We start from the raw sequence: 121,896 nt of genomic DNA, 5'->3' as shown, positions 1-121,896 counted from the left end.
ATTTAGTAGCAGTTCTGCTAATCTTTCATTCGCTATTCTGCTAAGCTAAGATACACTCCCAGAGGGCGGCGGCCTAGCGTGTGCAATGCTGCTAAAAGCAGCTAGCGAGTGATCAACTCGGAATGAGGGCCATGGCCAATAGTACAAAGGATCTTGTAAGTTAAACTTAGTTACTGTAGACAAACTGTATACACATGAGTTAAAAGCAAAAACAAAAACGAGATAAACTAACTTTATATTTTATTGTTTGTAACAGTAACAGAATGCTATCCCTTATTTAAAAGTACAGAACACCCCACATTTTTTTTTAAAATAGTGTCTAATTAAGAAAGTGTGCTGGAACTTTAAAGTATAGAAGTGGGGTAGGCACTGCATTTTCCCTTCTATATGTATATAAGGGAGATGCACTTTCCACTTTATACTACCAATAGAAATGTAAACTAGTTAATTTCTTCATTTACTGCCATGTGTCAAAACAATGTTCATGAGGTTTATTTAAAATTTGAATAACAAACTGTATAGTGTATTCATCATAATGATTAGCTACCCTTTTATTAAAATGGTTACACAATCACTTCATTAGAGAATAGAAGCATAGAATAGAATATGATGAACATACTGAACTCAGCAGGGAAAGTAATCTAGTTTTGGAAAGTGGCTGCAATAGGTTTACTAATAACCAGATCATTAACTGTAGACATCTGATGTGATTTCTCCTCTTGAAGAAACGGAGCCATATCAGGAATCTGGGAAAAATAGTTCTTGGCAAGAGTATGCCTGTGCTTGATCTTCCGAATAAAAACAATGCCATAAGCCTGAATAGGAAAAGATAAAAATAAACAAGTGTTTTGAAGCATGTATACAGTAAATTTTCCAAGCTACAGGAGACAATGTAAGTAGGCACCCCCTCATTTGAAAATATTATTTTGCTTAAAATGCAACTAATCACAAATGAGTGTATTAAAACTCAATGCAATATTGAGAATGATAAATGGGCATTATATATTGTCTTGAATCATGGCACCTCACAGTCAGCTTTGTACTGACTGTGAGGTGCCATGATTATCTGTAGAATGGATATAGGTGGTCATTCCGAGTTGTTCGCTCATTGCCATTTTTCGCAACACAGCGATTAGGTGGAAAATGCGCATGCGCATGGTACGCAGCGCGCATGCGTGTAGTAATTTAACACAAAACTTTGGAGATTTGCACAAGCTCGAGCAACGTTTTTTCAACGCTCGAGTGATCGTAGTGTGATTGACAGGAAGTGGGTGTTTCTGGGCGGCAACTTGGCGTTTTCAGGGAGTGTGCTAAAAAACGCAGGCGTGCCAGGTAAAAACGCAGGAGTGGTTGTCCAAACACAGGGCGTGTTTGTGACGTCAAACCAGGAACTAAACGGACTGAGGTGATCGCAATCTAGGAGTAGGTCTGGAGCTACTCAGAAACTGCAAGGAATAATTCAGTAGCAATTCTGCTAATCTTTCGTTCGCAATTCTGCTAAGCTAAGATACACTCCCAGACGGCGGCGGCCTAGCGTTTGCAATGCTGCTAAAAGCAGCTAGCGAGCGAACAACTCGGAATGACCACCATAGGGCCTAATTCAAGGTTGATCGCAAAAGCAAAATCTTCCTCTAATGGGCAAAACCATGTGCACTGTAGGTGGGGCAGATATAACATGTGCAAAGAGTGTTAGATTTGGGCAGGGTGTGTTCAAACTGAAAACTAAATTGTGGTGTAAAAATAAAGCAGCCAGTATTTACCCTGCACAGAAACAATATAATCCACCCAACTCTAACTCTCTGCACATGTTATATCTGCCCCCCCCCCCCCCCCTCTGCAGTGCACACGGTTTTGCCTAATTGCTAACTTTTTTGGTTTACTAACAACTCTGAATAACCCCGCATTATCCATGCAGATGTTGCAAATCACCTTTTAACAGATTTCTTCCAGGTATACAGCATAAATATACATTTTTTATTTTTTATTTTTTGGAATTGTTGAAAAGTGGAGATTTTCTAATACATCTACATAGTGTCTGTCACTTCATACTACCAAAGCACACTTATTCTGTGAGGACGCAAATGCCTTGCAGCTTTTATTGTTGTTGTTCATTGGCTAGATCATTACAACACATTAGCTGATTTTGCAATGCCATCTGTTGGCAGTAATATATATAGTCTGCATGTGAATGCAAAACACATATCACCCATGTGGTTTATAAAAGATTAACTAAAAATTAGATGATTATTTTTGATGAAATTTAAATTAGTATAGCTAATAAGGTGACAGAAGAACAATTGAATTATGTTTTTGATCCCTCACAATGAAACATTACTGTAGCAAAAGTGATATTTTAAAACTTTATATGAGCATACAATCAGGGCCATCTTAACTTATAGGCACACTGGGCAGCTGCCCAGGGCTCCACGATTCCAGGGCCTTCGGGCAGCGGCAGGCTGGGCCGTGGGGAATGTTCTCCCGAGATGGTGCATCCGAAGCTTTTTGAGAGGCAGGTAGAGAATGCTGTCCAGCCACTCTGATTGTATGTAATGCACAGTCAGAGTGACCGCAAAGCATCATTCTCCACCTGCCTCTCAGCAGGCAGTCAAACAGTGAATGACTGTCAGCATGTTGATTGGTGGATGGCTGGAGCTAACAGCCACTCACTGCATGGAAGCATATGGAGAGAGACGGTGCAGGACCGCAGGAGGGATAAGTTATGATTTTTTTTTTCTATTTATTCCTTTGAATGGGTGGGTGGGGGCCCCAGTGCATTGCCCTGCCCAGAGCCTACAATGCAGTGAAGACAGCCCTGCGTACAATAATAGCTTAATAATAAGACAAAGTTCTGACAACAATTAAATAAAAACAATGTTTAGAAAATACAACAGAAACAATGAAAACCAAAGATGGCCAAAAATCGGGATGCGGTCAAGATCCCGCACTCTCGATACCGGGATCCCGACCGGCACAATCCCGATATTTTCTCCCTCTGTGGGTGTCCACGACACCCATAGAGGGAGAATAAATGAGTGCGTTGCGCTCGCCCCCCTGTCGGGATTGTGCCGGTCGGGATCCCGGTGTTGGTATTCCGACCGCCGGGATCTCGTACTGATCCCCAATAATCATTACCTGTTCAGCATTAGCAAGTTTTAAATGGGCAGCTGCCTCATCTTTTGTCAAGAGAATACAATTCCATGGAGACCACTCATAGTATTTGTTCCACCTCACCATGACCAGGTCATAGAGGTCATCAGAGGCACTGAGTGCAGACTGAGCAGCCCAGACATTGTCCACAAGGTACTGAAGATCTTCTTGCTATAATAAAAGATTTAAATTCAGTTGTATGAGTAAAAAAGTGTAGCCCATATAACCCATGTGAATGTTATTGATCCTAGAGCACAGAAGGTCCTGGAACTAGAGATAGAGAACATTTCCATGGGCCCCATCTACCTACTTACACAAATTAGACAATTGGATTGGATGGGACACAATGATTAATGCAGGTTTAATATATTTAAGTTGCCTATGATAAATGTGATTAGTGTGTTGGGTACTAAAGCAGATTTTGTTGTAATTTGGGTATAACTGTAGTATAGAGACCCAAGTGAAACTTTATTTTGTGGCCCAGAAACTTCTTGGTACTTCACTGTGTATGCTAAAAGAATGCATTTTAGTAGTCAAACTCTAGGAAACTGGCATGATGTAGAATAGGATGTGATGTATATTTGTTTTCAACTCTTCGGGATTAATGAAAATCAGCACAATGGCCATAAAGCACCTCTGGAATAGGTGGGTGAAGACACTTCATGGCCAGTAACATTCATAATTTCCCCTTTCACCTCACAGAGGATTGCTGGAGAATTAGACATGAAGGCGGTATTCAATTAGCTCCGATAATTTCGGAGCTACTGAATTCACCCCCCAGCATATTCAATTGTGGGACGTTTTCACCGAAGCTTTTTTTTTTTAAGCGAAAAGGCACTGGTGAAAAATGCCTCAAGATCAGCGAAAAAGGCCCATGTTTTCGCTGGCACAGGTGCAGTGGCGGAACTAGCAAGCGGTGGGCCCAGGTGTGACAAAATGCTTTGGGCCCCCTCCCCATCCCATCCAAGTCCACCCCCTCACCCCTTAAGAGGATCTGGTGAGGGGGACCTGCTCAAGGCCAGAGAAATGGATACCTAGCAACAGTGCCGTAACTAGACATTTTAGCACTGTGTGCAAGAAACGGCATCGGAGCCCCACCCCTGCATGCAAAACAGGGGCAGCGCGCGCCATAGGCGCGCGCAAAAATACATAGTGGCGTGGCTTCGCGGGGAAGGGGTGTGGCCACAAAATAATACCAATTCCTAAAACGGTGCACAGTAGTCTCCATTCTTCAAATTACGCCGCACAGTAGCACCACTACACCAGGTAGAGACCCTTTTACACCTTACAGCGAACAGATTCCTCTTTTTACACATTACGGCAGACAGCGTCCCCTTTTTACACATTACGGCAGACAGCATCCCCCTTTTTATACATTACGGCAGACAGCGTCCCCTTTTTACACATAACGGCAGACAGCGTGCCCTTGTTACACATAGCGGCAGACAGCGTGCACTTTTTACACATTACGGCAGACAGCGTACACTTTTTACACATAACGGCAGACAGCGTGCCCTTGTTAAACATAGCGGCAGACAGCGTACACTTTTTACACATAACGGCAGACAGCGTCCCCCTTTTTACACATTACGGCAGACAGCGTCCCCTTTTTACACATTACGGCAGACAGCGTACACTTTTTACACATAACGGCAGACAACGTACACTTTTTACACATAGCGGCAGACAGCGTGCCCTTGTTACACATTACGGCAGACAGCGTGCCCTTGTTACACATTACGTTGTTACACATTACGGCAGACAGCGTGCCCTTGTTACACATTACGGCAGACAGCGTGCCCTTGTTACACATTACGGCAGGCAGATTCCCCCTTTTTACACATTGCGGCAGGCAGTCCCCCGTTTTTACACATTGCGGCAGGCAGATTCCCCATTTTTACACATTACAGCAGGCAGATTCTCCCTTTTTACACATAGCGGCAGGCAGATTCCCCATTTTTACACATTGCGGCAGGCAGATTCCCCATTTTTACACATTGCGGCAGGCAGTCCCCCCTTTTTACACATTGCGGCAGGCAGTCCCCCATTTTTACACATAGCGGCAGGCAGTCCACCCTTTTTACACATTGCGGTAGGCAGTCCCCCATTTTTACACATAGCGGCAGGCAGTCCCAACAAATAAAGAAAGAAAGAGACAGAAAGAAAGAAAGAAAGAAAGAAAGAAAGAAAGAAAGAAAGAAAGAAAGAAAGAAAGAAAGAAAGAAAGAAAGAAAGAGAAAGAAAGTAGAATCATACTTACCCTCTCCGCTGGCTCAGGCTCCTCGTGCAGCTTGACGATTCCCGGGCAGTAGACGAGGTGGAGGAGGGAGCCGCAGCAGCGCTGTGTTATTGGTGGAGGCGCTGCTGCTGCTGCTCCCCTGCTTCACTATAGGCTGTTCTTGGAAGACAGCCTATAGTGAAGCAGAGGGGCAGCAGCAGCAGCGCCTCCACCAGTAACAAAGCGCTGCTGCGGCTCCCTCCTTCACCTCCGTCCTCCTCCTTCCCCCGTCCGTGCCGCTGCTCTTCTCCTCTGTGGGTGGCTGTGCGCTGCGGGCAGCTGTTGCCCGCAGCGCACAGCGGCATGTAATGAGTCAGTTTGACTCATTACATGCTTGGGCCCCTGGACAGAGGCGGGACCCAGTGCAACGCACTGCTTGCCCTTGCCGGTAGTTCCGCCTCTGCACAGGTGCGAAAACACATGGATTCACCAATCCACATGTTTTTTGCTCCTGCCAAATTTTTTGCCTAGGCGAAAAAACAACCCCGCTATTGAATAGGGCAAATTCCCATTCGCCCTTTTAAATAGCGAAAAGTGAAGTTTGTTCGCCTAGGTGAAAAAACGTCCCTAATTGAATACCCACCCTCAGTGGTAATATGCACAGTCAAACATTACAGTGATGCATCAAATTGAATAGAAATCCCTCCTTTGCATTTCCAAATGTTTCCATATAACATTACTAATACTGTTTGCCTTTCTCCTGGTCATATTACTTACAATATTACCCAGTTTGAGCATGTGCTGCATTCACAAATTATGTGTTACATCAGCAGGATTGCATATCCATGAACACTGCAATATAACTGAATGTTCTAAGTTTTGGAACTTTTAAACATCTATGTACTGTAAATGGTCACAAGACTTTCTGCGTTTTTCTTGACGTCAATATATTGGTCCTTAGGAAGTGAAATAACAATGTTGTAATAGTGCATTGTTGTATAATTGATTTCCAAGTGTAAAAACTATAAAGTGCCATGTGTAAAGTTAATACTTAATGACAATTGTAATGTTTAACTATGACTTAGCGAAACAGAATGTGAAAGTTTAACAATAACTAAAGAAAAATGTATAATTAAAAGAGTCAGCGAATGAGAAAATGATGGATAAAATTAATTGTAAATATATATTTAAATATATTAAAATGTACCTTTAAAATTTGTTTTTTTTTACAATACTACTGTTAACACTATTGTTATTTATAGTTTAATATAAAATTGTGAAATTAAATATGGAAATGCAACCAAACCTGCAAGACCAAAATCTACTGTACCCTTTGTTCATTATTGTGGAAGAAAGAATTACCATTACCTGGAGAAAGAACGCAATTTTGGCATCATCATCATAATCAAATTCAGACTTTTTCAGCTGTTTCACTAATATTCTATATTTGGAAAATTCTTCTCTTAATCGGGCTTCATTGTCTAACTTAGAACATTTCCGGCACCTGCCAACAGTACGTGCATTGGCAGACAGAGAAAATTCTGTTGATGGTAGATAGCTTTCACAACAGGGACAGAAATATATATTTTTGCGAAAGACTGCAGAGTCCTGAGGAACCTGATAAAAGACAATTGCAATAATTTGCCTATGCTACAGATACAAAACAAATGTCATACTTTTAGTAGGTTGTTGAAATGTATGCACTCATTGGGGGATATTCAATTGTTTGAAAAGTCTGTTTTTTCCTATCTAATAGACAGTAAAAATAAAAACCAGACACCAAACCGACTTTTCAAACATTTGAATTCCCCCCACTGTGTGAATGATGATATGATGTATAACATTAGGGAAAATGGACACAGAATATAGTTTTATGTAAACGAGATTACAACTATACAGCATTCCAGAATATGCACCACAGATTTGGTTGTATTTATCTTTTAACACAGCAACATTCTACACAGGGACGGTTCTAGGGCTTTTTGCGCCCGGGAGGGCAATAGGGGCGAGGCTTCATACAGGGGGCGTGGTCAGTTACGCCCCCTGTACAGTAGTAGCGCTGCTGAAATGATGTGCGGTGCGCGATGACGTCATCGCGCACCACACAGCAAAGGGCAGCGGGGGGCACAGCAGCAGCGGATCTTGCCATGGTGCGGCGCCCTCCGGGAAGGCGGCGCCCCGAGCAAAAGTCCTGCTTGCCCGTGGCAAGATCCGCTACTGATTCTACATCATTCTATAGTACAGCAACATTCTACATCAGCTTGGCATTTGGCTAACTAAAATATACTGTTTCCGGATTAATGGTGCTGGAATACGATATTACATATTTCCAGCCTTTTATGCTGACTATACAGCAGATTTAAAAGAATCCTCATCTGCTACAGACTGCAGTCGGATTGGTACTTTGTGACATGTATACTTTTGCTGTATGGACATTCCGGATTTCAGATTGTCTAATAGATGGCTATAGTTTTATGACATTGTATCAATTTGTATAAATTTTTACTTTATCTACCTATACTCTAGATCAGGCCTGGCCAACCTGTGGCTCTCCAGCTGTTGTAAAACTAAAAGTCCCATCATGCTTTGCCACAGTTTTGCTGTCAGTGAATGAAAAAACTGTGGCAGGGTATGCTGGTTTGTGTAGTTTCATAACATCTGGAGAGCCACAGGTTGGCCAGGCCTGCTCTAGATTTATATGTCCTTCTGCCATATTTTAATGATAACCGTGTTTTTTTAAAAGAATAATAAGAATTTACTCACCGGTAATTCTATTTCTCGTAGTCCGTAGTGGATGCTGGGAACTCCGTAAGGACCATGGGGAATAGCGGGCTCCGAAGGAGGCTGGGCACTCTAGAAAGATCTTAGACTACCTGGTGTGCACTGGCTCCTCCCACTATGACCCTCCTCCAAGCCTCAGTTAGGTACTGTGCCCGGACGAGCGTACACAATAAGGAAGGATTTTGAATCCCGGGTAAGACTCATACCAGCCACACCAATCACACCGTACAACTCGTGATATGAAACACAGTTAACAGTATGAAACAATAGAGCCTCTCAACAGATGGCTCAACAATAACCCGATTTAGTTAACAATAACTATGTACAAGTAATGCAGATAAACCGCACTTGGGATGGGCGCCCAGCATCCACTACGGACTACGAGAAATAGAATTACCGGTGAGTAAATTCTTATTTTCTCTAACGTCCTAGTGGATGCTGGGAACTCCGTAAGGACCATGGGGATTATACCAAAGCTCCCAAACGGGCGGGAGAGTGCGGATGACTCTGCAGCACCGAATGAGAGAACTCCAGGTCCTCCTCAGCCAGGGTATCAAATTTGTAGAATTTTGCAAACGTGTTTGCCCCTGACCAAGTAGCTGCTCGGCAAAGTTGTAAAGCCGAGACCCCTCGGGCAGCCGCCCAAGATGAGCCCACTTTCCTTGTGGAATGGGCATTGACAGATTTTGGCTGTGGCAGGCCTGCCACAGTATGTGCAAGCTGAATTGTACTACAAATCCAACGAGCAATAGTCTGCTTAGAAGCAGGAGCACCCAGCTTGTTAGGTGCATATAGGATAAACAGCGAGTCAGATTTTCTGACTCTAGCCGTTCTGGAAACATATATTTTCAGTGCCCTGACAACGTTTAGCAACTTGGAGTCCTCCAAGTCCCTAGTAGCCGCAGGCACCACAATAGGCTGGTTCAGGTGAAACGCTGACACCACCTTTGGGAGAAACTGGGGACGAGTCCTCAATTCTGCCCTATCCATATGGAAAATCAAATAAGGGCTTTTACAAGACAAAGCCGCCAATTCTGATACTCGCCTGGCAGAAGCCAAGGCCGATAACATAACCACCTTCCACGTGAGATATTTCAGATCCACGGTTTTTAGTGGTTTAAACCAATGTGATTTTAAGAAACTCAACACCACGTTGAGATCCCAAGGTGCCACAGGAGGCACAAACGGGGGCTGACTATGCAGCACTCCTTTTATAAATGTCTGAACTTCAGGTACTGAAGCTAGTTCTTTTTGAAAGAAAATCGACAGAGCCGAGATCTGTACCTTAATGGAACCCAATTTAAGGCCCATAGTCACTCCTGCTTGCAGGAAATGCAGAAATCGACCTAGTTGAAATTCCTCTGTTGGGGCCCTTTCGGCCTCACACCATGCAACATATTTTCGCCATATGCGGTGATAATGAGTTGCTGTAACCTCTTTCCTGGCTTTAGTAAGCGTAGGAATGACTTCCTCCGGAATGCCCTTTTCCTTCAGGATCCGGCGTTCAACCGCCATGCCGTCAAACGCAGCCGCGGTAAGTCTTGGAATAGACAGGGCCCCTGCTGCCGCAGGTCCTGTCTGAGTGGCAGAGGCCATGGGTCCTCTGATATAAATTCTTGAAGTTCTGGGTACCAAGCTCTTCTTGGCCATCCACAAGTATCGTTCTTACTCCTCGCCTTCTTATTATTCTCAGTACCTTTGGTATGAGAGGCAGAGGGGAGAACACATAAACCGACTGGTACACCCACGGTGTTACCAGATCGTCCATAGCTATCGCCTGAGGGTCCCTTGACCTGGTGCAATATCTTTTATAGCTTTTTGTTGAGGCGGGACGCCATCATGTCCACCTGTGGCCTTTCCCAATGGTGTACAATCCTATTGGAAGACTTCTGGAGGAAGTCCCCATTCTCCCGGGTGGAGGTCGTGTCTGTTGAGAAGATCTGCTTCCCAGTTGTCCACTCCGGGAATGAACACTGCTGACAGTGCTAACACATGATTTTCCGCCTATCGGAGAATCCTTGTGGCTTCTGCCATCGCCATCCTGCTTCTTGTGCCGCCCTGTTGGTTTACATGGGCGACTGCCGTGATGTTGTCTGATTGGATCAGTACCGGCTGGTTTTGAAGCAGAGGCCTTGCTGGCCTCAGGGCATTGTAAATGGCCCTCAGATCCAGAATATTTATGTGTAGGGAAATAACCTGACTTGACCAAAGTCCCTGGAAGTTTCTTCCCTGTGTGACTGCCCCCCAGCCTCAAAGGCTGGAATCCATGGTTACTAGGACCTAGTCCTGTATGCCGAACCTGCGGCCCTCTTGAAGATGGGCACTCTGCAGCCACCACAGTAGAGATACCCTGGTCCTTGGAGACAGGGTTATCAGCCTATGCATCGGAAGATGCGATCCGGACCACTTGTCCAACAGGTCCCTCTGAAAAGTTCTTGTATGGAACCTGCCTAATGGGATTGCTTCGTAGGAAGCTACCATTTTTCCCAGGACTCGCGTGCAATGATGCACCGCTACCTATTTTGGTTTCAGGAGGTCTCTGACTAGAGATGACAACTCCTTGGCTTTCTCCTCCGGGAGAAACACTATTTCTGGTTTATGTCCAGAACCATCCCCAGGAACAGTAGACGTGTCATAGGAACCAGCTGTGACTTTGGACTGTTTAGAATCCAACTATGCTGTTGTAGCACTTTCCAAAATAGTGCTACCCCGACTACCAACTGCTCCTTGGACCTCGCCCTTATAACGAGATTGTCCAAGTACGGGATAATTACAACTCCCTTTTTTCGAAGGAGTATCATCATTTCGGCCATTACCTTGATAAAACACCCTCGGTGCCATGTACAGTCTAAACGGCAGTGTCTGGACTTGGTAATGGTAATCCTGTACCACAAATCTGAGGTACTCCTGGCGAGGATGGTAAATGGGGACATGCAGGTAAGCATCCTTGATGTCCCGGGATACCATGTAATCCCCCTCGTCCAGGCTTGCAATAACCGCCCTGAGCGATTCCATCTTGAACTTGAATTTTTTTATGTTCAAGGATTTTAAATATAAAATGGGTCACACCGAACCATGCGGTTTCGGTACCCCAACCCGTGTGGAATAGTAACCCCGTCCTTGTTGAAGTAGGGGCACCTTGAGTATTACCTGCTGGGAATACCGCTTATTAATTGCCTCTAGCACAGCCTCCCTGCCTGAGGGAGTTGTCAGCAAGGCATATTTTAGGAAACGGCTGGGGGGAGACATCTCAAATTCCAGCTTGTACCCCTGAAATACTACTTGAAAGAAACAGGGATCCACCTGTGAGCGAGCCCACTAATTGCTGAAATTTTTGAGACGGCCCCCCACCGTACCTGGCTACACCTGTGGAGCACCCGCGTCATGGTGTGTACTCACAGGAGGCGGGGGAAGAATCTTGATTCTGGGAACAGGCTGACTGGTGCAGCTTTTTCCCTCTACCCTTGTCTCTGTACAGAAAGGAAGCGCCATTTGACCCGCTTGCTTTTCTGAAGCCGAAAGGACTGTACCTTTGTCTGTGAGAAAACCTGAGGTAAAATTATTTCTTCCCAGCAGTTGCTGTGGATACGAGGTCCCAGAGACCATCCCCTTATAATTCCTCACCCTTATAAGGCTCTCTATGCGCTTTTTAAGTCAGCATCACCTGTCCAGTGACAGGTCTGACAGAATGGACATTACATTTATTTTTGATGCCAGCCGGCAAAATATCCCTCTGTGCATCCCCCATATATAAGACGACGTCTTTAATATGTTTTTATGTTTGCCAACTAGTATCCCTGTTTGACAGGGTCACCGACCACGCTGCAGCAGCACTATCTGCAGGTCTCAGTCTAGTACCTGAGTGTGTAAATACAGACTTCAGGATAGCCTCCTGTTTTTTATCAACAGGTACCTATTAAAGTGGCCGTATCCTAAGACGGCAGTGCCACCTTTTTTGACAAACGTGTGAGCGCCTTATCCACCCTAGGGGATATCTCCCAGCGTAACTTATCCTCCTGGCGGGAAAGGGTACGCCATCAGTAACTTTTTATAAATTACCAGTTTCTTAACGGGGGAACCCACGCTTTTCACACACTTCATTTATTCATCTGATGGGGGAACAAAACACTGCCTGTTTTTTCTCCCCAAACCTAAAACCCATTTATAGAGGTGCTTGGGTTAAAGTCAGAAATGTATAACACATTTTTTATTGCCGGGATCAAGTCACGGATGTTCCTAGTGGATTGTGTATATGTCTCCACCTTGTCGACACTGGAGTCAGACTCCGTGTCGACATCTGTGTCTGCCATCTGAGAGAGCGGGCGTTTTTGAGCCCCTGATGGCCTTTGAGACGCCTGGGCAGGCGCGGGCTGCGAAGCCGGCTGTCCCACAGCTGTTACGTCATCCACCCTTTTATGTAAGGAGTTGACACTGTCGGTTAATACCTTTTACCTATCTATCCACTCTGGTGTCGGCCCCACAGGGGGCGACATCACATATATCGGCCTCTGTTTCGTCACCATATAAGCCTCCTCATTCAACATGTCGACACAGCCATACCGACACACCGCAGACACACAGGGAATGCTCTAAACGAGGACAGGACCCACAAAAGCCCTTTGGGGGGACAGAGTGAGAGTATGCCAGCACACACCAGAGCGCTATATAATGCAGGGACTAACTGAGTTATGTCCTCTATAGCTGCTGTTTTTATATATAATGTATACTGCGCCTAAATTTAGTGCCCCCCCTCTCTTTATTAACCCTTTGTAGACTGCAGGGGATAGCTAGGGAGCTTCCTTCCAGCGGAGCTGTGAGGGAAAATGGCGCCAGTGTGCTGAGGAGATAGGCTCCGCCCCTTTTTCGCGGCCTATTCTCCCGTTTTTTATGGAATTCTGGCAGGGGTATTTACCTCATATATAGCCCCTGGGGCCATATATTGAGGTATTTTAGCCAGCCAAGGTGTTTTTATTGCTGCCTCAGGGCGCCCCCCCCAGCGCCCTGCACCCTCAGTGACCGAAGTGTGAAGTGTGTGAGAGGAGCAATGGCGCACAACTGCAGTGCTGTGCGCTACCTTGGTGAAGACAGAGTCTTCATGCCGCCGATTTTCCGGACCATCTTCTTGCTTCTGGCTCTGTAAGGGGGACGGCGGCGCGGCTCCGGGACCGAACATCAAGGCTGGGCCTGCGGTCGATCCCTCTGGAGCTAATGGTGTCCAGTAGCCTAAGAAGCCCAATCCGGCTGCAAGCAGGCGAGTTCGCTTCTTCTCCCCTTAGTCCCTCGCTGCAGTGAGCCTGTTGCCAGCAGGTCTCACTGAAAACAAAAAAAAAATCTAAGACTATTACTTTCTAAGAGCTCAGGAGAGCCCCTAGTGTGCATCCAACCTCGGCCGGGCACGAAATCTAACTGAGGCTTGGAGGAGGGTCATAGTGGGAGGAGCCAGTGCACACCAGGTAGTCTAAGATCTTTCTAGAGTGCCCAGCCTCCTTCGGAGCCCGCTATTCCCCATGGTCCTTACGGAGTTCCCAGCATCCACTAGGACGTTAGAGAAATTATTATTCAGTGTATTATTAAATGATTACATAATACCGGACTCATCACAAGATCAATCTCAGTTGCGTACACATTAGCGGACTAAATACAAATATGGAGAACATCGAAGCTAAGGGTTGGTCTATGGCTGGACAGACTGGCCACAGCAGTAGCCACTGAGATACCATGTATTTGCATGTACGATCACACAGCCGTCAGAAGATCCACACCCCAAAAACGTCATGACACGCCTGCGTTTCTCAACCACTCCCCACAAACTTCCCGTTACCATCCCAAACGGCCGCTTCCTGTCAGTCACTCTGCGACAAAGTTCTCAGTGCAAGCGGGATCATAGCGGGACCATCGCGCATGTCATCTCTATCACGGCACATGCAGTTTGCCGATAACTGCTCCATTGCATACTAACATGAATTAGGCACTCTGTACAGATGTGTCCTGCTACAGCTTCGCTGCCATGTGCATAAACATTGCTGCAGGCTCCCATAAAAATCAATGGGAAGCGGGCACCCATTGAAGTCTATGCATGTTGGGAGCATACGATATGCAGCGACCTGTGCGCAGCAAAATGGCCACAGTGTAAGGGGACACATTGGGTTGGATATGCATGCCGGCGGGGGGGTTTGGGGTGAGCGCAACAAGCCCCTTGTGCCTCATTTTCCATTCCCACTCTATGTGTGTTGTGGGAGTAGTGCCTGCTACTCGGCATGCCAACTGTTGGGATTCTCCGGGTTGCGGGACGTAGGGGGAGGTTTTGTGAGACCGCCGGTCACAAAACTACATCCCGACACATCTGTATATACAATTTGAAATGACTGATACAGTTTAGTATTTCTGTAATCAAACTTAATACATGTATGTCTGTTAACACATACTGTATGCTACTCACTTTTTGATGTGTTTACATTCAGACCTAAGTAGGCTACAGTAAAGTGTCAACTTATATTTTCTGCGTTACATTATGTATTTAACTATACATGAAAATACAATTAAAAGTTCCATTTAATAACTGATAAAGTATGGTACAGTTATTACCTTGAGCAATCTGGAAACTTCAGGGTTAAAAGTGGGGATCTTTATGTATTGTAGGAAAAGAGTTGATATTCTTTTTCGTAGACCGTCTAGGTTGCAGTTTTTTACCCCGCGCATTAAAAGGTCAGCTTCTCTGTCAATCAGTTCTACAATCTCCTCGGTTAATTTGCAATCATGTTCCTGAAAATGAGTTTTTAAATGACAACATGCCACAAAGTCATATAAATGTAAAGAATAAAGGAATAAACAATTCTGATAGCCCGATCTCCATTGCTGATTTATATACAGAAGATTTCTTCTCTTTCTGTTGGCAGGGGTGTTTTGCCTGTTAGAGACAAGCGAGCCACATCCTTGCTAACAGAGAGAGTACAAGTCTTCTGGGAATATTGGGGGTCATTCCGAGTTTATCGCTAGCTGCAATTGTTCCCAGCGCAGCGATCAGGCAAAAAAATGGCAGTTCTGCGCATGCGTATGCGGCGCAATGCGTACACGTGACGTACGGGCACAACGAATGATGTAGTTTTACACAGGGTCTAGCGATGCATTTCAGTCGCACTGCTTGCCGCAGAGTGATTGACATGAAGTGGGCATTTCTGGGTGGCAACTGACCATTTTCAGGGAGTGTGTGGAAAAACGCAGGCGTGGCTGGGCGGGTTTGTGACATCAAATCCGGAACTGAATAGTCTGAAGTGATCGCAAGCGCTGAGTAGGTTTTGAGCTACTCTGAAACGACACAAAAAATTTTTGTAGCCGCTCCGCGATACAACCGTTCGCACTTCTGCTAAGCTAAAATACACGGCATAGCTAAAAACTGCTAGCGAGCGATCAACTCGGAATGACCCCCATTATTGTATGTATTTGTCCTAGGACTAGTGCCAGCCAATACTGCAAACGTCATACAAAAAGGGCCTGATTCTGAGTAGCACTCAGTGTCTTTTGCTGGTCGCGCATCTTTGAAGTTATTTAACCATGTTAAAACTATATTAGGTTTTTCTCTCTGCAAACTAACATGTCCTTTTATTGATAATATCTAATCTGGTTACACCAGTTCTCCCAGTAGTTTGTCTCATGGGTATAACATTTCATTTACATACTTTCCCCCAGGACAGAAAACATAACCATAGTATGTCTGTGTATTTGTAAAGTACAGCACAGCACATGTAATACAAAAGGAATTGATTCATTCTGTAGACAGCATGACAAACTTGAGAGTATTGCCAAGGGCGTATCTAGAGATGAGGAGGCCCGTGTGCAGGTTCTGTCTGGGCCCCCTTGTCTCTAGCTGGCAGCGCTGTAGCTCTGGGCACTAGGGTCCCTAGGGCACCCTAGCGCTGTCCCAGAACCTAAAGTGCACAGCAGCCATTTTCCCAATGATTTTCCTACTGTGCATGCACAAAACAATGGGAAGATGGCACTGCAACATTTTTCCAGTGATTTCTGCAGCGTTGCTGCTGTGCCGCAGGATTCCGGAGGGTATTAACAATAATGGGTGCAGGGTGCGCTGTGTTGGCCCCCCTTGACCCCAGGGGCCCTTGTGCACCGCACACACTGCACCCATTATAAATATGCCAGTGAGTGCTGGTAAATATCAGAAACTAGGTGTAAGAGCACTGAAAGCACTACTCCATTATGGCTTATTTGGGGAAATATGTACTGACTGAAAGGCCAAGAATGAAATAATGATAGTGATCAATAAACTGATGAAAGAGCAGTGGGACGGGCACTGGAATGGACTGGCATTGTATCTCTTCCCACCAAAAATGTGCTATTTGGCCCAGCAATGTGAGTTTGGACCCTGGTATCATCTCTTTCAATTAAATACATATTTTATTGTTGTTTTGTCAAAACAAAGACAATAAAAAAAGAGAGAAACTAAATGGACTTGTAGACATATTTTTACCATCTCACCTTCTGTTTCTTTTTATTAATATGACAACGTTATGTTTAGTCTCATATATGGTTCACATTATAGCCCAGATTTATCAAGCCGTGAAGAGTGATAAATTGCATGGTAATAAAGTACCAACCAACCAGCACTTAACTGCCATGTTAAAGGCTGGGTTTGAAAAATGACAGTTATGAGCTGACTGGTTGGTACTTTATCACTGTGATATTTATCACTCTCCAAGGATTGATAAATCTGGGCCTAATTGTGAGAGTTCACGGATGATTGCCTTTGTCACAAGTCACACCAGTATGTGTGCTTAGTTTATTATTAAATTGATGTTCCCCAAACTGCAATGTGATGCCACAAAACCGGTCGCATTAAAAGTGCAGAGTGAGAGTCTGCCTTTGCAGGTTTAAGCTGGTAGAAAATGAAATTGTTGCTGTAGAGTGGAAATAGCTACGCAATTCGTATACAGTCTCACCGTGCCAAAGGTGCTTTTTTTTTTTTTTACATTTTATACTAAATATATATATATATACATACAAATGATCATTTCTATATACATTTTTCATTGCTCATCCATCAATCTACCCACACGCTGCTCCCACTTCGGCCCAGTGTCTAAGTCTAATTTCGTAAATTTTAATAAAACCTGGAAAGAGTGTAGATTAATAATAAAAAGAAATGGTATATTGTCAATGTTATAAAGCAAATTTACATGTAACTAGCATGATAAATATATATTACCTTGACAGTATGTTTAAGTGTCAAAAGTGCATCAAGCCTCTCATCATTAGTAAAGGACTTGGTATTAATACTGGTGTAGATGTCACGCAGCTCCCTGGCGCGAATAGTAAATTGAGTATCCATTTCAGTCGTTTTTCCATCAAACGCTTTCCATTTTTTGGGTTCACAGCACTTTATGTAAGAAACAAAATCACAGGTGAAAAATAAAAGAAACAAAATCAAAATGAATATAAAACTAATGTAACTATAATTCACTATACAGAATAACATTAAGCAGAACTGATTTGTTGTGTTGTGCTAGAAGCAGATAACAATGACTGCAATCAACTCATCTGTCTGCTTGACCCTAATTTGCTAAGAAACAGCACACCCATCCTGGTCACATTATGTACTAACACAAGCATGTACAGCTGGAGGCCCAAACACTGTATCTCTCTGTTACTGTGGAAGATATAATCTAGCAGAGTCTACAATGAAACATCAGGACATGCCAGGTAAGGTCAGACTAAAGCTACCTAGATTGTCACTCGAGCCCAGCAGCTGAATTAAAAATGACAATAGTTTCTGGCACAAAACTTATTTCAGCTACTGAAAAAAACACATCTCACATTGGGGGTCATTCCGAGTTGTTCGCTCGCTAGCTGCTTTTAGCAGCATTGCTCACGCTAGGCCGCCGCCCTCTGGGAGTGTATCTTAGCATAGCAGAATAGCGAACGAAAGAATAGCAGAATTGCTACTAAATAATTATTTGCAGTTTCTGAGTAGCTCCGGACCTACCCACAGATTGCAATCAGCTCAGTCCGTTTAGTTCCTGGTTTGAAGTCACAAACACGCCCTGCGTTCGGCCAGCCACTCCCCCCCGTTTCCCCAGCCACTCCCGCGTTTTTTCCTAACACGCCTGCCTTTTTTTGCAAACGCCGGGAAAACGCTGAGTTGCCACCCAGAAACGCCCCTTTCCTGTCAATCACACACCGATCAGCAGTGCGACTGAAAAGCGCCGCTGAAGCCACAGCAAAACTGCTAAGTTTTGTGTTAAATAACTAAGCGCATGCGCCCTGCGTGCCTTGCACATGCGCACTTAGCAACAAATCGCAGCATAGCGAAAATCGGCAACGAGCGAACAACTCGGAATGACCCCCATTGTCTTTCCAGTTGCTTTGATAATGTAGCTTAATATAAATCATTATTTAAGTGTGTTTTAAAAAGGAAAACCGGTGTATAGTATAATCCGCCATACTATACATAACTGAGGGGCAGATGTATTAACCCGGTGAAGGCATAAGGAAGTGATAAACCAGTGATATGTGCAAGGTGATAAAGGCACCAGCCAATCAGATCCTAACTGTTAATTTACATATTGGAACTGATTGGCTGGTGCGTTTATCACCTTGCACATATCACTGTTTATCACTTCATTATGCCTTCTACAGGTTAATACATCTTGCGCTGAATTACAACATGTCACCTAAGGACATCTATGTATTAAATTGTTCCAAATATACACACAGTTATATAAAACCGATATACTTAACTGTATTAACCAATTTCTACAGCTTATGATCTACAAAGATGATTTACACTTTTGCTTTGCATCATAACTAAAAGGAACTAAAGTGCGAAGTTCAATAGAGCTGATCTGGATAAATCTGGTTTCCTGCTACGTTTGATGCCAAACTGTTCTCTGCCTTTTGCTTTGCACAGCAGATAATAACACAATATACTGTACACTACAAGTACATTGTAAACAATGTTCGTGGTATAAAGTCACCTCTGAGATATATATATATATATATATATATATATATATATAGTATATATACACACAACTGTTATTATAAACAACATCTCAATGCATTTCGGCTGTTTTCAATGTTGTATGTGTGTATGCTCACACACACACATATATATATATATATATATATATATATATATTATTGTCATCAGTAAATGTAGACACAGTAAGTGCTATGCCAAATGCTGATTCCTGTGCTGCACAAATAATAACCTGCAGCCCCATTTATAACTAACCTTTAATCCCGTTTTCTACCAATGTACATATTCCCTAAACCTAGTACTCTTATACACATTATTATGACCACCAGCTAACAGCAACCGCTGTGTGCAGCACAAACAGTAGCTGCCACTTTAGTCACACATCTGGTAGCTCCTAGGTTCATTTTGACGAAGAGCTGCTCCACTTTAGCATGTCAGTCGACTCTCATGCACCTTTGCAGCCGACGTTCATCTCTCAGATCTATGACACATGGTGCTTCGCAGACAGCAGTTTCCATGTCAGTTATTCACAATGGAGCCATTAGTCCAGTCACGGTACACCTTCACCACAGCAGCAGGCGAACAGTTCACAAACTTCACTGTTTCAGAAATACTGCCACCCTCGAAACAAAAGCCAATAATCATCCCTTTTTGCAAATCTGATAAATCGTCCCTTTTACCCATGACAGCAACAAGTGAGATGTGTGCAGATGGCCTATCACATACCTTACGTACCCACCAAGCCAGAGCATGACACATGACGTACTTCATGGGCTACGCAGTAGGAGGTGGTCATATCAATATATCTTCCATCTAACATGCTGGACACTGTGTGGAACAAATAACTCCACTGTTGGTCTCTCATAGGGCCTAATTCAGAATCTATGGGGGTAATTCAGAGCTGATCGCAGCAGCAAATTTGTTAGACGTTGGGCAAACGCATGTGTACTGTAGGGGGGGCAGATATAACATGTGCAGAGAGAGTTAGATTTGGGTGGGGTGTGATCAAACTGAAATCTAAATTGCAGTGTAAAAATAAAGCAGCCAGTATTTAGCCTGCACAGAAACAAAATAACCCACCCAAACCTAATTCTCTCTGCACATGTTATATCTGCCCCCCCTGCAGTGCACATGGTTTTGCCTAACTGCTAACAAATTTGCTGCTGCGATCAATTCTGAATTACCCCCACAGATTATGTTCCACAGGACACCGCTGAGAGGTGAATGTTGGCTACGAAGAGGCGTGAGGACCGAACGACATGCTACAGTGGAGCAGCTCATCATCAAAATTAACCTGGGGGCTACCAGATGTGTGTCTAAAATGACAGTTGAGCCTGTCTAGCTGCTGTCTGTGCTACACATATTTTCATGAAAAAAAAAATCCACAGGAAAAATAAACAGAAAACAGGATTTTAATACCTACCGGTAAATCCTTTTCTCTTAGTCCGTAGAGGATGCTGAGGACTCCAAAAGGACCATGGGGTATAGACGGGATCCGCAGGAGACATGGGCACTTTAAGACTTTAAATGGGTGTGAACTGGCTCCTCCCTCTATGTCCCTCCTCCAGACCTCAGTTATAGGAACTGTGCCCAGGGAGACAGACATTTCGAGGAAAGGATTTTTGTTAACTAAGGGTGAGACACATACCAGCTCACACCACAACACACCGTACAACATGGCATTTAACTAACCAGTTAACAGCATGAACCAAAAAATCAGCAACAAGCTGATTGAATATAAGAACAATATGTGTGAGTGGTAACCTGTTAAAAGAAAAAAATGAGTAGTGCAATACCTGAAAGGAAAAAAAGGGGTTAGATTAATGTTTACAGCCCTTTTAGAATGTGCTGCGGATTCCAATTATATTCCTGAGGTTCCAAATGTGCCGTTTAAATGAAGCTGAATATAGGTGAAGTCGGTACCTAACTTTCCCTATACTACCAACCTTGATGAGGTGGTGCAGTCCGTCTGCTTCTGTGCTCCTACGGCTGGTTCCCCCGCTCCGTCTTGCTGCTCTCTCCGGCCGCCCGACTCGTGCGCTGTGCAGCGCTTAATGACTGATTGCTGTCCCGGTCTGTGTGGCGGCTTGTGAAGAGAAAGTCCAGCAGCGTGCTGGTGAAGAGACAAAGCAGTTTTTTGTTTTGAAGTGGAGTCCGTGAATGTTAGCGCTTCCTCCGACGCGTTTCAGGCTGCAAGCCCTTAATCATGGATGGCGCAGGTTTAGCCGTCTTGATTTTTTATAGGAAAACATTCCCTTTTTTTTGTGAAAAAACTTTATTAGTAAAAGACATTCCCAGGTCTAATTGCCAGGAAATACCAAGTAAAAAGGCGGCATGCACATGGCAAAAAAAAAATTGTTTAAAACCTATAGGTATTGCACTCTATATGTGTATGTGAAAGCAAGTAAACATATCAAAATGTTCTGTGATTTAATTATTAAAATTATATGTGTGTGTTTGTTTTTATTATTTATTTCAAGAAAACATTTAGTTCGATGTCCACATTTAGACCAAAAGGTTGGAGGGTTTGTAAGGCAAAGATCCATTCTGTTTCTTTTTTCTTCAGTAAATCTGAGAAATTTCCTCCTCTCCAATGCTGTTGTATTTTTTGAATTCCTATGAATTTTAGACCATTCGGATTCTTGCCATGATGGTCCAAGAAATGTTTCGACACACTGTGTGTTGTTAGTCCTTTTTTTATATTATATATGTGCTCCATTACTCGTATTTTTAATTTTCTTTTTGTCTGACCAATATATTGTTTGTGACAGGGACACTCCAGTAAGTAGATTACCCCCTCTGTGTTACAGGTGACAGTGTCTTTGATATTATAGACCCTCTTTGAAATTTGTGACATGAAATCATTAATTGGTGTGTTTGAAAGGATACCTGCATTTTTACAAGCATTACAATTCAGACAAACATGATGTCCCTTGTTCTTACTTCGTATTCCTTTTGGTTCCTCCTGTGGTAGAAAGCTTCTTGTGAGCTCCTGTTTTAAATTTTTTGCTCGCTTGTATATGATCTTGGGTTTCTCAGGGATCAATTCTTTTAACTGTGTCTAAACGAAGAATGTGCCAATGTTTCTGAAGAATGGACTCAAAATGGCTATGCTGACTGTTATATTGAGTGATAAATGCCATTTGGAAATTTGATGTTTCTTGTTTTTGTTTATATTGAATTAATTCACTCCTATCCGTGTTTGAAAGTTTTTCTATTTCCTGGTTTAAAGCTGTTTCTTTGTAACCTTTTTCGAGAAATTGTATTTTGAGCTGGTTTGTTTGTGTTATGAAATTATGTTGCTGAGAACAATTTCTTTTAATCCTTCTGAATTGACTTCCGGGTATGTTTTTTGTCCAGTTCACGTGATGGTTACTGCTAGTTGGTAGCATACTGTTACTACTAACAGTTTTAGTGTGCGTCCTTGTGTGCAGCATATTTTCTGAAATATATATCTCCAAATCAAGGTAGATGACCATTTCTCTACTGCTCATAGTAGTGAAATCTAGATTTTGTGTGTTATTTTTCATATATTCCAAGAATTTATTTAATTCAGTTTCCGGTCCGTTGTCTCTTCACCAGCACGCTGCTGGACTTTCTCTTCACAAGCCGCCACACAGACCGGGACAGCGATCAGTCATTAAGCGCTGCACAGCGCACGAATCGGGCGGCCGGAGAGAGCAGGAAGACGGAGCGGGGGAACCAGCCGTAGGAGCACAGAAGCAGACGGACTGCACCACCTCATCAAGGTTGGTAGTATAGGGAAAGTTAGGTACCGACTTCACCTATATTCAGCTTCATTTAAACGGCACATTTGGAACCTCAGGAATATAATTGGAATCCGCAGCACATTCTAAAAGGGCTGTAAACATTAATCTAACCCCTTTTTTTCCTTTCAGGTATTGCACTACTCATTTTTTCTTTTAACAGGTTACCACTCACACATATTGTTCTTATATTCAAGCGCTTTGTTTTACAATAATTTACTAATAATTTTTTATACAAAGCTGCTAAAGCACTCAAATCCCAGTCACAGCGCGGTTATTTTATTTATTTAACAAGCTGATTGAACCAAACACAACCCTTGTGTAACAAAAGCAATAACTAATAACAAGTACTGCAGATAGAGTCCGTACTGGGACGGGCGCCCAGCATCCTCTACGGACTAAGAGAAAAGGATTTACCGGTAGGTATTAAAATCCTATTTTCTCATACGTCCTAGAGGATGCTGGGGACTCCAAAAGGAGCTCCAGACCGGACGGGAGAGTGCGGATGACTCCGCGGCACCGATTGAGCAAACATGAGGTCCTCATCAGCCAGGGTATCAAACTTGTAGAATTTTGCAAAAGTGTTTGAACCCGACCAAGTAGCTGCTCGGCAAAGTTGTAATGCCGAGACACCCCGGGCAGCCACCCAATACGAGCCCCCCTTCCTAGTGGAATGGGCTTTCACCGATTTCGGTAACGGCAAACCAGTCGTAGAATGAGCATGCTGAATCGTATTACAAATCCAGCGTGCAATAGTCTGCTTAGAAGCAGGAGCCCCAATCTTGTTGGAAGCATACAGGACAAACAGCGCCTCAGTTTTCCTGATACAAGCCGTTCTGGCTACATAAATTTTCAAAGCTCTGACCACATCGAGAGACTTTGAATCACCCAAGGCTTCAGAAGCCACAGGAACTACAATAGGTTGGTTCATGTGAAACAAAGAAAACACCTTTGGTAGGAATTGTTGACAAGTCCTCAATTCCGCTCTATCTACATGGAAAACCAAATAGGGGCTTTTGTGAGACAAAACCGCCAATTCCGACACCCGCCTCGCGGACGCCAAGGCCAATAGCATGACCACTTTCCAAGTGAGAAATTTCAAATAAACCTTTTGCAAAGGTTCAAACCAATGTGATGTAAGGAACTGTAATACCACGTTAAGGTCCCACGGTGCCACTGGGGGCACAAATGGAGGTTGGATGTGCAGCACGCCCTTCACGAAAGTCTGTACTTCTTGAAGCGAGGCCAATTCCCTTTGAAAGAAAATTGATAAGCCGAAATCTGCACTTTAATAGATCCCAACTTTAGGCCCGCCTCCACACCAGCTTGCAAAAAATGGAGAAACCGACCCAGCTGAAATTCTTCCGTAGGAGCCTTCTTGGATTCGCACCAAGACACATATTTGACACATATTTTCTAGCAGCAAGGAAGGAGGACCCTCGTCCTTTTTTGAATTTATTAGACCGAAAGGACTGCATCTGATAGTGAGGCGTTTTCTTTTGCTGTGGAGGGACAAACGGCAGAAAAGAAGACTTACCCGCGGTAGCTGTAGAAACCAGGTCCGCGAGGCCCTCACCAAACAAAACTCCACCTTTATAGGGCAGAGCTTCTTAGATATGACCCAGCGTCAAAAGCACGCTATCCCTATCCAGGGTGTCTATGTCAGATGACAAGTTATCCAGGGGACGGTAGCGCCACCTTCTTGGACAATCGCACTAGAGCTTTGTCCACTGTGGGAATTGACTCCCACCCTAACCTATCCTCAGAGGGAAATGGGTATGCCATAGAAAGTCTCCTGGGAATCAGCCACTTTTTATCAGGAGCTTCCCAAGCCTTTTCAAAAAGAGCGTTAAGTTCATGAGAGGGAGGAAATGTTACCTCAGGTTTCTTTCCTTTAAACATACAGACCATTGTCTCAGGGACAGCGGAGTCCTCAGTGATATGTAACACGTCCTTTATCGCCACAATCATGTACTGAATGCTCTTAGCCAGTTTGGGATTCAACTTGGCATCATTATAGTCGAGACTGGAGTCCGAATCCGTGTCGGTATCTGTATCTGCTATCTGGGTAAACGGTCGTTTCTGTGACCCTGAAGTCTGAGTTTGTGACAAAACATCTCCCATGGATTGTCTCCACGGTTGGTTCTGAGACTCAGATTTGTCTAATCTCTTATGCAACAAAGCCGCACTTGCATTTAAAACATTCCACATATCTACCCATCAGCAGTCAGCTGTGCCGACGGAGTCACTCCCACATTATGTTCTGCCCCCGCACCAGCCTCCTCCTGGGAAGAGCATCCAGCCTCAGACATGTCGACACACGCGTACCGACACCCACTATCACACTATGCTATAAGGGACAGACCCACAGTAAGGCCCTACAGAGAGAAAGAAAGGGAGTTTGCCAGCTCACACCCAGCGCCTCACCCGGTCTGAAGGAATATACAAAAACCCCAGACCTAGCAGCGCTTTTATATGCAAATAAATACAATGCCAAATATGCTGTGCCCCCCCCCCCTGCTTTTGCACCGTTACTTGAGACAGAAGTGAAGGGCCAGGACCAGCGTCTCTGCAGCTTGCTGTGAAGAGAAAATGGCGCTGATTAGAGCTGGAGGACGAAACCCCGCCCCCTACATGACGCGCTTGTGTCCCGCTTTTATTTATACTGGCGGGGGTCTGTATACAGTGCCTATGCACTGTATACTGTTGTGCCAGACCCCAAACGAGGTTTAATTGCTGCCAGGGCGCCCCCTCTGCACCCTGCACCCATATAGTGCTGTTAGTGTGTGGGAGCAATGGTGCGCAGCACGACCGCTGCGCGGTACCTCCGAAGATCAGAAGTCTTCTGCCGCCTCTGAAGTCTTCTTGCATCTGATACTCACCCGGCTTCTCTTTTCAGGCTCTGTGAGGGGGACGACGGCGCGGCTCCAGGAACGAGCAGCTAGGTGCACCAAGTGATCGGACCCTCTGGAGCTAATGGTGTCCAGTAGCCTAAGAAGCAGAGCCTTTGAACTCACAGGAGTAGGTCTGCTTCTCTCCCCTCAGTCCCATGAAGCAGGGAGCCTGTTGCCAGCAGTGCTGCCTGAAAATAAAAAACCTAACAAAAGTCTTTTCTAGAGAAACTCTGTAGAGCTCCCCTAGTGTGTGTCCAGTCTCTCTGGGCACAGAATCTAACTGAGGTCTGGAGGAGGGGCATAGAGGGAGGAGCCAGTTCACACCCATTAAAGTCTTAAAGTGCCCATGTCTTCTGCGGATCCCGTCTATACCCCATGGTCCTTTTGGAGTCCCCAGCATCCTCTAGGACGAAGGAAAAACACATTATCCCCCACAGGAAAAAAATGCACACATTGTCCCAAGCCAGAAAAAAAAACACAAACATTGTCCCTCACAGGAAAAACACACACATTTGCTCCCACAGGAAAAAAATAAAACACACATTCATTGCACCCAAAGAAAAAAACACACACATACATTTATTGCCATTTATTTATTTCAATATGCACTGTTCTTTAGGAACCTAAATTCTAGTGGAAGTGAAACATTGGGGTATATTTACTAAGGTCCCGATTTTGACCGAGATGCCGTTTTTTCTTCAAAGTGTCATCTCGGTAATTTACTAAGCAAAAATCACGGCAGTGATGAGGGCATTCGTAATATTTTGGAAGTCCTAGGAAAAAATCACGAATCAATACACCATCGGTCAAATACGCCTGCAATTTGGTAGAAATCGGTCATTTACTAAAAAGTGCAAAACACAAACACTGCCGACAATTGCCAAACACTGCCGTGATAAAATACAAATCGTGAAAAAGTGCTAAAAAAAACCAGACCTGCTTTTTTATCCCGTGTTTGTATAGGCATGCACGGATCCATGAGATCCGTGCATGTTTTTCAGTGGGAAGGGGGGGGGGAAATGTTCTAAATTTTCTGGAAAAAAATTGCGTGGGGTCCCCCCTCCTAAGGCAAACCAGCCTCGGGCTCTTTGAGCCGATCCTGGTTGCAGAAATATGGGGAAAAAAATGGACAGGGGTTCCCCCATATTTAAGCAACCAGCATCGGGCTCTGCGCCTGGTCCTGGTTCCAAAAATACGGGGAACAAAAAGAGTAGGGGTCCCCCGTATTTTTGAAACTAGCACCGGGCTCTACTAGCTGGACAGATAATGCCACAGCCGGGGGTCACTTTTATACAGTGCCTTGCGGCCGTGGCATCAAATATCCAACTAGTCACTTCAATTAAGGGGTCCCCCCCCAGCCACCCAAGGGCCAGGGGTGAAGCCCGAGGCTGTCCCCCCCATCCAATGGGCTGCGGGGGCTGATAGCCTTTGTGAAAAGGGATTGATATTGTTTTTAGTAGCAGTACTACAAGGCCCAGCAAGCCTCCACCGCAAGCTGGTACTTGGAGAACCACAAGTACCAGCATGCGGCGGAAAAACGGGCCCGCTGGTACCTGTAGTACTACTACTAAAAAAATACCCCAATAAAGACATCACACACACACCTTGAAAGTATAACTTTAATACATCCATCCACACCTCCATATACACATACTTACCTTATGTTCCCACGCAGGTCGGTCCTCTTCTCCAGTAGAATCCATGGTGTACCTGTAGAAAAAATTATACTCACATAATCCAGTGTTTTCGGCTCCTCGGTAAATCCTTTTGTAATCCACGTACTTGAAAAAATAAAAAAACGGATACCCGACCACGAACTGAAAGGGGACCCATGTTTTCACATGGGCCCCCTTTCCCCGAATGCCAGAAACCCACTCTGACTGATGTCTAAGTGGGTTTCTTCAGCCAATCAGGGAGCGCCACGTTGTGGCACCCTCCTGATCGGCTGTGTGCTCCTGTACTGTATGACAGGCGGCACACGGCAGTGTTACAATGTAGCGCCTATGCGCTCCATTGTAACCAATGGTGGGAACTTTCAGGTCAGCGGTGAAGTCACTTTCGGTCAACCCGGTTTTCCTCCGCATGCTGGTACTTGTGGTTCTCCAAGTACAAGCTTGCGGTGGAGGCTTGCTGGGCCTTGTAGTACTGCTACTAAAAACAATATCAATCACTTTTCACAAAGGCTATCAGCCCCCCATCCGCAGCCCATTGGATGGGGGGGACAGCCTCGGGCTTCACCCCTGGCCCTTGGGTGGCTGGGGGGGGGGACCCCTTGATTGAAGGGGTCCCCACTCCCCCAGGGTACCCCGGCCAGGGGTGACTAGTTGGATATTTGATGCCACGGCCGCAAGGCACTGTATAAAAGTGACCCCCGGCTGTGGCATTATCTGTCCAGCTAGTGGAGCCCGGTGCTGGTTTCAAAAATACGGGGGACCCCTACTCTTTTTGTTCCCCGTATTTTTGGAACCAGGACCAGGCGCAGAGCCCGATGCTGGTTGCTTAAATATGGGGGAACCCCTGTCCATTTTTTCCCCATATTTCTGCAACCAGGATCGGCTCAAAGAGCCCGAGGCTGGTTTGTCTTAGGAGGGGGGACCCCACGCAATTTTTTTTTAACATTTAAACATTTTTTTTTTTTATTACAAGCTGCACAATGAAGCCCAGCACGGATCTCTCAGATCCGGCCGAGATTCATTGTATTAAAGTCGGCAGTGTTTTACAAGTCACTCACGTAAAACACTGCCAAAAAAAACGAATGACATCGACATCGGAAAACCCGAAAATGCAGAATACGGCAGCTTAGTAAATTAGTCGTAATCAATTCAAAAAGTTGCATATTTACACTTTCGATGTCATTCGTGATTGAACTTTGACCTCAAACGGGAAAATACGAATCTTAGTAAATTTACCACATTGGGGTAAATTTACTAAGATTAGTAATTTCCGAAAAAAGGTCAAAGTTCAATCACGAATGACATCGACAGTGTAAAACTGCAACTTTTTGAATTGATTACGATGGATTTACTAAGCTGTCGTATTCGGGTTTTTCTTTTCTTCCGATGTCGATGTCATTCGTTTTTTTTTACCTATTTTTACGGCAGTGATTAGCAAAACACTGCCGTTTTTTTTTTACAATCAATCTCGGCCGGATCTGTGTGATCCGTGCTGGGGTTCTTATTTTTTTTTTTTTTAATTAAACAATGTAAAATCCCAAAAAAAAAATGCGTGGGGTCCCCCCTCCTAAGCATAACCAGCCTCGGGCTCTTTGAGCCGATCCTGGTTGCAGAAATATGGGGACAAAATTGACAGGGGTTCCCCCATATTTAAGCAACCAGCATCGGGCTCTGCGCCTGGTCCTGGTTCCAAAAATACGGGGGACAAAAAGAGTAGGGGTCCCCCGTATTTTTAAAACCAGCACCGGGCTCCACTAGCTGGACAGATAATGCCACAGCCGGGGGTCACTTTTATACAGTGCCCTGCGGCCGTGGCATCAAAAATCCAACTAGTCACCCCTGGCCGGGGTACCCTGGGGGAGTGGGGACCCCTTCAATCAAGGGGTCCCCCCCCCCCAGCCACCCAAGGGCCAGGGGTGAAACCCGAGGCTGTCCCCCCCCATCCAATGGGCTGCGGATGGGGAGGCTGATAGCCATTTGTGATAATGAAAAGATATTGTTTTTAGTAGCAGTACTACAAGTCCCAGCAAGCCTCCCCCGCATGCTGGTACTTGGAGAACCACAAGTACCAGCATGCGGCGGAAAAACGGGCCCGCTGGTACCTGTAGTACTACCACTAAAAAAATACCCAAAAAAACACAAGACACACACACCGTGAAAGTATAATTTTATTACATACATACACACATACATACATACTTACCTTATGTTCTCACGCAGGTCGGTCCTCTTCTCCAGTAGAATCCAAGGGCTACCTGTTGAAGAAATTCTACTCACCAGATCCAGTGGTCCAGGCTCCTCGGCAAATCCAGGGTTAATCCACGTACTTGAATAAAACAAAAAAACGGTTGCCCGACCTCGAACTGAAAGGTGACCCATGTTTGCACATGGGTCACCTTTCCACGAATGCCAGAAACCCACTTTGCCTTCTGACTAAGTGGGTTTCTTCAGCCAATCAGGGAGTGCCACGTTGTAGCACTCTCCTGATCAGCTGTGTGCTCCTGTCCTCACTGACAGGCAGCACACGGCAGTGTTACAATGTAGCGCCTATGCGCTACATTGTAACCAATGATGGGAACTTTCTGCCCTGCGGTTGACCTAAAGTGACGTCACCGCTGAGCAGAAAGTTCCCAGCATTGGTTACAATGGAGCGCATAGGCGCTACATTGTAACACTGCCGTGTGCCGCCTGTCAGTGAGGACAGCAGCACACAGCTGATCAGGAGAGTGCTACAACGTGGCACTCCCTGATTGGCTGAAGAAACCCACTTAGACAGAAGTCAAAGTGGGTTTCTGGCATTCGTGGGAAGGTGACCCATGTGCAAACATGGGTCCCCTTTCAGTTCGTGGTCGGGACACCGTTTTTTTTTTATTTATTCAAGTACGTGGATTAACCCTGGATTTGCCGAGGAGCCTGGACCCATGGATCTGGTGAGTAGAATTTCTTCAACAGGTAGCCCTTGGATTCTACTGGAGAAGAGGACCGACCTGCGTGAGAACATAAGGTAAGTATGTATGTATGTATGTGTGTATGTATGTAATAAAATTATACTTTCACGGTGTGTGTGTCTTGTGTTTTTTTGGGTATTTTTTTAGTGGTAGTACTACAGGTACCAGCGGGCCCGTTTTTCCGCCGCATGCTGGTACTTGTGGTTCTCCAAGTACCAGCATGCGGGGGAGGCTTGCTGGGACTTGTAGTACTGCTACTAAAAACAATATCTTTTCATTATCACAAATGGCTATCAGCCTCCCCATCCGCAGCCCATTGGATGGGGGGGGACAGCCTCGGGCTTCACCCCTGGCCCTTGGGTGGCTGGGGGGGGGGGACCCCTTGATTGAAGGGGTCCCCACTCCCCCAGGGTACCCCCGCCAGGGGTGACTAGTTGGATTTTTGATGCCACGGCCGCAGGGCGCTGTATAAAAGTGACCCCCGGCTGTGGCATTATCTGTCCAGCTAGTGGAGCCCGGTGCTGGTTTTAAAAATACGGGGGACCCCTACTCTTTTTGTCCCCCGTATTTTTGGGACCAGGACCAGGCGCAGAGCCCGATGCTGGTTGCTTAAATATGGGGGAACCCCTGTCATTTTTTTTCCCATATTTCTGCAACCAGGATCGGCTCAAAGAGCCCGAGGCTGGTTATGCTTAGGAGGGGGGACCCCACGCAATTTTTTTGGCAAAAATAAGCACTTTCCCACCCCTTCCCACTGATATACATGCACGGATCTCATGGATCCCTGCATGCATCTCAAATCACGGAAAAAAAAAGCAGGTCTGTTTTTTTTAGGACTTTTTTACGAGTTGTAATTTTTCACGGCAGTGTTTTGTGTTTTTTTGCTTTGCACTTCTTAGTAAATGACCGAGATTCATATCTAAACAGGCGTAATTTGACCGATGGTGTATTCATTCGTAATTTTTTACCTGAACTAGCAAAAAATTACGAATGCCCTCATCACTGCCGTGATTAGTGTTTAGTAAATGACCGAGATTAACCGAGATGACACTTTGAAGAAAAAACGGCATCTCGGTCAAAATCGGGAGCTTAGTAAATATACCCCATTGTGTCTGTATATCATACTTGTTCTGGGTAATGCATGATTAAATACATTGGGGGTAATTCCAAGTTGATCGCAGCAGGAAATTTTTTAGCAGTTGGGCAAAACCATGTGCACTGCAGGGGGGGGCAGATATAACATTTGCAGAGAGAGTTAGATTTGGGTGGGTTATTTTGTTTCTGTGCAGGGTAAATACTGGCTGCTTTATTTTTACACTGCAATTTAGACTGCAGATTGAACTCACCACACCCAAATCTATCTCTCTCTGCACATGTTATATCTGCCCCCCTGCAGTGCACATGGTTTTACCCAAGTGCTAACAAAGGCCCTCATTCCGAGTTGATCGGTCGCAAGGCGAATTTAGCAGAGTTACACACGCTAAGCCTACGCCTACTGGGAGTGTATCTTAGCATCCTAAAATTGCGACCGATGTATTCGCATTATTGCGATCACAAACTACTTAGCAGTTTTAGAGTAGCTCCACACTTACTCTGCCTGTGCGATCAGTTCAGTGCTTGTCGTTCCTGGATTGACGTCAGAAACACACCCAGCGTTCGCTCAGACACTCCCCCGTTTCTCTGGCCACTCCTGCGTTTTTTCCGGAAACGGTAGCGTTTTCATCCACACGCCCCTAAAACGCCGTGTTTCCGCCCAGTAACACCCATTTCCTGTCAATCACACTACGATCGCCGGAGCGAAGAAAAAGCCGTGAGTAAAAATCCAATCTTCATAGCAAAGTTACTTGGCGCAGTCGCAGTGCGACTATTGCGCATGCGCACTAAGCGAAATTTCACTGCGATGCGATGAAAAATAACGAACGATCAACTCGGAATGAGGGCCAAAGTTCCTGCTGCGATCAACTCAGAATTACCCCCATTGTTGTTTGTTGAAGAATTCGAGAGTGCTGCAGGAGGATCACATTGTTCTAAAAAATAATCCTGGTACAGTAGCTTAGTTCAGAATAAACTAGAGGCAATAATGGTAACGTGTGTGTGTGTGTGTGTGTGTGTGTGTGTGTGTGTGTGTGTGTGTGTGTGTGTGTGTGTGTGTGTGTGTGTGTGTGTGTGATCTCAGTAATCTTATTAGAGGTCTGTGAAGCACATAAATAATTTTGTACCACAAAATATCCAAGATATTTCTGGCATTAGTGTATTTATTAAAGCAATGAAAACTAGACAGAGGCAGATTGAGACCTCATGGGGCCCTGAGCAAGGCACTGATTCCCCCCCCCCCCCTTCCCTCAAACAAAACAACTGATGGGGGTCATCAGTCAATGTATGCCAGATCCCCCCCTCTCTTGACAGCTTGCACAGACACTTCCACCCCGGACCATGGGACAAATCGAACAGACAAACCACCCCACCACCACTACCCCCTCTGCTGATAGCTTGCACAGTCATCCCTTCACCCCTGAACCTGGTGACAGCCCTCCCAGCACCTAGATTCTCAGTGCCCCTGATTTATATTAAACCACATGCAGTGGTAGTGTCCCTTATTCACGTTACGACACACAGTAGTACCCCTTATTCAGGTTACACTACACAGTAATACCCCTTATACACAATGCCCACAGTAGTAGTGCCCCTTACGCACATAATGCCCAAAGTGGTAGAACCCCTTATACACATAATGCCCATAGTAGTAGTGCCTCTTATACACATAATCCCCACAGTAGTTGTGCCACTTACACATCTAATGCCCACAGTGTAGTGCAACTTATATACATAATGCCGACAGTAGTAGTGCCTCTTATACGCACAGGGTCATAGAGAGCCATGTCGGGCCCTGGTAAGGGGGTGTAGCTTAAAAGAGGGGGCGTGATGATTCCGGTTACTATAAAAAAAATTAAATAAGAAAATAATTGTGCACAGGGAGGTGCAATTTTAATACGGGGAGGCGCAATTTTAATATAGGGTGGGGTGTGGGGGATGGCACCCACTTCCTACCTTACTTGAACAGGAAGCAGGTCCCTCCTCATAGGCCAGTGCCATCTTCCCAGTCATATTTGGGAAGATGATGCTGGCCGCTAGAGAGCAAAGACTCTGGCACAGTGTCAGAGTCTTTGCTTTCTATGTGCAGCGCCATCTTCCATAATAGATCACCAGAAAGATGGCGCTGCTGCCACTAGCCACAGCACAGGTATATTGGGAAGGACAGTGGACCTGGGCCCCTCCAGCAGCCCAGGTAATTTGTACCCACTCCCACCCCTCTCTGCGCCACTGTATATGCATTATGCCCACAGTAGTTTTGCTGCTTACACACATAATGCTCACAGTAGTCATGCTCCTTACACGTATAATGCCCACAATAGTTGTGCCCCTGATACACAATGCCCACAGTAGTTGTGCCACTTACCAGCCTTAGCAAGAGGCTATACATACCAGGCTTGTGGGTGAAGCTGACAAGTTGCTGGAGTCAGTAGTGGATGCTGGCCACACAGGAGAGGAGCACAGAGCAGAGAAAAACTGCAGCAGCAGTCTGTTTCATTGCTCAGCACCGCCGACCGCCAGTGGGGCATGATACACAGGGTCTGGGAGGTGGGACAGGAGGTGGCAGGAGGCTGATGGGGAAGCTGACATTGCCAGACAGTTTGGCACCACACCGCACTACAGACAGTGTTCAAACTTAAGCTACAACTCCCAACAGCCCCTTGCTGCTGGGCCCAAGGCTGCTAGGAACTGTAGTTTATTTCTAGTTTGAACAGTTTACCGTCACTGGTAACTGTGTCCCCTTCACAAACTCAGCCCTGTTGGTGGGCCACTGGAACCCGCCAGGCACTAAGCAACTACTTTGGATGCATAGCAGTAAAGCCGCTACTGAAACTAGAAGTTTTACTTGGCTGAAAGTATAATTGCATTATTGATAAAATAATCAGATTAACATAGTAACATAGTATCTGAGGTTGAAAAAAGACAATTGTCCATCGAGTTCAACCTATTTGTGGTGTCCTATGCATGATGATTTGACTAAAATTTCTGACTGATGCTGCTGTCAGCCATTGCATTTTATCCCTATTTATAGTAACTATAATGCATGACTATGCACCATACCCCTGGATATCCTTTTCCAATAGGAATTTATCTAACCCATTCTTAAAGGTGTTGACAGATTCCGCCATTACAACTCCCTCGGGCAGGGAATTCCAAACACGTATTGTCCTTACCGTGAAAAAGCCTTTACGCTGTATTGTGCGGAATCTCCTCTCCTCTAACCTGAGCGAGTGTCCACGAGTCCTCTGTGTTGATCTAACCAAAAACAGGTCCCGCGCAAGCTCTGTGTATTGTCCCCTTATATATTTGTAGATGTTGATCATATCCCCTCTTAGTCTCCGCTTTTCCAATGTAAACAAGCCTAGTCTTTCAAGCCTTTCCTTGTATTCCATCGTCTCCATGCCCTTAATTAGTTTGGTCGCCCTCCTCTGTACCTTTTCAAGCTCCAGGATATCCTTTTTGTAGTACGGTGCCCAGAACTGTACACAGTATTCAAGGTGTGGCCTCACTAGTGATTTATATAACGGGAGTATAATACTCTCGTCCCTAGCATCAATACCCCGTTTTATGCATGCTAATATCTTATTAGCCTTCTTTGCTGCAGTCCTACTTTGGATACTACTTCTTAGCTTGCTATCTATGAGGACACCTAAGTCCTTTTCCAGTACAGAATCCCCTAATTTTACCCCATTTAGTAGGTAGGTGTAATTTTTGTTCTTGTTACCACAGTGCATTACCTTACACTTGTCTGTGTTGAAGCGCATTCTCCATTTGGCTGCCCATGCTTCTAATTTAACTAAGTCGTTCTGAAGAGACTCGGCATCCTCCTCTGTATTTATAGCCTTACACAATTTGGTATCATCTGCAAAAATTGACACCATGCTCTCTAGACCTTCTGTTAGGTCGTTAATGAAAATATTGAACAATAGCGGTCCTAATACTGAGCCTTGCGGCACACCACTTAGCACTTCAGTCCAAGTTGAAAAAGATCCATTAACCACAACGCGCTGCTTCCTATTATCTAACCAGTTTTTGACCCAAGTGCATATTGTGCTTCCTAGCCCTGATTCTTGTAGCTTGTATATAAGTCTCATGTGTGGTACAGTATCGAACGCTTTGGCAAAGTCTAAAAAGATAGTAACATAGTAACATAGATTACTGGTATTATTAATTCACTTGTGCTTTTACAAGAAAAATCCTGAAAATTGCCAACCCTTTTGGAATGTCTGGGAGACTCCCAGGATATGGGTAGACTTCCTGAACTTTAAATAAGGTAGGCTAAGCTCATGGACAGAACATCCAAGAAACAGGCAGTGGCTGAAAAACAGGCAGCAGTTAAAAAACAGACAACAGCTGAGAAACTGGCCTGGGCTAGAGACAGACGGTGGCTAAAAGACATGCCACATCTAAGAGACAGGCATCTGCTAAGAGACAGACAGTGTACTCTGTCTGACAGCTCAAGTTGTGCAGTTGCAGAAATGAGCAATGACTGGAGGAAGTGAGAACAGACTTCTGTAGGGGCAAGAAGTGGTGACCGGAAGATGATGGCCACAGAGATCTGTTATGCAGGCAGCAGTGACAAAAGGAAGTTGGGATCAGAGTTCTATAGTTTCATGGGGCAGTGACTGGAAGAAGTCATCCACAGTGTTCTGTATGGGGCAAGGAGCAGTGACTGGAGAAAGTCGCGCACAGAGTCCAGTAAGTACAGGGAGCTCTGACCAGAGAAAATGGGGAACTGAGTTCTGTAGAAGCGAGGAACAGTGACTGGAAGAAGTCAGGCACAAAACTCTGCAGTGGTGAGGAGCAGTGATTGGGAGAAGTTGGCCACAGAGTTCTGCAATGGAAGGCAGCGGTGACAAATGGAAATTAGGCACAGAGTTCTACTGTATAGTGTCATGGAGCAATGACTGGAGGAAGTTGACACAGAGTTCTGTAAGGACAGGGAGCTGTGACTGGAGGAAGTGGGGAACCGAGTTCTGTAGGGGCAAGGAACAGTGACTGAAGGAAGTTGGGTCACAGAGTTCTGTAAGGACAGGCAGAGGTGTTTCTATTGGCGCCGCTGCAACACCTGCTGGCTGTTACCCCGCTCCCACTTCTCCCTCCCATAGTATTCTGCTCGAGGGCCAAAGTTTTGAAAAATGATGCGTTTGCGCCGCAACGTCATGATAGCAGGATAGCAATGCTGGTAGACTGGTGCCAACAACTATACACCCCTGGCAATGAGCATTACACACCACTGGCTACGAGCATGAGCAACGAGCATGATACCCAGAGCATGAAACCCCTGGCAACGAGCATGGAACCCCTGGCAATGAGCAGTAAACACCCCTGGCAACGAGCATGACACCCACAGCATGAAACCTCTGGCAATGAGCATGGAACCCGGAGCATGAAACCCCTGGCAATGAGGATGGGAACCCACAGCATGAAACCCCTGGCATTTAAAAGTAATTAAAAGTCTTACTGTAAGGCATAATGTATAATGGGCATTGCAGTGTGTGGCATTAATATGGTGCAAGGGGCATAATATTGTGCAAGGGGCTTAATATGGTGGAATATTTTTCTTTCCTGTAATGGCCGAAGTCTGTTGGTGCAGGGTTAAAACTGGGGTGTAAGGTAGTCTTTTCCTGCGAAGCCACAGCTATTTTAGTCAGGCCACGAAAGTTTTGTTGGAGTGCAAAAATAGGATTTTAATACCTACCGGTAAATCCTTTTCTCGTAGTCCATAAGGGATACTGGGGAAATCTAGTACAATGGGGTAAAGATGGGGTCCAAAGGAGCCAGTGCACTTTAAATTTCTTCAACTGGGTGTGCTGGCTCCTCTCCTCTATGCCCCCTCCCACAGGCAGTTATGGGTAAAAACGTGCCCGAAGGAGAAAGGACATATATGAGAGAAGGAAATATGATAACAAATAGCGGTGAGATTTACAAACTAGCACACCACTAACATACAACAACCAGCAACGGCTGGTAACAACAACAGCAACAGCTGAACAGGTAACTACATAACAAGAACCTGCAGAAAAGTCAACGCACTGAGGCGGGCGCCCAATATCCCTTATGGACTACGAGAAAAGGATTTACCAGTAGGTATTAAAATCCTATTTTCTTTAGCATCCATAAGGGATATTGGGGAAATCTAGTATGATGGGGACATCCCAGAGCTTCCAGAATGGGCGGGAACATGCGGAGACTGCTGCAGCACAGCCTGCTCAAACTGGGTATCCTCTTGGGCCAGGATATCAAACTTGTAGAACTTTGCAAAGGTGTTCTTCCCCGACTAGGTAGCAGCTCTGCAAAGTTGTAAGGCCGAGACTCCCTAGGCAGCGGCCCAGGAAGAACCCACTGATCCCGTAGAGTGGGCCTTCAGAGCCTTAGGAACCAGTAAGGCTGCCGACACATAGGCCTGTTGAATAGTAAGCCTAATCCAACGAGCAATGGACTGCTCTGAAGCAGGACAACCCTTTTTCTGCGCATCATAGAGCATGAACAAAGAATCCGTCTTTCTGATCCGAGCCGTTCTCTTGACATAGATTTTCAAGGCTCGTATAGCATCCAATACCTCCGGAGGAGCAGAAGCACCAGAACTGGATGGAATCACAATAGGCTGATTGTTATGAGCCACGGCTGTGGCTCATTCCTGTTTTGCATGTCAGTTAGGTATTTTATGTTATTCTTCTGTTCATGTTCCCCGTGGGTGTCATGGGGTGCTCGGAACTCACCCTTAAGGAGGGGATACTGTTATGAACCACAGGTAGTGGTTCATTCCTATTTTATGTTTATAAGTTGTTTCGCAGGCCAGGATTTCCCGTTGCTCTGTTTAAGAGTACTCTTGGTTGCTGCCGCTGGTGAGTCTGTGTAATTGCAGCTTGTTCCCATGTGTTCAGCCTCACCTGGCTGCTAATTGCATCTTGTCAGTTTGGAGTCATGCAACAGGGCAGCTGCATGAGATTATTAATTAGGCCTCTCTGTTATATGCTGGCTCAGTGCTATTCACAGACGCTGGTGATATTTCTAGGTTTCCAATCTGCTTGAGTTCGGAGCTTGGTTCCTGCTAGTTCCTGGATTCCTGTGTCAGTCCCTGTGTCGATTCCTGTGTCTGATCCCGTGTCCTGCCGTTAGGCATTCCTGTCCTGAGGTCCAGTGGCTTTGCCTGTGCCTGGTCAAGTTTCTGGCTTCTTGGTGTCCACCGGTCTGTCGTTTGGGATTCTGCCTGTCATCCAGTTCTGAGAGTCTGTGTCAGCAGCATTGGGAGTTCCTGTCCGTTTGCCAGTATTCGTACCGGTTCCGTGAGTAGCGGCTCTGCCGCATCCGTCGGCCTAGGCCGCTGTATTCCATTATTATTTCTGTCACTGGTGTTTTGCAGAGGGTTCTGCTTATGCTGTCACCGCCGGTACACAAAAGTATTGTGTCGGCGTGTGGTCAGCATTTCCTTTGTTGTTCTTTTCCTTTGGCGGCATGCCGCACATACATTTAGTTTTAGGTTAGTTAGTAGCCCCTGGCTTTGGTTGTTTCAGTAAGAGGGCCCCTTGTTATCACCCTGTCTTGGTACACTCTTTGTCTCTCATTAAGACCTGAGGGGGCATCGAAGTTGGGCAGACGTAATCCGCCCTTCAAACGCGGCTGCCATGGGCTCAAGCAACCATAGTCTCGCAAGAGTATACTGACAGCACGGGCGAGACAACGGAGATAGGGCGCCAGGGGCTATTCCCTTTCCATTCCCCTTTCCCAGCATTACGTCCTGGTGCTCTGGACTCACTTCATAACATCTCCCTTGTTCTGAGCACCAGGAACCTAACACTGATTCAAGTGAAATGCAGAGACAACCTTCGGCAGGAACTGCTGTCTAGTCCGGAGCTCTGCTCTGTCCTCGTAAAAGACCAAGTATGGACTTTTACACGACATGGCCCCCAATTCTGAGACACAGCTAGCAGAAGCCTTCCACGTAAGTACTTGTCTTCTACCAACATCAGAGGTTCAAACCAGGAGGACTGCAGGAAAGCCAATACCACATTCAGATCCCAGGGTGCCGTAGGTGGCACAAAAAGAGATTGGATGTGGCGCATCCCTTGCAAGAAGGTCTGAACTTCAGGCAACAGCAGCAATTTCTTCTGGAAGAAATTGGAAAGGGCTGAAATCTAGACCTTAATGGAACCCAGACATAAGCCCTTATCCACTCCAGCCTGCAGGAAACGTAAGAAACGTCCCAAGTGAAACTCAGCAGGCGGATACGTGCATTCCTCGCACCCAGAAAGATATCTTCTCCAGATATGATGATAGTGTTTTGACATCACAGGTTTCCTGGCCTGAACCATTGTAGCAATAACCTTCTTGGAAAGGCCCTTGTGAGCTAGGATGTTCCGCTCAACCTCCATGCTGTCAAATGAAGACACCGTAAGTCCGGGTAGACAAACGGCCCTTGTTAAAGAAGATCTCTTCTTAGTGGTAGAGGCCAAGGGTCTTCGACAGACATGTCCAGAAGATCCACGTACCACGCCCTCCAAGGCCAATCCAGGGCAATCAGAATTGCCTAGACTCTTTGATTCCCGATTCGCTTGAGCACCCTGGGGAGCAATGGAATCGGAGGAAACAGGTAGACCAGCTGGTACGGCCAAGGCGATGCCAGTGCATCCACTGCCCTTGCCCGAGGGTCCCTGGTCCGTGAGCAATACCAGGGAAGTTTCTTGTTGAGAAGAGAAACCATCATGTCTATTTTTGGACAACCCCACCGGTCGATGATCTGCTGAAACACCAGATGGTGGAGTCTCCACTCCCCCGGGTGGAGATCGTGACGACTCAGGAAGTCCGCTTCCCAGTTGTCCACAACCGGAATGAATATTGCTGACTTTACTTTTGCATTTCTTTCCACCCAGAGGAGTATTTTTGACACCTCTCGCATGCAGGCTCTGCTTTTTGTTCCTCCTTGACGATTGATATATGCCACAGCCGTGGCGTTGTCCAACTGTACCTGGATCAAAAGATCTTTGAGCAGAGGAGAGGCCTGAAGCAGAGCATTGTAGATCGCCTGAAGTTCCAGAATGTTAATTGGAAGGAGGGTTTCGTGGGCTGACCACCTGCCCTGGAACTGCGCCCCTTGGGTGACAGCTCCCCATCCCTGTAGACTCGCATCCGTCGTGAGTAGGGTCCAATCCTGAATCCCGAAACTCCGGCCTTCCAGTAGATTGGAGGACTGTAGCCACTACAGGAGGGAAATCCTGGCCTGAGGTGAAGGCCGAATCATCCGGTGCATCTGTAGACGTGATCCGGACCACTTGCTCAGGAGATCCAACTGAAATGTTCTGGCATGAAACATCCCATCGTATGAGGCAACCATCTTCCCCAAGAGTCTTCTGTGCCACAGTATCCAGCAACATCCCCAGGAACAGAAGCCTCTGAGTTGGCTCCAGGTGGGACTTCTGTTAGTTGAGGATCCACCCATGGTCTGACAGAAGATTGATGGCGCGGTCGATATGGAGCAATAAAAGCTCCCTGGATCATGTCTTTATCAAAAGATCGTCCAGATAAGGGACCACACCGACCCCCTGGACCTGGAGTTGGAACATCATCTCCGCCATCACCTTTGTGAATACCCTCGGGGCTGTGGACAGACCGAAGGGTAGTGTCTGGAATTGGAAGTGATTGTTCAGTAGAGCAAACCGCAGGTACGCATGATGAGGCAGCCAAGTCGAAACATGGAGATAGGCATCCTTGATATCCAAGGAGACCATAAATTCCTGTTCTTCCAGGCCCGCAATCACTGCTAGCAGGGATTCCATCTTGAACTTGAACACCTTCAAGTAAGGGTTCAAGGATTTTAAATTCAAAATGGGTCTGACCGAACCGTCTGGTTTTGGCACCACAAACAGGTTTGAATAAAACCCCTTGCCGTGTTGCGGTAGTGGTACTGGAACAATGACGCGGGACTGGACCAACTTTCAGATTGCCTGTTGCTATGTAACTTGCATATCCTCCAAAGCTGGTAAGCTTGATTTGAAAAATCATTGGGGGGGTGGGGGGGGGGGGGAGTACTGGTGAACTCCAGCTTGTAGCCCTGATAGATGAGATCTCTGACCCAGGTATCCTGGCAGGAAGTCTCCCAGATATGGCTGAAGTGACGCAGTCGAGCGCCCACCTCGAGATCCCCTCGGGGTGGGTGAGCACCGTCATGCTGAGGCCTTAGTGCAAGCAGAACTGATGGATTGTTCCTGAGAACTGGTGCTTGCAGGTTTTCTGGATTTACCTTTGGTGCCTCTAGTCGCAATGGAGGCACCTCTGGCCTTAGATTGAGACCGAAAGGACTGGACAGACAGCCCCGGATAGGAGCGTCACGCCGGCAGGGCCCCAGAGGGGATTTTCCAGCCGTAACTTTGGAAATCCAGGTATCCAATTTGACCCCAAAAAGAAATTCCCCCGAAAAAGGGAGGGATGCCACAATATGTTTGGATTCTGCGTCCGTAATCCACTGATGCAACCACAAGGCCCTGCGAGCCGTCACTGCCATGGCAGAAGTCCGAGCATTAATGTTCCCCATCTCCTTGAGTGAATCACAGAGGACACGTGTAGTGTCCCGAATGTGTTTTAGGAGAGTCCCCATAGTAACTAAGGCCATATCTCCCAAGAGGCTCCCCTAAATCTGAATGGCCCAGGAATGAATGGCATGGGACATCCAGCAACCCGCAATGAGTGGTCTTTGTCATATACCGGCTGCCGTGTATATAGACTTTAGGGTAGTCTCTATCTTCCTATCCCCAGGATCCTTCATGGTAAAGGAGCCTGAGGCAGGCAGCACCGCCTTCTTAGAGGCGAGAGACAGATACATTCACCCCAGGGGGTACCTCCCAAAATTTTCTAATTGGAAAGTGCGCAAAAACTTTTTGCACACTTGGAATTTTTTGTCTGGATTTTTCCAGGCTTGTTTGAATAGGTCATCTAACTCTGTAAAGTCAGGGAAAGGGACATTAGGCTTGTTTTCTATAAAGAAAAATGACTGCTGTGAGGCAGTGTCCTCTAGAGGGAACTTTAACACGTCCCGTATAGCCAGAATTAGGGGTTCAATACTCTGAGCAGAATCAGGATCCCACTAATGGGATCCAGGTCATCCCCATCCTCCTGTATATCATCATCTGTATCAGAGAGTAGAGCAGGTAAACCATGCTTCTGTGGACTTGCATGAGAGAGGGGGGGGGGGGCGCTGTACATCTGCCCTAGCAGCTAATTCTGCAACAGCTTGTTGTAGTAGCTGAGTTGTCTGCACATTAGCAGTGAGCTATCTGACATCATAATTTTAAGAGACCCTACCCAGTGGGGCTCTGGACCCTCTCCCCCAGCCCCTTCACTGATTTGTGAAGATTGACTGCATTGTTCACATGAAACAGACTCAGTAGATAATGGAGAGAATCTGGTGTGACATACACTGCACAGTTTGTGTTTACCCATGTTTCACAGTAAGCACAACATACACATACACATAGACAGTGATATTGCAAGCCTGCCCTACTGTATGTGAAAGGAGACACAAAGAGAAAGAGGACACCAGCACACCCTGAGCTGCACAGCCCCAGTGAGGCTGTCAGCTCACTCTAACTGTAAACACTAACAATTTCTATCCTAAATAGGATTTATATAGTGTACACAAGCGGCTCTCCCCCTTTGTTAACCCTGTACCAGATATCCAGCGTGTCTGAGGATCAAGAAGCGCTGTGTGTGCTGTCTGTGCTGAAATAAGCAGAGGAAGGCGCCAAAACGCCTCAGGTCCCGCTCTGAGGTAGCTCCGCCCCCTCCATTGGCGCCGGAGATACCTAATAGTATTATACTGGCAAAGTCTCCGTTTTTGCTCAAAACCTCACAAGTGTTTAGTCAAGCGTTTGTGCCAGTTTCCACATGGGGGATCTTAGCGGGACCCCCCAAGGAGGGTCCCATAGGCCACACATGTGGTCAGCCACACTTTGAACCGGGGGACCCCACTAGCGGGGCCCTCAGTTTGTACTCACCACCGATGTCACCTTCAGGCAGCATTAGGGGTGTGCGGCGTGCTGCGGCTGTGACAGCTAAGGCGCAGTGCCCCGCTGAACAACAACCACGGGGGTCATTCAGCAGGGAAACAGCTCTGCACCTCGTAAAGGCCAGTGACTGCCCGCCCCCCACCCCCAACTCCCACGGGTCAGTTATGCTGTTGCCCAGACAGCAACCGAAAATAACAAACAGAAAACAAAGAAATTGAAGAAAACTCTCCGGAGCTGCAGAGATGTGCATCCTCTCCTGAGGGCACTTTTTTCTAAACTGCTGCCCATAGAAGGGGCATAGAGGGGAGGAGTCAGCACACCCAATTAAAGAAATTTAAAGTGCACTGGCTCCTTTGGACCCTGTCTATATCCCATTTACTAGATTACCCCAATATCCCTTATGGATGCTAGAGAAATAGTTTTTTTTTATGTCTATGGGGAAGGGGAGGTCGCATTTTAGAATACCTATGGGGGGGGGCACTTTTTTTTATTGGTAACACTGGGAGCCAAACTGTCTGTAGACAGTGAGGATGTGGGGAATGGAGTTCTGTAGAGGCAAGGAGCAGTGACTATAGGAAGTGGGGCACAGAGTTCTGTACAGGTGAGGAGCAGTGGGATGGGTACGCGCATACCGACAGCGGGGGAAGGGGGCAGTGCAACAAGTACCTTGCGGGCTCGGTGGCAAGCTGCGCTCACCACGGGTTCTATTCTCATTTTATGGGTGTCGTGGATGAGTGGGAATAGGGAATAGTCCCTGCCAGTTGGCAAGCCGACTGTCGGGATTTAAAAGGGGGCGGGATTTAGCCATCGCTAATGTGACCGCCGGTCACGTCACTACATTCCGGAGCAGTGACTGGGAAAAGTTGGGCATAGAGTTCTGTAAGGACAGGAAGCAGTGACTGAAGGAAGTGAGGCACAGAGTTCTGTAGTGGTGAGGAGCAGTGACTGGTGAAAGTTCGGCACAGATTTCTGTAACAGTGTGGGGCTATGACTAGAGGAAGTTCGGCAGTTTTGAAAGAGTGTGGGGTAGTGACTGAACAAACAGATCACAAGCTCTCATTAGCAGATTGCTAAAACTCCTGTATAGATTTTGCACCAAAGCCAAATAGAGGTGTAAAGCATTCTAGCAACCACAATCTAGGTAAACTTAATGTATGACAAGCAAACTCAATGGGGTCAAGTGAACAAATCTAAAAATAGCAAATGTATTTGTTAAAGTTTGATAAAGATATTTTTGATAGTTAAAAAAAAATTAGAACCAATTTTTCAAACATACATACAGTATACCTACAAATAGTTATGATAATCCTATAAGAATAAATTTACCATATAATCCTATAACACTGTATGTCCCTGATACATGCAGTGAGAGCTTGGCTGTTGCATGTGTAACGTTTGCGCACCCTGCTGAGAGCCCCCACTGCCACTAATAATGAAAAAAAAACATCCTGGGCCAGCTTTGACAGCACATTTACCAACTTTCCCCACTTACCCAAATATTCTGCCACCACTATTGTTTGTCCCATTGACCATGGCTGCTCTAGCATGTGTATGCACATACAGAAGAATAGAACAAAGAGTCTCTAAATGAAAGAGGGGGAGATAGAGAAAAGTGTGGAGGAGGTGTGGAGAGGGCAAAAGAAAATAGGATTTTAATTACCTATCGGTAAATCCTTTTCTCGTACTCCGTAGAGGATGCTGGGGTCAACATTAGTACCATGGGGTATAGACTGGTCCACTAGGAGCCACTGGCACTTTAAGAGTTTGAGAGTGTGGGCTGGCTCCTCCCTCTATGCCCCTCCTACCAGACTCAGTCTAGAAACTGTGCCTGAGGAGACAAACATCTTCGAGAGAAGGATTTTACACTGATAGTGGCGAGATTCACACCAGCTCACACACAAGGCAAACCAAGCCAACTAGCTTGAAACATCAGTAACGGCTGAACAAAATTACTTACCAAGTAACAAAACAGTACTTAACGAAGTACTAAGCAGTACTGAACCAAGTAACAACTGCAGGATCACGAAGCGCTGGGCGGGCGCCCAGCATCCTCTATGGACTACGAGAAAAGGATTTACCGGTAGGTAATTAAAATCCTATTTTCTCTTACGTCCTAGAGGATGCTGGGGTCCACATTAGTACCATGGGGATGTACCAAAGCTCCCAGAACGGGAGGGAGAACGCGGAGGCTCCTGCAGAACTGATTGACCAAACGTCAGGTCCTCAGAGGCCAAAGTATTGAACTTGTAGAACTTTGCAAACGTGTTTGACCCTGACCAAGTAGCCACTCGGCAAAGCTGTAAAGCCGAGACACCCCGGGCAGCCGCCCAGGAAGAACCCACCTTACGAGTAGAATGGGCCTTAACTGATCTTAGACACGGCAATCCTGCCGTAGAATACGCATGCTGGATAGTGAACCTGATCCAGCAAGAGATTGTCTGCTTAGAAGCAGGACACCCAAGTTTCTTGGGATCATACAGGACAAACAGAGAGTCCGATTTTCTGTGACGAGCAGTCCTCTTCACATAGCTCTTCAGAGCCCTTACAACATCCAAGGACTTTGATGAAATTGAGTAGTCAGTAGCAACTGGCACCACAGTAGGTTGGTTGATAGGAAATGCCGAAACAACCTTCGGAAGGAACTGTGGACGTGTTCGGAGCTCAGTTCTATCTTCATGGAAGATCAAGTAGGGGCTCTTACAAGACAAAGCCCCCAGAACCGACACACGTCTAGCAGAAGCTAAGGCCAACAAAGTGAAAGCCTTCCACGTGAGAAATTTGACCTCAACTTCCGGTAGAGGATCGAACCAATCCGATTGGAGGAATTGTAACACCACGTTAACATCCCAGGGCACCGTAGGCGGCACAAAGGGAGGCTGGATGTGCAGAACCCCTTTCAGAAAAGTCTGAACCTCAGGGAGGGAAGCCAGTTGCTCCTGGAAGAAAATGGATAGGGCCGAAATCTGGACATTTACGGATCCCAACCTGAGGCCCATATCCACACCTGCTTGCAGGAAGAGGAGAAATCATCCCAGTTGAAACTCCACAGTTGGAAATTTCTTAGACTCACACCAAAATACATATTTTTTCCAAATACAATGGTAATGTTTAGACTTTACTCCTTTCCTAGCCCATATCAGGGTAGGAATAACCTTAGTCGGAATGCCCTTCTGAGCTAATATCTGGCGTACAACCTCCATGCCGTCAAACGTAGCTGCTGTAAGTCTTGATAAGAGAACGGCCCCTGCTGCAGCAGGTCCTCCCGAAGAGGAAGAGGCCTTGGCTCTTCTAGCAGTAGATCCAGAAGATCCGCGTACCAAGCCCTTCTTGGCCAGTCTGGAGCAATGAGGATTGTCTGAATTTTTGTTCTCCTTATGAGTTTTAGAACTCTTGGAATGAGTGGAAGTGGAGGAAACACGTACACCGACTGGAACACCCACGGAGTCACTAGGGCGTCCAATGCCACGGATTGTGGGTCCCTCGACCTGGAACAATACCCCTGAAGTTTCTTGTTGAGATGAGAGGCCATCATGTCTATTTGAGGTACACCCCAAAGATCTGTTACCTCCTTGAACACCTCTGGATGAAGTCCCCACTCTCCTGGATGGAGATAGTGTCTGCTGAGGAAGTTCGCTTCCCAGTTGTCTACTCCCGGAATGAAGATTGCTGACATCGCCAACTCGTGTTTTTGCCCAGAGGATGATTCTTGTTACCTCTGACATTGCAGCTCTGCTCTTCCTTCTGCCCTGTCAGTTTATGTACGCAACCATCATTACACTGTCCGACTGCACCTGAATGGCTTGATCTCGCAGAAGATGGGCCGCTTGGAGAAGACCGTTGTAGATGGATCTTAGTTCCAGAATGTTTATGGATAGCTGGATTCCAGGCTTGACCACCTACCTTGGAAGGTTACCCCCTGAGTGACTGTGCCCCAGCCCCGGAGACTCGCCTCTGTAGTTAGAAGGATCCAGTCCTGAATCCCGAACGTGCGGCCCTACAGAAGGTGAGGTACTGTAGTTGTAGCCACCAGAGGAGTGAAATCCTGGCTTTCGGCGACAGACGTATTCTCTGGCGCATGTGTAGATGAGATCCCAACCACTTGTCCAGGAGATCCAGTTGGAAGGGCCGAACATGAAACCTTCCGTACTGTAGAGCCTCTAAAGAGGCCACCATCTTCCCCAGAAGGCGAATGCACTGATGAACCAAAACCCGGGCTGGCTTCAGGACATCCCGGACCAATGTTTGTATCACCAATGCTTTCTCCTCCGGGAGAAACACCCTCTGCACTTCCGTGTCGAGGATCATTCCCAGAAAAGACAACCTCCTGGTCGGCTCCAAATGCGATTTTGGAAGGTTCAGGATCCAACCGCGTTCCCTGAAATGAGTCGTGAGAACAATGGACTGCAACAACTTCTCCCTGGATGATGCCTTTATCAGCAGATCGTCCAGATATGGGATTATGTTCACCCCTTGTCTGCGGAGGAGAACCATCATCTCCGGCATCACCTTGGTGAACACCCTCAGTGCTGTGGAGAGGCCAAATGGCAGTGCCTGATATTAATAATGACTGTCCAACAGTGCAAATCTGAGATAAGCCTGGTGCGTCAGCCAAATCGGAATGTGGAGGTATGCATCCTTGATATCCATGGATACCAGAAATTCTCCCTCCTCCAGACCTGAAATCACTGCTCTGAGAGACTCCATTTTGAATTTGAACACCCTCAGGTAAGGGTTCAAAGATTTAAAATTTAAAATTGGTCTGACCGAACCATCCGGTTTCGGTATCACTAAAAGGTTTGAATAATAACCCTTGTTTCGTATATGAGGTGGAACTGGGACAATGACCTGTGACTTTTCCAATTTTAGGATGGCTTCCTGTAGGATAGCCCTGTCTGTCAGCAAAGCTGGCAAGCCTGATTTGAAGAATCGGTGAGGCGGGAGTTCTTGAAACTCCTGTCTGTACCCCTGGGACACAATATCCCGTACCCAGGGATCCAGGCCGAACGACGCCCAGATGTGTCTGAAAAGTTTGAGTCTCGCACCCACCAGCCCGTCCTCCAGGCCTTAAAGTCCACCGTCATGCTGAGGAGTTTGAGGAACCAGAAGCAGGACTCTGGTCCTGGGAGCCTGCGGGTGCAGGCTTTTTGGATTTTGCTCGACCACCTCTAAAGAAAGTGGTAGGAGGCTTGGACATTTTTACCTTAGCGGTCCGAAAGGACTGCGGCACATCTGAAGAAAACGGATTCTTCATAGAAGGTGCAGCATAGGGAAGGAAAGGTGACTTACCCGCGGTTGCCGTGGAAATTCACACATCCAACGTTTCCCCAAATAGAGCCTGACCTGTGTAGGGTAGGTTCTCCACACTTCTCCTGGATTCCACGTCTGCAGACCATTGGCGTAGCCAGAGTCCCCTTCAGGCTGAGACCGACATGGAAGATATCCATGCAGTTAGCGTCCCCAGGTCCTTCATGGATTCCACCATGAACCCCACCAAATCCTGTATGTTACATAAAAACAATTCAATGTCACTTCTATCCATTGTATCCAGATCCTCTAGTAATGTGCCTGACCACTTTACTATGGCTTGTGAAATCCATGCACCTGCACTCCTGAAGCAGTGTAAATGGATTTGAGCGTAGTGTCAATTTTACGATCAGCCGGTTCTTTTAACGCGGTAGATCCAGGGACAGATAAAACCACCTTTTTAGACAGTCTGGAAACAGATGCGTCAACTATGGGTGGATTTTCCCATTTCTTTCTATCCTCCTCAGGGAAGGGAATATCAACCAGAACCTTTCTTGGGATCTGGAATTATTTCTCTGGGTTCTCGCAGGATTTTTCAAAATTAGCGGTTAATTCCTTAGACGCAGGGAAGGTTAGCAAGGCTTTCTTATTATCAGTGAAGTAAGCCTCCTCAACCTGTTCAGGTGTGGTGTCATTAATATTTAACACATCTCTAATGGCCTCAATCATGAGCTGCTCCCCCTTTGCAAGGGATGCCGGCCCCCTCAGCACCTCCCCATCACCATCTGCAGTATCAGAATCGGTATCCGTGTTATCTTGCATGATTTGGGCAAGAGCACGTTTCTATGGGAACATGCTAGGAGATTTTGCAGGAATAGGGACAGAGCCTAACCAAACTGCCATAGACTTCTTCAACACCTGAGTTTCAGTCTCAGTATTAGCTTCAACAATGGGAATCTGAGACAAAGCATTTCAATCCTGTGTACATGGAATGGATCCCTCCTGAGAGGAAACATCTTCTGCAGCATATGGCACAGAGTCACTAGACATGGCTATGTGAGAAAGTAAAACACCTACACACACACAGAGAAATGTCAGACACAGTTCCCCCCCCCCTCCCCCTTAAGTATGCCACAGAGAGACACAGAGATTGGAGCCAACCCACACACAGCGCTTTTTAAGGTAGAACTAATAACACTACCAGCACTGTCTGTGTACCTTAATAGACTACACAGACTTTACACAGCCTCCCCCCCCCCCTTTTACAACCCCCTGGTACCGTACAAGGCAGCTGGAGTTGATCTGGAGGTACAGCTCTCCCTGTCAGTGCTTCTGCAGGCAGGAAAATGGCGCTGAACGCTGCTGGGTCCACTCTGAGGAGAATCCCTGCCCCCTTCAATGTCGCTGTCTTTCCACTCTTCTGAAGATTATACTGGCCTGAGGAATTGTGCTGGCAGCGATCCTGGGACCTTGACAGGCTTGGAGGTCAGTGTAGGTTGTAGGCGCATGCTCAGGGCACCCCTCACAGCGCCGAACCATGTACCGCTGAGCCCCGGAGTGCAGTTACTACTGCGCTCCATACCCTGTTGCCGCCATCTTCACACCGGCTCCACGCTTGCCAGGGGTGGCGGTGACTAACTCGCCACAAATCTTCTGGCTCTGTAAGGGGGTGGCGGCATGCTGCTGGGGTGAGCGATCCCCTGTGGCGGGGAATGTTCGATCCCCTCCGGAGCTCAGTGTCCTGTCAGCGGAGATAGTGGCTCAGACCCCGCAGGGCGGACACTACTCCCCCCTTAGTCCCTCAAAGCAGGGAGGCTGTTGCCAGCAGCCTCCCTGTGCCTTAACGCTATTAAAAATAATAAAACTAAAAGAACTCCTATGGAGCTCCCCTAGCTGTGACCGGCTCATCTGGGCACATTTTCTAAACTGAGTCTGGTAGGAGGGGCATAGAGGGAGGAGCCAGCCCACACTCTCAAACGCTTAAAGTGGACCTGTCTATACCCCATGGTACTAATGTGGACCCCCAGCATCCTCTAGGACATAAGAGAAAACGGCAGGGGAGAAAATTGAAGGGGAGAGAAAATAAACGAGGTAGAAAGAGCAAAAGGGAGATGTGGGAGACAAATAGGGGAAAGAAGGGAGAAAGTGAGACAGAGGGGGGGGGGGGGGATGAGGGAGAGAGATGGAAAAGGGGAAGTGTTATGCACACCAGTGCCAGCAGGAATGTACTGGTGTTTGAATGGAGAGGGATGCAAAACAAATGATCTCACAGACAGGCTGGGGAATATGACATTACATACATAGAAGGTGATAGGGTAACAAAATAAACACAAAGTGAACAGAGAAACCAAAAGGCTAAGAAACTGGGTGTCTCCCTAGTATTAGGAATGCTCAGATGGAAAGAAGCGAGATGTTGTGATTTAATACGTAGAGAACCCGAAATGCTGTTGCTAAGGGCAACAGCAAAACCCTAAAGGGTTACCAACGGGTGTGGCAGTAAACTCCTTGGTCAGAGATGGAGTAATAGACACAAGGAGAGTCTCCACAATCCTAGTCCTCACTTGCAGTGCACTGGTTCAGCTTACTGCCACTAAACTGACACCTGAACACCTTGCACAGTGAGAAAGGATTTTGGCAGGCAAGTCTGAGAATACAGCCGCAAACCTGCTAGGTTCACAGAGTATCAAAAGAACCCCAGCAGGTTAAACGACTGACTCCAGTCTTACTGCTAGGTCTGGATTGGCAGAGTGTAATACCAAATCCCAAGGCCTATTTGCAGTAAGCAACAAACAAATACAAAGTTTACACAGTACTAGCTAGCTTTCAGGAACTGACTAACCAACAAAGATTCAGCAGCATCTGCCTAACCTGAGAAGAGGGTTTATATAGCAGGTGCTGTCCACGCCCCACTCAGACCTCACAGACTGTGAGCACAAAAACCAGCACCGGATCCCCTGCCGTGCACAGAGCCTGTAACCACTGCACAGCAAAAGACCCGAACCGGAGTATCAGCTACGCTCAGGTTACTCTGCTAGCACTTGTCTCCCGGTTGCCATGACGACGTGGCAGCACAGAGCAGGAGACCCTAACAGTACCCCCCCTCTGACGAGGGGTCAAAGAACCCCTACCACCGGGTTTATCGGGGAACTGCGAGAAGAAAGAGCGTAACAGTCTGGGGGCATGAAGATCACAACTGTGCACCCACGACCGCTCCTCCGGACATACCCCTTCCAGTGCACCAAAAATGACAGCCGACCCCGAACCATCTTGGAGTCAAGAATCCTTTCAACAACAAACTCCCTCTGGCCACGTATCAGAAGAGGGGAAGGTCTTCCACTGGAAGAAGGATTACAAATCGCCCGTTTTAAAAGGGAACAATGAAATGTTTTATTGATACCCAAAGAACGGGGTAGATCTAACTGAAATGCCACCGGATTGATAACCCTAGTGAGCTTATAAGGACCGATGAACCGGGGGCCTAACTTATGAGATGGCTGTCTCAACTTCAAATTCTTGGTAGACAACCAGACGAAGTCTCCTAATTTGAAGCTGTCACTAATGACACAGACACAAGGGCTTTCTTCACTTTCCTCCAAATACCTCTAAGGACCGAAACCACAGAGGAACCACCAGGCGTGGAGTCCTGGGGGTCAAAAGAATTGGCCTTAGGATGATGCCCATACACACAAAGGAAGGGAGAGATCCCTGTAGCAGAGTGAGCCGCGTTGTTATAGGCAAACTCCGCCATGGACAGATGAGCAACCCAGTCAGTCTGACACTTGGAGACATAACACCTGAGGAACTGCTCCAAGGACTGGTTCACCCTTTCAGTCTGCCCATTAGACTGCGGATGGTAGCCTGACGACAAGCTGACAGAAATCTGGAGATCGGAACAAAATGCCCTCCAGAATTTGGCCACAAACTGGGATCCGCGGTCAGAGACCACATCAAGTGGCAACCCGTGGAGGCGCACAACATGCAGCATAAATAATTCAGACAGGCGTCTGGCCGATGGCAGCCCAACCAATGGAACGAAGTGCACCATCTTCGAAAACCTGTCAACGACAACCCAGATGGCTGTCATCCCCGAGGATTTGGGCAAGTCCACCACAAAATCCATTGAAATGTGGGTCCATGGCTTAGATGGAATAGAGAGTGGATGTAATGGGCCAACAGGAACCCCTCTAGGAGTCTTATTTCGGGCACAGATGACACATGCCCGAACCCACTGATCCACATCCCTAGCCACCGAGGGCCACCACACCGCCCTAGATAGCAACTCTCGAGTTCTGGCAATACCCGGGTGACCTGCCGACTGTTAGGGTCTCCTGCCCTGTGCTGCCACGTCGTCATGGCAACCAGGAGACAAGTGCTAGTGGAGTAACCTGAGCGCAGCTGATACTCCGGTTCGGGTCTTTTGCTGTGCAGTGGTTATAGGCTCTGTGCACGGCAGGGGATCCGGTGCTGGTTTTTGTGCTCACAGTCTGTGAGGTCTGAGTGGGGCGTGGACAGCACCTGCTTTATAAGGCCTCTTTTCAGGGTAAGCAGATGCTGCTGAATCTTTGTTGGTTAGTCAGTTCATGAACGTTAGCCAGTACTGTGTAGCTTTGTATTTGTTTGTTGCTTACTGCAAATAGGCCTGGGAATTTGGTATTACACTCTGCCAATCCAGACCTAGCAGTAAGACTGGAGTCAGTCGTTTAGCTTGCTGGGGTTCTGTTACTACTCTGTGAACTTAGCAAGTTTGCGGCTGTATTCTAAGACTTGCCTGTCTAATCCTGTCTCACTGTGCTAGGTGTCAGGGGTCAGTTTAGTGGCAGTAAGCTAAAACCTGTGCACTGCAAGTGAGAATTTGGATTGTGGAGATTCTCCTTGTGTCTATCATTCCATCTCTGACCAAGGAGTTTACTGCCACACCCGTTGGTAACCCTTTAGGGTTTTGCTGTTGCCCTTAGCAACAGCATTTCGGGTACTCTACGTATTAAAACACAACATCTTGCTTTTTCCATCTTAGCAGTTCTAATACAAGGGAGATACCCAGTTCCTTAGCCTCTGGGCTTCTCTGTTCACTTTGTGTGTATTTCGTTACCCTATCACCTTCTGTGTACGTTATGTCATATCCCCCAGTTTGTCTGTGAGTCCATCTGTTTTGCATAACATATTCAGCAGCCTAATACTCCTGTTGAAATTTTGTGGGAATATGGAGCATACCCCTCAAAATACGTTGCAACAGGTGGTCGATCAGGTGCAGGTCCTGACTCGACAATTTAATGATTTGTCCATTAAAATGCACACCTCCCAGGCTGCTGGCGGAGCTCCCGCAGCAGCAGCACCTGCAGGGGTTAAGGAGCCGAAAGTAAATCTCCCGGATCGTTTTTCTGGAGATCGCTCGCAGTTCTTTTGTTTCAAGGAGAGCTGCAAGCTATACTTCCGGCTTAGGCCTCAGTCTTCTGGGTCGGAGATTCAGCGGGTGGGCATAGTGATTTCCTTGCTACAAGGAGACCCACAGGTCTGGGCATATGGGTTGCAGCCTGACTGTCCGTCGCTTAAAAGTGTTGATGCTTTTTTTACGGCACTGGGCATGTTGTATGATGACCCTGACAAGACGGCCTCAGCCGAGGCTCAGATTTCGATCCTTAAGCAAGGGCGCAGGCCAGTTGAGGTTTACTGTACGGAGTTTCGGAGGTTGGCCCATGATACCCAGTGGAATGACCCAGCCCTGAGACACCAGTACCGAAGAGGTCTTTCTAACCAGATAAAGGACCAACTGGTACAATATCCCTTGCCTGATAGCTTGGATCAGCTCATGCAGTTATCCATCCGGGTGGATAGACGGCTGAGAGAGCGTAGGCTTGAAAGGGAGACTGAGATTTCCTTCCTTCCCAAGGGAACCTCAGACTCTGAGGAATTTTCTGAGGAGCCTATGCAGATTGGGGCTACCCGCCTCTCCTCGCGTGAGAAGACGCGGAGGAGACAGCAGGGGTTGTGTTTGTACTGTGGGAATAAAGGTCATGTGGTAGTATCATGCCCAGAAAAGCCGGAAAACTTCAGGGCCTGAGGGTGATGGGAAATATCCTGTCAGGCCAGAAGTCAGAATTTCCCAAGAAGACTTTTATCATTCCGGTGACCTTGAAGATCCTCGGTCAAACTGTCAAGACTGAGGCCTTTGTGGACAGTGGGGCCGACGGGGATTTTATGGACCGCCAATTCGCCCTGAAACACTCTGTTCCCTTAGTACCCTTGGCATCGGAAATTGAGATTTGTGGGTTAAACGGGGAACCATTATCCCAAGGTAAAATTACCTCTTGCACTAGCCAGATTTCTTTGTTTATTGGAGCCACACACTCTGAAAAATTGTCCTTTTATGTGACTGTCTGTACTTTTGCCCCATTGGTGTTGGGGTTACCCTGGTTAAGGGCCCACAATCCTCAATTTGACTGGGTCTCTGGGGAGATTCTTAGTTGGGGTACTGATTGTTTCAGGAGTTGCTTGAGCCTTCCAGTCAGGCTCTCGCAGCTAAGTTTGCCAGGATTGCCAGGGTGTTATGCAGATTTTGCGGACGTGTTCTCCAAAAAAGTTGCAGAGGTACTACCTCCCCATCGCCCCTATGACTGTGCCATTGATTTGTTGCCAAATGCTAAGCTTCCCAAGAGCAGGTTGTGCTCCCTGTCACGTCCTGAGACTCAGGCTATGGCAGAGTACATTCAGGAGAACTTGGCTAAGGGATTTATCAGACCTTCACAGTCTCCAGTTGGGTCGGGGTTCTTCTTCGTGGGTAAAAAGGACGGTTCGTTGCGACCCTGCATCGACTTCAGGGAATTGAACCGTATCACGATTAAAAACTCATACCCACTGCCTCTCATTTCGGTCTTGTTTGACCAGCTTCGTACTGCCACCATTTTTTCTAAGATTGACCTACGCGGTGCGTACAATCTAATCCGAATAAGAGAGGGGGATGAATGGAAGACTGCCTTTAATACCCACTCAGGGCATTATGAATATTTGGTGATGCCTTTTGGGCTCTGTAATGCCCCGGCAGTCTTCCAGGATTTCATGAATGATGTGCTCAGGGAATATTTGGATAGATTCTTAGTTGTATACTTAGATGACATCCTAATCTTCTCCCATTCCCTGGAGGAACATCGGAAGCATGTACGCTTAGTCCTCCAGAAGCTCAGAGACCACCGGCTTGGGGCAAAGCTGGAGAAGTGCGAATTTGAAGTTCAGCAAATCGCATTTCTAGGATATATTATCTCCCCAGAAGGTTTCCAAATGGAGGGTTCCAAGGTACAGGCAGTCCTGGATTGGGTGCAGCCCACTTTTTTGAAGGCGCTTCAGCGTTTCCTGGGCTTTGCGAATTTTTATAGACGATTTATCGCTGGATTTTCGTCTATAGTGGCGCCCTTGGTGGCACTCACTAAGAAAGGGGCGGATGTTGCTCACTGGTCTTGTGAGGCTAAAGCGGCTTTTGCCCGTCTCAAAAGGGCATTTGTTTCGGCCAAGGTGCTGCGACACCCAGATCCAGAGCGTCCTTTTGTGGTGGAGGTGGATGCCTCTGAGATGGGTATTGGGGCAGTGCTTTCTCAGATGGGAGTGTCTGATAATCGCCTTCATCCCTGTGCTTACTTTTCCCGTAAATTTTCGCCTGCCGAGATGAATTATGACGTGGGTAACCGGGAATTGTTGGCTATTAAGGATGCACTCGAGGAGTGGAGACACTGGCTTGAGGGGGCTAAGTTTGTGGTCTCAATTCTCACTGACCATAAGAATCTGGCATATTTAGAGTCAGCGAAGCGTCTCAATGCCAGGCAGGCACGATGGGCTTTGTTTTTTGCTCGCTTTAATTTTTTGATAACATATCGCCCTGGGTCAAAAAACATCAAGGCTGATGCGCTCTCGCGGAGTTTTGCTCCAATCCAGGAGATCACCGAGGAGCCGTTGCCCATTGTTTCCCCATCATGTATTAAAGTGGGCATTACCCAGGACCTCTTATCATTAGTCCTTAGAGCACAGGAGCAGGCTCCTCCAGACCTTCCGGTAGGTCTTTTGTTTGTGCCTCCTAGGTTAAGACAGCGAGTGTTCCTGGAATTCCATGCCAAGAAGTCGGCAGGTCACCCGGGTATTGCCAGAACTCGGGAGTTGCTATCTAGGGCGGTGTGGTGGCCCTCGGTGGCTAAGGATGTGGATCAGTGGGTTCGGGCATGTGACATCTGTGCCCGAAATAAGACTCCTAGAGGGGTTCCTGTTGGCCCATTACATCCACTCTCTATCCCATCTAAGCCATGGACCCACATTTCAATGGATTTTGTGGTGGACTTGCCCAAATCCTCGGGGATGACAGCCATCTGGGTTGTCGTTGACAGGTTTTCGAAGATGGCGCACTTCGTTCCACTGGTTGGGCTGCCATCAGCCAGACGCCTGTCTGAATTATTTATGCTGCATGTTGTGCGTCTCCACGGGTTGCCACTTGATGTGGTCTCTGACCGCGGATCCCAGTTTGTGGCCAAATTCTGGAGGGCATTTTGTTCCGATCTCCAGATTTCTGTCAGCTTGTCGTCAGGCTACCATCCGCAGTCTAATGGGCAGACTGAAAGGGTGAACCAGTCCTTGGAGCAGTTCCTCAGGTGTTATGTCTCCAAGTGTCAGACTGACTGGGTTGCTCATCTGTCCATGGCGGAGTTTGCCTATAACAACGCGGCTCACTCTGCTACAGGGATCTCTCCCTTCCTTTGTGTGTATGGGCATCATCCTAAGGCCAATTCTTTTGACCCCGTGGACTCCACGCCTGGTGGTTCCTCTGTGGTTTCGGTCCTTAGAGGTATTTGGCGGAAAGTGAAGAAAGCCCTTGTGTCTGTGTCATTAGTGACCAAAAGGGTTTTTGATAAGCGGAAAAGACCCTGCAGCTTCAAATTAGGAGACTTCGTCTGGTTGTCTACCAAGAATTTGAAGTTGAGACAGCCATCTCATAAGTTAGGGCCCCGGTTCATCGGCCCTTATAAGATCACCAGGGTTATCAATCCGGTGGCATTTCAGTTAGATCTGCCCCGTTCTTTGGGTATCAATAAAACATTTCATTGTTCCCTTTTAAAACGGGCGATTAGTAATCCTTCTACCAGTGGAAGACCTTCCCCTCTTCTGATACGTGGCCAGAGGGAGTTTGTTGTTGAAAGGATTCTTGACTCCAAGGTGGTTCGGGGTCGGCTGTCATTTTTGGTGCACTGGAAGGGGTATGGCCCGGAGGAGCGGTCGTGGGTGCGCAGTTGTGATCTTCATGCCCCCAGACTGATACGCTCTTTCTTCTCGCAGTTCCCCGATAAACCCGGTGGTAGGGGTTCTTTGACCCCTCGTCAGAGGGGGGGTACTGTTAGGGTCTCCTGCCCTGTGCTGCCACGTCGTCATGGCAACCAGGAGACAAGTGCTAGTGGAGTAACCTGAGCGCAGCTGATACTCCGGTTCGGGTCTTTTGCTGTGCAGTGGTTATAGGCTCTGTGCACGGCAGGGGATCCGGTGCTGGTTTTTGTGCTCACAGTCTGTGAGGTCTGAGTGGGGCGTGGACAGCACCTGCTTTATAAGGCCTCTTTTCAGGGTAAGCAGATGCTGCTGAATCTTTGTTGGTTAGTCAGTTCATGAACGTTAGCCAGTACTGTGTAGCTTTGTATTTGTTTGTTGCTTACTGCAAATAGGCCTGGGAATTTGGTATTACACTCTGCCAATCCAGACCTAGCAGTAAGACTGGAGTCAGTCGTTTAGCTTGCTGGGGTTCTGTTACTACTCTGTGAACTTAGCAAGTTTGCGGCTGTATTCTAAGACTTGCCTGTCTAATCCTGTCTCACTGTGCTAGGTGTCAGGGGTCAGTTTAGTGGCAGTAAGCTAAAACCTGTGCACTGCAAGTGAGAATTTGGATTGTGGAGATTCTCCTTGTGTCTATCATTCCATCTCTGACCAAGGAGTTTACTGCCACACCCGTTGGTAACCCTTTAGGGTTTTGCTGTTGCCCTTAGCAACAGCATTTCGGGTACTCTACGTATTAAAACACAACATCTTGCTTTTTCCATCTTAGCAGTTCTAATACAAGGGAGATACCCAGTTCCTTAGCCTCTGGGCTTCTCTGTTCACTTTGTGTGTATTTCGTTACCCTATCACCTTCTGTGTACGTTATGTCATATCCCCCAGTTTGTCTGTGAGTCCATCTGTTTTGCATAACACCGACTTCTTGGCATGGAATTCCAGGAACACTCGCTGTCTTAACCTAGGAGGCACAAACAAAAGACCTACCGGAAGGTCTGGAGGAGCCTGCTCCTGTGCTCTAAGGACTAATGACAAGAGGTCCTGGGTAATGCCCACTTTAATACATGATGGGGACACAATGGACAATGGCTCCTCGGTGGTCTCCTGGATTGGAGCAAAACTCTGCGAGAGCGCATCAGCCTTGATGTTTTTTGACCCAGGGCGATATGTTATCAAAAAATTAAAGCGAGCAAAAAACAAAAGTCCATCGTGCCTGCCTGGCATTGAGGTGCTTCGCTGACTCTAAATATGCCAAATTCTTATGGTCGGTGAGAATTGAGACCACAAACTTAGCCCCCTCAAGCCAGTGTCTCCACTCCTCGAGTGCATCCTTAATAGCCAACAATTCCCGGTTACCCACGTCATAATTCATCTCGGCAGGCGAAAATTTACGGGAAAAGTAAGCACAGGGATGAAGGCGATTATCAGACACCCCCATCTGAGAGAGCACTGCCCCAATACCCATCTCAGAGGCATCCACCTCCACCACAAAAGGACGCTCTGGATCTGGGTGTCGCAGCACCTTGGCCGAGACAAATGCCCTTTTGAGACGGGCAAAAGCAGCTTTGGCCTCACAAGACCAGTGAGCAACATCCGCCCCTTTCTTAGTGAGTGCCACCAAGGGCGCCACTATAGACGAAAATCCAGCGATAAATCGTCTATAAAAATTTGCAATGCCCAGAAAACGCTGAAGCGCCTTCAAACTAGTGGGCTGCACCCAATCCAGGACTGCCTGTACCTTGGAATCCTCCATTTGGAAACCTTCTGGGGAGATAATATATCCTAGAAATGCGATTTGCTGAACTTCAAATTCGCACTTCTCCAGCTTCGCCCCAAGCCGGTGATCTGAGTTTCTGGAGGACTAAGCGTACATGCTTCCGATGTTCCTCCAGGGAATGGGAGGAGATTAGGATGTCATCTAAGTATACAACTAAGAATCTATCCAAATATTCCCTGAGCACATCGTTCATGAAGTCCTGGAAGGCTGCCGGGGCATTACAGAGCCCAAAAGGCATCACCAAATATTCATAATGCCCTGAGTGGGTATTAAAGGCAGTCTTCCATTCATCCCCCTCTCTTATTCGGATTAGATTGTACGCACCGCGTAGGTCAATCTTAGAAAAAATGGTGGCAGTACGAAGCTGGTCAAACAAGACCGAAATGAGAGGCAGTGGGTATGAGTTTTTAATCGTGATACGGTTCAATTCCCTGAAGTCGATGCAGGGTCGCAACGAACCGTCCTTTTTACCCACGAAGAAGAACCCCGACCCAACTGGAGACTGTGAAGATCTGATAAATCCCTTAGCCAAGTTCTGCTGAATGTACTCTGCCATAGCCTGAGTCTCAGGACGTGACAAGGAGTACAACCTGCTCTTGGGAAGCTTAGCATTCGGCAACAAATCAATGGCACAGTCATAGGGGCGATGGGGAGGTGGTACCTCTGCAACTCTTTTGGAGAACACGTCCGCAAAATCTGCATAACATCCTGGCAATCCTGGCAAACTTAGCTGCGAAAGCCTGACTGAAAGGCTCAAGCAACTCCTGAAACAATCAGTACCCCAACTAAGAATCTCCCCAGAGACCCAGTCAAATTGAGGATTGTGGGCCCTTAACCAGGGTAACCCCAACACCAATGGGGCAAAAGTACAGACAGTCACATAAAAGGACAATTTTTCAGAGTGTGTGGCTCCAATAAACAAAGAAATCTGGCTAGTGCAAGAGGTAATTTTACCCTGGGATAATGGTTCCCCGTTTAACCCACAAATCTCAATTTCCGATGCCAAGGGTACTAAGGGAACAGAGTGTTTCAGGGCGAATTGGCGGTCCATAAAAACCCCGTCGGCCCCACTGTCCACAAAGGCTTCAGTCTTGACAGTTTGACCGAGGATCTTCAAGGTCACCGGAATGATAAAAGTCTTCTTGGGAAATTCTGACTTCTGGCCTGACAGGATATTTCCCATCACCCTCAGGCCCTGAAGTTTTCCGGCTTTTCTGGGCATGATACTACCACATGACCTTTATTCCCACAGTACAAACATAACCCCTGCTGTCTCCTCCGCGTCTTCTCACGCGAGGAGAGGCGGGTAGCCCCAATCTGCATAGGCTCCTCGGAAAATTCCTCAGAGTCTGAGGTTCCCTTGGGAAAGAAGGAAACCTCGGTCTCCCTTTCAAGCCTGCGCTCTCTCAGCCGTCTATCCACCCGAATGGATAACTGCATGAGCTGATCCAAGCTATCAGGCAAGGGATATTGTACCAGTTGGTCTTTTAACTGGTTAGAAAGACCTCTTCGGTACTGGTGTCTCAGGGCTGGGTCATTCCACTGGGTATCATGGGCCAACCTCCGAAACTCCGTACAATAAACCTCAACTGGCCTTCGCCCTTGCTTAAGGATCGAAATCTGAGCCTCGGCTGATGCCGTCTTGTCAGGGTCATCATACAACATGCCCAGTGCCGTAAAAAAAGCATCAACACTTTTAAGCGACGGACAGTCAGGCTGCAACCCATATGCCCAGACCTGTGGGTCTCCTTGTAGCAAGGAAATCACTATGCCCACCCGCTGAATCTCCGACCCAGAAGACTGAGGCCTAAGCTGGAAATATAGCTTGCAGCTCTCCTTGAAACAAAAGAACTGCGAGCGATCTCCAGAAAAACGATCCGGGAGATTTACTTTCGGCTCCTTAACCCCTGAAGGCACTGCTGCTGCGGGAGCTCCGCCAGCGGCCTGCGAGGTGTGCATTTTAATGGACAAATCATTAAATTGTCGAGTCAGGACCTGCACCTGATCGACCACCTGTTGCAAAGTATTTTGAGGGGTATGCTCCATATTCCCACAAAATTTCAACAGGAGTATTAGGCTGCTGAATATGTTATGCACACCAGTGCCAGCAGGAATGTACTGGTGTCTGAACGGAGAGGGATGCAAAACAAATAAACTCACAGACAGACTGGGGAATATGACATTACATACATAGAAGGTGATAGGGTAACAAAATAAACACAAAGTGAACAGAGAAACCCAAAGGCTAAGAAACTGGGTGTCTCCCTAGTATTAGGAATGCTCAGATGGAAAGAAGCGAGATGTTGTGATTTAATACGTAGAGAACCCGAAATGCTGTTGCTAAGGGCAACAGCAAAACCCTAAAGGGTTACCAACGGGTGTGGCAGTAAACTCCTTGGTCAGAGATGGAGTAATAGACACAAGGAGAGTCTCCACAATCCTAGTCCTCACTTGCAGTGCACTGGTTCAGCTTACTGCCACTAAACTGACACCTGAACACCTTGCACAGTGAGAAAGGATTTTGGCAGGCAAGTCTGAGAATACAGCCGCAAACCTGCTAGGTTCACAGAGTATCAAAAGAACCCCAGCAGGTTAAACGACTGACTCCAGTCTTACTGCTAGGTCTGGATTGGCAGAGTGTAATACCAAATCCCAAGGCCTATTTGCAGTAAGCAACAAACAAATACAAAGTTTACACAGTACTAGCTAGCTTTCAGGAACTGACTAACCAACAAAGATTCAGCAGCATCTGCCTAACCTGAGAAGAGGGTTTATATAGCAGGTGCTGTCCACGCCCCACTCAGACCTCAAAGACTGTGAGCACAAAAACCAGCACCGGATCCCCTGCCGTGCACAGAGCCTGTAACCACTGCACAGCAAAAGACCCGAACCGGAGTATCAGCTACGCTCAGGTTACTCCGCTAGCACTTGTCTCCCGTTTGCCATGACGACGTGGCAGCACAGAGCAGGAGACCCTAACAGGAAGAGATATAGGAAGGGGGAGAAAGAGATAGAGGTGGGGATAAAAAGAGGAGAGTGAGGAAAATAAACTCCCAGCAATGATGTATACAACAGCTGGCACTAATATTAATGTGATTGATGTCCAGCTAGAAGATTGCACATATACTCTGTTTTATGTTTGGATATTATCACCTATCAGCATTAATACAAGATAAAGCATCACATGACTTGTACTGTCCATGAAAATGCGGAACCATAGCCATGGATTGATTAATATAATCAATATAATAATAATGCTATGAGAACTAAAGACATCACATACCTTGTTCAGGAGAGACTGTATAACTTTCACATGGTTCTCTTCACCCGCATTGATTTTGTGTCTGCCAATGGAGGAGATCATCTGTGTCTCCTGGTCCAGCAAACCACAGAGAGCTGCTTTCCTTTCAGCACCAGTATATGTTTGGTTAATGCGCTCTACCTCTTCTTTCCTCCATACTTAAAAGAATGCACACAATTAAACTGAGAAGCATTAATAAAAAATAAAAAAAAAACACAGGTGATGCTAGGCAAGATCTATATTTTCCTCACTTTTACACATTTAAAATATATTGGTGGTTAACACACTTCTACAAGCTGCATCTGCTAGTTCTATGGTGTATGTTGTTTGTAAGGGCATGTTTTTCATTATTTATTGTGAAAATGATAAGGTAGGAAAAAAAGAACATGGCCTTTTCAAAGTAGAAAGTTTGGAAGCAGGAAATGTCAATATTACATTAATATTACAAAAGCTAATCTAACAGCTGTACTGTGACATATTTTTTTAATAAGTTCTCCACTGAAAGTTAACATCTTTTTGCACTTCAAATAACAACCTCACAACTCTTAATCACAGATTGAAATGAATCATACTGCTTTTCAAACTCATACCATGGATTGTAAAAGAACACTGAAGTAAAGAGAATTCAAAAATGGTTGTTCTACAGAAAGGGCTACTTAAGTGGGTGGATGAATAACTGCCTTGGGCCACTCTTGCTTTTGCTGAAAAAGGCTGACATCAAGTCACAGGAACAGCAGCTTTCAGACCTAAACAAGTGCACTATACAGATTATGGTTACTGTACAGAGGTTTTTTTCCACATATACTGTACCAGCAATACAACAGAACCCCCCCTTAAGGCTCTAGAAGAGGCGATGCATACAGTCAGATTTTTTTTCTGCATGTACAGTACACATGGTCAATGGTTCATTAGAAATAATTAGAACTATGGTGCAGATGTATTAACCTGAATTCCAGAAATGATAAATACAAACTTAGATGGCTGCTTCTATTTTATAGCCACTAACTTGTGAGCTATCCAAAGCCAAATGTTGCCAGCCCACCACTGTTATGTAGTTTTAGTTGTCTGACTTTATGACTTAAAAGGAATTTATAAGGTTTAATGGCTGTTTAGGAAGAAAATAATACAAAAGGTACTTCACAGTTCCTTATGGTGTGTACACACGGTGAGATTTTTCCTTACGATTTTGACTATATAGTCAAAGTCATAAGAATAGTTAGTGCAGATCGCGGTCCCGAGCGGTTGGCATCGCAAGAATAGATAGACTGTGCAGGCAAGTCAATTTTGACTATCTCTATAGAAGAGATAGTCAAAATTGACACTTAGCCAAAATCGCACATAGTAGGTATTTCAAGCACTATGTGCCGACCTAGCCCCTGTCGCATAGCGAGAATCGGGCATAGCCCGAATCTCACCGTGTATGTATGGGCCATAAGAATGATTGCAGTGTGTAGTCCCTGCATCAAAAGATTTAAACAACATATTAACCATACTTTCCTAATTTTCATATACCACATTTGGGATATAGTAATATATAACAAAGGGAAATGTGGCATCCACAGAACAGCTGTGGTTGTTGAATGGTTAGATGAGAGCAACACTGATGCTATCTGTAGGTCATTGTCTCCTCAGTCACCAGGTCTGACTGCGCATGCCCATTCATAGGACTATTAGGAACAATGCCAGATGTAGTGTTTTCCAGCACAATCAACTGGAATCAGGTCAGTGACTTTCTGATGCAAGAACTGTGCCCCATCCAGACACCGATAGCCTCAATGTCAAGGTGTACATGCTGCACATATGAGGGTCCGATACCGATTATGTGTTTCCATATATTGAGCAACAACCTATTACATACATTATTTATGTTAGCATAGGATTTTATAACACACAAGTCTAAATGGTCTTTGCTGTGGTTTCTTTATCTACATACTGCACTAAATGATTGGCAAAATAGGGTTCTGAACAGTGGCGTCTCTAGGCAAGTGCAGCCCATCCCCGGGTGTCACCATCCGAGAGGTGACGCCAAAATTTTTAATCCTCCTCAGTAACAAGAGCCGGGTTCTGCATTGTGACATGCAACACTCGGCTCCTATCACAGTGTAAGAACAAGCAGTGCTACCAGATGAGTGTCCAAGGGCAGCCCAGCATCTCTGAAAATGCAGAGAAACAGCCACGCCCCCTTCCCATGAGGCCACGCCACCTTTTTGGACATGGTTTTGTTTTTTTTGTGCACTGGGTGATGCCAACACCAGTGAGTCCCCTGTTTCTGAATACACCCTAAGGGCTCACGTACAGCTGAACTTTTTCCTCACAAATAGCACATGTCTACACACACCTGCCCTGTCACAACTGGAATGCATATTTCGCTTATGACTCCTGCTGCTTACAGAGGTAGAATGGAGGATGGGAGGGACATGTAAATGAGGGATAAGTACAGAAAGGGTATGTTCAAATAAAATGCATCCTATGCAGACCATGATAAAGATGCATATGCACTTGTCTGGAGCTGGACACTTGTGGGTGCTCAACCCCTAGTGCAAAAAAACAAACTGATGATGTGGATGATCTGCAGCCACTTCTAAGAGGCTGAGTGCACCTAAATTCCATCAACAGATGTGTATTAGTATTGGTGAGGCTGCTGCACTCTATGTATACACATTATTCCATTTATATCTGTAATCAGACCGCAACGGGAAAGCACATTCCAATTTGATCTTTAAAGGGGAAGGCAACGGATGTTTGAACTTAATTTGTATTTTCATTTGTATTTGCATCTAGTTATAATTTCTTTTACATTGTCAATGCACTTTTATTATTTATTAATAACATTGTGTAGCCATAGATAGACATTACTGTATATAATGTGTGTACTGTAACGTTAGCGCTTACAACTACTACTGTGAAGCCTCATCTTCTGGTATAGACCAGGTGCATATACTACTGTTCTCTACTAAAGAAGTGCATATGTTAGTGTGCTGAGCAGCCCTGAGCTTGCACAATGGTGGCATGATACCCCCTCCAGCTGCAAGGAGGTTGCAGTATTAACAACGGACATAACCATGCCTGCCACACACTTGGCCATACCCCATTGGTACTGGGGGGTTAAAATTATGGCAGCCCCGTGGATGTGCTACTCTGCAAGATCTTATGTTACACAGCTCTTCAAGATAAGCAATAGACACCTTTATAGGGGCGCATTTTACACAGCATTTCGAATTCCATCCAACTAAGAATGAGCGCCTAGGGCTTTTTTTTTTCTTTTTTTCATTTCTTTACAGTTTATGCTATAAGTGTGTTGAAGCTAGAGATACATAATACAGAGCGATCACCTACATTCAAGAGCATGATAGAGCAGCTCAAAATCTTCCTTGGTTTTGGGGTTCATTCTACGCTCATACTCTTTCCTCAGCCTTTCTTCTTTCTCTTCCTTTTTCCTTAATTCCTCCTTTTCCTCCCATTCTGTCCTCAGCCTTTTCTCTTCCCTCAGTTGCTCCACAACTCTTTTGGCATGGAAGCGGCGAAAGTAAGTCTGTATTACTATCACCTAATAAGATTATACATTACCACAAATTAAACTTGAATATTTGTTCCATATATCATGTCTGTAAACCATAAAATATGTATCTAATTATTCAGTGCCTCAAAGGGTAGCTATTTATTATGGTAAAGACAAAAGGACATCATTACTAATGGAGAATACAAAAAGTGCAAAAAGATCACATGAGGTGAGAACATCAAGCAGCAAACATTTGCATATACCGAAAATACTGTACACTTAATATTTGTGGTAAACAGATTAAAATGTGAAATTAGTATCTATAATGTAATAGAATGCATCTATAATGAGGCATCATTTATTATGGTAATCACATATAGTATAGCCATAATACACAGTATTGATGAACAAGTTAAAGTATCATGGGCTACTACTGGCAAAATACATACAATTGTTAATCAAACCAACATAAATCTAATCTCAGACTATAATAAACATAATTAGGAGACAAATACAGATAAATAACTATATTATAGACACATGTAGAGTAGTAACAATATATGTTAGGCATACAGAAACTTAAGGTATGTACACACTAGGCAATGTGCTCAGTGAGCCACATCGCCTAGTGTGTCCCCCTCCCGGGCCGCCCGATGTGGGCATACACAATGTGCGATATCGCTAGCGATATCACACAGTGATGTCATGCCGCGGCCGGCTGGAGTATGCAGCTTTGGATGATGAGTTCAAATTGAGCTGCATGCATGGCCGAGACCGAGGGTTGTTAACAACCCGCGGAGTCACTCGTCGTTTACAGCGTACACATTATACAGAAGCAGCCACTAAGGCTAAATTATGCTGATGCTGCAGCAGGCAACTATAAATAGATGTCTCCTGCATGCATCTGTGATGCACTGCTGCGTCCGAAGATGCAGCCATCAGATCACCATCAGCCATCTGAGTAACCATTACCAGTACACTTTAGGCGATATATCGTATGTTATATCGCTCCAAGGCAGACCGGAACAATATATCGTATACATCACACGTCCGAATGCTCTCTCCCATGGGTTGTTCTTGGGTTGTCCCGTCAGGCATGCTGCATGCTCAATGAGATGACCCAGGGAATGACGGCATGAACCTATTTACATTGGGAAACAACATATTATGTGTGACAAAAATACACTGATTAATGTGATATGCGACATGTGTGCAAATGTGTCTGAATCTGTATACTAAAAGCTACGATATGGTGACCATGGACTTATGCGCACGCAGGGGGGGTTTCCGAGTACCTGGAAACCCACCCTGCCCGCAGATCAATCGAGCAGGCTGTGCATAACGCACAATAAATGGCTTAGGGCACCCAGCTGTACGGAAGTACAGGCAGGCAAGTGTGCTCTTCTAGCTCATAGCATCCTGCATCAACTGCGGGGCTTGCAGCGCATCGACGTGACTCTGCCTATACCTCTGCTCCTCCCACCCTCCCGCATCTCCTCCTATCCTCCTGCGTCTCTGCCTGTCCCCCGTCTTCTGCATCTCTGCCTATTCTCCTCCTCCCGCATATCTAATATCCACCCACAGCTGCCTAAATGTCGCCGGGCTGCGAGGAATGGCCCTCCAGAGCACTGCACATCCCGGGGCACCAAGCTTGTGGGACCACGGGGCTTCCTCCCAACCTGAAGGTATTGTAACTGCTCTCTCTGTCACCGCTCCTCATTGTGCTGCTGTTCAAATCTCTCTCTCCTCATGCCTTACTCCCTCGCTCTCGTTCCCCCATGCCCCTTACCCCCCTCTCTCTCTACATCCCCATGCCTCTCTCTCCCATGCCCCCTCCCCCCTCAACGCCATCCTCTTTCTCTGTGCCTCTCTCTTTCCATGCCCTTCTATCTCTCCATGCCTCTGTCTCCCAATGCCCCCTCTCCCTGTGCCTCTTTCTCTGCCCCCTCTTCTCTCCCCATGCTCCCCTCCACTCCCATGTCCCCTTTCTCTCTCCATGTCCTCCCTCTCTCTCTCTCTCTCTCTCTCTCTCTCTCTCTCTCCCCCCATGCACCCCTTCTGTTTATCCCCATGCCCCCCCCCCCCCCCTTCATCTCCATTCCTCTTTCTCTGTCCCTCTCATGTATCCCTTGGCTCTGTATGTATGCACACATATGGGGTTATATATATATATATATATATATATATATATGTATGTATATATATATATATATATATATATAGAGAGAGAGAGAGACAGACAGACAGAGATAGTTAGATATACGTGTGGGTTGGGTATGTTATGCCGTCGGATCACAGAGATGCGACGGTCAGCCTACCGATGCCGCTGTGCTCGCCATGCTGTGAGCTTGGTGGCTTGCTGCGCACGCCACAGGTTCTATTCCCGCTGTATGGGTGTCGTGGACACCCATGAGTGAGAATAGCCCCTGTTAGCTGTCTGTCTGCATTGTCAGTGGTCAGGATTTTGGTGTCGGTATGCTGAGACCGCTGTGGTCCTGACTGCAGGCAATGTAACTGCATCCCATATGTGTGTGTATATACAGTGTATATTTTATATATATATATATATATAAAACCACCATACCGGCGACGGAATCCCGACTGCCGGCATACCGACAACTTTTCTCTCTCTTGGGGGTCCACGACCCCCCTGGAGGGAGAATAGATAGCGTGGCACGCGTGCCACCGTGCCCGCTGCGTGGCAAGCGCAGCGAGCCCGCAAGGGGCTCATTTGCGTTCGCCCAGCTGTCGGTATGCCGGCGGTTGGGATTCCGGCGCCGGTATGCTGGTCACCAGGAGCCCGACCGCCGGCAACACATACTACACCCCTGGAAACCACCACCCCTAAAAATCCTACGTTTGTCCCTGATGGATTTTTTTATGTCAAGTTCTGTTGTGTTTCATCGGTGAGTCGTGCGACTTTGTATATATGGTATTTAAACTAATCTCAGTGCAGTTAAAGAAACAGCCTGGGTCTCTGTTACAGATGGAGTGGTGTTTTGCTGCATCTGCCGTCTGTTAAGATGCAAATTTAAGGAAAAAGTCACTATGCCTCAGCACTTGGCTCAGTTTAATTGCGCCGCATGACGTATTAATGCTAGGTGTATGAGAGCACCTCTGTACATATCTGTGACCTTTATGGAACCATCACATTCCCAACTAAACCCACAATGAACCTCCATGCTACTCATGGCTACATCTTAAATGTAAGCATTTAATTACTTACAGCTTTCAATCTTCTTGCGTGAAATTCATCGGCTGTCACATACTTCTTGGGCTGTAATAGTTTATCTGTTAAATTTGCTACATAGCAACCAATTTTTGTCATTTGTGTTGCCATTGTATTGCTTGACTGTTGGATCTTGTTCTTCTCATATACAGTCTAAAAGGAAAATAAGCTTGTTATCAGGGAAAGTGAGAGAGACCATATAGACCACGCAGGACTAAGAGGAAGTGTTAGGCAAGACTGTGCAGGGTTTTACAGCAATTCACTTTTACATACCAAGTACTGAGCCCTGAAGTATGATTAGGGTGATTCAAGGGACTCTTGATGGCAGAAGACCAGTTAATTAGATGACTGCCATTTGATATGGCTATTCCTAGCCTGCTTTTACAATGGACATGTCTCTCTTATTGTAGCATTGTTTTCATCTATTGCACATAAATGCAAATAAACTTCTGAATGTAGGCCCTCATTCCGAGTTGATCGCTCGATAGCTACTTTTTGCAGCCGTGCAAACATATAGTCACCGCCCACGCAAGTGTGCGAACGCTTGTGCAGCTGAGCGGGACGAAAAAGTTTTTGCAGTTTCTGAGTAGGTCTAAACTTACTCAGCCCTTGCAATCACTTCATTCTGTCCGGTCCCGGAATTGACGTCAGACACCCACCCTGCAAACATCTGGACACGCCTCCGTTTTCCCTACCACTCCCAGAAAACAGTCAGTGACACCGATAAACGCCTTCTTCCTGTCAATCTCCTTGCGATCGGTTGTGCGAATGGATTCATCGCTAGAAGCATTGCACAGCAACGATGCTGTTTGTACCCACTGCGGTGCATACGCATGCGCAATAGTAACCTGATCGCTGCTCTGCGAAAAACGGCAGCGAGCGATCAACTCGGAATAAGGGCCGTATTTTTCTGAATGTACCAAAGTGATCTTTTACATATAGACTTGAAATTTGTACTACAAACCATTTAATGAACTGCCCCAACAAACAATCATTTATGTATCTATAACATTCTTTCAACATATATGGCGGGATGTAATGGAGACCGAGATCGCCGGTGGTGCAGGATGCCGAACAATCTCAGACGTTTTTAAAGATGCACATGATTGCCGATGAAACAGGGCATTGCCCCAAATGCCGTGCTTCTCATGCCACGCTGAGTCATCATTTTTGGGAATGTGGGAAAATACGGATATTCTGGTGTAAAATGTAGCAATATATCAATACTCTGTTCTCCTTATAGATTCCACCTGACCCGTTAGCACTACTCTGCTCCAATTTTGATAATTGTAATCTGGGACCATTCAAGCAGGCCATTCTACAGCTGTTGACCACGATTGTTACAGTGGCCAAAAAAGCCATTTCTATTCAATGGACCTCTAGAATCTAGAATCCCAACCAAATTAAACATGGTAAAAGATTACCTTTTACAGCTCCTTTATTTTGATAGAAAGTTAACAATTACAGACACTGAAACAGGAGTGGTGAAATTTAACAAAAAATGGGAACTTTTTATTGCATGGTTAAGTGTTTCAGCTCAAACTAAGATACTCAAACCTTTTGAAAACATGGAGTGGTTGCTTTACAGGCAGGTAGATTTGATGTCCTGAGCTTATACTCATGATGACCATTCTATTGCAGATTTGCATGGAAAAAAAATTAAATATATATATATATATATATATATATATATATGTGTGTATATATATATATATATATATATATAATGTGTGTGTGTATATATACATTTTTTTGTATGAATGGGCGGAATAGCATCATGAATCATATTACTAATGAGATATTGTGAAATGCACATTCTAGAATCTGCTTTTAAGTAACTACTGCTCTTCCCTGGTCCTCACTCTGATTATGGTGGTCATTCAGAGTTGTTTGCTCGCTAGCAGTTTTTAGCAGCCGTGCAAACGCTATGCCGCCTCCCACTGGGAGTGTATTTTAGCTTAGCAGAAGTGCGAACGAAAGGATCGCAGAGCGGCTACAAAATAATTTTGTGCAGTTTCAGCGTAGCTTCATACCTACTCAGTGCTTGCGATCACTTCAGACTGTTCAGTTCATGTTTTGACGTCACGAACACGCCCTGCGTTCGCCCAGCCACGCCTGCGTTTTTCCTGGCACGCCTGCGTTTTTTCGAACACTCCCTGAAAACGGTCAGTTGACACCCAGAAATGCCCACTTCCTGTCAATCACTCTGCGGCCAGCAGTGCGACTGAAAAGCTTCGCTAGACCTTGTGTGAAACTACATCGTTCGTTGTAATAGTACGACGCGCGTGCGCATTGCGCCGCATACGCATGTGCAGAAGTGCCATTTTTTTGCCTGATCGCTGTGCGAAGGAAAGCAACTAGCGAACAACTCGGAATGACCCCCCTATGTACTGTACAGTATGTTGTTTTATTGTATTGTAAGTAACCCCCTCTTTTCTTTTTATTTTTTTATTTACTTTCTATTGTTGCTACTGTTTAATTTTGACTATTTTCTGTTTCCTAACTGATTCATTTACTATTGTCGACTGTAGCGATCTCTCCATGCCACTTGTAGATATGTCATCATTGATGAGTTATCCACGTGTACCTGCTCATTTCTATTTTTGTATTAGATGGATATTCTGTTCTGTTGTGCTATCTGTCTACAGCCATATTGTACATTCTGTATCTTATGAACTTTTTGTCTGTCTCTGTTTTGCTATTAATAAACAGATGTTTAAAAAAAAAGAAAAAGAGGGCAAACACTTACAAGGCATGGTTTTGTCTTTGATTGCCCCTTTATAATAACGTCCGAGATCGGTCAGAAACCCGCATCTCCGGCCATCTCGGACTCCATTACATCCCACTGGTTGTATTTATTTATAGTCCTGCAGAATTTTTTTTTTACAAATTACAATTTATAATATATATTAAATCAACAAATAATAGATACCTGAGTATCTCTACAGAACACAACAACTCCTTTATCTGGCCTCTTTTTGGGTACAGTCTGTGTTCCGGCATGATAGAACACTACACCGGTAGCTTTATGTCGATATCCACCCAGATATGGTTTACGATAATTCAGCCTTTCAATTTCCACTGCTATATCCTGATAGGTTTCTTCTATTAAGCAAACACATAACAGTGTCAGTAAGACATGAATATAATGTTTTGCCCAGGCAATATCATGGAAGTAAGGGTGCTGTTATCTTGTACTGACATTTCTTATTAGAAAAGTAGAGTTATGGTAGACTTACCATTGTTAACTCTCTTTCTGCGAGGTACATAGGGTTCCACATGGAAACATCGGGGTGTAGAGTGGAACTTGATCCAGAGGCACCAACAGGCTAAAGCTTTAGGCTGTCCCAGGATGCATTGGGGCCTCCTCTATAACCCCGCCTCCAGGCACTGTGAGCTCAGTTTCGTTAACCAGTCCAATGTAGGAGCAGGTAAGAGAGAAGGTAGATGTTAGTTACACAGAACCACATTCTCACAACAGGAGAAGAAACCCATAGAAGCTAGGTGCATCAGGGTGGGTGCCCTGTGGAACCCAATGTACCTCGAAGAAATTGAGTTAACAATGGTAAGTCTACCATAACTCTCCTTTTCTGCAGCAGGTTACATTGGTTTCCACAGGGAAACATCGGTGATATCCTAAAGCAGTTCGTCAAGGGAGGATATGCGCCTCAGTGGTTATGAGAACCCAGCGTCCAAAGGAAGCATCCTCGGAGACGGAAGTATTATCACTGACCTGGTTTGGGAGTGTTGTGGACTCGGGGTTTCTTCCGGTGACCGGGAAGAGGAACCGCAACTGGGCCGCAGCAGAGATGGCCGAATGTAAGTTTTCCTCATGCAGGATCAGGTCGGCAAACAGGAGGCACACGTGGACGCTGAAGGTCTCCTGAAAGACAGAACTTGAAAGGTGCTGGTGAATCAGAGAAGAATACCAGGTGCTGGAGGCACAACTGCGCTTACGTGCGCTGGGGCTTGGAGACACTGAAGTGTTTGTAGGTGCTGAAGTGCTTGGAGGCACTGAGGTGCAGGGAGGCGCTGAAGTGCTTGGAGGCGCTTGGAGACACTGAGGTGCTTGGAGGCGCTGAGGCGCTTGGAGGCACTGAGGTGCTTGGAGGCGCGTGGAGACACTGAGGTGCTTGGAGGCGCTAAGGTGCTTGGAGGCACTGAGGTGCTTGGAGGTGCTAAGGCGCTTGGAGGCACTGAGGTGCTTGGAGGCACGGAGGTGCTTGAGGCACGGAGGTGCTTGAGGCACGGAGGTGCTTGGAGGCACGGAGATGCTCGGAAGCACGGAGGTGCTTGGAGGCACGGAGATGCTCGGAGGCATGGAGGTGCTTGGAGGCACGGAGATGCTCGGAGGCACGGAGGTGCTTGGAGGCACGGGGATGCTCGGAGGCACAGAGGTGCTGGGAGGCACAGAGATGCTCGGAGGCACGGAGGTGCTTGGAGGCACGGAGGTGCTTGGAGGCATGGAGATGCTCGGAGGCACGGGGATGCTCGGAGGCACGGAGGTGCTTGGAGGCACGGAGGTGCTTGGAGGCACGGAAGTCTGGCAATCACCACTCCTGGGGAACTGATAATACTCAGGCACTGATGCAGTTCCTAGTGCCTGAATTTATACTTCCCACCACCAGCTGGTTGGTGGAAAGTGCCTGATGACGTCACCCGCCCAGACGCCGGGCCGAGCGACGGGAGCCGGGAGCCGCCAGCGAGGACGGCCGCAGAGAGGACCAGCGCGCCCAGAGAGGTAAGTAAGGGGCCCGGGGCGGCGGCGTGACAAGTATCAAAGGCATAGAATCAAATAAACATGTTCACAGAGAACCACGTAGCTGCCATACACAATTGTTCTGCGGACGCGCCACGGCGGACCGCCCAAGAAGGTCCAACAGACTGAATAGAATGGGCATTAATAGCAGCAGGAGCTGGGAGGCCAGCCTGTGCATAAGCTTGTGCAATCACCATTCTAATCCATCTGGCCAAGGTTTGCTTATTCGCAGACCAGCCACCTTTGTGAAAACCAAACAAACGAGTTCTAAGAACTGCCCGGTCACGATGAAATATTAGAAAGGGTGGACGACAGGACAATGCGCCTAAGTCCGACACCCATCTTGCAGAGGCAAAGCCAGTAAAAACAAGACCTTGGCCGTGAGCCATTTAAGGTCCACCGTCTCAAGAGGTTCAAATGGAGACTCTTGCAGAGCATTCAGGAGAACAGACAGATCCCATGGAGCCACAGAAGGAACATAGGAAGGCTGAATCCGTAAGACACCCTGAGTGAATGTCCCTGAGTGAATGTATAAACGTCAGGTACAGTATAGACGCAATTTTTCACTGAAACCATACCGACAAGGCAGATATGTGAACCTTGAGGGAGGCCAGACGAAGGCCCAAGTCAAGGCCACTTTGCAGAAAAGCCAGAATTCTGGAAGTTCTGAATCTGTATGCATCATAATTCTTATCAGTACACCAGGTGAAGTAAGAATTCCAGACCCTGTAATAGATCTGAGCAGATGCCGGTTTGCAGGCTTTTAACATAGTTTGGATGTCACAGAGAATACTTTGGCTCTCAGGAGTGATGCCTTAAGAGCCACGCCATCAAAGCCAGCCTGGCCAGGTCCGGATATGGACAAGGGCCCTGTACGAGGATGTCTGGGCGCTGAGGAAGTAGAAGAGGACGCTCTGTCGATAGACCGTGCATATCTGAGAACCAATGCCATCTGGGCCACGCTGGAGAGACTAGAAGTAGAAATCCTCCTTCTTGTTTGAACTTCCGCAGGACCCTGGGCAAGAGTGACACTGCAGGGAACATGTAGGGCAGCTGAAAGTTCCATGGAATTGCCAGTGCGTTTACGAACGCTGCTTGAGGATCACTGGTCCTTGATCCGAAGACCGGAACCTTGCGATTGTGTCAAGACGCCATCAGGTCTACGTCTGGTAGGCCCCACTTGTCCACTAGGAGTTGAAAAGACTTCTGGATGAAGAGTCTACTCTCCAGTGTGCACGTCCTGGTGACTGAGGAAGTCCACTTCCCAGTTTAGGATGCCTGGAATGAACACTGCCGATATTGCTGGCAGATGGCGTTCCGCCAATGAAGGATTTTTGACATTTCCATCATAGCCATGCGGCTTCGAGTGCCGCCTTGATGGTTTATGTATGACCGTACTTGAACCGGCCTGTCAATGCATTGAACACAGCCTGCAACTCCAGAATGTTTATTGGGAGCCAGGACAAACGTAGTTGACGCCTAGGCTGCCAACACACCCGCCTCAGAGCACGCCTCCTGAATATAATAGGCGGCGGTGGTAATGTGAGACAGGTATTGTCTGGCATTGTCAGATATATCCTCGGGCAGCTCTTCCTCTAATGCCTGAACCCATGCTTCAATTCTTTTTGCAGCCCAAGAGGCCGCAATAGTGGGTCTATATACAACACCTGTAAGGGAGTAAATAGATTTCAGGCATCCCTCCACACGCTTATCTGTCGGTTCCTTCAGTGAAGTGACAATGGTGACAGGCAGAGTGGACGACACCACTCGGCGGTGAATTTTTCCACTTGTTACATAACTCTGCAGGGAAAGGATAGCGAGCCAAGGCCAGTTTAGACAGAGGGAATTTCTTCCCTGGATTAGAACAAGGGTCCTGCCTGATGTCCACCAAATGGTCAGAATGGGGTAATAGATTTTTAACCACCTTCTACCGTTTAAACATATCAGTTTTCTTAGCCACAGTAGGGTAATCCTCATCATCAGTGATTTGTAGGATTTGCTTAATAGCAACCACAAGGGCAGGGGCATCAATTTGCAATGGAGAATCCTCGTCAGAAACACCTGATTCAGTGTCTGACAGGACAGTATGCTCCACCTCCTCTTCAGATGAAACATCTGAGAGATTTGTGGTTTGTGAGGAGGAAGCAGCAAGAGTGACCTGGAGTAGATTTCTGCCTGACAAAGGAATGATTTAATTGATGCAACTGATTAGAAAATTTTTGTGCCCAAGGCGGATTGACCATAGAGACAATTTGTGGCTGTAATGGCAAACAGGTGGTCCCATAGGGGGCATAAGGCGTTCCACCAGAATACCCAGTAAATCTTTGGCACACACTTCCAAAGACTTACTGCCCTTCTTGTTAGACATTGTACACAAATGCAACAACAGAGCGAATTAGTACGATAAAGCCAGACAGAGTACAATACCTGAAAATAAATCCGTTAGTATGTGACTGTAGACACAGTACACAACACCAGCGAATAAATCCAGTATTATGTGACCGAGTACACAGTAGAATACACGTAATAGGTAAATAGTGTGATGCACTATATATATGACCTTGACGCACCTAGTCCCCTAGGGTACAGAATATAGTGATAGATCTATCTGGGAAACACTGAAAGCGAAATCACACAGCAGACACAGGCACACACAGTCACGGGCAATGCTGATAATTATTATGTCAATAAAAGTGCACTGTACTAGTATATGTACAGATATATGTATATATAACACAGCATGGTCCTAGACGGGAGGTTTATATCAGAATACTTATGCAATATATCCTGTAATAGGTACACTTTTTCTTAATTAACACTGTCTGTATAAAAACATGTAGGATACTCAAGTGTTTGTAAAGTCACATAGCTGTATACAGGGGGCTTTACAAGGGAGACCTTGCCCTGCAGTCCCAGAGACTAGCCGCAACTATGCTTATAAGATGGCGCCCTGCGTCTCAGTCAGGAACTGAGGGAGAGTTTGAGGCAGCTCCAGGGCGGGAAAATCTGCATTAGATGGCGCCCTGGGCCGGGGAGAGGCTACAGGTCAAGCGCCAGCTCCCCTATGCTAGACTTCCACCCCAGGTACTAGCGAGCCTTATTAAATGGGGCTTTAGTACACCCGACCTGTGCTCTATTGCCCTGGTGGTCTAGTGGGGTCCCTGCTCGGTGACAGTGTCCACGTCAGCGCCGCAACCCGTCTCCCTAAGTCGCGGACCTTCTGGTGGACCCTGTTACATCCTCCCCGTAGCAGCCACGTGAAACAGGAGAGCGACTGTGACCGCGTGCCTAAAGCCATAGCGTCTCCGCCGCAAGTCCCCGGGAACAGGTTGCAGGAGTATGCAACCCCGCTAGGGAGGTGATAGAGTGACATCGCTGAAGTGTCACCATGACATACAGCGCTGACAGTCCACTTTTGAAGAAATTTCTGTCAGAAAAAGCTTTTTCAGGGCTGCCCAGTGCATACTACCTGTTAAGTGACCTGCTGCTACAGATACCAACTAAAACTGGGCTCACCTCACAGTGTCTGGAGGCGGTGTTATAGAGGAAGCCTCAATGCATCCTGGGACAGCCTAAAGTTTGAAATGGCACAAAAGTGCAGTCCTCCTTACTGAGCGCTTACAAGCTGCAGCTGCTTTCCTCCGTGCATAAGCAGATCAGCTCAATCTGGAATAAATCCACATTCAAAACACTAAAGTCAAGAAAGAAACACAGCGCTGCTGTTACCCTTCTGTTTAAACTTCCCAGCTGCGTATTGTATAAGGGAAATAGATGGACTTGTTCCCAGCGTATTAGAAATAGTTCATCCAGCATAGATGATACAATACAAGCAGACCTTTGTTCATAAAAAATTCTCCTTCTAAAAAGTTCATGGGGTACAGTTCAGATTTACAGAGTTTTACCGGTTATAATCCTGGATCTCATATGCACAAGAAACGGAGCTCACCAGATCCTCGGGATACCATTATTTAAGCGGTACTTTCAAAAACGGGATTTGTCTTACCCGCTGACACCAAATCTCCACCGCTAGCTGTCCTTTGACGGTGAGTCCCCCAGCGCTGCAGCGCAGCCAGGCTTCTCCGTTACTTCTCCTCCCGAACTGTTTCTCCCCTGTTCTGCACGAACAAACAGACCACGTCCACCTGCTGCCGACGCGTTTCCACCCGTAATAGGGTCTTTGTCAAGGCCTAAAGTTTTAGACTCTTGGTGCCTCTGGATCAAGATCCACTCTACACCCTGTTGTTTCCATGCGGAAACCAATGTAACCTGCTGCAGAAATACTGTATCATACTGTACTGTAAGCATTAATCTCTCCAGGTTTCTGCATGACACTTCTAGAAACACAACTAAGATATAAAGATACACACAAACACACACAATGCAAAACAAATGATGTAAAAATAAGAATTTACTTACCGGTAATTCTATTTCTCGTAGTCCGTAGTGGATGCTGGGGACTCCGTCAGGACCATGGGGAATAGCGGCTCCGCAGGAGACAGGGCACAAAAGTAAAAGCTTTAGGATCAGGTGGTGTGCACTGGCTCCTCCCCCTATGACCCTCCTCCAAGCCTCAGTTAGGATACTGTGCCCGGACGAGCGTACACAATAAGGAAGGATTTTGAATCCCGGGTAAGACTCATACCAGCCACACCAATCACACTGTACAACCTGTGATCTGAACCCAGTTAACAGCATGATAACAGCGGAGCCTCTGAAAAGATGGCTCACAACAATAATAACCCGATTTTTGTAACAATAACTATGTACAAGTATTGCAGACAATCCGCACTTGGGATGGGCGCCAGCATCCACTACGGACTACGAGAAATAGAATTATCGGTAAGTAAATTCTTATTTTCTCTGACGTCCTAAGTGGATGCTGGGGACTCCGTCAGGACCATGGGGATTATACCAAAGCTCCCAAACGGGCGGGAGAGTGCGGATGACTCTGCAGCACCGAATGAGAGAACTCCAGGTCCTCCTCAGCCAGGGTGTGCCCCTGACCAAGTAGCAGCTCGGCAAAGTTGTAAAGCCGAGACCCCTCGGGCAGCCGCCCAAGATGAGCCCACCTTCCTTGTGGAATGGGCATTTACATATTTTGGCTGTGGCAGGCCTGCCACAGAATGTGCAAGCTGAATTGTACTACACATCCAACTAGCAATCGTCTGCTTAGAAGCAAGAGCACCCAGTTTTTTGGGTGCCTACAGGATAACAGCAAGTCAGTTTTCCTGACTCCAGCCGTCCTGGAACCTATAATTTCAGGGCCCTGACAACATCCAGCAACTTGGAGTCCTCCAAGTCCCTAGTAGCCGCAGGTACCACAATAAGCTGGTGCAGGTGAAACGCTGACACCACCTTAGGGAGAAACTGGGGACGAGTCCGCAGCTCTGCCCTGTCCGAATGGACAATCAGATATGGGCTTTGTGAGACAAAGCCGCCAATTCTGACACTCGCCTGGCCGAGGCCAGGGCCAACAGCATGGTCACTTTCCATGTGAGATATTTCAAATCCACAGATTTGAGCGGTTTAAACCAATGTGATTTGAGGAATCCCAGAACTACGTTGAGATCCCACAGTGCCACTGGTGGCACAAAAGGGGGTTGTATATGCAGTACTCCCTTGACAAACTTCTGGACTTCAGGAACTGAAGCCAATCTTTTCTGGAAGAAAATTGACAGGGCCGAAATTTGAACCCTAATGGACCCCAATTTGAGGCCCATAGACACTCCTGTTTGCAGGAAATGCAGGAATCGACCGAGTTGAAATTTCTTCGTGGGGCCTTCCTGGCCTCACACCACGCAACATATTTTCGCCACATGTGGTGATAATGTTGTGCCATCACCTCCTTCCTGGCTTTGACCAGGGTAGGAATGACCTCTTCCGGAATGCATTTTTCCCTTAGGATCCGGCGTTCCACCGCCATGCCGTCAAACGCAGCCGCGGTAAGTCTTGGAACAGACATGGTACTTGCTGAAGCAAGTCCCTTCTTAGCGGCAGAGGCCATGAGTCCTCTGTGAGCATTTCTTGAAGTTCCGGGTACCAAGTCCTTCTTGGCCAATCCGGAGCCACGAGTATAGTTCTTACTCCTCTACGTCTTATAATTCTCAGTACCTTGGGTATGAGAAGCAGAGGAGGGAACACATACACCGACTGGTACACCCACGGTGTTACCAGAACGTCCACAGCTATTGCCTGAGGATCTCTTGACCTGGCGCAATACCTGTCCAGTTTTTTGTTCAGGCGGGACGCCATCATGTCCACCTTTGGTCTTTCCCAACGGTTCACAATCATGTGGAAGACTTCCCGATGAAGTCCCCACTCTCCCGGGTGGAGGTCGTGCCTGCTGAGGAAGTCTGCTTCCCAGTTGTCCACTCCCGGAATGAACACTGCTGACAGTGTTATCACATGATTTTCTGCCCAGCGAAGAATCCTTGCAGTTTCTGCCATTGCCCTCCTGCTTCTTGTGCCGCCCTGTTTGTTTACGTGGGCGACTGCCGTGATGTTGTCCCACTGGATCAATACCGGCTGACCTTGAAGCAGAGGTCTTGCTAAGCTTAGAGCATTGTAAATTGCCCTTAGCTCCAGTATATTTATGTGGAGAGAAGTCTCCAGACTATATCACACTCCCTGGAAATTTTTTCCCTGTGTGACTGCTCCCCAGCCTCTCAGGCTGGCATCCGTGGTCACCAGGACCCAGTCCTGAATGCCGAATCTGCGGCCCTTTAATAGATGAGCACTCTGCAGCCACCGCAGAAGAAACACCCTTGTCCTTGGAGACAGGGTTATCCGCTGATGCATCTGAAGATGCGATCCGGACCATTTTTCCAGCAGATCCCACTGAAAAGTTCTTGCGTGAAATCTGCCGAATGGAATCGCTTCGTAAGAAGCCACCATTTTTCCCAGGACCCTTGTGCAATGATGCACTGACACTTTTCCTGGTTTTAGGAGGTTCCTGACTAGCTCGGATAACTCCCTGGCTTTCTTCTCCGGGAGAAACACCCTTTTCTGGACTGTGTCCAGAATCATCCCTAGGAACAGCAGACGTGTCGTCGGAAACAGCTGCGATTTTGGAATATTTAGAATCCACCCGTGCTGTCGTAGAACTACTTGAGATAGTGCTACTCCGACCTCCAACTGTTCTCTGGACCTTGCCCTTATCAGGAGATCGTCCATTTTCTTTGAAGAAGAATCATCATTTCGGTCATTACCTTGGAAAAGACCCGGGGTGCCGTGGACAATCCAAACGGCAGCGTCTGAAACTGATAGTGACAGTTCTGTACCACGAACCTGAGGTACCCTTGGTGAGAAGGGCAAATTGGGATATGGAGGTAAGCATCCCTGATGTCCAGGGACACCATATAGTCCCCTTCTTCCTGGTTCGCTATCACTGCTCTGAGTGACTCCATCTTGATTTGAACCTTTGTATGTAAGTGCACACAGGGGGGTGGGGGATATAGCGACCGTCGGTGTCTTAAATTAGTTCAATAAATATGGATCTAAAAAGTGTATCTAATAACGAGTAACCAGATCAGAAGGTGATTTAAAAAAGGGGGGGTGTTTATTTAGACACTAAAACAGATATTAATTACATATAGAGCTAAAATCTAAACAGCAGTTCTTCTTAAAAAATGGGATTTAAAACAACATACACAATACTTTAAAATACCAGTTAAAATATGTTTAAAACTCTGTAAAACAATTTTAACTTAACTTGGTAAAAGGTCACTGCCAGGTAGCCCTAGGCTACCTGGCAGTGACCTTTTACCAAGTTAAGTTAAAATTGTTTTACAGAGTTTTAAACATATTTTAACTGGTATTTTAAAGTATTGTGTATGTTGTTTTAAATCCCATTTTTTAAGAAGAACTGCTGTTTAGATTTTAGCTCTATATGTAATTAATATCTGTTTTAGTGTCTAAATAAACACCCCCCCTTTTTTAAATCACCTTCTGATCTGGTTACTCGTTATTAGATACACTTTTTAGATCCATATTTATTGAACTAATTTAAGACACCGACGGTCGCTATATCCCCCACCCCCCTGTGTGCATTTTCTCGTTGTTTCAGGGAATTACCATCCCTGTGTCTCTGGGGGACAGCTGACGCCCTGTGTTAATTCCTAGGGAGTGTCATTTATTATTTATACGTGGATCTTAGATTATTTGGTGTTGTACACAAGTGGCGCAAATAATTTCCCCCCTATTGTAGAAATCCTTTGTATGTAAGTGTTCAAATATTTCAGATTTAGAATAGGTCTCACCGAGCCGTCTGGCTTCAGTACCACAATATAGTGTGGAATAATACCCCTTTCCTTGTTGTAGGAGGGGTACTTTGATTATCACCTGCTGGGAATACAGCTTGTGAATTCTTTCCAATACTGCCTCCCTGTCGGAGGGAGACGTTGGTAAAGCAGACTTCAGGAACCTGCGAGGGGGAGACGTCTCGAATTTCCAATCTGTACCCCTGGGATACTACTTGTAGGCTCCAGGGGTCCACTTGCGAGTGAGCCCACTGCGTGCTGAAACTCTTGAGACGACCCCCCACCACACCTGAGTCCGCTTGTACGGCCCCAGCGTCATGCTGAGGACTTGGTAGAAGCGGTGGAGGGCTTCTGTTCCTGGGAATGGGCTGCCTGCTGCAGTCTTCTTCCCTTTCCTCTATCCCTGGGTAGAGATGAGCGCCTGAAATTTTTCGGGTTTTGTGTTTTGGTTTTGGGTTCGGTTCCGCGGCCGTGTTTTGGGTTCGAACGCGTTTTGGCAAAACCTCACCGAATTATTTTTGTCGGATTCGGGTGTGTTTTGGATTCGGGTGTTTTTTTCCAAAAACACTAAAAAACAGCTTAAATCATAGAATTTGGGGGTCATTTTGATCCCAAAGTATTATTAACCTCAAAAACCATAATTTACACTCATTTTCAGTCTATTCTGAATACCTCACACCTCACAATATTATTTTTAGTCCTAAAATTTGCACCGAGGTCGCTGTGTGAGTAAGATAAGCGACCCTAGTGGCCGACACAAACACCGGGCCCATCTAGGAGTGGCACTGCAGTGTCACGCAGGATGTCCCTTCCAAAAAACCCTCCCCAAACAGCACATGACGCAAAGAAAAAAAGAGGCGCAATGAGGTAGCTGTGTGAGTAAGATTAGCGACCCTAGTGGCCGACACAAACACCGGGCCCATCTAGGAGTGGCACTGCAGTGTCACGCAGGATGTCCCTTCCAAAAAACCCTCCCCAAACAGCACATGACGCAAAGAAAAAAAGAGGCGCAATGAGGTAGCTGACTGTGTGAGTAAGATTAGCGACCCTAGTGGCCGACACAAACACCGGGCCCATCTAGGAGTGGCACTGCAGTGTCACGCAGGATGGCCCTTCCAAAAAACCCTCCCCAAACAGCACATGACGCAAAGAAAAAAAGAGGCGCAATGAGGTAGCTGACTGTGTGAGTAAGATTAGCGACCCTAGTGGCCGACACAAACACCGGGCCCATCTAGGAGTGGCACTGCAGTGTCACGCAGGATGTCCCTTCCAAAAAACCCTCCCCAAACAGCACATGACGCAAAGAAAAAAAGAGGCGCAATGAGGTAGCTGTGTGAGTAAGATTAGCGACCCTAGTGGCCGACACAAACACCGGGCCCATCTAGGAGTGGCACTGCAGTGTCACGCAGGATGTCCCTTCCAAAAAACCCTCCCCAAACAGCACATGACGCAAAGAAAAAAAGAGGCGCAATGAGGTAGCTGTGTGAGTAAGATTAGCGACCCTAGTGGCCGACACAAACACCGGGCCCATCTAGGAGTGGCACTGCAGTGTCACGCAGGATGTCCCTTCCAAAAAACCCTCCCCAAACAGCACATGACGCAAAGAAAAAAAGAGGCGCAATGAGGTAGCTGACTGTGTGAGTAAGATTAGCGACCCTAGTGGCCGACACAAACACCGGGCCCATTTAGGAGTGGCACTGCAGTGTCACGCAGGATGTCCCTTCCAAAAAACCCTCCCCAATCAGCACATGATGCAAAGAAAAAGAAAAGAAAAAAGAGGTGCAAGATGGAATTATCCTTGGGCCCTCCCACCCACCCTTATGTTGTATAAACAAAACAGGACATGCACACTTTAACCAACCCATCATTTCAGTGACAGGGTCTGCCACACGACTGTGACTGATATGACGGGTTGGTTTGGACCCCCCCCAAAAAAGAAGCAATTAATCTCTCCTTGCACAAACTGGCTCTACAGAGGCAAGATGTCCACCTCATCTTCACCCTCCGATATATCACCGTGTACATCCCCCTCCTCACAGATTATCAATTCGTCCCCACTGGAATCCACCATCTCAGCTCCCTGTGTACTTTGTGGAGGCAATTGCTGCTGGTCAATGTCTCCGCGGAGGAATTGATTATAATTCATTTTAATGAACATCATCTTCTCCACATTTTCTGGATGTAACCTCGTACGCCGATTGCTGACAAGGTGAGCGGCGGCACTAAACACTCTTTCGGAGTACACACTTGTGGGAGGGCAACTTAGGTAGAATAAAGCCAGTTTGTGCAAGGGCCTCCAAATTGCCTCTTTTTCCTGCCAGTATAAGTACGGACTGTGTGACGTGCCTACTTGGATGCGGTCACTCATATAATCCTCCACCATTCTATCAATGTTGAGAGAATCATATGCAGTGACAGTAGACGACATGTCCGTAATCGTTGTCAGGTCCTTCAGTCCGGACCAGATGTCAGCATCAGCAGTCGCTCCAGACTGCCCTGCATCACCGCCAGCGGGTGGGCTCGGAATTCTGAGCCTTTTCCTCGCACCCCCAGTTGCGGGAGAATGTGAAGGAGGAGATGTTGACAGGTCGCGTTCCGCTTGACTTGACAATTTTGTCACCAGCAGGTCTTTCAACCCCAGCAGACCTGTGTCTGCCGGAAAGAGAGATCCAAGGTAGGCTTTAAATCTAGGATCGAGCACGGTGGCCAAAATGTAGTGCTCTGATTTCAACAGATTGACCACCCGTGAATCCTTGTTAAGCGAATTAAGGGCTGCATCCACAAGTCCCACATGCCTAGCGGAATCGCTCCCTTTTAGCTCCTTCTTCAATGCCTCCAGCTTCTTCTGCAAAAGCCTGATGAGGGGAATGACCTGACTCAGGCTGGCAGTGTCTGAACTGACTTCACGTGTGGCAAGTTCAAAGGGCATCAGAACCTTGAACAACGTTGAAATCATTCTCCACTGCACTTGAGACAGGTGCATTCCATCTCCTATATCGTGCTCAATTGTATAGGCTTGAATGGCCTTTTGCTGCTCCTCCAACCTCTGAAGCATATAGAGGGTTGAATTCCACCTCGTTACCACTTCTTGCTTCAGATGATGGCAGGGCAGGTTCAGTAGTTTTTGGTGTTGCTCCAGTCTTCTGTACGTGGTGCCTGTACGCCGAAAGTGTCCCGCAATTCTTCTGGCCACCGACAGCATCTCTTGCACGCCCCTGTCGTTTTTTAAAAAATTCTGCACCACCAAATTCAAGGTATGTGCAAAACATGGGACGTGCTGGAATTTGCCCATATTTAATGCACACACAATATTGCTGGCGTTGTCCGATGCCACAAATCCACAGGAGAGTCCAATTGGGGTAAGCCATTCCGCGATGATCTTCCTCAGTTGCCGTAAGAGGTTTTCAGCTGTGTGCGTATTCTGGAAAGCGGTGATACAAAGCGTAGCCTGCCTAGGAAAGAGTTGGCGTTTGCGAGATGCTGCTACTGGTGCCGCCGCTGCTGTTCTTGCGGCGGGAGTCCATACATCTACCCAGTGGGCTGTCACAGTCATATAGTCCTGACCCTGCCCTGCTCCACTTGTCCACATGTCCGTGGTTAAGTGGACATTGGGTACAACTGCATTTTTTAGGAGACTGGTGAGTCTTTTTCTGACGTCCGTGTACATTCTCGGTATCGCCTGCCTAGAGAAGTGGAACCTAGATGGTATTTGGTAACGGGGGCACACTGCCTCAATAAATTGTCTAGTTCCCTGTGAACTAACGGCGGATACCGGACGCACGTCTAACACCAACATAGTTGTCAAGGACTCAGTTATCCGCTTTGCAGTAGGATGACTGCTGTGATATTTCATCTTCCTCGCAAAGGACTGTTGAACAGTCAATTGCTTACTGGAAGTAGTACAAGTGGGCTTACGACTTCCCCTCTGGGATGACCATCGACTCCCAGCGGCAACAACAGCAGCGCCAGCAGCAGTAGGCGTTACACGCAAGGATGCATCGGAGGAATCCCAGGCAGGAGAGGACTCGTCAGACTTGCCAGTGACATGGCCTGCAGGACTATTGGCATTCCTGGGGAAGGAGGAAATTGACACTGAGGGAGTTGGTGGGGTGGTTTGCGTGAGCTTGGTTACAAGAGGAAGGGATTTACTGGTCAGTGGACTGCTTCCGCTGTCACCCAAAGTTTTTGAACTTGTCACTGACTTATTATGAATGCGCTGCAGGTGACGTATAAGGGAGGATGTTCCGAGGTGGTTAACGTCCTTACCCCTACTTATTACAGCTTGACAAAGGGAACACACGGCTTGACACCTGTTGTCCGCATTTCTGGTGAAATACCTCCACACCGAAGAGCTGATTTTTTTGGTATTTTCACCTGGCATGTCAACGGCCATATTCCTCCCACGGACAACAGGTGTCTCCCCGGGTGCCTGACTTAAACAAACCACCTCACCATCAGAATCCTCCTGGTCAATTTCCTCCCCAGCGCCAGCAACACCCATATCCTCCTCATCCTGGTGTACTTCAACACTGACATCTTCAATCTGACTATCAGGAACTGGACTGCGGGTGCTCCTTCCAGCACTTGCAGGGGGCGTGCAAATGGTGGAAGGCGCATGCTCTTCACGTCCAGTGTTGGGAAGGTCAGGCATCGCAACCGACACAATTGGACTCTCCTTGTGGATTTGGGATTTCAAAGAACGCACAGTTCTTTGCGGTGCTTTTGCCAGCTTGAGTCTTTTCAGTTTTCTAGCGAGAGGCTGAGTGCTTCCATCCTCATGTGAAGCTGAACCACTAGCCATGAACATAGGCCAGGGCCTCAGCCGTTCCTTGCCACTCCGTGTGGTAAATGGCATATTGGCAAGTTTACGCTTCTCCTCCGACAATTTTATTTTAGGTTTTGGAGTCCTTTTTTTACTGATATTTGGTGTTTTGGTTTTGACATGCTCTGTACTATGCCATTGGGCATCGGCCTTGGCAGACGACGTTGCTGGCATTTCATCGTCTCGGCCATGACTAGTGGCAGCAGCTTCAGCACGAGGTGGAAGTGGATCTTGATCTTTCCCTAATTTTGGAACCTCAACATTTTTGTTCTCCATATTTTAATAGGCACAACTAAAAGGCACCTCAGGTAAACAATGCAGATGGATGGATTGGATACTAGTATACAATTATGGACGGGCTGCCGAGTGCCGACACAGAGGTAGCCACAGCCGTGAACTACCGCACTGTACTGTGTCTGCTGCTAATATATAGACTGGTTGATAAAGAGATAGTATACTCGTAACTAGTATGTATGTATAAAGAAAGGAAAAAAAACCACGGTTAGGTGGTATATACAATTATGGACGGGCTGCCGAGTGCCGACACAGAGGTAGCCACAGCCGTGAACTACCGCACTGTACTGTGTCTGCTGCTAATATATAGACTGGTTGATAAAGAGATAGTATACTCGTAACTAGTATGTATGTATAAAGAAAGAAAAAAAAACCACGGTTAGGTGGTATATACAATTATGGACGGGCTGCCGAGTGCCGACACAGAGGTAGCCACAGCCGTGAACTACCGCACTGTACTGTGTCTGCTGCTAATATATAGACTGGTTGATAAAGAGATAGTATACTCGTAACTAGTATGTATGTATAAAGAAAGAAAAAAAAACCACGGTTAGGTCACTGGTATATACAATTATGGACGGGCTGCCGAGTGCCGACACAGAGGTAGCCACAGCCGTGAACTACCGCACTGTACTGTGTCTGCTGCTAATATATAGACTGGTTGATAAAGAGATAGTATACTCGTAACTAGTATGTATGTATAAAGAAAGAAAAAAAAACCACGGTTAGGTGGTATATACAATTATGGACGGGCTGCCGAGTGCCGACACAGAGGTAGCCACAGCCGTGAACTACCGCACTGTACTGTGTCTGCTGCTAATATATAGACTGGTTGATAAAGAGATAGTATACTCGTAACTAGTATGTATGTATAAAGAAAGAAAAAAAAACCACGGTTAGGTCACTGGTATATACAATTATGGACGGGCTGCCGAGTGCCGACACAGAGGTAGCCACAGCCGTGAACTACCGCACTGTACTGTGTCTGCTGCTAATATATAGACTGGTTGATAAAGAGATAGTATACTCGTAACTAGTATGTATGTATAAAGAAAGAAAAAAAAACCACGGTTAGGTCACTGGTATATACAATTATGGACGGGCTGCCGAGTGCCGACACAGAGGTAGCCACAGCCGTGAACTACCGCACTGTACTGTGTCTGCTGCTAATATATAGACTGGTTGATAAAGAGATAGTATACTCGTAACTAGTATGTATGTATAAAGAAAGAAAAAAAAACCACGGTTAGGTGGTATATACAATTATGGACGGGCTGCCGAGTGTCGACACAGAGGTAGCCACAGCCGTGAACTACCGCACTGTACTGTGTCTGCTGCTAATATATAGACTGGTTGATAAAGAGATAGTATACTCGTAACTAGTATGTATGTATAAAGAAAGAAAAAAAAACCACGGTTAGGTCACTGGTATATACAATTATGGACGGGCTGCCGAGTGCCGACACAGAGGTAGCCACAGCCGTGAACTACCGCACTGTACACTGGTTGATAAAGAGATAGTAGTATACTCGTAACAACTAGTATGACGACGGTATAAAGAATGAAAAAAAAACCACGGTTAGGTGGTATATAATACAATTATGGTTGGACGGACTGCCTGCCGAGTGCCGACACAGAGGTAGCCACAGCCGTGAACTACCGCACTGTACACTGGTTGATAAAGAGATAGTAGTATACTCGTAACAACTAGTATGACGACGGTATAAAGAATGAAAAAAAAACCACGGTTAGGTGGTATATAATACAATTATGGTTGGACGGACTGCCTGCCGAGTGCCGACACAGAGGTAGCCACAGCCGTGAACTACCGCACTGTACACTGGTTGATAAAGAGATAGTAGTATACTACTAACAACTAGTATGACGACGGTATAAAGAACGAAAAAAAAACCACGGTTAGGTGGTATATATTATAATACAATTATGGATGGACGGACTGCCTGCCGAGTTCCGACACAGAGGTAGCCACAGCCGTGAACTACCGCACTGTACACTGGTTGATAAAGAGATAGTAGTATACTCGTAACAACTAGTATGACGACGGTATAAAGAACGAAAAAAAAACCACGGTTAGGTGGTATATATTATAATACAATTATGGATGGACGGACTGCCTGCCGAGTGCCGACACAGAGGTAGCCACAGCCGTGAACTACCGCACTGTACTGTGTCTGCTGCTAATATAGACTGGTTGATAAAGAGATAGTATACAATACTACTAATATACTGGTGGTCAGGCACTGGTCACCACTAGTCACACTGGCAGTGGCACTCCTGCAGCAAAAGTGTGCACTGTTTAATTTTAATATAATATTATTTATCATGTACTCCTGGCTCCTGCTATAACAACCTGCAGTGCTCCCCAGTCTCCCCCACAATTATAAGCTTTATATACAATACATTGATGTGCAGCACACTGGGCTGAGCAGTGCACACAGACTGAGTCACTGTGTGACTGTGTATCGTTTTTTTCAGGCAGAGAACGGATATATTAAATAAAACAAACAACTGCACTGTCTCTGGTGGTCACTGGTCACTGTGGTCGTCAGTCACTAAACTCTGTCTGCACTCTGCACTCTCTTCTAATCTACAGTATCACAGCAATCTCTCTCTCTCTCTCTCTTCTAAATCTAATCTAAATGGAGAGGACGCCAGCCACGTCCTCTCCCTATCAATCTCAATGCACGTGTGAAAATGGCGGCGACGCGCGGCTCCTTATATAGAATCCGAGTCTCGCGATAGAATCCGAGCCTCGCGAGAATCCGACAGCGTCATGATGACGTTCGGGCGCGCTCGGGTTAACCGAGCAAGGCGGGAAGATCCGAGTCGCTCGGACCCGTGAAAAAAAAAGTGAAGTTCGTGCGGGTTCGGATTCAAAGAAACCGAACCCGCTCATCTCTATCCCTGGGCAGATATGACTGGCCTTTTGCCCGCTTGCCCTTATGGGGACGAAAGGACTGAGGCTGAAAAGACGGTGTCTTTTTCTGCTGAGATGTGACTTGGGGTAAAAAAGGTGGATTTTCCAGCTGTTGCCATGGCCACCAGGTCCGATGGACCGACCCCAAATAACTCCTCTCCTTTATACGGCAATACTTCCATGTGCCGCTTGGAATCTGCATCACCTGACCACTGTCGTGTCCATAAACATCTTCTGGCAGATATGGACATCGCACTTACTCTTGATGCCAGAGTGCAAATATCCCTCTGTGCATCTCGCATATATAGAAATGCATCCTTTAAATGCTCTATAGTCAATAAAATACTGCCCCTGTCAAGGGTATCAATATTTTCAGTCAGGGAATCCGACCAAGCCACCCCAGCACTGCACATCCAGGCTGAGGCGATCGCTGGTCGCAGTATAACACCAATATGTGTGTATATACTTTTGAGGATATTTTCCAGCCTCCTATCAGCTGGCTCCTTGAGGGCGGCCGTATCTGGAGACGGTAACGCCACTTGTGATAAGCGTGTGAGCGCCTTCATTTAATTTATCTGATTCAGGAAAAACTACAGGTAGTTTTTTCACACCCCACATAATACCCTTTTTTGTGGTACTTGTAGTATCAGAAATATGTAACACCTCCTTCATTGCCCTTAACATGTAACGTGTGGCCCTAAAGGAAAATACGTTTGTTTCTTCACAGTCGACACTGGAGTCAGTGTCCGTGTCTGTGTCTGTGTCGACCGACTGAGGTAAATGGGCGTTTTAAAGCCCCTGACGGTGTTTGAGACGCCTGGACAGGTACTAATCTGTTTGCCGGCTGTCTCATGTCGTCAACCGACCTTGCAGCGTGTTGACATTATCACGTAATTCCCTAAATAAGCCATCCATTCCGGTGTCGACTCCCTAGAGACTGACATCACCATTACAGGCAATTGCTCCGCCTCCTCACCAACATCGTCCTCATACATGTCGACACACACGTACCGACACACAGCACACACACAGGGAATGCTCTGATAGAGGACAGGACCCCACTAGCCCTTTGGGGAGACAGAGGGAGAGTTTGCCAGCACACACCAAAACGCTATAATTATACAGGGACAACCTTTATATAAGTGTTTTCCCTTATAGCATCTTAATATATAATCATATCGCCAAATAAGTGCCCCCCCTCTCTGTTTTAACCCTGTTTCTGTAGTGCAGTGCAGGGGAGAGCCTGGGAGCCTTCCCTCCAGCAGTTCTGTGAGGGAAAATGGCGCTGTGTGCTGAGGAGAATAGGCCCCGCCCCCTTTTCGGCGGGCTTCTTCTCCCGTTTTTCTGACAACCTGGCAGGGGTTAAATACATCCATATAGCCCCAGAGGCTATATGTGATGTATTTTTAGCCAGTATAGGTACTTTCATTGCTGCCCAGGGCGCCCCCCCCAGCGCCCTGCACCCTCAGTGACCGTTGGTGTGAAGTGTGCTGAGAGCAATGGTGCACAGCTGCAGTGCTGTGCGCTACCTCATGAAGACTGAGAAGTCTTCAGCCGCCGATTTCTGGACCTCTTCTCTCTTCAGCATCTGCAAGGGGTCGGCGGCGCGGCTCCGGTGACCCATCCAGGCTGTACCTGTGATCGTCCCTCTGGAGCTAGTGTCCAGTAGCCTAAGAAGCCAATCCATCCTGCACGCAGGTGAGTTCACTTCTTCTCCCCTAAGTCCCTCGTTGCAGTGAGCCTGTTGCCAGCAGGACTCACTGAAAATAAAAAACCTAATAAAACTTTTACTCTAAGCAGCTCTTTAGGAGAGCCACCTAGATTGCACCCTTCTCGGCCGGGCACAAAAACCTAACTGAGGCTTGGAGGAGGGTCATAGGGGGAGGAGCCAGTGCACACCACCTGATCCTAAAGCTTTTACTTTTGTGCCCTGTCTCCTGCGGAGCCGCTATTCCCCATGGTCCTGACGGAGTCCCCAGCATCCACTTAGGACGTCAGAGAAATGTAAAGAAATAATGAGCAATGGAAATTAGTCATAGCTAAATTACTGGCAAATAAAAAATCACTCAGAGACGGATTAAGGCTTTGGGGGGCCCGGGGCACGTCAGAGAGCGAGGCCCCTAATAAAGAGGCAGGCAGCTGAGTTTTATATATATATATATTGTATTTAGGTATCCCGTAGAAAGGAAGAGTCAGCACTCCCCGGACTTTTACATTAGTAAATCTGTATTAATAGTTACTGACCTGGGTCAGGGCACAGATAGATACCAATTTAAAACCTATATTAAAAAAGGTGGTATATATATATATATATATATATATATATATATGCACAGTATATATACATGTATATATGGTTCTTTGTGTATATATATCCCAGTTGATCCTGCACTCACATCTCCAATGGTTCAACGTGGCGGGTGCTCCCAATAGACCGAAATCGGTCTACTCACAATAGCCAAAATTCCACTCGGTGGAGGGTGCACTCACGCTAATATAAAAGGCAGTTTGTACATAAAAGAACAATGTTTATTGGTCATCCAAAAAAGCCGTAGTGTCGACGTTTCGGTTCAACTAATGAACCTTTCTCAAGACCGGCATTAGTGCTTTAGTCAAACAGACATCAGATTAGAAAGTAATACCAGAACGTCTGATACTACTCGACCATAATATGCGGGTGATAAGTCTAAAATCCTCTCAAACATACTCGCATATGTGAAAAAAGGTCAGAAGAATCTGCTAAGACAGACACTGCTGCTAAGATGCAGCTGCAGGGGCACATGGATGCATAGGATAATGTAATCAGGAATCCAAGTCATCCCTGCGCTGCATCAACGGCAACGGGACTTTTCAACATTTAATTGGGAGTGCTGCCTGAATACAGTTTTCTATATATATATATAGATATATATATATATTTATTTTCTGTATATATACACACACACACACACACACACACACACACACACACAGTGTCGGACAGGGGCATGAAGGGCCCACCGGGGGGATGCTGTTGTAGGTGCCCATGCTTAAGGGTGTGGCCACACTCCAGTGGCGCATGGCCAGCCAACACAGAGGTTTGTCTAACCATTACAGAGTACATGTTCTGTGCCCCTTGGTAAATATACAATAACCAATATTCATGTGAAGTATAATGTAACATATGTATAATGCATAAATCCAGTCCACTAGGATAGTCTGGAACCTGATCCCTAGAAGAGGAGGAGGGCCCACAGGCAATAGGGCCCACCGGTGGTTTCCCCTGTTCCCCTGTGGGCCAGTCCGGCCCTGCACACACACAAAAACATGAGCCATAATAATACAGCCAGCCTTACTTTTGCTGGCAGGCTGCTGTAACACAGGAGACAGGAGAGTGAGTGTTCATTCCTCTGCGTCTCCTCCCAACCAAACGGGAGCTGGGAACGCAGCACCGCAGACCAGTAAAAGCTCCGATCTGTGGTGGGGGGGGGGGGGGGGGGGCTTTTAGGAAGGGGGGCCCGGAGTACTTACCCCCAGGGCCCCCCGCTTAATTCAGCTCTGAAATCACTTGTTTGAAAGTATTTCCCATACCTGTTTGTACCCTAACAGTTATGACATCTGGCATGCTGTATTCATGCTGAAATTTCATAGCTTTGATTGGATAGTTTTCAGGATCCAATGACTGCATGTCCAGCTGGATTGTTCCATGAGGTGTGATGCCGAGATCCACAAGAGTTTCATGTTCTTCAACTATTCGGCCTAAAGTAACAAGAGGTGTATTGAACTATATGCTGCATGTACCATGGAGAAAATTGTTCTGCAACTAAAAACAAAATACAGTATATTTATATTTTTATGAGAATTATGTAGTGAAATGACATAAGCATGCTACATTGAACCTCAGGTCCAATCAGGGCACCTCATTTCATTCATTAAAGAAGACTCTGGAACTAAACAAAGTTCAACATAGATAAATCACGGGGGTGCTCCTTGGGACCAATACTCAATCTTCAGGCTACTTTATATATGTCTAAAAGCATGTACCCTTATCCTACCCAGTTTTTTCATTGTAATTTATTATCGTTAGGACAGGCTGCCCTAACTATAATGAATTACTATGAAAAAACTTTATATAAAATAAAATAGAACAGCAGCTCCTGTTAGTAAGATCAAAAACAAAATACATATAACAACCCTGGGGGCTGCTCAATCATTTAAAAAGTAACACTTAGCACTTATGAAAATTGTATATATTGTATTTAAAACCTTGTTGAAAAAGTTTGAGAGATATTTATGGTCAGATGGAGTGACTTTATGAAGTTCTAGAATCTCGACAGAAAGGAGTGTTCTTTAAACAATTTCCTCTTATGATTCCTATGATGAGATACCCAAGCTTGTGAATTAATTCCTTGTTAGTTATAGAAATAGACCCTCATACAAATAAAAACACCAAAGTGCGTGAGGGGAGAGTGTCATCTGCAACACCTTCCTGGCTGACAGGCAGCTGCAACAGCCAGGTTAGCTACTGGAGAAGAATGCCCCTACCCTCCCTTCATGTCACCGCCCACCCCAATGAAGGGGCCCCTCCTCTCTGAGACTGTCCTACTGCAGTTGTCACTTGTCCTGATATCACCGGCTAAAATCTTTGAGCCTGGTCTGTGTGGAGGAGCCATCCTGTCTGCACTTGCCATCTCTTACGGTCGCTTCTCTCTAGCCAGTGCTCTCATTCCATTCTTCTATAATGTGTGGCATTATGTGAATAAGGGGTACTAATGTGTGATGTAACATGAATAAGTAACACTACTGTGGGGTGTAATGTGAAAAAGGGGCACTACTGCATGGTGTAAGGTGAATAAGGTTGTAGTACTGAGTGCATACTTTGAATTGGGGGGTACTATTGTATGCCACGCCCCTTCCCTGCAAGACTGAAACTTGGCTCGGGCAGTACACCTGTCAAACCATAGCACAGGTGTTCTAAGGCAAGCTCAGGGAGGACAGAAACCTTCCATGGAGCAGAAGGGCATTCAGCGTGCACTGCCCTTATTTAAAAAAAAAAAAAATGGGAGGGGCAATGCTCTCTCCGGCACAGGCACCAAATGTCTATATATGGCTCTGATAACAACAGATAGCATGAGACATGTTTGGAAGTGTTTAATGACAAAATGCAACTTTTCTACTTTCAGTCCTTTCCAAGAATCTTAAAAGGATGTCACTGATCTCACATCTCTCTTCCTGAATAAATCTCTGTAAACAAGTGAGTCCTCCATCTTGGCATAATCCAACCAAGTATAAGCATGAATAACAGATGAAAGTAGTCCAAACATCCATCTGAGCCCTGACTTAGATACGATCGCATAACTTTTGGGTTTTGAGACAGTTCTGGGGAATGTTGCAGAAAGAGAACACCCAGAGATCTGTCTAGGTCAAGTACATCACACCCATATCACCTGGGGGTAAATTTACTAAGATGGGAGTTCTATTTAAGATGGGATGTTGCCCATAGCAACCAATCAGATTCTACTTCTCATTTATCTAGCACCTTCTAGAACACAATACCTGGAATCTGATTGGTTGCTATGGGCAACATCCCATCTTAAATAGAACTCCCATTTTAGTAAATTTACCCCCTGGTGTGCTGACAAGGCCCACGCACGCAGGGGCGGATCCAGAACAAAATGACAGGGGGGGCACCATGACAGGGGAAGGCGGGGGGGGGGGGGGGACTTTTGCGCACGCTCCTGGGAAGGTGGGTGTGGTCTCATAACAAGGGTTGTGGCGTCACAGTGCCATACCAACAAGCCACAACCTCATTGTTATCACGCTGTGGGCATGGAGTACAGGTCTGGTGTCTGGTGAGTGACAGGGTGAGTATACAAGGACAGGTCTGGTAGGGGACGGGGTGAGTGTGCGGGGACAGGTCTGGTAGGGGACGCAGTGAGTGTGCGGGGAGAGGTCTGGTGGGTGACAGGGTGAGTATACAAGGACAGGTCTGGTAGGGGACAGGGTGAGTGTGCAGGGATAGGGTGAGTGTGCGGGGGCAGGTCTGGTAGGGGACAGGGTGAGTGTGCAGGACAGGTCTGATAGAGGACAGGGTGAGTATGCGGGGACAGGTCTGGTAGGGGACGGAGTGAGTGCGTATATAGGGGGTATCACCTCATACAGGGCACACAGTATATAGGAATAGTATGGACAGGTTTACAGGGGGAGTCACCTCAGTACACATGGCACAGTTTATAGGATATAGGGGGTATGGCACATATGGGCAATGACACTATAGTAGGTATATAAGTGAGGGTCTTACCCTGGCATAGGAGTCGGTTATATCATCCTCATGGTCGTCATGACCATGGCCCGTTGCGGTGGACATGGGCGCCTTGGAGGCCAGAGTGGAGCTGGTGTGGAGATTCTGCACACGGAGAGAGCGCAGGAACCGGGCAGCCCCGGAGAGCCGCAGCGCCCGCACACACAGGGGCATCGCCGTGATCAGGCTGCCCTGACTGACAGCGACCGCAGCAGGTACAGGCAGCGGTGGGACCCAGCCACAGTAGTCCGGGCTAAGGAGAAGTAGAAGCAATGCCCCCAAATCACGGCCGCCTCCACGCTCAGGGGCGGATTGGGATGGAAAACCAGCCCGGGAAATTTATGAAAGCAGCCCTAATGTGGCGGGGCCTGTTAAGGGGTGGGGTCTGTCAAAGGGTGCGGAGTCTGTCAAAGGCGGGGCCTGATTCTGAGTTAAATGCAGTCGCAGCCAAAAAAAATAAAATTTACTCCCACAGAAAAAAACAAACACATTGCCCCACCACAGGAAAAAAACACATACACATACACACACACCATTGGCCCTACAGAAAAAAAAAATCCGAACTGAACAACGAAGAAAAATAAAATAAAAAAACACACTGGCTTTCACAAGAAAACAAAAACAAATTGACCACCGACATCAAAAATAATTAATGCATTGACCCCCATAGGATATAAAAAAAAAAAAAACACATTGGCCACCAAATAAAAAAACAAACATATTTGCACCCACATAAAACAAAACATATTGGCACCCGCAGAAAAAAAACATATTAACATCCACAGGGAAAAAAAAAAAATCATATTGGCACACACAGAAAAAACCCACACACTAGCCACTACAGAAAACAATAAAACACATCGGTCACTACAGAAAAAAAACTACATTGGCCCCGGACAGTAAAAATAAAGAAAATGTATGCCGCACAAAAAAAAAATACATTGGCCCCCACGTGGAAAATATTAAAAGACATTGGCCTACAAAATAAAAAAAAAGGGGTGGACTGGGTATGTGCCTGCGTTCGGTGGGAAGGGGGGGGATTGGGGGTACTCTTTCTAGGGGGCTGACACACACAGACAGAAGCTGACACTCAGACAGATACTGACATACTGTTGCTGACACAGACACACAGAAAGATGCTGATACTGACACACAGAAACATGCTGACATAGACGCTGACAGACAGCTGTTGACACATAGACGCTAACAGACAGACACTGACACTGACACACAGAAACATGCTGACACACTGACGCAGACAGATGTTGCCACAGACACTGACACACAGATGCTGATACATTGACAAACAGATGTTGACACAGATGCTGACTTACTGATATACACAAACTGACACTGAGGATTCAGGAATAACTTTCATGCAGCTCTCCTAGGCATCCAAACCCTGACCTCCTATCATAGCACAGTCCCATCTTACACAGTGTGCAGGGAGCAGACGCATTGCAAAGTCAGACATACACAGGTGATCAGCATCACCGCCGGCACTAACTTGCATATGCTTCCGGTCGCGATTCCAGTTCCTACAGGATGCTGGTGATCAAGGGATGTATTGCTCCAGGGTGCCCCGTGCTATAACACTGTTTGTCAGGCCCTGGATACCTGGCTCCTCGGTGCACTCGCTGCCCCTGGTTATTTGCCTTGAGGGCAGCAGCCAGCAGACACTCTCTTCACTGCCGCGGCTCCGGCTTGAATGGGTTTCTGAGCATGCGCATAAGCTCTTATCGCCGCAGCCGCGGATATAGGAGCCAGCCAAAGCGAAGGGGGAGCAGCACGGCCACTGAAGTGAACAGGGAAGCCGACCGACTGGTAGTATGTACCGGCATCCCAATCCGCCGCTGTGACCACCCTACTCCGCTCCGGCCAGCCCTGCTTCCTGGTGACACGCTATATTCATAGTACAGTAGCTGCATGGGCTGTGGGGACCGCAGGTTGCATGCGGTCCCCACAGCCCATGCAGCTACTGTATTATGAATATATCCTAAATGACAGGGGGGGCACGTGCCTGGGTGCCCCCCCCCCCCTAAATCCGCCACTGCACGCACGTACCAATGGCATGTGCCCAAAATGGGGTTATGGCTTTGTGGGAAGGTGCGTGGTTTGACCCCATTTTCACCATTTCCAGAGAGGCTGGGCTGCCCTTAGAGACTCGTCTGGCTGCACTGGCAGCGACTCCTACACTGTGACAGGAGCCGAGTGCTGCACGTAACATCAAAGTGTATCACCCGATTCCTGTCATGAGGAGGAATCAGCATTTTGATGTCACCCCTCAAAGAGTGACCCCACTTGCTCAGGTTATTGTGTAAAAAATAAGATTTTACTCACCGGTAAATCTATTTCTCGTAGTCCGTAGTGGATGCTGGGAACTCCGTAAGGACCATGGGGAATAGACGGGCTCCGCAGGAGACTGGGCACTCTAAAAGAAAGATTAGGTACTATCTGGTGTGCACTGGCTCCTCCCACTATGACCCTCCTCCAGACCTCAGTTAGGATACTGTGCCCGGAAGAGCTGACACAATAAGGAAGGATTTTGAATCCCGGGTAAGACTCATACCAGCCACACCAATCACACCGTATAACTCGTGATACTACACCCAGTTAACAGTATGAAATATAACTGAGCCTCTCAACAGATGGCTCAACAATAACCCTTAGTTAGGTAATAACTACATACAAGTATTGCAGACAATCCGCACTTGGGATGGGCGCCCAGCATCCACTACGGACTACGAGAAATAGATTTACCGGTGAGTAAAATCTTATTTTCTCTGACGTCCTAGTGGATGCTGGGAACTCCGTAAGGACCATGGGGATTATACCAAAGCTCCCAAACAGGCGGGAGAGTTCGGATGACTCTGCAGCACCGAATGAGAGAACTCAAGGTCCTCCTCAGCCAGGGTATCAATTTTGTAGAATTTAGCAAACGTGTTTGCCCCTGACCAAGTTGCAGCTCGGCAAAATTGTAAAGCCGAGACCCCTCGGGCAGCCGCCCAAGATGAGCCCACTTTCCTCGTGGAATGGGCTTTTACTGATTTAGGATGCGGCAATCCAGCCGCAGAATGCTCCAGCTGAATTGTGCTACAAATTCAGCGAGCAATAGTCTGCTTAGAAGCAGGAGCACCTATTTTGTTGGGTGCCTACAGGATAAAAAGCGAGTCAGTTTTCCTGACTCCAGCCGTCCTGGAAATATAAATTTTTAAGGCCCTGACTACGTCCAGTAACTTGGAATCTTCCAAGTCCCTAGTAGCCGCAGGCACTACAATAGGTTGGTTCAAGTGAAAAGCTGATACCACCTTAGGGAGAAACTGGGGACGAGTCCTCAATTCTGCCCTGTCCATATGGAAAATCAGATAAGGGCTTTTACATGACAAAGCCGCCAATTCTGACACACGCCTGGCCGAAGCCAAGGCCAATAACATGACCACTTTCCACGTGAGATATTTCAAATCCACAGTTTTAAGTGGCTCAAACCAATGTGATTTTAAGAAACTCAACACCACGTTGAGATCCCAAGGTGCCACAGGAGGCACAAAAGGGGGCTGAATATGTAGCACTCCCTTTACAAATGTTTGAACTCCAGGCAGTGAAGCCAGTTCTTTCTGGAAGAAAATCGACAGAGCCGAAATCTGGACCTTAATGGAACCCAATTTTAGGCCCATAGTCACCCCTGACTGTAGGAAGTGCAGAAAACGACCCAGCTGAAATTCCTCTGTTGGGGCCTTCCTGGCCTCACACCACGCAACATATTTTCGCCAAATACGGTGATAATGGTTTGCGGTTACTTCTTTCCTGGCTTTTATCAGCGTAGGAATGACTTCTTCCGGAATGCCCTTTTCCTTTAGGATCCGGAATTCAACCGCCATGCCGTCAAACGCAGCCACGGTAAGTCTTGGAACAGACAGGGCCCCTGCTGTAGCAGATCCTGTCTGAGCGGTAGAGGCCATGGGTCCTCTGATATCATTTCTTTGAAGTTCTGGGTACCAAGCTCTTCTTGGCCCATCCGGAACCACGAGTATCGTTCTTACTCCTCGTTTTCTTATTATTCTCAGTACCTTTGGTATGAGAGGCAGAGGAGGGAATACATAAACCGACTGGTACACCCACGGTGTCACTAGAGCGTCCACAGCTATTGCCTGAGGGTCCCTTGACCTGGCGCAATATCTAGTTTTTTGTTTAGGCGGGACGCCATCATGTCCACCTGTGGCCTTTCCCAATGGTTTACCAACAGTTGGAAGACTTCTGGATGAAGTCCCCACTCTCCCGGGTGTAGGTCGTGTCTGCTGAGGAAGTCTGCTTCCCAGTTGTCCACTCCCGGAATGAACACTGCTGACAGTGCTAAGACGTGATTTTCCGCCCATCGGAGAATCCTTGTTGCTTCTGCTATCGCCATCCTGCTTCTTGTGCCGCCCTGTCGGTTTACATGGGCGACTGCCGTGATGTTGTCTGATTGGATCAGTACCGGCTGGTTTTGAAGCAGAGGCCTTGCCAGACTTAGGGCATTGTAAATGGCCCTCAGTTCCAGAATATTTATGTGTAGGGACGACTCCTGACTTGACCAAAGTCCTTGGAAATTTCTTCCCTGTGTGAATGCCCCCCAGCCTCGAAGGCTGGCATCCGTGGTTACCAGGACCCAGTCCTGTATGCCGAATCTGAGGCCCTCTTGAAGATGAGCACTCTGCAGCCACCACAGTAGAGATACCCTGGTCCTTGGAGACAGAGTTATCAGCCGATGCATCTGAAGATGCGATCCCGACCACTTGTCCAAGAGGTCCCACTGAAAGGTTCTTGCATGGAACCTGCCGAATGGAATTTTGCTTCGTAAGAAGCTACCATTTTTCCCAGGACTCGTGTGCAGTGATGCACCGATACCTGTTTTGGTTTCAGGAGGTCTCTGACTAGAGATGACAGCTCCTTGGCTTTCTCCTGCGGGAGAAACACTTTTTTCTGTTCTGTGTCCAGAACCATCCCCAGGAACAGTAGGCGTGTGGTAGGAACCAGCTGTGACTTTGGAATGTATAGAATCCATCCATGCTGTTGTAGCACTTCCCGAGATAGTGCTACTCCGACCAACAACTGCTCCTTGGACCTCGCCTTTATAAGGAGATCGTCCAAGTACGGGATAATTAAAACTCCCTTTTTTCGAAGGAGTATCATCATTTCTGCCATTACCTTGGTAAAGACCCTCGGTGCCGTGGACAGTCCAAACGGCAGTGTTTGGAATTGGTAATGGCAATCCTGTACCACAAATCTGAGGTACTCCTGGTGAGGATGGTAAATGGGGACATGTAGGTAAGCATCCTTGATGTCCAGGGATACCATGTAATCCCCCTCCTCCAGGCTTGCAATAACCGCCCTGAGCGATTCCATCTTGAACTTGAATTTTTTTATGTATGTGTTCAAGGATTTCAAATTTAAAATGGGTCTCACCGAACCGTCCGGTTTCGGTACCACAAACAGTGTGGAATAGTAACCCCGTCCTTGATGAAGTAGGGGCACCTTGACTATCACCTGCTGGGAATACAGCTTGTGAATTACCTCTAGCACAGCCTCCCTGCCTGAGGGAGTTGTCGGCAAGGCAGATTTGAGGAAACGGCGGGGGGGAGACGCCTCGAATTCCAGCTTGTACCCCTGAGATACTACTTGAAGGATCCAGGGATCCACCTGTGAGCGAGCCCACTGATCGCTGAAATTTTTGAGGCGGCCCCCCACCATACCTGGCTACGCCTGTGGAGCCCCTGCTTCATGCGGTGGACTCAGAGGAAGCGGGGGAAGAATTTTGATTCTGGGAACTGGCTGACTGGTGCAGCTTTTTCCCTCTTCCCTCGTCTCTGTGCAGAAAGGAAGCGCCTTTGACCCGCTTGCTTTTCTGAAGCCGAAAGGACTGTACCTGATAATACAGTGCTTTCTTAGGCTGTGAGGAAACCTGAGGTAAAAAAAAAATTTTCCCAGCTGTTGCTGTGGATACGAGGTCCCAGAGACCATCCCCAAACAATTCCTCACCCTTATAAGGCTCTATGTGCCTTTTAAAGTCAGCATCACCTGTCCAGTGTCGGGTCTCTAATACCCTCCTGACAGAATGGACATTGCATTAATTCTGGATGCCAGCCGGCAAAATATCCCTCTGTGCATCCCTCATATATAAGACGACGTCTTATGTTCGCAAAATAGTATCCCTGTTTGACAGGGTTACAGACCACGCTGCAGCAGCACTATCTGCAGGTCTCAGTCTAGTACCTGAGTGTGTAAATACAGACTTCAGGATAGCCTCCTGCATTTTATCAGCAGGTACCTTCAAAGTGGCCGTATCCTAAGACGGCAGTGCCACCTTTTTTGACAAACGTGTGAGCGCCTTATCCACCCTAGGGGATATCTCCCAGCGTAACTTATCCTCTGGCGGGAAAGAGTACGCCATTAGTAACTTTTTAGAAATTACCAGTTTCTTATCGGGGGAACCCACGCTTTTTCACACTTCATTCACTCATTTGATGGGGGAACAAAACACTGCCTGCTTTTTCTCCCCAAACATAAAACCCTTTTTTAGTGGTACTTGGGTTAATGTCAGAAATGTGTAACACATTTTTTATTGCCGGGATCATGTAACGGATGTTCCTAGTGGATTGTGTATATGTCTCAACCTCGTCGACACTGGAGTCAGACTCCGTATCAACATCTGTGTCTGCCATCTGAGGGAGCGGGCGTTTTTGAGCCCCTGATGGCCTTTGAGATGCCTGGGCAGGCGCGGGCTGAGAAGCCGGCTGTCCCATAGCTGTTACGTCATCCATCCTTTTATGTAAGGAGTTGACACTGTCGGTTTATACCTTCCACCTATCCATCCACTCTGGTGTCGGCCCCACAGGGGGCGACATCACATTTATCGGCATCTGCTCTGCCATCACATAAGCCTCCTCATCAAACGTGTCGACACAGCCGTACCGACACACCGCACACACACACAGGGAATGCTCTGACTGAGGACAGGACCCTACACAGCCCTTTGGGGAGACAGAGAGAGAGTATGCCAGCACACACCAGAGCGCTATATAATTTTGGGATTAACACTATATTGAGTGAATTTTTCCCAATAGCTGCTTGTATATACAATATTGCGCCTAAATTTTGTGCCCCCCCTCTCTTTTTAACCCTTTGAGCCTGAAAACTACAGGGGAGAGCCTGGGGAGCTGTCTTCCAGCTGCACTGTGAAGAGAAAATGGCGCCAGTGTGCTGAGGGAGAAGCCCCGCCCCTTTTTCAACTGACTTTCTCCCGCTTTTTCTGGAATACTGGCAGGGGTAATTTTACATCTATATAGCCTCTAGGACTATATATGATGTAGATTTGCCAGCCAAGGTGTCATATATTGCCCTCAGGGCGCCCCTTCCCAGCGCCCTGCACCCTCAATGACCGGAGTGTGAAGTGTGCATGAGGAGCAATGGCGCACAGCTGCAGTGCTGTGCGCTACCTTGGTGAAGACTGAAGTCTTCTGCCGCCGATTTTCCGGACCTCTTCTTGCTTCTGGCTCTGTAAGGGGGACGGCGGCGCAGCTCCGGGAACGAACACCAAGGCCAGTTCCATGCGGTCGATCCCTCTGGAGCTAATGGTGTCCTAAGAAGCCCAAGCTAGCTGCAAGCAGGTAGGTTCGCTTCTTCTCCCCTTAGTCCCTCGATGCAGTGAGCCTGTTGCCAGCAGGTCTCACTGTAAAATAAAAAACCTAAAATAAACTTTCTTTCTAGGAGCTCAGGAGAGCCCCTAGTGTGCATCCAGCTCGGCCGGGCACAGAAATCTAACTGAGGTCTGGAGGAGGGTCATAATGGGAGGAGCCAGTGCACACCAGATAGTACCTAATCTTTCTTTTAGAGTGCCCAGTCTCCTGCGGAGCCCGTCTATTCCCCATGGTCCTTACGGAGTTCCCAGCATCCACTAGGACGTCAGAGAAATAGTATTCAAATAACCTCCCACCAGGGGCGTTGGGAGGGTGCTTCCGGTGGAGCTCGAGCTCCAGGCGCACAAGACAGTACAGGGCGCCGCAGCTCTACTCCACCGGGACCTCCGTCTGGCCTCACGGAGCTCACAGCTGTCAGTCACTGACAGCTGCGAGCCGGAGCAGCGTCAGCTCCCTCCCCTGCTCCGTGCTTTGTGATGCACAGGCGGCTGACGTCATGACGTCAGACGCCCGACGGGTGGAGACGCGCCGCAGCCAGATGGGACAGGACTGCGGAGACGGAGCAGCAGGAGCGGGACAGGTGAGTATTGTTTTTTTGGGTGTTTTTCTTTGTGTGTGAAGCGGCGCTACCAGGGGGCACAACTACAGGGGAAAATATACAGGGGGCACAACTACTGTGGACAAATATACAGGGGTCACAATTACTGGGGGCAAATATACAGGGGGCACTACTACTGTGGGCAAATCTACAGGGGGCACATCTACTGGGGGCAAATATACAGGGGGCACAACTACTGGGGGCAAATATACAGGGGGCACAACTACTGGGGAGCAAATATACAGGGGGCACAACTACTGGGGGCAAATATACAGTGGGCACAACTACTGGGGGCAAATATACAGAGGGCACTACTACTGTGGGCAAATCTACATGGGGCACAACTACTGGGGGCAAATATACTGCGGGCACTACTACTGGGGGCAAATATACGGGGGGCACTACTACTGTGGGCAAATCTACAGGGGGCACAACTACTGTGGGCAAATATACAGGGGGCACAACTACTGAGGGCAAATATACAGGGGGCACTACTACTGTGGGCAAACTACTTGGGGCAAATATTTACGGGGGGCACTACTACTGTGGGCAAATATACAGGGGGCACTACTACTGTGGGCAAATATACAGGGGGCACAACTACTGGGGGCAAATATACGGGTGGCACTACTACTGTGGGCAAATCTACAGGGGCACAACTACTGGGGGCAAATATACAGGGGGCACAACTACTGGGGGCAAATATACGGGTGGCACTACTACAGTGGGCAAATCTACAGGGGCACAACTACTGGGGGCAAATATACAGGGGGCACAACTACTGTGGGCAAATATACAGGGGGCACAACTACTGGGGGCAAATATACAGGGGGCACTACTACTGTGGGCAATCTACAGGGGGCACAACTACTGGGGGCAAATCTACAGGGGGCACTACTACTGTGGGCAAATCTACAGGGCGCACAACTACTGGGGGCACAGCTAAAGGGACACAACTACTGGGGCAAATCTAAAGGGGTCACAGCTACTGGGGGCACAACTACTGGGGGCACAAGTACGGGGGCACAACTACTGGGGGCAAATCTACAGGGAGCAAATCTACAGGGGGCTCAGCTACAGGGGCACAACTACAGGTGGCAACTCTACTGTGGGCACAACTACAGGGGGCAAATCTACCGCTGGCACAACTACTGGGGGCACAACTACTCCAGGCACAGCTACAGGGGGCACAACTACTGGGTCCATAACTACAGGCAGCATAACTGTGGCGATGCCCCTTCCCTATGAAGCCATGCTCCTTTTCTTTGCCGCGCGCCTTCGGCGCGCACTATGTGTCGCCTGCGGGTGTGTGTGTGGTGGTGGTGGGGGGGGGGGGGGTGGCGCAAAAAGGAAACTTTCACTCTGAGTGCCACAAGGTCTAGAAGCGGCCCAGGTGGCCACGCCCCCAATTCAGTACAGGGGAGGGGGGGCGCCGAAGCATACCTTGCCCCAGGCACCATGACACCTTGCTACACCTCTGCCTCCCACTAATAATTTTCACCACTAGATTGTCCTGTAGTCTGGGGAAGAAGATGGGTAGTTTGGCAGTGTTGGGAGCATATACCATGCGACTGTGACAGTGTGATTCTGATACTTTCACATAAATGTCATCAGTGTATGTAAGTTTGTGGTGTAGCTGAAATTGAGTGTCTCTGCGAATAAAGTATGGTGGAGCCCTTAGTGTATAAGTCAAGATTGGACATAAAAGTCACGAGGTAGCGCTTAAATATTTTTAGAATAATATATCTCTTAGATTCTATCATATTTGGTCAGGTGGGTATTACGTATACTGCATTATCATCTGTGGGATACAGATAATAATACTGTATAATGCAGTAGTGCAAAATGTACAGACTAAGGGCTGGATGTAATGAAGTCCGAGTTGGCCGAAGGTGCGGTCCCGGCCGAACGCGTACATTTTTTTAAAAGTGAAAATCATTTATAAGGCGTGGTTTTATTACATCCAGCCCTATGTATTTCACATTTCCATATAATTGTACTTACCTTCAAACATTATTTGTATGACCGTTTCTGGTATTTTCATTTGATTTGCAAAGTATTTCTTAAGGTTTCCCACAGAATTTCCAATAGAAAATGCAACTGTGACCACTTGGCCATTGGGAGATAGAATCACCTTAACTAAAATAAAAATAGGTGTTTCAGTATTTCATCATAGTCAGGATTATCTTGTTAGTAAATAGACAGCATAGCTTTCTCCCAAGCATTGATACAAACAAATTGTTTCATATTTAATACAGGTTGAGTATCCCATATCCAAAATGCTTGGGACCAGAAGTATTTTGGATATTGGATTTTTCCGTAGTTTGGAATAATTGCATACGATAATGAGATATCATGGTGATGGGACCAAAGTCTAAAGCACAGAATGCATTTATGTTTCATATACACCTTAAACACACAGCCTGAAGGTCATTTCACTCAATATTTTAAATAACTTTTTGCATTAAACAAAGTGTGTGTACATTCACACAACTGATGTATGTTTTAAAGACACCTTATACACACAGCCTGAAGGTCATTTAATACAATATGTGTAATAACTTTGTGTATTAAACAAAGTTTGTGTACATTGAGCCATCAAAAAACAAAAGGTTTCACTATTTCATTCTCACTCAAAAAATTCCGTATTTCGGAATATTCCGTATTTTGGAATATTTGGATATGGGATACTCAACCTGTATACAGTATATAAATTGTGATATTGAAAATTAATGAAAAACACATCACCTGATATGTGTTTGGCTGAATTAAAGCACTGTAGCACCAACTCACACAGAATAATGGAGAAAACGGGTGAGTTTGCAAACAAATATAAGGGAAACCCATACATAAGAACTTAGCATTAAAAGAGCTGCCAGCTGACTTCCATGGTAACTTTCTACATAATATATATAACATCCAAAAACAATATAAAACAAAACAACCATCCCCATTGCAAATTACATACCAACAACATAATAATTGTATTATCATTATAGAGATCTTGGGATCTGGTAAGGATCCCGACGGTTGGGTCTCGGCAGTTGAAATATTGACGCCGGAATCTCGACACTGCTTGGAATGCCGGCGCCGGCATCCCAACGGGTATCACAATCCAGGCTCCACCATCCTTTGTAAAGCTGAAACTTTTTAATGATGCAAATTTTGAAAATCATGATATTATAATGTATCCCCAATGAAAGAACCTTTTATATATATATATATATATATATATATATATAGCAAGAACGGCAGGTGCGGCCACAAAATAAAGGGCATTGAAACGTTGTAATTCTTGAATAACGTGTGTTCAATTCATTAGAGTGCCGCACCTGCCGTTCTTGCTGACTATCCCCTTGTGAAGGCACCCAGTGTGGTAATTATTTAAGTGGCTGTGCCGGACCCCTGCCGATTCTCTCTCTCTATATGGGTTTTTTATTAACTTTCAATTACATGATTTTATTGGACATATACCAATCACACTTTACTATATTTATATATATTATATCTGTCATCATCATTTACAATATTTATATGTGCTGATCTTTTCATACAACCAGTGCTGCAAGTATGGTGGTATGGGTCGGAACTGTGTACCTGTAGGAAATTGGCAGCCGGTACGCAGTACCGCCAGCCCGACCGCAATGCTTGCAGCCACTGCTCTGCTGTATGTGAGTGGAGGAGAGCGCAGCGCACGCCTCTCCTCGCGCCTCTCCTGCCCCTCAGTGTTCAACCCGGTCTCCGGCAGCGGCAGTGTTTTTCTCTAGTGAGGCGCCAGTTTGTTAGCCAATCAGAGCTCGTGGACTGGCAGCTGCAGCTCCTGATTGGCTGCCGGACAGCAAGCTTTGATTGGCTTACGAACTGGCACCTGATTGGAGATATATGCCGCCGCTGCCGGAGACTGGACTGAGCACTGAGGGGCAAGATAGTTGTGTGCTGCGCTCTCCTCCCCTCACACACAGCAGCCAGCGGCAGCATCGCGGTGAGCAGCCCAGGGGGAGTTATACCTGGCGCTGTGGGGGCATATGTGTAACTAGCAGTGTAGGAGCATATCTGGCACTGTGGGGGCTTATGTGTATCTGGCACTGGGGTCATATGTGTGTCTGGCACTGTGGAGGCATATGTGTATCTGGCACTGTGGGGCATTTGTGTATCTGGCACTGTGGGGGCATATGTGTATCTGACATTGTGGGGGCATATGTGTATCTGGCACTGTAGGGACATAGCTAGCACTGTGGGGGCATATGTGTATCTGGTGCTGTGGGGCATATGTGTATCTGGCACTGTGGGGACATAGCTGGCACTGTGGAGGCATATGTGTATCTGGAGCTGTGGGGGCATATGTGTATCTGGCACTGCAATACTGGGGGTATATGTGTATCTGGCACTATTGGGGGCATATGTGTATCTGGTCCCCCATATGTACATCACGCCCCCATTTTCATTGGCCATGCCTCGTGTGGCATGTGACCACACCAATTCATTTGCGCGTGCGCCGCAGGCACAATACCACTAAGAAATTTTTTCAACTTGCACCACTACATACAACTAGCCACTGACATGTATAGAGATACCATGATATCTTCTTACTTCTGCTCCCTTGACCAATCATATTTTCCTTAACTATAGCTAAATTTCCCCGGATGCTCTTCAGAGTTCTTTGTTTACTGGAGGCCTGAACTGTGCTTTTGTAATAATGATTTTGATAGTAAGATAAGAGTGAGAGGATCAACAACTTTAAACTAAAGAAGATGAAATCTGTTCTAAAACTAAAATGGCAATACCTGTAGCTGTAGCACTGGACACTTCATGGTTTTCAGAAACACTTTGATGGAGATTAGGCTCTTGCTCCTCTGGAACTACTTTGTCATCCTCCTTTAATATAGATGGTGTGTGCATGTTGTCTGCCTGCACAACTGCTTGGGCTTGTGTGGTTTCTTCTTGTAGCTCATTGCTGACCTCTGGAGCTGTCTGAAGTCCTATTGAATTAGAAGAACTATCTTCTACACTCCGCTGCTCTGTTTCTGATAATTTGTGGTTTAAAACATGTTCAGGTGGTTCTAATGCCGTTTCTGCAATATGTTGTTCTTGGGCAAATGGCTTTTCCGAATCTGGTGGCTTATCTCCTAAGTCAACCATTTTCTGATTGTTATGTTGATCCACCAACATATCTGATGACTCGTCACATTCTATTTGTTGGTTTAGGTCCAAACTTTGGACCCCTGCACTCTCCACAATGGAGTGTTGGTCTTCATGATGAAGTATTGTTTCATTCAGTTCATTTTCCACAGTGTTAGTCATTCCTTGACTCAGTTCAGTTAAAATTCCCTGGCTCTCATCATCTGTTTGCTGCGTTACGTTTGCATTTCCAGAAGATGATTCAAATGTATGTTCCATCTTAAGCTGTCAGGGTTCCTTTGCTTGTTTTGTCAGAGAGCTTGCAGTTCTTCAATAAACTAAAATATGATATGGAATAGAAAATTGTATTTGAAATATAACATTTGGTGTTACTGCAAAGAACTCTACAAAACACCATGAAGTACAGCCAGATGTATAAATATTAAGCAGTGTTCATGACAATCAAGCATGATAATGGTGATTACATGGATTATGCTGTATCACAGAAATATATATATTTTTGTAAATCTACTGTATTCACGCTACTTCCCTGTAAGCCCTTTAAAATATAATTAAAAAAAAAAAGAATTATGGAATTCTTAACATATAAAAATAACATATCTACCTTACAGCATAATAAAAAGATTGTTTTCTCTGTATATACCTGTTTCCTCTTTCTGAGGGGTGGATTTAGGGTTCAGGCTGCCCCTAAGCACTGCATTATTGGCCAACCAATGACATTAGCTGCCCACCCCTAACGCACATCACTGAGGGTTGCAGTCCCTCTATGTCAGGATGTCACACATTGGACAGCCATTACAGCCCCAGTCTCACCCATGACCTTATCTTCTGCAGCAAAATTTCTCATGATAGCAATAAATAAATAAATAAAGTAATCCGGACTCCAAGGGACCTTATCAGACCAGCAGTCTACTTGGCTCTGATGCATGGAGGCCAGCTGTACTGCCCCAAGCAAGGGGCACCCCTAGGCATGTGCCTCATGTACCTAATGGGAAATCAACCACTGCTCTCTTCAAAACTACAGTTGCAGGTTCCATATTTTTTTAAACACTCAGTGTAGTTTTTCAAAATATGGTTTTTTTTATATATAATTCCAAAGGATACATAAATGTGCTGGATTTCCTACTAGAGCAAATAAAAGCCATCCTTCAATGCAGCCATCACTGGTTCTACATGACAGAGGTCTAGGCTGATCACACATCCATACACGTATTCCATAATAAGACTAAACATGCATATATTTGACAAAAAAAAAAAAAACATTTAAAAATGACACCTGTCATACCGCTGCATCTGGCACTATATGTGTTCTAGGATGGTGCCACATTGCCCTGTTATATTATATGCTGCCCTGTGACACACCACACCACTTTTATGCACCTCTTAATAACCATGTTTCATAGGTACTTAGCAGAATAAAACAATTGTCTAAATACCAATAACTATAGAAGCATTTGTACATATAATTTTTAACCTACATAGATAGGAAATAGTTTATTTTTTACATTGACACATACTACCTATAACATTTACAGAAAATATGCATTTGTAATATACAACTAATATTAACTTCATATTTCCTATCAATGGCTGGGCAATATATGGACACATTATTTTTTTAACACAGATAAAGGCCTCTGTATTTTGCATGTATTACCACGAGTGCTTCAATTTGATTTTTTTGATGAAAGTAAAATAAATGATCAGTCACAGGCTATAACAGAATAATCCCCATGACAATGAGGCTAATTACATTTCAAACAAAATGTCAGGCAATGGGTCACCCTTAAGCAGAATCTCTATAGCTACAGAATTATGTTTTAAGATTAGCTTCTTTTAAATGACAGAGCCTTTAAGAAATCATTTTGGCAGCTATGGGTTGTTTTATTAACATACATTAATCATCATTGCCACATTTTTGCAAAGTTAAAATAATGATACAATGATGTCAGTATGAGTAATGCCTGTGCATATCTCTCTCTCTCTCTCTCTCTCTCTCTCTCTCTCTCTCTCTTCTCTCTCTTCTCTCTCTCTCTCTCTCTCTCTTTTGTACATAGGTGATCTCGGGAAGGGATCCTGCACAGCACGTTGTGTATTACTCCGGTGCCCCTATAGCTGCTGCCCGAAGCTCCCACTCTCATGCCCCGCTCACCGGCCCCGGAGTCCCGGCTAATTTGTTGTCACCTGCGTCTCCAGGGAGACAGGGGCGGTGCGTTTCCAGAGCAGCAGCTAAAGAGCAACAGCAGCCGCAGCCTCCCTCCTCCCGGATGTACTACATGTACTACTGTACGATGTGTGCCACTTGATTCTAGCATCTACCGTGCTAATAACGGGGGCTGCTAAGTGGTATTTTTATACTACAGTATAATGATATGAACACAGGTACAAATCCGACTGTCACTTTCTCCTCCACTGTTTACACAGTACTTACTTTTCTCTGACGTCCTAGTGGATGCTGGGGACTCCGTCAGGACCATGGGGAACAGCGGCTCCGCAGGAGACAGGGCACAAAAGTAAAAGCTTTAGGATCAGGTGGTGTGCACTGGCTCCTCCCCCTATGACCCTCCTCCAAGCCTCAGTTAGATATTTGTGCCCGGCCGAGAAGGGTGCAATCTAGGTGGCTCTCCTAAAGAGCTGCTTAGAGTAAAAGTTTTGTTAGGTTTTTTATTTTCAGTGAGTCCTGCTGGCAACAGGCTCACTGCATCGAGGGACTTAGGGGAGAGAAGTGAACTCACCTGCGTGCAGGATGGATTGGCTTCTTAGGCTACTGGACACCATTAGCTCCAGAGGGAGTCGGAACACAGGTCTCACCCTGGGGTTCGTCCCGGAGCCGCGTCGCAGACCCCCTTGCAGATGCCGAAAAGTGAAGAGGTCCAGAAACCGGCGGCAGAAGACTTTTCAGTCTTCATAAGGTAGCGCACAGCACTGCAGCTGTGCGCCATTGTTGTCAGCACACTTCATAACAGCGGTCACTGAGGATGCAGGGCGTTGGGGGGGGCGCCCTGGGCAGCAATGAAAGTACCTTATTCTGGCTAAAAATACATCACATATAGCCCCTGGGGACTATATGGATGTATTTAACCCCAACCAGGTCTCAGAAAAACGGGAGAAGAAGCCCGCCGAAAAGGGGGCGGGGCCTATTCTCCTCAGCACACAGCGCCATTTTCCCTCACAGAAATGCTGGTGGGAAGGCTCCCAGGCTCTCCCCTGCACTGCACTACAGAAACAGGGTTAAAACAGAGAGGGGGGGCACTTATTTGGCGATATGACTATATATATTAAAATGCTATAAGGGAAAAACACTTATATAAAGGTTGTCCCTGTATAATTATAGCGTTTTTGGTGTGTGCTGGCAAACTCTCCCTCTGTCTCCCCAAAGGGCTAGTGGGGTCCTGTCCTCTATCAGAGCATTCCCTGTGTGTGTGCTGTGTGTCGGTACGTGTGTGTCGACATGTATGAGGACGATGTTGGTGAGGAGGCGGAGCAATTGCCTGTAATGGTGATGTCACTCTCTAGGGAGTCGACACCGGAATGGATGGCTTATTTAAGGAATTACGTGATAATGTCAACACGCTGCAAGGTCGGTTGACGACATGAGACGGCCGGCAAACCAATTAGTACCTGTCCAGGCGTCTCAAACACCGTCAGGGGCGTTAAAACGTCCTTTTACCTCAGTCGGTCGACACAGACACAGACACGGACACTGACTCCAGTGTCGACGGTGAAGAAACAAACGTATTTTCCTTTAGGGCCACACGTTACTTGTTAAGGGCAATGAAGGAGGTGTTACATATTTCTGATACTACAAGTACCACAAAAAAGGGTATTATGTGGAGTGTGAAAAAACTACCTGTAGTTTTTCCTGAATCAGATAAATTAAATGAAGTGTGTGATGATGCGTGGGTTTCCCCCGTTAGAAAATTATTGGCGGTATACCCTTTCCCGCCAGAAGTTAGGGCGCGTTGGGAAACACCCCTTAGGGTGGATAAGGCGCTCACACGCTTATCAAAACAAGCGGCGGTACCGTCTCCAGATAGGGCCGCCCTCAAGGAGCCAGCTGATAGGAGGCTGGAAAATATCCTAAAAAGTATATACACACATACTGGTGTTATACTGCGACCAGCGATCGCCTCAGCCTGGATGTGCAGCGCTGGGGTGGCTTGGTCGGATTCCCTGACTGAAAATATTGATACCCTTGACAGGGACAGTATTTTATTGACTATAGAGCATTTAAAGGATGCATTTCTATATATGCGAGATGCACAGAGGGATATTTGCACTCTGGCATCAAGAGTAAGTGCGATGTCCATATCTGCCAGAAGTTGTTTATGGACACGACAGTGGTCAGGTGATGCAGATTCCAAACGGCACATGGAAGTATTGCCGTATAAAGGAGAAAAAGACAACGTCTTTTCAGCCTCAGTCCTTTCGTCCCCATAAGGGCAAGCGGGCAAAAGGCCAGTCCTATCTGCCATGGGATAGAGGAAAGGGAAGAAGACTGCAGCAGGCAGCCCATTCCCAGAAACAGAAGCCCTCCACCGCTTCTGCCAAGTCCTCAGCATGACGCTGGGGCCGTACAAGCGGACTCAGGTGCGGTGGGGGGGGTCGTCTCAAGAGTTTCAGCACGCAGTGGGCTCACTCGCAAGTGGACCCCTGGATCCTACAAGTAGTATCCCAGGGGTACAGATTGGAAATTCGAGACGTCTCCCCCTCGCAGGTTCCTGAAGTCTGCTTTACCAACGTCTCCCTCCGACAGGGAGGCAGTAGTGGAAACAATTCACAAGCTGTATTCCCAGCAGGTGATAATCAAAGTACCCCTCCTACAACAAGGAAAGGGGTATTATTCCACACTATATTGTGGTACTGAAGCCAGACGGCTTGGTGAGACCTATTCTAAATCTGAAATAGTTGAACACTTACATACAAAGGTTCAAATCAAGATGGAGTCACTCAGAGCAGTGATGGCGAACCAGGAAGAAGGGGACTATATGGTGTCCCGGGACATCAGGGATGCTTACCTCCATGTCCCAATTTGCCCTTCTCACCAAGGGTACCTCAGGTTCGTGGTACAGAACTGTCACTATCAGTTTCAGACGCTGCCGGTTGGATTGTCCACGGCACCCCGGGTCCTTACCAAGGTAATGGCCGAAATGATGATTCTTCTTCAAAGAAAATGGACGATCTCCTGATAGGGGCAAGGTCCAGAGAACAGTTGGAGGTCGGAGTAGCACTATCTCAAGTAGTACTACGACAGCACGGGTGGATTCTAAATATTCCAAAACCGCAGCTGTTTCCGACGACACGTCTGCTGTTCCTAGGGATGATTCTGGACACAGTCCAGAAAAAGGTGTTTCTCCCGGAGAAGAAAGCCAGGGAGTTATCCGAGCTAGTCAGGAACCTCCTAAAACCAGGAAAAGTGTCAGTGCATCATTGCACAAGGGTCCTGGGAAAAATGGTGGCTTCTTACGAAGCGATTCCATTCGGTAGATTTCACGCAAGAACTTTTCAGTGGGATCTGCTGGAAAAATGGTCCGGATCGCATCTTCAGATGCATCAGCGGATAACCCTGTCTCCAAGGACAAGGGTGTTTCTTCTGCGGTGGCTGCAGAGTGCTCATCTACTAAAGGGCCGCAGATTCGGCATTCAGGACTGGGTCCTGGTGACCACGGATGCCAGCCTGAGAGGCTGGGGAGCAGTCACACAGGGAAAAATTTCCAGGGAGTGTGATCAAGTCTGGAGACTTCTCTCCACATAAATATACTGGAGCTAAGGGCAATTTCAATGTTCTAAGCTTAGCAAGACCTCTGCTTCAAGGTCAGCCGGTATTGATCCAGTGGGACAACATCACGGCAGTCGCCCACGTAAACAGACAGGGCGGCACAAGAAGCAGGAGGGCAATGGCAGAAACTGCAAGGATTCTTCGCTGGGCGAAAAATCATGTGATAGCACTGTCAGCAGTGTTCATTCCGGGAGTGGACAACTGGGAAGCAGACTTCCTCAGCAGGCACGACCTCCACCCGGGAGAGTGGGGACTTCATCGGGAAGTATTCCACATGATTGTGAACCGTTGGGAAAGACCAAAGGTGGACATGATGGCGTCCCGCCTGAACAAAAAACTGGACAGGTATTGCGCCAGGTCAAGAGACCCTCAAGCAATATCTGTGGACGTTCTGGTAACACCGTGGGTGTACCAGTCGGTGTATGTGTTCCCTCCTCTGCTTCTCATAACCAAGGTACTGAGAATTATAAGACGTAGAGGAGTAAGAACTATACTCGTGGCTCCGGATTGGCCAAGAAGGACGTGGCACCCGGAACTTCAAGAAATGCTCACAGAGGACTCATGGCCTCTGCCGCTAAGAAGGGACTTGCTTCAGCAAGTACCAGGTCTGTTCCAAGACTTACCGCGGCTGCGTTTGACGGCATGGCGGTGGAACGCCAGATCCTAAGGGAAAAAGGCATTCCGGAAGAGGTCATTCCTACCCTGGTCAAAGCCAGGAAGGAGGTGACCGCAAAACATTATCACCACATGTGGCGAAAATATGTTGCGTGGTGTGAGGCCAGGAGGCCCCACGAAGAAATTTCAACTCGGTCGATTCCTGCATTTCCTGCAAACAGGAGTGTCTATGGGCCTCAAATTGGGGTCCATTAAGGTTCAAATGTCGGCCCTGTCAATTTTCTTCCAGAAAGAATTGGCTTCAGTTCCTGAAGTCCAGAAGTTTGTCAAGGGAGTATTGCATATACAACCCCCTTTTTGTGCCTCCAGTGGCACTGTGGGATCTCAACGTAGTTCTGGGATTCCTCAAATCACATTTTAAACCGCTCAAATCTGTGGATTTGAAATATCTCACATGAAAAGTGACCATGCTGTTGGCCCTGGCCTCGGCCAGGCGAGTGTCAGAATTGGCGGCTTTGTCTCACAAAAGCCATATCTGATTGTCCATTCGGACAGGGCAGAGCTGCGGACTCGTCCCCAGTTTCTTCCTAAGGTGGTGTCAGCGTTTCACCTGAACCAGCTTATTGTGGTACCTGCGGCTACTAGGGACTTGGAGGACTCCAAGTTGCTAGATGTTGTCAGGGCCCTGAAAATATAGGTTTCCAGGACGGCTGGAGTCAGGAAAACTGACTCGCTGTTATCATGTGTGCACCCAACAAACTGGGTGCTCTTGCTTCTAAGCAGACGATTGCTCGTTGGATTTGTAGCACATTTCAACTTGCACATTCTGTGGCAGGCCTGCCACAGCCTAAATCTGTCAAGGCCCATTCCACAAGGAAGGTGGGCTCATCCTGGGCGGCTGCCCGAGGGGTCTCGGCATTACAACTCTGCCGAGCAGCTACGTGGTCGGGGGAGAACACGTTTGTAAAATTCTACAAATTTGATACCCTGGCTAAAGAGGACCTGGAGTTCTCTCATTCGGTGCTGCAGAGTCATCCGCACTCTCCCGCCCGTTTGGGAGCTTTGGTATAATCCCCATGGTCCTGACGGAGTCCCCAGCATCCACTAGGACGTCAGAGAAAATAAGATTTTACTTACCGATAAATCTATTTCTCGTAGTCCGTAGTGGATGCTGGGCGCCCATCCCAAGTGCGGATTGTCTGCAATACTTGTACATAGTTATTGTTACAAAAATCGGGTTATTATTGTTGTGAGCCATCTTTTCAGAGGCTCCGCTGTTATCATGCTGTTAACTGGGTTCAGATCACAGGTTGTACAGTGTGATTGGTGTGGCTGGTATGAGTCTTACCCGGGATTCAAAATCCTTCCTTATTGTGTACGCTCGTCCGGGCACAGTATCCTAACTGAGGCTTGGAGGAGGGTCATAGGGGGAGGAGCCAGTGCACACCACCTGATCCTAAAGCTTTTACTTTTGTGCCCTGTCTCCTGCGGAGCCGCTGTTCCCCATGGTCCTGACGGAGTCCCCAGCATCCACTACGGACTACGAGAAATAGATTTATCGGTAAGTAAAATCTTATTTATTGTAGACATTGCCACACTCGACACTAAAGAGCAGTAGCATGCTGTGTTGGTGGTTATTACACTTTGTTATTAAGGGGCCGATTTATCACCATGGGCCAGATGTACTAAGCTTGAAAAGTGATAAATATCACTGTGATAAAGCAGCAGCCAATCGGCTCCTAACTGTCATTTTTCAAACACAGCCTGTGACATGGCAGTTAGGAGCCGATTGGCTGGTGCTTTATCACAGTGATATTTATCACTTTTCAGGCTTAGTACATCTTCCCCCATGTGAGGTGATGCAATCAACCCAATACGCACTGCGGTAATTTACTAGATTGCACTAATGTACTAATTATCTCATGCAGGACAAATGCTCTCTGCAGCACTACCACCACCGGGTCGACCTTTCCCCCGTCACGACTACCCACACCTCGGACACCCCCCCCCCCACTCCGGTAAATATACGTATGAGTCCAGGGAGCCAGTGATCGGTGCTTCTGCAGGGCTGCCGGTTCCTGTGCACAGCCTTGAGCCCGATGCTGTATAGTGAACTGCCGTTTTGCAGCATCACTTTACTGCATCGGGAGTCACAGCAGCACACCGGAGGTCTCGATGACCGGCAGCCCACACCGGAGCACCAATCACCGGCTCCCTGGACTGGTAAGTATGTTGTTTTTAAAAAAAAAAAGTATTTATTTTTTAAACTGTGATCAGTCAGTGTGTCCACCCAACTGATCATCCGTGCCTGTCCCTACTTCAGCACAGCTTTTAATAAATAGGCCCCTCTAAGCCACTTATGGAGACTGATGGAAGAGTCTAATTTATTCACTTTATACAGATCTAGTCATTAGATGCAGAGCTGAGTTGGATGGAAGCTGGGTACAAGTTCTCCCACATTGTGTTCAGGGGTAAAAATGCACATATGACTTTGGCCCTCATTTGGTTGTGATACGGAAGATAGACATTAAAAAGATAGACAGTCATTAGGTCGTCAGTGAAAGGTCAACAGTCAAAAGGTCAGCAGGGTCAAGAGGTCGTCAGGAAAAAGGTTGACAGGGTCAAAAGATCGATGGGGAAAAGGTTGACAGGGTAAAAAGGTCAACACCCCCCAAAAAAATTGGGTGTTGTTTTGTGTTTTTAAACATTTTTAACCCCAATTTGTTGAAATGCGTCCCCCCACGCTTCACTCGCCACGCTTCAGGGACTTTGGCTCGCGCCGCTTCGTTCGTCGTGCGGTTACTAATGGTGATAGTTTGATAGTCAATTTAATCAAATGCTGCCCCTTGCAGGCTCGCTGCACTCGCCACGCTTCGGGCTCGGTTACTAAAGGTAATAGTTTGTGACATGGATAGTAAAGGCATCAAAAGTTGTAAAAATAAAAAAAAAAACGTAAAATCGTGTCAAAGTTTTGACCCTGTTGACCTTTTAACCATGTTGACCATTTCACTGTCGACCTTTTGACCCGGTCGACATTTTGGTTGTCGACATTTTGACCCTGTTGACCTAATGCATGTCGACCATTAGTGGTCAACCTATTGACTGTAGACCTTTTAAGTGTAGAGCTATAGACCGGATACCACTCATTCAGCATGCTTTCTCTTGTACAGTCCCCTGGGCAGTTTCCTGATTATGAGGCCTAATTCAGATCTGATCGCAGCAGCAAATTTGTTAGCAGTTGGGGAAAACCATGTGCACTGCAGCGGGGTGGGCGAGGGGGGGATACAGACATAACATGTGCAGAGAGAGTTAGATTTGGGTGTGGTGGGTTCAAACTGAAATCTAAATTGCAGTATAAAAATAATGCAGCCAGTATTTACTCTGCACTGAAACAAAATAACCCACCCAAATCTAACTCTCTCTGCAAATGTTATATCAGCCGCACCTGCAGTGCACATGGGGGGTCATTCCGACCTGATCGCATGCAAGATTTTTTTCGCTGCAGTGCGACCAGGTCAAAACTCAGCAAAACTGCGCATGCGTATGCACCGCAATGCGCAGGCACGTCGTATGGGTACAAAGCGGATCGTTTGCTGAGCGACGGATTTAACAAAGAATTCATTCGCACAGCCAATCGCAAGGACATTGATAGGAGTAGGGCGTTAGTGGGTGGCAACTGCCATTTTCAGGGAGTGTTTGGAAAAATGCAGGAGTGTCCAAGCGTTTACAGGGCGGGTGTCTGACGTCAATTACGGGACCAGACAGGCTGAAGTGATCGCAGCGGCTGAGTAGGTTCAAACCTACTCAGAAACTGCACAAAACGTTTTTGTACCACTCGGCTGCAAAAGCATTCGCACACTTGCAAAGTGAAAATATACTCCCCCATAGGCGGTGACTATCTGATCAGCTAGTGAGTGATCAACTCGGAATGACTCCCATGGTTTTACCCAACTGCTAACAAATTTGCTGCTGCGATCAACTCTGAATTACCCCCATCATTCAACACCTCCTACTGCATTTGCATTAGTATGGATCACATTTGCAAAGCTGCATATGAGAAACTTTACAAATGCAATCCATGCTGAATGAGGGCCTTTGCAGAGTTATTTGCATCCTGCCTGATACAGTATCCGGTCTCTTGGTCAACTACACTTAGGTTGACAGTCATTAGGTCGACCACTATTGGTCAACATGCATTAGGTCGACTGGGTCACTAGGTCGACATGGCAAAAGGTCGACATGAGTTTTTTACAATTTTTTTTTATTTTTTGAACTTTTTCATACTTTACGATCCACATGGACTACAATTGGGAATAGTAACCTGTGCCGAGCGCAGTGAGGCACCTTGCCCGAAGTATGGCAAGCGAAGCAAGCCATGCGAGGGGACACTGTGCACTAATTGGGCTTCCCGTTCACTCTACAAAGAAAACAACGCCACAAATAAAAATAAAAACTCATGTCGACCTTTTGTCATGTCGACCTTGCTCATGTTGACCTAATGCCTGCGTTGACCTATTTTCAGTGTCGACTTAGTCACTGTCACCTAGACACTGTCGACCTAAGTGTGGTCGACCCTATGAACCGCACCCGCCTGATACTAGTCATCAACAGAACCAATGCATGATGCAAGAGTTACACCTGGAATATGCATATTTTCTGTTATGTCCAACTCCTCATAGCCTGCAGTTGCTTTGACTTGCAATTGTCCTCAATGAACACTGCCTACTTGAAAACGTCCCATTACAGCCTAGTTATGGAGATGCAACTGAAATGAGTTCAACTCTGCATCACATTCTTGGCTCCATAGCATGCTCAGTGCAAAATCACTCAAGATACATCCAGCCAAAAGCGTGCATGTTCAGCTCGGCGCTTACGTCATGGGGGCGAATGT

The 121,896-nt window shown here is 46.7% G+C and overlaps 1 protein-coding gene across 3 annotated transcripts; it reads right to left on the bottom strand.

Moving 5' to 3' along the window:
- Positions 1–223: 223 nt before the first annotated feature.
- On the bottom strand, positions 224–112,811 carry IQUB (IQ motif and ubiquitin domain containing). 3 transcript variants are annotated; one of them, XM_063927177.1, is made up of 13 exons: positions 112,764–112,811; positions 110,257–110,928; positions 107,477–107,611; positions 94,492–94,659; positions 72,783–72,955; positions 69,848–70,003; positions 66,459–66,669; positions 63,105–63,280; positions 17,364–17,534; positions 14,732–14,908; positions 6,734–6,982; positions 3,133–3,318; positions 224–815 (listed from the first exon to the last, which is right to left on the bottom strand). In XM_063927177.1, the coding sequence occupies exons 2-13, from the start codon at positions 110,867–110,869 to the stop codon at positions 642–644; spliced, it is 2,589 nt and encodes an 862-aa protein (XP_063783247.1). In that variant the 5' UTR covers positions 110,870–110,928; positions 112,764–112,811; the 3' UTR covers positions 224–641. The 3 variants fall into 3 exon arrangements, with proteins under 3 accessions (XP_063783247.1, XP_063783248.1, XP_063783249.1); XM_063927178.1 differs by lacking the exon at positions 112,764–112,811 and adding an exon at positions 112,665–112,755; XM_063927179.1 differs by lacking the exon at positions 94,492–94,659.
- Positions 112,812–121,896: the final 9,085 nt, after the last annotated feature.

This window comes from Pseudophryne corroboree, chromosome 6 (genome assembly GCF_028390025.1).
Source record: "Pseudophryne corroboree isolate aPseCor3 chromosome 6, aPseCor3.hap2, whole genome shotgun sequence".
NCBI classification, from domain to species: domain Eukaryota; kingdom Metazoa; phylum Chordata; class Amphibia; order Anura; family Myobatrachidae; genus Pseudophryne; species Pseudophryne corroboree.
The sequence above is the reverse complement of the archived record's forward strand: the minus strand, read 5'-3'. Positions and strand labels throughout refer to the sequence as shown.

Coding starts and splice junctions, on each gene's coding strand:
- IQUB (XM_063927177.1), bottom strand. CDS start 110,869: ATGGAACATACATTTGAATCATCTTCTGGAAATGCAAACGTAACGCAG. Junction 107,612..110,256: donor GTCCAGTGCTACAGCTACAG/GTATTGCCATTT, acceptor TTTTTATTTTAG/TTAAGGTGATTCTATCTCCC. Junction 72,956..94,491: donor AACTGTTAGGGTACAAACAG/GTATGGGAAATA, acceptor TTTGCTTAATAG/AAGAAACCTATCAGGATATA.